The sequence below is a fragment of the Delphinapterus leucas genome, chromosome 9 (genome assembly GCF_059928025.1).
Source record: "Delphinapterus leucas isolate spDelLeu-1000000601 "Yukka" chromosome 9, BTC_Dleu_Yukka2, whole genome shotgun sequence".
NCBI classification, from domain to species: Eukaryota; Metazoa; Chordata; class Mammalia; order Artiodactyla; family Monodontidae; genus Delphinapterus; species Delphinapterus leucas.
This window is the reverse complement of record NC_143137.1, coordinates 65,616,720-65,760,898: the sequence shown is the minus strand read 5'-3', so window position 1 is coordinate 65,760,898 and position 144,179 is coordinate 65,616,720. Positions and strand designations below refer to the sequence as shown.

Here is a 144,179-nt window from a genome sequence, read left to right as displayed (position 1 = left end):
ATGTTCACTGCAGCTCTATTTACAATAGCCAGGATACGGAAGCAACTTAAGTGTCCATTGACAGATGAATGGATAAAGAAGATGTGGCACATATATACAATGGAATGTTACCCAGCCATAAAAAGAAACGTAATTGAGTTATTTGTAGTGAGGTGAACGGACGTACAGACTGTCATACAGAGTGAAGTAAGTCAGAAAGAGAAAAACAAATACTGTATGCTAACACATATATATGGAATCTAAAAAAAAAAAAAAGTGGTTCTGAAGAACCTAGGGTCAGGACAGGAATAAAGTCACAGACCTCCTAGAGAAGGGACTTGAGGACAGGGGGAGAGGGAAGGATGAGCCTGGAAGATGTGAGAGAGTGGCACTGACATATATACACTACCAAATGTAAAATAGTGAGAAGCAGCCACATAGCACAGGGAGATCAGCCCAGTGTTTTGTAGCCACCTAGAGGGGTGGGATAGGGAGGGTGGGAGGGAGACCCAAGAGGGAGGGTATATGAGTATATATGTATACATATAGCTGATTCACTTTGTTATACAGCAGAAACTAACACAACAATATAAAGCAATTATACTCCAAAAAAGATGTTTAATAATAAATAAATAAAATTGCATCAAAAAGAGTAAAATTCCTAGGAATAAATTTAACCAAGCAGGTGAAAGACCTGTACTCTGAAAACTATAAAACACGGATGAAGGAAATTGAAGGTGTTACAAAGAAATGGAAAGATATCCTGTGCTCTTGGATTGGAAGAATTAATTTTGTTAAAATGGCTATACTACACAAAGCCATCTAATCTAATTTAATGCAATCCCTATCAAAATACCCAGGACATTTTTCACAGGACTAGAACAAATAATCCTAAAATTCACATGGAACGACAAAAGTTGCCAAATTGCCAAATCAATCTTGAAAACAAAGAATAAAACTGGAGATATCACCCTCCCAGACTTCAGACTATATTATACAAAGCTACAGTAATTAAAACAGCACAGTACTGGCACAAAAACTGACCCATAGGTCAAGAGAACAGACAGCCCAGAAATAAACCCACACACTTACGGAGAATTAATCTATGACAAAGGAGGTAAGAATAGACAATGAAGAAAAGACAGTCTCTTCAACAAGTGATGCTAGGAAAACTGGACAGTAACATGCAAAAAAATGAGATTAGCACATTTTCTCACACCATACATAAAAATAAACTCAAAATGGATTAAAGGCCTAAATGTAAGACCAGAAGCCACAAAATTCCTAGCAGAGAACAGGCAGAACACTCTCTGACATATATCATAGCATTATTTTTTTGGATCTGTCTCCTCAGGCAAAAGAAATAAAAGCAAAAATAAACAAATGGGACCTAATTAATTTTAAAAAACTTTTGCACTGCAAAGGTAACCATCAACAAAAAGACAACCTAGCAAATAGGAGAAAATCTTTACAAATGACATTATCTACAAGGGGTTAACATCCAAAATATATAAATAGCTCATACAATAAAAAAATGGGCAGAAAACCTTAATATACATTTTTCCCTAAGACATACAGATGGCTAACAAGCCCATGGAAAGATGCTCAGCATTATTAATTATTAAGAGAAATGCACATCAAAACCACAATGAGATACCACCTCACACCTGTCAGAATGACTATCATCAGAAAATCCACAAATAACAAGTGTTGGCAAGGATGTGGAGAAAAGGGAACCCTTGCACACTGTTGGTGGGAATATAAATTGGTGCAGCCCCTATGGAAAACAGTATGGAGGTTCCTCAAAAAACTGAAAATAGAAATATCATGTGATTCAGTAATTCCATTCCTGGGTGTATGTTCAGAAATAATGAAAACACTAATTTAAAAAGATATATGCACCCCAATATTTATTGCAGCATTGTTCATAATAGCCAAGATAGGGAGGCAACCAAAGTGTCCCTCAACTGACAAATGGTTAAAGAATTTGTGATATACGCACGTGTGCACACACACACACACACACACGGGATTATTACTCAGTCATAAAAAATGAAATTCTTCCATTTGCAGCAACATGCATGGACCTACAGAATATTATGCATAGTGAAATTAGACAGCAAAAGACAAATACTTACATTCTTAAGTATGTGGAATCTAAAAAATCTAACAAATGTATATAGCAACCCGAAACAGACTCATAGATATAGAAAACAAACTAGGAGTTACCAGAGGGGAGAGGGGATGGGGGAGGGGCAAGATAGGAGTATGGAATTAAGAGATACCAACTACTATGTATAAAATAGATTAGCAACAAGGATATATTGTACAGCACAGGAAATTATAGCCGTTATTTTGTAATAACTTTTAGTAGAGTACACTCTGCAAATACCGAATCGTTACGTTGTACACCTGAAACTAATATCGTAAATCAACTATATTTCATTGAAAAATAAAACTTAGTTTAAAAAAAACAATGTAGACATCATTCCCAAATATACCACAGACTAATTATTCAACTATGGAAAAAATCACTCTGCTTTAGTCTTACCATTAAGTGTGGAGTGACCTACCTATATTCCTAATAAAAGGTACCATTACGCCGGTACGTGCCCCGGTCCGGGAGGATCCCACATGCCGCGGAATGGCTAGGCCCGTGAGCCATGGCCGCTGAGCCTGCGCATCCGGAGCCTGTACTCCGCAACGGGAGAGGCCACAACAGTGAGAGGCCCGCGTACGGCAAAAAAAAAAAAAAAAAAAAGGTACCACGACATTCCAAAGAGAAAAAGTATTTTTAAAGAGTTGTATTTTATTACTAATTTAATTTGGGGGCACTGGATCTGCACCTTAAAAGCTATTTATAGAGTCTTAAAAAAATAAAAAAGAACTAGAGGCAAGTAATCAAACCTTGATTTTAATTAGCATTCTAAGCTTATTTTTGAAGCCCAAAAATAAATTCAGAAAAAAAGAATCATAAAAACAATACTTAGGGCTTCCCTGGGGGCGCAGTGGTTGAGAGTCCGCCTGCCGATGCAGGGGACACGGGTTCGTGCCCCAGTCCGGGAAGATCCCACATGCCGTGGAGCAGCTGGGCCCGTGAGCCATGGCCGCTGAGCCTGCGCGTCCAGAGCCTGTGTTCCGCAACGGGAGAGGCCACAACAGTGAGAGGCCCGCGTACCGCAAAAAAACCAAAAACAAAACAAAACAAAAAACTTAAAATTACTTCCAATTTGTAATTAAATATTTTATAGAGTTTTAAATTTTATCATGATTTACTTTCTCTCAGTGAATAAAGTCCCTTTAGATTTATAAGTCAGATAAAGTGCTTCTTATATTAACATTTTGGATAGAATTTAAATAATGCCCATATAGCTTATAATAAGTTGTATTAAAGTCTTCTCATTGTTTCCAAAACGCCTATTGATATTCAACGTGAGTTCAACAGAAATATTGGTATTTGAACAAACAAATACAAAGAGGAGCTCCGTGTATGTAAAAAATTTTAATGGAGAGACAACGTTCATTGCAGTGTTATATAATTGCAAAATCCTAAAAACAAACCAAATGTCCATAGATAGGGCAATGGATAAGTATATACTAGTAACATTCGTGCAGTAGAATTCCCTAGGATAGTGAAAATGAGTGAACTACAGCTTTTCATCTCACATAGAAGAATCTTTATAATGTTTTAAAAAAGAAAGTGGCAAAAGTACACATATTACTACTCTATATAAATTTCAGAAAACTGCAAATCTGGAAAATATTGACATGAAATTATCAAGAAAATTAGAGGATGATTAACTTCTGGAAGATGATGGTGAAGTGGAGAGATAAAAGACAGACACATTGGAGACTTCAAAGTTCCCTTAAACAGGTTTCTGAGTTAATACTATTCTACAAGCTTACGTGTACATCGTTTGCTATTTTACACATATGTTATGTTTAATTTTAAAAAAATGCAACTTCTAATGAGATCCAATATGTCTGCAGAACAAAGGAGTTTCAAAGGATTATTTTAAAAACTAAATAGAAACCTAGTATAATTAAATAAAAATTTGGAAAGATAATTTAGAAATTTATCTTGAATAACAAACCAAATATACTTCAGCTAGAGTAAAAAGTTGAAAAACATTTTAGAAGGGGAATTTACAGAAATTTATAGAATGTTTATAGTATCTAGAAATAATGATTTTGCCAGTAGGAGAAGAAACTGCATAAAAATGTCATTGACAGATTATGTTAATATTTTAAGTATCTCTACCGTTATGCAAAATCAAGATACAACAATATTTCAACAAATAAGATAAAGCTTAAAGGCAAATTAAGAGTTCCTTAATTTAAAGTAATTCTTAGACACTCTATTAAATGAGTGGAGAATGTTACAGGAACATATATAATTATTTAGGAGAGACCTACAAGATTGCCTCTTTTTTGAATGTACTACTTCTGGGTTTTAACTTTCCCAAGGGTACTTGCCTTCCAGCAGAATTAAAACTAAAGAATAACACTGGGAGCAAACAGACTTATAATTTCTTCATCATCTCATTTATACAGCTTCAGATTTCATCTACCCATTAAGAAGAAAAGTCAGTAAATACCACTGGTTCTTGCCACTAATCCAAAGAGAAAGCAGACCTATCATTTTGCTTAATATTATGTTTACTTCTATTGCATTTATCTTGGCAAGAGAAAATATCCTTGTGAAGGGGGATAACCACAAAGATCACTTAAAGTCCATGATACATAAGAAAAACTCTTTCCAGAGTTATGTCAGTAAATTGAATTAACCAAAAAAAAAAAAGAAAGAGAAAAAGAAACCATAGTGGTGTTTGTCCTCATTAACTCATCGATTATCCTAGTGTAAAACCATTACTCTGTCCTTGAGAGGTGAAGTTCAGTTATGGTGATTATGCATCATGAACCTCCAATTTACACCTCAGAATTCTGAACATTCCAGGAAAAAATTTAGCCTCAGGTAAAAAGGAAAAATTATGAAATGCTTATTGAATAAATTTTTAAATTAAAATGCAAATTAATCATAAATAAACACATTCTGTTTCTCTAAGATTATCAATCACACAGATACATTTTTGTATGTTATAAATACCCCTATTGGTAAAATACATACTAATTCATGTGTTTCATCAATGTATGTACAGAACACATTAGAATACTAAATATTTATTTTATAGACTAATTTTACCTTAGTACCATTTCTTTGAATATAGTTCACCAAGCTATTAAACTATTCCTGATAACTTCTATATTTACCCTACTTGAGTAATTGGAAGAGATGAATTAATATGCAATTGATCTAAATCATCCAGGGAAGTATTATTACTATCAATTTTGATGTTCAGTGAGGCTAATTTGGTGATCTCATATTTACCTATAAATGAAGGCAACTCTAAGGGGAAAAAACTTCCCCTACATTTTTATATTGTTTCTCTCTTGTGGCCAAACATTGGTTATTGTTATTCTGCATGCTTTGTAAGTGAACATACTGCTATATATGAGTTTATTATGGCTGGGGTGGGTGGAACTTAGAGGAAGCAGGCTGAAGGATCTGGGGGGGATAATGAAGTTCAAGATGACAAAGGATATAGCTGACAAAGGGTCACATGATATAGAAGACATAGATGATACAGATGACAAAGGATCAGGAGGTGAGTTGTGGAATATTCCTGTGGGGATAAAGCTTGAGTTTTGACATTATAGATCTTTTATTTTCATAATAATTTATTGAGATTTATATGTGACAGATTATATTAATTATATTTACTAGTAAATTAAAGTCAACTTATTATTATTATTTTGTGTGTGTGTGGTACGCAGGCCTCTCACTGTTGTGGCCTCTCCCGTTGTGGAGCACAGACTCCGGACGCCCAGGCTCAGCGGCCATGGCTCATGGGACCACCCGCTTCCCAGACCGGGGCACAAACTCGTGTCCCCTGCATCGGCAGGCGGACTCTCAACCACTGCGCCACCAGGGAAGCCCAAATTTATTATTTTCATACATTGACCAAAGATAGTCTGGGAAAGAAGTTAGCATAAGGAATGGAGCATGGGAGATGTTAGAAATTCAACACACACTAACAAGCATATGTGAAGAGGCAAGCAAAAGCTGGTGACAGAAAATCCATGTATAGATTAGATCTTAAAACACCTACAGGAAGGGAAGCTCCTCAGCATGAAGAAAATCTTTCCTTAGGAGGCAAAGCACATGACCACCGGGCTTCATTAAGAGGAAAAAAACACTGTAGAAAAGTGGAGATGTACCTGAAAGGGTTTTAGAATACTGAAAATATAGCAGTTTACAGTAGTTTACAACAAAGAGTTTATCAGAAAGAGAGTACAGTGGGAGGAGACTGGCATACCAAGACCAAGATTCTGGCACAGGGATATAGAAGTGAGGATTTGCTGCAAATATTGAAGTAGGGGGCTAAGCTTCAAGAAAACATCCTACTGAATCATAAATTGAGAACCAGTTTAAATAGTCAGAAACAATAATGAGTATGTAGAGATTTGGGAGTAAGATACAGAAAATTTATTTACTATTCATCTTGTTCTGTGAATGATCAAGACTTTATCCTGTGATAAACCATAATGGAAAACTATCTACAAAAGTATGTATACATATATGTATAACTGAATCACTTTGTTGTACAGCAGTAATTAGCATTGTAAATCAACTATACTTCAACTGGAAAAAAAAAAAAAAAAAAAAAAAGACAAGACTTCAACAGACCAGGGGCAGAGGCAGAAGAAAACCAGCAGACACCAGTATGTGATCCATGCTTTGTTAGAAGAATGAGTATGTGTAGGAGGGGCACCTAACCATGGGAGAGAATATTTCACTGAGGAGATAATGTTGGTGTTGCTGGTAAACAGGCATCAGATAAGGAAAGGAGTTAGGTAAGGCAGGTAGAGGGCATAGCTACAGCAGTAAAATGTAGTGTGGAATAAGCAGCTTTTTTTTTTTAATTTAGGAGTTTGAATTCTAACCCTCCTTCCACCTTACCCAACATCATCCACGACAACAAACAATTGATTTTGTGATCTTAGAAGTATCATGTTGTTAATCTTTGTCTAGGTTTTCTTATTGGTTAAATGGGCATAACATCTGCCACATGTACGTATCTAATAGATTTCCTTAAGGCTCAAGATCGAAAACATGTAAAACACCATAAACATGCTAGCTATTTTTATAAGGCTCCTGTTATCTAGATATAGATATACACAGAATTCCAAAATAGTTCAATATGTCTTTCATTTCATCCTCCCCCTCAAAGAGAGTGGGTGAAGGGGGAACCTAAGGCAACCTCTTTCTGGGAATGTCCAAAATGAGGGCATAAATGTCTTGGAACTACCCAAATGGCAGTTATTTCCAAGTCTAAAGATTATGAATACATCTGTAGTCATATATTTTATGATTCATATTCCAAGTTCATTTTTTTCAGGGTTTAGGTTAATTATTGCTTGGACCAGAGCAACATGGCAAAGCCGACCAATCCAGATGAAAAAATCAAAACAAACTGTTGTTTACATAACGAACATCATGTCTGCCTTGAAATTTATATAGGGCTTAACTACTTGCTAAGCACTTTCTCCTACATTAATTCACTTAGCCCTTCATCCACCCTTTGAGGTAGGGAAGACAGGTGTCATTATTCCCACTTCAAAGGTTAATGTAACAGAATCTGCTTAAGTGACTTACACAAGGTCAAATTGTGGTGCATGATGCAACTGTTTTTTCTAATTAAAAATTCAGGGGTTGTTTTTCCTATGATGACCAACATTCTATCTAAAGGCTACCTAAAGAAACTAACACACCATTGTAAAGCAATTATACTCCAATAAAGATATTAAATAAAAAATTAAGTTACTATATAGAACTGTCAAAAAAAATAAAAATAAAGACTACCTAAATTATGAAAGAAGCAATGTACGGATTTAAAACACCATATTTCTGCATTCCTTTATTGGATAAGTAATTCATTTCAAAATAGTTAAAGTGGATAAAAAAAATTTTTTTTTTCAAATACCACTTGGTATTTGTAAACAAACAGTGATCACTGTGTCATTCTGAAAGCTAACTTTTAAAAGAGAGGAATATTTTGTCTTGTGCTTAACCAACTCATTTTAGTTCAAGTACAGGTGTAGAGAAAGAGACAGATTTGGACCTTGGCCAATAATTTGTTCTGTGTTGTAAAAGCCCAAGAGAAGAAACGACCAAACTTTGTATTTAATTCAGTCATAAATCCAAAGTGGTAAGAATTTCAATCCTACCTGACTCATTTATAACCTTATTTTCTAAAATACTTAAGTGCCTTGGGAAGCAGAAATACTGTAACAGCTTGGAAAACTTTCATCTGCATCTTTGTGTCTCATTGATGTTATCTGTGCCCTGATCCGATAAGGTCACTCTGGCTTCTGCAATACCCCTGCAGGGATAAAAAGGACAACCTAGTACCTCTTGAGATGTGAAGATTTTGGTTGTACGTGAGTAGATGACTCTCATTTTAGATTGTTCTTTAAAGAACCCACAGGCAAATAACTCCCACAGTAAAACAAAGATATTTTAAGCCAAGTTCATGTAGGATGAACTGTACAGACTTGTTGAGCTCCTAGCTGAGTTTGCACGTGTCCTTCATTAAGTATAAAGATCAGCCTGAAGGGAAGTCAGTTCTGCTTGTGCAATTAAGGATGTTTCTACCTTTCTGTTTGACAAAAGGTTTGTTTGTTGTTTAACTCTGCCTGTTCAGGCAAGTCAAGGACAGTTATAATCTTCTCAAACTCAAAAACCTAGCAGAAAAACAGAAGGAAATTGCAATATCCAAATGTAGAACTTGATTTGTCATTTTGTATTTTCATCTAACTCTGGGATGTTCTCTTATTTATCAAAGATCGTAAAGTTGACTATAAATACGTGTATTTCTAGAAAGCATTAATGTATTCAAAAGATACTGGTGCAATCCCCAGTCATTTATGTTGTGTTTTTCTTCAAGTTTTCAAAATATTTTGAATTAATACTGTCCATTAAGGGAACTCTAGAAATCCAAGTAGAAAAAAAATCACCTGAGTCCTACCACTCCTAACCAGTCATGCTGACATTTTACAACTTTTTCCTTCTATACTGTTTCAAAACAGATCATTTCTCATTGATCATAATGTACTTATCTTTTTCATAATGCATTTTTTAATCTCTTAGGCACTCTGTATTTTCCATATATATGAATTCATTTCCTTATTCATTTACTGCAATCAAAAATATGGATTAGGCACGTAATACAGGCTGGTACTCTGCTGAATGCTGGAGATTTAACAATGAAAAATACAGTTTCTATGCACATAGAGAACAAGCTTGTGGGCAGTAGAGACTTGTGCATCGGAATTTTACCATACAGTTTGATAAGAGCCAGAGTCAAAAAAACTCCAAGACATTATGGGAGCACATAGGCAGAGTCCGAGGCTTCCTGGTAAGGGGACAGCAAGTGTGAAGGACCAGAGATAAGAGAGCACATGATTTTAGAAAACTGAAAATAAATTCAGCAGTACTAGATCATAAAGGTTAATTGGGGAGACTTCGGCAACAGAAATGACTGGAAAAATAACTGTGCCAGATCACTTTTATCTCCTTTCAGCCAGTATTTATCGAGCATGTACCCTGTGTACCTGGAATATATTAATGAATAAAGTACCAGCATGGTTCTTGCCCTCACAGATCCCTGAAGGTCAGAAATTTGTTGAGTATTATCACGGGAGAGCAAACAACATTGCTGGAACACACAGCCAATCCCAAACCTAATTTCAGGGGTGAGCAAGCATCTCACGGAAAAGCTGGCAAATAACCGAAGCCTTAAACGGTGACCCAGACGTAGCCAGATAAGTGGGAAGTAAGGAATGAAAAGCCAGAAGAAGAAAGAAATATCCAGAACCTTCTAAACCATGTCAAAGAGTTCAGGTTTCATCATAAGAGTTTCAGGATTTTAAGGAGACACATTACACCCTCCGATTTTCATTTGGACAAAAACTGTGATGCAGAGGTTGGATTAGAAGATCAGGAACATAAAGGAATGAATGATGAGGTAGTTGCATTGGTCCTGATAAAGAATGTCAGTAGCCTGCACTAGGGCGATGCAGTGGGTTGGTCAGATTGCAGAACTATCCAGAAGACAGAATCAACAGAACTTGTAACTAACAACGAACGGACAGAGACAAACAAGAGAAGTTAAGGGTAAAACTTACCCTCTTAAAGATAATGCCTTGGGCCAATGGCCGGACCATCCCAAAAGAGAAAACAAAAGTGATAAACTGGTTTGGAGGGGAAGAAGGGTAGTTTAGTTTGGTGCTTGCTATTTTTTGAGATGTTTGAAACATTTAAGTGAAGTTGTCCAGTGTTATGCTATAATTATTAAAAATCGGCATAATATGGGCGACGCCAATACTGATTTCTATTGCATCTCCAGGAAAAAAAAAAAAAAGTTGTCTTCCCTTCTCCTTTAACAGAGAAGCAGATTATGGCTAAGCAAGATAACAATCTTTGGGGACTTCCCTGGTGGCACAGTGGATAAGACTCCACACTCCCAATGTAGAGGGCCCAGGTTCAATCCCTGGTCAGGGAACTAGATCCCACATGCATGCCGCAGCTAAGAGTTCACATGCCACAACTAAAGAGCCCACCTGCTGCCAACTAAGATCCACTGCAACATACATACATAAATATTACAATCTTTGCATAGTACTGATCCCTAAGAGCAGGGGCTCCAAGCTCTTTGTCCAGAGGTGTGGCCAGAGCCCTAAATAGGGGGGGCTTGAAACAAGTGTGTGGATGCAAAGCATGCTTCTCTCTCATCTGTACCTGGATTGGCAAGCAATCAAGTATGTTTTTAGCAGCACTAGTCACCTTTCCTCACAGTCCCTACTCCAGCTCACTAGAACCTCAGGAAAACAAGGAGCTGTGGATTACCTTTCCCTTGTTCTTCCTGATTCCCCAAGTCTGTACATGTCTGTGCAGTCCATGGGCCTCCAAGAATTGTACTGACCTTTTAGTTTTGTTACTGCTCATTCGGCAGCAGTGACTTATCTGTATACATGGGACTGAAGCTCAAGAGAGATCTTGTAATGTAGCTTTGACATGTGATTCATGATCTTTATTTCTAAAAATGTGAATGGTAAGAATATTCTAAATCTTGTCACTTTGCTAACTGCAAAATATCTATTGAATCCAAAACACGATTATGTGAAAATCTGACTTTGTAAAATTTTGAAAATGTTCTGTTTATGATTTAACTATTTTCCCTTAAATTATGACTAATGGGGCTTCCCTGGTGGCGCTGTGGTTGAGAGTCCGCCTGCCGATGCAGGGTACGCGGGTTCGTGCCCCGGTCCGGGAAGATCCCACATGCCGCGGAGCAGCTGGGCCCGTCAGCCATGGCCACTGAGCCTGCGCATCCAGAGCCTGTGCTCCACAACTGGAGAGGCCACAGCAGTGAGAGGTCCGCGTACCGCAAAAAAAAAAAAAAATTATGACTAATGTTAAGTGATTGCTTAAATATTCACCTAAAGTTTTAACAATAAATAACACACACTGCTTTATTTACATGATTTGGACAGCATTGTGGCTAGTTCAAAAATTAAATATGACAATTCAATAGGAAGAATGTCAATAATCGTTTCCATTTTATTTTTTAAAAAAATGTAGCAGCACTTCATGAATCAGATCTAATCAACTGAAAAAGTAATGAAATGTTTCCTTTACAATCATATAATTCAGACTACACATTCTCTGAAATGTAGTGAAGGCTTAAAGTTAGTCCATTATTTCAAAGTGTTTTATTAATCACACTAAATTATGAAGCTTTTAATTTCAAAATAATCATATATGAAATTGCACATCTCCTGATGTGAAAAAAATTCATTTTCAGAATAATTTTTCGTCTGACTTTCTATTCAAAAGGTCAGCTGTGTCTCAGAGAAGAAAAATATATTACAGATATGCTAACAATACTGTATCTTTTCTTTTTCCTTTTTATTTAAGCAATAGATTAACATATTACTGTACAAGAATCACATAATTCAGAGTTATATAGAACAAAACATGAAAGTCGCTTTACATTACTATAAACCCCTGGCTCTCTCTGCTGGAAGAAACCCCTATCAACAGTTTAGGGTATCCTATTCATTCTCACTTCTCCTCTTTCCCCCACCCCGTTTTTTTTAACTAGCATTAGAGATTTATTTAATATAGCCACTAATCTCCAAAGGAAACTATTTACACATATTGACTAAAAATTTTTACACCATCATTTCATTTCAATTCCTTAAAAAAATTAACATCTAGAATATGAAAATACAGACTGAAAAAGCAACAAACACTTGTGTACCCATCCCTTTGCATAGCAATGAATACCAAAATATTTCAAAGCTTGTGGATACATTTCCCAGTTGCTGATTCTTCCAACCTCCCCATCCCAGAAGCAGTTGCTCTTATGAAATGATGATTTCTCACTTATAGAACAATTATGTATCACTAAAAATGTACATTGGTTTGCATATCTTAACTTATATGAATGGCACTGAAACACCTGTATTCTTTTGCAGCTTTTTCGTTCAAAATTATGCTTGTGAGGTTTGCCTATGTTAACTCATGTAGCTGTGGTTCATTAATTTTCACTACTAAATGGTATTCCATTGTGTGTTGAGGGAGGGGGTAGTTTTGTGTACATACATACATCTAGGTTGGTTTCAATATTCAAAAAGACACATACACCCAAATGTTCATTGCAGCACTATTTACAATAGCCAGGACATGGAAGCAACCTAAGTGTTCATCAACAGAGGAATGGCCAAAGAAGATGTGGCATGTATATACAATGGACTACTACTCAGCCATAAAAAGGAATGAAACTAGAGTTATGTGTAGAGATGTGGATGGACCTGGAGTCTGTTATACAAAGTAACTCAGAAAGAAAAAAAACAAGTATCATATACTAATGCATATATGTGGAATCTAGAAAAACGGTACAAATGAACCTATTTGTAGGGCAGGAATAGAGACACAGACATAGAAAACAGACGTGTGGACACAGGGTGGGGGAGGGGGAATTGGACGAATTGGGAGATTAGGATTGACATATACACACTACCATGTGTAAAATAGATAGCTAGTGGGAGCCTGCTGTATAGCACAGGGAGCTCAGCTCGGTACTCTGTGATGACCTAGGTGGGTGGGATAAAGGGGATGGGAGAGAGGTCCAAGAGGCAGAGGATATATGTATACATATAGCTGATTCATTTAGTTGTACAGCAGAAACTAACACAACATTGTAAAGCAATTATACTCCAATTCAAAACAAAATAGTGCTATAAAAGCTTATACATACAGTCAGCCCTCTACATCTGTGGATTCAACCAACCACAGATTTGGAAATGCCACAGATGAGGAAAGATGTCTGTGCTATGCCATTTTATGTAAGGGACTTGAGCACCCACAAATTTAGTATCCGAGGACGAGTCCTGGAACCAATCTCCCACATTCTGAAGGATGACTGTATCTCCTTTATTGTGTGAATGTTTTCCTAGAGCCCACAAGGGGAATAGCCTGCGCCAGTTAGTCTGTGTGTCTTCAACTTTGCTAAATATGGTCCAATTTTACTCCAAAGGTTAAACATTTACCTTTTCACCTGAAATGTTTGAGAGTTCCCTTTGCTCCACGTGCTCAAAAATTGTTACTGTCAGAATTTAAAAGTTTTCATCAATTTGGTATGTAAGAAATAATGGCTTTAATATACATTTTTCTGATTATCTTTGTAAAACAATATCTTTCGAAGTTAAAATTTAATGCAAAAACCTGCAGAGGTCCAATATCTACTAATCTCTTTTGCATAAAAGGAGAAGAGATGAACACATTCAATACAATTCTACATTGGTTAACAAAATAAAGTAATATAACTTATCTATAATATTACTTATCTATATACTTACCTTATACCTCTTTTCTGTGGCTTAAATTCTGTTTTTAAATTACTTTTTTTAAATTGCTTTTAAAAAAATTCTCATTAAAATTTTTTTTTTAAACACACCTAATAAGTAGGGGGTTTTGTCCATTTGTTTATTTTCTTGAATCATTTGGATTATTCTTACAAGTGATATTCTGTTTCTACCTGGACATGGCTTTGGTGGAGAAAAGGAGGTTGATGACCTCCTATTTTTACTTAAAGCTCTCTTTTTCTCTCTTTCCACAGGTGGATTATTCATTTTGAAAACTATCCACATTTTCCCGTGTGTGTACATACACAGTGCCATCGAAGTGCTTTGGGTGTATGAAACAACTCTATTGACAGGCCTAACGATGGGATGCCTCTCAACGGCAGCAAATGGTCGCCTTATCTTTCCACTCTGAGTTCACTTTTCCTTATTAAGCTATTCTATAGGAATATTCTCTACATTTTTGTATTTATATAAATATATATATAACTTAATATACTATATACATATAGTATATTTATACTAAAGGTTGTAAAGGTAAATGTATGTATGTATACTCTATTATTCCTATTTTGTATATTCTGCCTATTTCCCAGTATTCCTGTACTCTATATGTACTTCAGCCTATGCAGTTGAGCAGTCCTTCTTATGAATCTTTTACCAGCAAGATGAGGTTACTATGTACCCCTGTTACAAAGTTCCTACCCACATTCAATAGGAAAATAAGCATTCCCAGAGCGTATTAACAACAAAAACAAAAACACTAAAAGTTCTTCAGAAATTTACAATGTTAAAAAGTGACGCAAACAACCTTTCCTATGTGAAAATTGGAATAATGCGCAAACCAGCATGGGCTTTGCTCAGGAATCACATAAAAAATGATGTAGTCATCAACCCTCAGCACTCAGAGAGGATGCTTTGAACAACAAACTGAACGAGACTGGTTGCTGCCACTTAACCACTGAACTAACCATTCAGCTAAGGGCTAGAGCCCTGACAATGTCTCTGCCTAACTTCTTCTTACTGAAATCCAATGGTTTTATTTATACTATGCTTCAAAGTAATGTGTGTGAACGAACACACACACACACACACCATTTTTTCCCACCAATTTTTTTCAGGACTGTTTGTTCAGATAATTTGAAACAAACAAACAAAACCTCTACAAACTGGTTCTTTGGATAAACATTTTGATGAGCCAAGCTAGTTCTACCACTGCTGCTACTTTGGTCCCCAAACTGAATTCATATATCAATATATACAACTTACAATATTTTACATTTTTACTTTGTGATAAATGCACACTGATTTAAAATTATGTGCACTGACATTTTCAAGTTCCTTTGCACCATGTTCTGATCATGTAATTCCTGACATACACAGGAACTATCTTTATATTTGCAGTCCTAGATCATTCATGTTGGCAAATAGCCTACTGGTCATATTACATAAACTGTCTTCAAATTTAGGTTTTAAAGATGGAGATAAACATGGCTCCATAGTCCTACATATGCAATAAATAATACCCATCTGTTTAAGAAAATGAGCCTCAAAATTGAATTACATCTGCATGTCAGAAAACTCTAGCTAGTGTTCATTTTACGAAAAAATGAAGACAATTAACATTTCATATTGTCAACAGTGTAAAATGGTTAAGAAAACACTCATTTGTTGTCACTTATTTTAAAACTGTATTGCTACAGAGATTAGCATGCCATGCAAATTTCATGAACCTCCGCATTTTGTGCTCTTTTTTTTTTTTAAACTACTGGAGGGTTTTTTTCAAAATTAAATCCAAAACAGCTAGGAAAACATGTTTGGCCACCTAGTATAATTTGGTTCATTTTCTTAATGCAATGATATATATCACTATCAAAATAAACCACGTATAATGAGAAAGGGAGGGGGCAGTCTTATATATCTAGTCACATATCTATATTAGGTGCTTATCACTTCTTAATGATAATATTACTCTGGACAAAGAAACTGTGTTGGAGTTAGTATAATGCCGACATAGATAAACCCATTTTTATTTTGTTTCTCTTTGCAGATGCAACATGGCATATAGCAAAGCAAGTTTTTGCTCAAGGAACCTTACACATATACCTCCTGAGATCTTCTTCTGCAACGGTTTTTTTGCTTCAACAGTACCACCCTCTATTCTCTCTTTTTAATTCAGTCCAGGATCATTGCCACTGAAACCTTTCCTCTACTTCTAATTTAAGACAGGCTTTTTCTATACATCTGATTTAGCAATAATAAAAGGGAGAATTATTTTTAATTATTTTTTTATTGTTAAAAACTTTTAGAGTTAAAATTCCCTTATTTTATACACAAGGAAAGATGTAGAAAATTTCATCAGAATGACCCGACCAGTGCTCACATTTCTTCTCTGCATCCAATCCTTGTCTCATAATGCCTTGCTGTTTGTCTTTAAATATAGCATGTCTTCCCAACGCCAGATTCATTCTAAAGTTTAATAAAAGCCCACTAAACCAATATACCTAAAAATCTGTTTTCCTTCTTTTACCTAAGATCATACACAATTGTAAAAAAATTATCAACTAATTTTTTGATCAGCAAACCTGGAGTACTGATCCCTGCTTCATTTCCTCATTGTATAAAACAGATGACTCACAAAATTCATCATCACAATTATAACTATTTCACAAACAGTATGAGAAAAAGCCATACATTACATTCCTGAGCCTCTCTATGAAATTAAGTCCCTCTATGTAAATTTGATATTGTGATGTTGGCTTGTAATACATGAACTAGGATACACTATCCATAAGTATGCTTCTATGTGGGAAATCTCGTACATGGGATGAACATAATTTATTGAAGATTTCCTGGAAGGCTCTATAAATTATATCCATCACATCAACCCCTGCTAAATTCATTTGTTACCAGTGAGCAGCTGAGTCACATCATGTTTTGGTGTGAGTTGTTCAAGTCTTTGATGCTGGGCTGCAGCTGAGTCTTGTGAGGCAAACCCACTGTCCTCATGTCTGGATGAATTTCTGTCAAAGAAACTACAAAGCACTTTTAACTACTCAGTCTATGTTCTACTGCTGTTTTTCCTTCCTTTCCTAACAAAGAAAGCAAAAAAAGATAAGACATCAGATAGGAATGGGGATCCAGTAAGAATATGTATCAAAATTATTTGCAACTGTAGAGTTCAATGTAACTATCAAGGATTATAAACTTGATGATCGTAACCATGTGAAAGAAAAATGACTTTTGTCTTCATTCTTCACTTACAACATCCCTACCTACAAAAGCACAAATGAGTTCATTTAAATCTTTTTTCAAAGGATCATGTTTCCTGAGAAAATAAATGGTATTTCTAGGCTACATTCCTGAACAGATATCCTACGGTGTCTACCTAGGCAGAGTCTGAAATTCACCCAAATCAAATAAAGCAACCACATGAGTACAACTCAAAAAAGACAAGAAAACGAGGCACAGCTGTACCAAACTTTATAGCCAAAGGACCTGGTCAAAGACTCAAACATGAAAAAAATTGATAGAAATGGGGCTTGTCTGCCTTTGCCCTCTGGGGCCTCTAAGCTTCCCATGTGAGGGCTAATCTCCCCTAGACCTAACACAGTGGTGGTTGCATTAAAAAGAGCATTGGAAAGACACTAATCTTTAAGTCAAAGATAATCAATCACCATCTTGCTGGCCCTATTTCAGTCCAAAGCTAGACCTAGGAGCCTAGAGGTCTTTCAACGATCTAATCTTCAACTGAAAGTAACAGAAGTTTAGAACAGCTTTTGACCTACAAGCAAGTTTTGCGAGATACATTTATAGTGTTGTCAGAAGCATCTAGGAGTCTATGAGATGATGCATTTGAATGAGTCTCACTTCAGCTAACCTTCCTAGGTTTTAGCAGTTATCTCCTTGCTAGTAATCAGTGCCTCAGCTTAGTAAAAGTGAAATTATCTGGAAAGTAAGCTTGAGAAACAGATACTCCCTGACAATATTTATAGGCAAAAATTCCAGCTAGTACAGAAATCTCATATTCATCTGTTTAATTATCAATACACACAAGAAAAGAAGGGGTCTGTTCTAGATTTCTTAGCTGTGACAAAATTCCTAGCCTTCACCATTGGTTCGTAGCTGTGATATTTCTTAAATAAAGCCTTCTGTCTCACTCTATTTTCTCTCTCTTCCAGTGTTCTCTAGCTTCATGTATGCAGTATTTGTGTCTCCCTCTCTCAAAATTATCATCTCCATGATGATGGACCCATAACTGAGGTCTCTGTAGTCCCTGAAGTGTTACATCGTCTACAACAGAGTATGTAACCATCTATGGGGAAAGGGACCATTTACTTTTGTTTCCATTTCCCCCAGTATGAGGCTTGGAATTTCACCTCTATTACCACTTTAGACACAAATAGTTTGGACTTAATGTAAGCTATTCATTTCTATATGATTTATCTTTCAAGAGCCTTTTCAGGGCTCCTGAAAAGATGTATTTCCTGTGACAGTGTGAAAATGAGTTGTAAAGTTACCGAGGGCATAATGGAAAGAGTACTGGATGAAGAAAAGGCAAAACATTGGGTGAGGAAACATTGTGGGGAGGAGGCAGTTGTGGGCAAAAGACGTGGACAATCGCCACACTCACTGTTGACCTTTCAAATTCATACACACACCCTTAGCAGAAGATTCATCAAGATATGAATCTTCTCTTTGGAATAGACCATTGTGTTACCGAAGACTAGTGGGATTCAACATACATGGATGTAGATGGTGGGAGAAGTAATTCTGAAGTTTGAGATATCTGAAGGGAGGCAGACCCAGATGAGTGATTCTGGGCAGAGAGGGAACAAAGAGAAATTGGAGAAGAGAGTTTATCTCCTTGGCAATTTTGCCCGCTGTCGGCGGTACTTTTCCTTGGATCAGACGACGACAGCAGAAAGGACACAGAAGACAATTCTACCACTAATCAGTACCAACAACAAAGCCACTAAAGCAGCCCATTGTGTACGGGGGTGATTCCCAAAGTCAGGCACTAGCCTTTACCTACTGTACTAGCTGTTACTGTTTGATTTCTATTGAAGTTTAGGTCTACTCTTCTCTCTGCACTTCCCTCTGAAAAATGCTTTTCTAATTATGTTTCTGGTGAGTGTGCCAGTCTTGGGATGCTGGGATTCTAAAGAAAGGCATGACCACTGACCTACGCTGGGCCACGCTTGGTAGTGGACCTCATCACACACAAAAAGAAAACGATTCAGAAATTGGCAAAGGGCCCAAGCAATTGGAACACTCTCTAGTATTTTCCAATCTGGCTGTAGAACAAAAGTGGCTTTATCCTTTCTAATAGCAAAACTATAACACTGTGAACCCTAGGGATGCAAATGATGGTAACCTTCACCTCATGGAGCCACATACACAAAGAATAAAGGAGGGACAAGAAGGGGAGAGAGGGACTCTGGCAGGGTTTGGGCATATACTTCTTAACCCTAGTGCTTTCCTAAGATCCAACTCAACACTCCCTTCCTACACTTGGTTATATGAGTCAGTAATTCCATCTTTTTACTCACTTTGAATCTAAATTCTTCATTTAAAAACGTGCATGGAACATCTCATTTACTCCTCACAACATCAAGTCCCAATTTTATCAATGAAGAAATGGCAACTTAAGAAGGGTAAATATACAGTTAAATAACTTTCCTCAAGGTCGTGCAGCTAGTAAGCTGCTGCCCAGGTCCAACCTTCAGGCCCCGAACTCTTAACTGCTAGGTTTGTCAACCGGATCCTTAACTATCCTAGGCTTTGTTCTTTAAGGTTAATTTTATTGGCCTTTTTTTTTTTTTTTGAAATCTCAAGAGGCTCAAATTACAAAGAAAATCACTTTGACTACTGCTAAATGCCATAAGCAAAAGCATTTTCCCACTGGTCCAAGTGCCTGAAGACTGCTGGAGGCTATCTGGTTTAAATCTCAGTCTATTCTATGTTAAATTGGGCTTGTTAAATTGTTTACTGAATCTACCTTGTATATCTTGTCTGTTCAATATGAGGCTTTAATTATTTATGCATGACCATAAAATCATCATAAATGATAAATGATTCCAACATTAAACTTTAAATCAGAGACAGTGCACATTTAAGTCAGGGCACATGTACTTTTACACCTCTGTCCTCACCATAAAAAGATAGGAGCAGGGGCTTCCCTGGTGGCGCAGTGGTTGAGAATTTGCCTGCCAATGCACGGAACACGGGTTCGAGCCCTGGTCTGGGAAGATCCCACATGCCGCGGAGCAACTGGGCCCATGAGCCACAACTACTGAGCCTGTGCTCTAGAGCCCGTGCTCCGCAACGAGAGGCTTCGACAGTGAGAGGCCCGTGCACTGCGATGAAGAGTGGCCCCCGCTCGCCGAAACTAGAGAAAGCCCTTGCACAGAAACAAAGACCCAACACAGCCAAAAATAAATAAATAAATAAATAATTTTTTTTAAAAAGAGACTGTTTAGCAAATATTAAAAAAAAAAAAAGATAGGAGGGCATTAGAATTAATACCCTAGAAAAAAAATGACAGCTTTCGTAATTCTCAGGAAAAGAAAAAAAAGGAATACTGCATCATTCCAAGCACAGTATAAAAATTCTTTACATGCTATTGCTACTGACATGTAAAAGCTAAGAGATGAAGTATCTGCCAAATGTGTAATCTATGAAAGAAAAATACTGTTGCATCGTATTTGTTCAGCCTGATACTACTCATGCAAAAAGGGTTAATCGTTCACTAGAGCATTAGCAATCAACCATTTTAGAACACTAAAATTACATTTGCATCACACCTAGGCAAACAGAATGTAGTAGTTACCTTACGTGCAAGTCTTTGATGGAGTCAGAAATTATATGAATTGCCTGAGCCCTGTGCTCATTTAATTCATAGTGTGTGACCACATAATCATATTCTCTTGCCAAGAAATAGAAAAGTATCTTTGTATTCGTAATCACTAAACAAATTAAATCTGACCTAAATTTTATCACAGATTTTAGGATATTTCTATCCAAACAATAAATACTGATACTAAGCAATGTCTGGATATAAGACAAATCAACTTGACCCAAATAAAATTAGCAGAAAGTACTGTCCCCAGTTGTAACAAAATAACAGTCTTCTTGCATCTACATGTCTCCTGTCTATAAAGCCCAGGATGGTGTAATGAAACCCTCTTGTGCTTTCTCAGCCAGGAACAAGTTAAAGCTGACCTCAGATACCATAACATGGTTTCCAGAGAGGGGAATTCAATGCCCTCAGCTCTTCTGGAAAGCTGATAACGTTTCAACGCAGACAGCAGGGAATCTGGCCCAGAGTGCTTTCTCTTTGGGTTTCATACAAACATGCTGCCAGGTTGGATACTGCTACCCATAGTAGGAAAGTAGGGCAGTATTCTTTCATGAAAGGCTACAATTAGACGAAAATCCTTCTGCACGCAAATTCTACTGGCTCCTTTATTTATCTACACATTTTTAATAAGGGATTGGTAATGTGTGCATGAGGCTGCCCTTTTTATCAACTGCTATTACCTGGCAAAATTAGCCTAAGTTTTCTTCCTGCTTTACTTTTAATTATTCATCCAAATTAATGAAGACTTTTAATTATTAAGTCAAATCTGGGAACATATGAGGTAAGACAAACCTCATTTCTATGTCATCCCTTGCTGAGAAATCTAGGATGTAACTCACAGTAGGAAATCCCCAGAAGCCACCAAATGGTTGTAGAAAGATGGTGTCCATCTGGGCAAGCAAGTTCTTCATAACACAAAGCCACAGCACTGCCATCCAAAGCATACAGATCTCCTCTCGGTCAACAAAGAATAGTACCTGAGTTTTAGAAACGTGTTAACTTTTGATGAAGCTACTGATTCACGTTTCTGACAAAATCCCAATTATGAAAATACACATTCAAGAGATATTACGAGACAAGCTATTCAGTTGTTTCTGAAAATCAGTGGTTCCCAGATTCTGTATTTTCTGTGAAAATACACATACACCATCACTGGGAGTCATATTAAAAATGTGTATTTCAGGGCTTCCCTGGCGGCGCAGTGGTTGAGAGTCCGCCTGCAGATGCAGGGGATACGGGTTCGTGCCCCGGTCCGGGAAGATCCCACATGCCGCGGAGCGGCTGGGCCCGTGAGCCATGGCCGCTGAGCCTGCACATCCGGAGCCTGTGCTCCGCAACGGGAGAGGCCACAACAGGGAGAGGCCCGCGTACTGCAAAAAAAAAAAAAAAAGTGTATTTCAGAGGTTCCAGCGATGCTGATTCAGTAGTACTGAAGTCCCTGTTTAACAGACATCACAAAGGATGGTGAGGATCACATTCTGAGAAGCATTGTTAGGATCCTTAGGCTTCATTCATTTACCAAATCGTATCAGAGAATCTACATCTGCACTAATTACTGTAATTTACCACAGAAGTGGCTCCACAGAATTGTAATTCATTATTCTTTCTTGACTTGAAGGTTATCATGTGAAGTGATTCTGTCAAGAACCACTTTACCTTCTGTGAAGTTCAGATTGACGTTATTCATTTCATGTTCATTGTTCTTTTTATAATGAGCAATATATTCCTCACAGCACTGTCAGAAAAATCAATTTTTTCTCCAAACAATCTGCTGAGGTTTATACTTTATCACAACAATATTTACTTGCCTACCTGAAAATACAAGAAGAAACTTTGTTCTGAACCACAGTAACGTTCATTGACTCTACCCTGACTTTAATACTGTTTGTTCGTCTTTAATCATAAATGTATCAAATCGTTTTTGGATGCAATTACATGAGTAATAACTAAAACGGCAAAGGCAGATGTAATTTTGTAATGTCTATTCATCAGGGCTGGAGGTTTCAAGCAAGTTTGTTGACGCATTTACATAAATATTCAAAACCACAAATTGAAGTGGTACAAGCCCAAGACAGCTTACCAAGGTACACCAATATGTTTAATATATTTATACACTTAGTTCCAATAGCTCTGATAATGGCCTTTATTTTGTTGCCCTGCTTGACCCTAGTAATATGATTACTAGCCCTAGTAATGAGTAGATACATTATGTCTAACAATGCTTCTCATCTCCTTCCCTGTAGGTGGGATTTTCTATTCCTATTTGTACTTCATTCAAACCAAGGGCCATGACAAACTAGTACCACTCATCTAGATTCTGTCCACCTTGTAACATGTCTTCCTATGCCAAAACCTTTTACACACCACTGCCAGATTACTCTTTCTGGGGACTAATTCCAATAATACTCAGATTATTTAGCCTGCCATCAAAGGCCTTCTACAATCTTGATACAACTTGTCTTTCAAAGTCCATTTCTCACTATGCCTCCCATAAACATTCCAATCCAGCCAAACTCATTTTCTACTTTCTTCCCCCCTCGCTTTCCCAGTCCCAGGTAGAATGCCATTTCGTTGGTCTTTAAACACTTCAATTACACTTATGCTTGAAGCCATCAAAAACCCTTACAAGAAAAGTAATTTCTTTTCCCTCTATAACTCTCATAGTGCCTTTTTTATTTTTCCTTCCCATGTGTATGTTTCATTAGCATTATTAGGGAATAGGTCTTACTCCCCCGCAAGACAGGAAGCACGATGCATTATTACTGTAAGACAATCTAATATATTCTGTATCGCACGGTGGGCACTCAACCATTTGTAGAATGAATTGAACAAATTGCCTCATTTTCAAGAAACCATTCACCATTTGTATTTGTCTCAGCAACGTTGTATACACCCAAGATGCAAAGTAACCTGAGGGACACCGCGCCAACACAGGAATCGGTCAAGCAGGGCATGTATGTGACCTGCTGGTGCAGCGTTCCTTGTGTTCCTTGGGGAAAGTTCATGGATTCAGGGTCAGCAGCAGTTGCACCTGTCTCCCTTGCCCAGAGCCCTCTCACAGGGCCAGACAGCTGACTCTGAAAGACAGTTATCTCCCAGTTGTGTTCTGCTGAGTGCCTTTTGAGCATTGTATGCTATGGTAGAATTCTGTCTCCAGCCCTAACCTGCCAGCTCAGCCTATGTGGGAATAAATAGTAGGCTTCATACCAAGCCCTGAACTCGCAGATGCAAGACATAGGACACTAGCAACAGGACTCATCATGTCAGGCATCTGCTGAGGAAAGCACTAGCCCCTGCCCCGGCATGATGGAGGAACTGTGGTCCAAGTCTAGTGGCTGACCAGGGCTATCAGCAAGAAGCTGTAACTGGTTTCTGTGGTGCTTGCAGGAGGCAACTCTTGGCAGAAAGAAGCTTGCAGGAGGATCAGTTTTTACACGAATTCACTCTTACCTTTCATATAGTCATAGTTCTAAAACAACCTGAACTTAATTTGTTATATAAAATCTGTATATTAGAGGACAGACCCAAGTTTGCACCATGCAAGCTACACCCAGAACCTGATATATTTGTGTGAAACACCAGCTGGTGGGCATGAATCCCTTTCACTGAAGTAAAACTCATCAACAAGCTGAATCGGCAGAAATCCCAGCTTGGGTTGGTGCCTCGGGTGTCCTGATGACTCCACTTCCAAAGACACACAGTGGACCTTTCTCGAGATCTTCCTCAGGATACAAATGAAGGGGCTATCTCCTACATAGTTTCATGATACAGGGAAGTATTAACATTCATCTCCTAAGAGCTATCAAGACTTGTAAGCCCAAAGGATTCTGTTTTATCGTTGCTTTGAAGTCTAGAGAAGTATGATTCAGGCTGTCATCAATTTTCATGGGCTAAAGATCAAAAGAACCACTATCTGAGTCAACCACATATCTAATGACCAGCCCCACAGAGACATAGAGCATGTGGATTATTAACCAAAGTGCTCTAGGAGAAGGGCCATGGTGCTCACAAACTGTGGCCAAATTCATATCCTTATGAAATCCCCTCCTCAAAAAGCAAGAACGTAAGAAAGATAAAGATTTGCTCTGATAATAGCCAGGGAGTACACTCAGAGCAGCTACCCTCTCCTCACCATCCAGAGGTAAGATTAAAAAGGGAAAGGACAACTTTGACTAATTTATGCAGGTTTATGGCTCAGGTGGGGGAAAACTATCAGAAATCTAAGTCCAGAAGTCCAGAGAGGGGCAGAAACATCATCCCCATTCCCCAAGACCAGGACTACTGGTCATGATGCAGCAGAGGACCCAGCGAGGAATAAGGAGAGCAACGAATGCTTAAGCACAGGTCCTCCAGCAACTGCAGCAGGGAGAAAGGAGAGGAAAAGGAGGTTAAGGACAGAGGCCTGAGCTCGGACACACCCCAGCTCCCTGGATGATGGTCTGAAAGGTACAGTCACAAGACACAGGACATCCTAGAGCATACAAAGCCCGGCACACCTGGCAGGGCCAGCACCCCCCAACCCCAGTGACCGCTGGCCCCTCAGCAAACCTTGGTCTTAGTCCTCCGAAGACTTAGAAATGGAATGTGGTTTTTCAAAACACATTTGCTGCTTCTGTTAAGTATTTACAACTGAAAAAAAATTAGTCATTATTTAGGATACATAGTTTCAAATAAATATTCAAGAGAACTGTGATCATAATATTCTCAATGCTGGCAATGAAGATAATTGTTCGAAGAAGGAAGTAACCTCAATTTTTATCAATGAAAAATATATGTTAAAAGGAACAATTTTTTAAACAAAATCACTGACTCCTTCCCTCGTTATTCGTAATTAGGAGGTATCGAATATTGCTATGTATAGTCCTCAGAACTTAACTCTGTGCACTGCAAGCACTGTATTTCTAGTACTATATGAATATATACAATTTTTTCTGATATGTAGTTTCTGTAAAATTGTACAGCTTGACTATTGCAGGACACAAATTCCTAATTAAGATGATCCATGTTCCTAAGTTGATCATAATATGTTTTCTGCTTTTGAGCAAAAGATGTAAGTTCTCATTTTCTTGGTTTACCAAGCTTTCTTGGTAAAATTTCTCTTTAAAAATTTAAGTACCCACTACTTTTAAACCTATATTGAATTCCATGTTGTCTCTGTAAATTGGTAGTATTCTATTTAAAGGGGGGGAGGGGGAGAGTTAGATATTCCAGACATTAGGGCTTTAAAAAAAAAATCTACTCTCTAAAAACTCTCTGCCACCAATTCAAAGTAGCCTGGCATTTCATTTACACTTTAAAAAAAAAAAAAACATGAAAAATTTTCTGAAGTACTTTTGAGCGAGTGTAAGACAGAAGCTCATCTACTACTCCCTATTGTGTCACAACTGCTTGGCTAAAACTTTCTCTGGTCTTTAAATTAACAAATGCGGTATTTGCAATGATACAAACTCAAATTCTCCTTGCAGTTTTCTCAAGAACTGGAACATGCCCTATGAATAATTTATTTGCTTTCACCAAGATAATACTTTATGAAAATAAGCTTCTAACCACTGAATAATCAGACTTTAATATTTCCTTTTTAAAATTTAAACCTATCCATAGGTATCTCAATTTCTAAACTACTTGAATATTATGCTCTCCTATGCCACATTACCATTCCCTGTAGCGCAACATTTTAATAAGGTTTCACAATGACACCAACTCATCTGATGAAGCACAAGATAGGAAAGACAATGAAAGTGAAATGGGACAGTCAGAAGGACAGACGCTTATCTAAATTTTGTGGTATGAACACGACATTCATGGCTGCCCATCAAATTTGAACAGCTTTTCAACGTTTCAATCGTTCCCCATGTTGTGAGTCCCACCTTCGTAAAGTAGAAATAACAGAACTTCTGGTGTTCCCGTGCAAGCATGCTGGGCAACACATAGCAGGCTGCAGCCCCAGAAGTATTTTATGCCTAGCTCCTGATCTCCTTCCTCCAGGCTTGGAAGGATCCCATCCTGGTTCCTTTTGCAAAAAGAAAGACTCTGACTAGCATACAAGGTTTATTTTTGGTTCTCCCATGTGTTTTCTTTTTTTATTTCCCTTTACCATTTTTGAGGCTAAAAGAGGTCTTAGCACATAAAATTATCTGAACTCATTGCAGCAGAGAGCTGCGTGAGAAATATCACCCACTCCTAATGCATGATTTCCCAGCTACTGCAAATTTTCATACAGTATGTCAGTCTTTTTCGTAGTATTTCATGCTAGAATAAGCACACAATGAATGCGTGTGATAAATCAAATGGGTTTTAGATCAATAGCTACAAATAATTAAAATCTACTCTTTGCAGAACATTTGATGGGATATTTACACAGTCTGAAAGCATTGTCCCTTCCCAGTATTCCATCCTCTTCTTCTCTACCTGGTGCCCAAATAAACAAAAGTGAAATAAAAATATGCAACAGACATGCCTCACTTGAATGTATACCCACATACTGAATACCACGTATAACATTGCCAACATTATTCTGAACAGCCATTTGAGCAGTATGGCTGATTCAAGGGGAAATTCAGTCAAAGTGAAGAGAAGTCTTTTTTACTTTTATGATCCTTAATTAGGTCGATCAACAGAAACACTGTCACATTCTGGAAGGCCATTAAATCCACTAATTAGGGCTTCCCTGGTGGTGCCGTGGTCAAGAATCAGCCTGCCAATGCAGGGGACACGGGTTCGAGCCCTGGTCTGGGAAGATCCCACATGCCGCAGGGCGACTGAGCCTGTGTGCCACAACTACTGAGCCCGCGTGTTGCAACTACAAGAGAAGCCACCGTGATGAGGAGCCTGCGCACCGCAACAAAGAGTAGCCCCCGCTCGCCACAACTAGAGAAAGCGCGTGCACAGCAATGAAGACCCAACACAGCCAAAAATTTAAAAATAAAAAGAAATTTTTTAAAAAACAAAAAAATTTTTAAATAAAAAAATAAAATCCACTAATTGATCAAAAGTAAAGTTCAAAGCTTGGACTATATTTATTGTACTTCATTTTCTACCTATTAGCACTTAGGACACTGAAGAGATTTCACTTCTAATTATATTCTTGTCTAATTAATTCTATGATGCCACAGTCTTGTTTCTATCATAAAGCAGTTACATATAATACCCACAACCACTAACACTGAGAAGGGACCAGGGTCAGGCACTACTGACCAAATTAGAACCCATCTCACTGAAATTGGGCCCACTATTCATCCTGGACCTCAGTTTTTTCTGCTGTAGAGCATGGAGGTGTTAGTTTATGAAACATTCTGGAAAAAAAGAACCCTGCTAAGTGGTATCACGAGATCATGGATTTAAAGTATCCCAGAATCAATCAGTTGGAAAGATCGTTTAGAAGGCCAAAGGCATTATAGAAATACTGCACTGAAGCATATTACTAATCCTTGTCCTCTGTTTTTATTAAGTTTAAAGTTACAGTTCCTTTCACTCATATTATCTTTACCACCCCCTGCCCAGAAAAAGAAAAAAAACCCACATAACCTCCCAATTTTCTAATGTATGAAAAATATATATATACACACAAAGGAAACATACATGTAGGTAGCTCTATGTCAAAGGATACTATAAATTTTAATTCAGAAATAGCTTTTGAGTGTAGCCTGTCTTTATTACTCTCTCCACCACAGTACACACCTTGTCATCCATTTAGTCAACAGGAAGTTTTAAACACAAATTAGGTTCGAGGTACACACAGACACAGTGATTAACGGGCATTGTCCTTATCCTCCAGTAACTTAGAGGAGACAGTTAAGAAAACTGTGAGATCAGAATAGCAATAAAATAAGCAAAATGTGATAGGACAGTAAGGATGACATATGTCTGGTAGGCGTACCTAACTCACATTGAGGGAGAGGTAGGAATCTTTGAGGAGGTGACTCTCCTTTGAGGAGGTGACTCTTAATCTCCATGACTCGTCTTGGAGATTAAGAATTAACCAAATGAAAACCCCAGGTCAGGAGTGTGGAGGAAGGCAGCGACCACAGAGGCAAGGGGATGGGCAGTCCAGGAGGAAGGAACACCACATATACAAAGTTCAGAGAGGATGAAAAGCCTGCTTTGTTCCGAAACAATTTTTTAATGAAGGAATCAAGTTTTGTCTTTTGGTTTTTTGTTTCTTAAGGTAGGAATAAGACTTGGGAGTTCAAACATTAAGAGCATACCAAACAAAGGAGCTCAAACTGTATCTTGTAGGTGGTGAAAAGCCATTGAAAAAAATTTAAAACAGAGAGTGTCATGATTGAGTTTTGATTTTTCATGGTTCGGGCAACAGCATGGCCAAAATACCCTATGTCCTGCACCACTAATTTCAAGATAGTGTCACTGACATCACTACACATGTGGATCTATTTCTGACTTAGGACTGGAGAAGAGGAGGAAAAAATAAAAAGAATTAATATTTTGTTGAGTGTTTACTGTGTTCCAGGTAGTGTGCAGAGTGCATTTCTCCTAATGAACATCTTTACACATCGCAGGGCTATCTACATTGTGTACTCCTTGGAGGCTGACCTCGTGAAAAATCCAACCTTACTACATCCCAGTAGTCTGAACAGAAAGGTTTGCACAGAATTTTCTTAATATTTTTTCCTAACAGTATTGCTTAGACTCCTGTATTCTACTTCCTGTAGTGAAGGTGTGATATTTTAAAATTTGGAGGCAGTTGGGGATGCTTACACAAATTCTGTCCATATCCTTAAAGCTAATGTGTTTTTTTAAGTGCTCTGAACTCCATCATGAGTCTCTTGGAAAAAGGCAATTAATGAGGGAGGGAGGTAATAAGGTTAAACAGAGGGTACTTGCAGAGAGCGGTAATTTTAGCACAATTGCCCTATTTATCATCCCAGATTACTTAAATGACAAAAATAAAATAACAAAGCACTCGTCATGGGAAATAAAATGTGTTATGTCTCTTCACTATCATTATGTGGTAAACTTTTTCAGTGTAGGTTTCTGTCCAAATCCCACATCTAAATACCATTAACAATTCACTCCATCAAGACTATGATCTCACCCTGGGAATGAGGCAAGAAGAGGCAGAAACAAGGAAAAGGAGACTGCCAGGAAGCCAGGCCAAGGACAAAAATATGTAAAAAGAAGGAAGGGATGGAGAGAAGAAATAAACCTTGAGGAACAAATGCCAAAAGGAAGATGCTTAAAAGTTTTCTGTTTCTGAAACCAGCAGGCTGAATAAATAATCAGAATACGGGGCAGCTAGTTAGTACTCTACAGGATTAGAAGAAAAATTCAACTTAAAAATGAAATATTTCTGGACACTTACTATTAATACAGAGTATCAAAATTTCCAGGGAATACTGCCAAGTTAGATGCTTTCTATAATTTTTTTTTTTAACTTCTGAGGACTTTTGTAATAAATATATCACTTTGGGTTTACCATTTTAAAGCACAACATACAATTTAAATGATTTCCTTTTGCTCTGAAGTACATTTTTCTTCTGATACAAATGGTGCTAACTTTGTCCTTTACTTTGTCCATTTAGTATTTTTTGATTCAGATAAAGTTTCCAGAAACATTTAAGCTATCAGCCCACAGGTGCAATTTGCTCAGGTATGTCAATGAAGTCAAAATAAAAATTTTTAAGGAGCCAAAATTGAGGCTAGTTTAATGAATACATATGCTAGTGTTATTTCAGCAGAATTTTCTCTTTACAGTTTAGAAGTGTTATTAATATATACTTAACACTTAGCTATATACTTAGCTGTGTTCTATTTATCAGCAAGTTTTTTAATAAAAACTTGCACTTCTGTGATTCTACTAGATAAATTTTAAAACTAATTCTGAATCACTCTAGAACCCAACAAGCTGTGACTTAAAAGTTAAATTGCTCTCCTCACAGGTTTTGTGGGCTGCATATATTTTTAAACGTCAATTTTAATATATTACTCTAATCCAATAGGTAAACTAGTCAAAGGATATAAAATAGCAAATACAAAAGAAAACCAATACAGGGGAAACACATTTTAACCTGAAATGACCTGTACTCTGAAAACTACAACAGACCAAAGAAGAAAATTTAAGATGATATAAAAAAATGGAAATATATTTGGATTGGAAGAATATTGTTAAAATGTCCACACTCCCCAAAGCAATATACAGATTTAAGGCAATCCCTATCAAAATATCCCTGACATTTTTCACAGAAAGGGAAAAAATAAACCACAAAACACCCAGAATTGCCAAAGCAACCCTGAAAATAAAGAACAAAGCTGGAGGTATCACACTCCCTGAGTTCAGACTATGCTACAAAGCTACATTAATCAAATCAGCATGGTACTGGTACAAAAACTGACACATAAGTCAAGGGAACAGAATAGAGAGCCCACAAATAAACCCATACATCTATGGTCAATTAATCTACGACAAGGAAGGCAAGAATAAACAATGGAGAAAAGACACTCTCTCTAATAAATGGTGATGGAAAAACTGGACAGCTACACACAAAAGCATAAGATTGGAACATTTTCTCACACTATATGTAAAAACAAACTCAAAATGGATTGAAGACCTAAATGTAAGACTGGAAACCATAAACCTCCTAGAAGAAAACATAGGCAGCATGTTCTTTGACATAAATTGTAGCATCATTTCTTTGGATCTGTCTCGTAAGGCAAAAGAAACAAAAGCAAAAAAACAAAACAAAAAAACAAATGGGACCTCTTTTTTTTTTTTTTCTTTTTGCAGTACATGAGCCTCTCACTGTTGTGGCCTCTCCCGCTGTGGAGCACAGGCTCCGGAAGCGCAGGCTCAGCGGCCATGGCTCACGGGCCCAGGCTCTCCGCAGCATGTGGGATCTTCCCAGACTGGGGCACAAACCCGTATCCCCTGCATCGGCAGGCGGACTCTCAACCACTGCACCACCAGGGAAGCTCAAATGGGACCTAATTAAACGTAAAAGCTTTTGCATGACAAAGGAAACCATTGATAAAATGAAAAGACAACCTAGGCAATGGTAGAAAATATTTTCAAATTATACGACCAACAAGGGATTAATATCCAAACTATATGAACAGCTCATAAAACTCAGTATGAAGAAAAAAATCCTGAACAACCCAACCAGAAAATCCGAAGATTGGAATGGACATTTTTCCAAAGAAGACATACAGATGGCCAACAGGCACATGAAAGATGCTGAACATCACTAATCAGAGAAATCCAAATCAAAAACCACTAAAGAGGTATCACCTCACATCTGTCAGAACTGTAATAGAGAAGAACAAATCTGACTCCATATTGGATCTATTCCTTTAGCTCTAACCCTGTGCTCTGTTGCCTTTGCTTAGTCATACTGGCTCTGCACCTTTGTAAAAGAATGTTCCCTACAGCCTGAAATATACATTATAGCCCATTCTCAAGGCTCTGACCTTTAAAGTTTTAAGACTTTTAGATATAAAAATTTGCAGAACAGAAAACGACAATTGCCTTGTTGGAGATTTATAGGAACACTGTGACCAGACCTACATGGACAGCTGCAGGAACAAAGGATTCCTGCAGCAAAAAGTTTTCAACAAGGAACCATATCCCCTCCTCTTTTAGTGTAAAAGAAGCCTGAATTCTAACTGGGGTAAGACTATTCTTTAGGATGCATTTCCACCATCTTCTCAGTCTGCTGGCTTTCTGAATAAAGCCACTATTCTTTGCCCCAACAATTCATCTCTTGATTTACTGGCCTGTTGTGCAGTGAGCAGCATGAGCTTGAGCTCAGTAACAAGATGGCTATCATCAAGAAGTCTAAAAATAACAAAAGTTAGCCAGGTTGTAGAAATAAGGGAACCCTAGTACACTGTTGGTGGCAATGTAAATCAGTGCAACCACTATAGAAAACAGTACGTAGGTTCCTCAAAAAACTAAAAATAGAACTACCATATGATCCAGCAATCCCACTCCTGGGCTTATATCCAGAGAAAATGAAAACACTAATTGGAAAAGATACATGCACCCCAATTTTCATAGCAGCATTATTTACAATTGCCAAGATATGGAAGCAACCTAAATGTCCATCAACAGATGAATGGATAAATTATGTGGTATATAACATATACACAATGGAATATTACTCAGCCATAAAAAAGAATGAAATTCTGCTATTTGCAACAATATGACTGGACCTAAGGGATATTATGCTTAGTGAAATAAGTCAGAGAAAGAAAAATACTGTATATTTTCCTTATATGTGGAATCTAAAAAATAAAACAAATTAATATATCAAGACAGAAACAGACTCACAGATATAGAGAACTAGTGGTTACCAGTGAAGAGGGGGAAGCGGGGAGGTTCAAAATAGAGGTAGGAGATTAAGAGACACCAACTACTATGTATAAAATAAGCAACAAGGATATATTATACAGCACAGGAAAATACAGCCATTATTTTAGAATGACTTTAAGTGGAGTATAATATATAAAATTACTGAATCACTATGCTGTATACCTGAAACTAATATTGTAAATCAACTATAATTTTAAAAACAGGAAGTATAATGTAGCTATCAAGTCTCTACCTATAGATTGTCTACATTGGAAATCTGGGTTTTACTTAACCTAATGCTTAATTTTCACATCAATAAGATGTTGTTTATAATTTTACCCAAAAAAATCAAGTAAAGGGGGCTTCCCTGGTGGCGCAGTGGCTGGGAGTCCGCCTGCTGATGCAGGGGACATGGGTTCATGCCCCGGGCCGGGAAGATCCCATATGCCGCGGAGCGGCTGGGCCCGTGAGCCATGGCCGCTGAGCCTGCGCATCCAGAGCCTGTGCTCCGCAACGGGAGAGGCCACGACAGTGAGAGGCCCGCGTACCGCAAGAAAAGGAAAAAAAAAAAAAAAAAAAAAATCAAGTAAAGGAAAACATTTTAACCCAAATAATTATAGAGTACCAGATGTCATCTCCTATGCATTATTTGATATACATAAGTATGTGTCTATGTTGTATAAGTGACAGTATTAGCATTGGTAAGGATATAATTTATTCAAGATAGATGTGAGTATAAATTGTCACAAGTTTACTAAAGGCAACAGACTATACTACTAAAACCTCAAATGTGCACACACCTTGAATTAATTCTACTTCTAAGAAAGTTTTTAAATTAATAATGAAATTATACATCATTTAAAAATTACAATGTATTCAGTATTGTCTTACGTAAAAGTTACTTTTTTTGAATAATGCCATGTTACCTTGACTAATGACAAAATATGGATACTGATTAATTTCATTTTTAGTAATGATATCAGTGTTTTACCTATCAATTCTTGTCATAAAAAACTGGATCTAAGTAGTCTAAGTACAGAAAAAGAGATTATTAGTGAAAAGTGTATTTTTTTTATTATTTCAAAAATATCTTGAGAATAAGCAAAACTGAAGGTTTTTCCTCAGATGTCATAGTTTGGTTATACTACCTATGACAAGCAGTTTTCCTATAATATGAAGAATCTTGAAACCAAGATGTTGAGCAAGTTCAAGGGTCTAGATCTGTGCCTCTAATTAAGTGAATATCATCTAGTAGTTTTTCTGTTGCTGAAGTGCATGACGTGGTTGGAGATCCTAACATCTCACTTCTTCCCAGAAATCCAAAAGTGCTTAAAAATATAAAATTTCAGGAGTATCACACAATAGCATAAACTAAAAGACCATCAATCTTGTACAGATTAATGAAGATTAAGAAAAATCATAGACACAAGGGCCCAAGGTCATTAAAACATTCATCTTCCAGATGACAAACTGCTAGAGCATGTTAAACACTGATGACACAGAAATAGTACACAATATTTATTTGAAGTTTTGAGCATTTATTTTTGAAAAATTTACAAAATCCTCAAATGTTTGTTGATAATATTGAGTAATAAACAAAACAATGAGTGAATTTTGACTAGTCAATGAAACAATGAATGCCTCTCTGTAGTTTGAGCTGGAAACTTAGATACAACTATCTATCCCACTGCTTTTTCTTACACAAAGGTGAAAAACTTGCCCAAGGAAACTGAACTGACAGACAGTATTCTTCTACCAACTGATGAAAATGGAATTTGAGTTTCAACTCCTTTTCCCCAACAATACTCTGTTCTTCATTTTGATACACAGAAGAATATGCATGTTTTCTAACAATTGACTATTATAGAATATTCCTTCTGATTCTCACACCCATTTACAAAAAAAGAATTTTGTACAGAGAATGTGAGATTTAGATTTTACTGACTTCATAAGAGCTGTTGACAGTGTTGATCACAAACACTTTTTTTTTTTTTTTTTTAAGTTATCAGCCTATCTACACACTTTAATTTTACCAATTGGGATCATACCATGCACGCTACTTCCAGCCATCAACAGTACTGCACCATCATCACCAGACTTCTTAGGGTAGTGCGTAAACCCTAGTGCACAGTCACTTTCTGAAATATTTTTCCAGGATACCCTCCTTCTCCTACTTCATCTCCTTCCCCATTGGCTGCTCAATTTGTTTCCTTTACTGACCTTTATCCCTCTGCTGTGACTTCTGACATCTACAACCTGAAATGGGGCCAACCTTCACAGGTTGAGGGCACAGTCCTTCACAGTACTACCTTCACTTCAGACACCAGCCCCAAGTTTGGGATCCCCAGGCCACATACACTTCTGACCAGCTGGCTACAAATTTGGAGGTTTCCACTACCTCCTTAGGATTGGAAATTCACTGTAACAACTCAGAGAATTCAGGAAAGTGCTATACTTACTATTACAGTTTTATATAGCAAAAGGGTACAAATCAGAATCACCCAAGAGACAACAGAAGGAGGACAGGGAGTGTCTTGAAAACAAATTTTCTGTTGTCCTCTTCTTGTGGAGTCAGGATGTGTCAGTCACCTTCCTGGCATATCAATGTGTGACAGTATAGAATATTGCCAACCAGTGAAGCTCACCTCAACTTCAGTGTCCAGAATTCTTTTTTTTTTTTGGAGCTTTATTACATAGGTATGATTAATTGAATTATTGGCTGCAAGGGTAGATTTCCAAGGTTGGGTTGGGCTCATATCATAAAGCTCAAAGTTCTAACCTTCTAATCACATGGGTAGTCTTTCTGGTGTGGCCAAGCCCCATTCTGAGTCATCTAGTTAGCACGACCCACCGAGGAGCACACTAAGTGTCACTTAATTAGCATAAGCTATCAGGGCCCACCATGAAAAACAAAGACATTATTACCACTCGGGAAATTCCAAGCATTTATAGTTTCTACCTCTAGGAAGCTAGGATCAAAGCCAACCAAATTCTTTATTACACAGGATCCTCTGATTGTCCTTCAAATGTTGATGCTTCCCAGGTTTCTTTCTCATTACCATCAAGAAACTAAGAGAGCTCATCTTTTAAAATGAATTTTGTTGTCCTCTTTAGACAGATGGCTCCCACCTCTCTGTATTGAGATGGACCCTCTTCTGTTCTCTAGATCAATTCTCAAAGTGTGGTGCCTAGACCAGCAGTATTAACATCACCTCAGAGTTTGTCAGGAATGTAAGTTCTCAGGCCCCACCCCATATATACAGAATCAGAAACTTAATGGTGCCAAGTAATCTGCATTTTAACAAATCCTACAGGTAATTCTGATAAGCATAAACGTTTGAGAAACATTACTCTAGATCTGTACCCCAGCTGCTTTTTGGATGTCCAGACATCTCAAACACAACCAGTAAAAAATCATAATTACCTTTTCTCTCATAGCATATTTCCACTCCTATTTCCCGTTTCAGGAAATAGCACCATTAATTGATTTACTGAACAAATAGTTGTTTTATTTATTCAGTGCTTATTACATATTACTAAGGACAGTCTCTATTCTCATGGAGCTTACCGTCTGGTAGAGATAAAAGACAGGATTGTAGTGGGTAGTATAAGAGTTCTGGCCTTGTGAGAGATGGGAAACTAATAGTGGGGGACTGGGAGAATTTCCTAGAGGAAGAGAGATTTAAACTAATACAAGATGGCAAAGAACTGGGACTTCCCTGGTGGTCCAGTGCTTAAGACTCTGCTCTTCCACTGCAGGGGGTGCGGGTTCCATCCCTGGTCAGGGAGCTAAGATCCCACATGCCATGCGGTGTGGCCAAAAGAAAAAAAAAGAGTTTGAGCACCTTAATCCCATTATTTGTATTAATTAATTAACCTTCCATATGTGCTACTGTACTGATATTTTAGGCTCATTAGAAAGCAAACAAAAAGGCCCCAGAGTTAACATAAATGTTAAAAACAAGATGGCAAAGAATTACCTAGAGAATTAAAGAAAAGGAGGGAGAGCATCAGACGGAGGAAACCACATGTGTAAATGCTTAAGGGCAGATGGACTGTGTCATATTTCAGGAGCTGAAGGAAGGTTATTGCCGCTAAAGCATACTGAGTGGGGGAAAGGGAGAGATGAGATTGATATTTCATCTGGAGAGAGACAGTGCTTAACCCTGCAAGGCTTTAAAGGATTTTGACCTTCAAGAGCAAAAGTGAAGAGTTATGAATAGAGACCAGTACAATCAGATGTTTTGAAAAGGTCACTCTGGAAAAAGTGAACCAGTTGAAGAGGGGAAAAATATGGGAATGAGCAGCCCAGACAGGAAACTACTTCTCTAGTCACCCATAGATACGTGTAGGTAGCTCGGAATAGGAGGGGACGCGGACTGGAGAGATAGGTCAGTTTTGAAAACACTTGGTTCTCCTAATTAAACAACTGTTGCCCTTGACCCTTCTTCTATTCTTTTCATATGAAATCAATCTTACAGTTATGCCATTTTGACAACCTAATTTTCTTTTATGTCTCCAATTTTCTGATTCCTGTAACTATATCCTAGTCTAGGTTAGATCTTGCAGTAACCATCTATCTGAGCAACTTTTAAGGCCATACAGCAAGACATGTCAGTAATATGTTTCGATCCTATCACTCCCTGCTTAGAATATTTTTATTTTTAACCAACTGGAAGTAGAATAAAGTCCCAGCTGTGTAACATGGCTTAAAGGCCTTCATAAAACTCAATGATGCTCGTTAAGCCACATCTTTTAAAACTTCTTACCTCCAACTCTGTGTTCTAGCCATACTGAACTGTCCTCAACTTCTCCACCCAAATTAGGTTTCGTTCCCACTTGCTATTTGCTCTGCCTGGACACTGCCCCACAAAACCCCACAGATACTCCACACCACACCTCTCAACCTTCAGCTCTTGATATAGATGTGACTTGCAGACCCTGGAATCCTTCCCTGGCCTCTGGATAGGGTAGAGTCGCTCATCCTTTGTTCTCTATAACACTCAGTAGCTCTACTGTATGACTTATCACACTAAGGGATGATACCTATATACTAGTCCCTTTCTCCTGCTAGCTTCTTGAACTCAGAAAATATATTTTGTTCCTCGCTATTTGTGGTATGCCTTGATACATGGTAAACTCACAACAAGTGTGGGTAAATGATTAACAGTATCATAAGTCCTAAATTTAATCACAGCTGTACTTTTAAACAACTGCTTAATTTTAGTTAACGCTAGCCTTGAGAACTTTGATGTCTCCATCTTCAAAATCTAGATAACACCCTGACTCAAAATCGTATAAGCATTAATTGATTATAATGGACACAGTTTTTAAACTGTAAATGTATCAGTTTATATGATATGCCTATATTTAACTGCTTGGTACCTTAATTTCCTCTTCTATAAAATAAGGAAGGTTTGACCAGAACTTGCCTTGAATAGCGGCTCAATAGACACTGACTGAATGAATGAATGCCAGACAAATACTCCATAATTTCATCGTCCTTTGTCAAAAACTTTGCAACTAGTTATTTCTTGAGTCCTTAGGATACTCTACCATTGAAGCCTTTTTCCCTCAAAATCCCTGATTGTTATTAGTACTATTAATTTTCACTGTAATTTATTCAACCTCAAAAAAGAAAATTAATATCCCTACATTTCTTCTGATCCAAGAGTAAGCCTCTGGTTGGGAAAACAAAATACTATGCAAAAATACAGTCACTATTTTTTATTTGTTTTCTCCATTTAAAAAGTCAACTGCCTACACATCTATACCTCACTTTTGTCATACTTTCCAATATTCATTTAGAAATAGCTTACACTAAGTAAAATAATATAATCTCTCCGTACAAACAACTAGTGTAACAAAGGAATCAGCAGACAAAAATTGTATTTTACAAGACTTTTGCAAAACATGGGATCTAAAACAAGAATTTAAGAAACAGTTTAGCTGACCCCACTGTGCTCCCTGTATAAAATCAGTTTAAATATTTAGCATGTAATCATAAAGCATCAAGTCAGAACAAGAACCCCTGATACTTTCATCAATGCTTTGCTCCTCTCATTGTGATCTCTGGTCAACCAAGAGTCACTTCCTAGAGCAGCAGTGGAAGGAAGCTGACATCATACAAGCCTCATGTGTTTCTTTAATCTCTGCTCATCTGTGCAAATAAACCTACTTCTTAGAAAGGTTTTCAACAATTACAATCTAGTTGCCAGTTTTCCTCTTCCTTTCAGAGAAATGCCTTCAAGCAGTTGGTGAAGGCCACAGTATTCATCATTATGCTAATTTACATGTCATATGGTATATTTGAAGCTTTTAACCCAGTTTTATACCTATTTCACATAAAACACATTTGATGTTTATTCTATGTATATACCATAGCTTTGAATTCTCATTAACTTCAAGAGGCTTTGGAAAATAGTAGAGTGAGAGAGGATGGTCTTCAGAGAGAGAAGATTCCAAACATCAATAATTTCTTAAAATAAGATTATTTATCAGGGATATTTTCTCTTTAATTATGCATATTTTAAATCTTAGGTTTATTAACATTCTCAAAATCCTTCAGGAGAATCTGAAAATGTCTTTTTACTTTGAGTTTAGATTACTAGTCTAACCCATATGCACAAGAAGACCCCATTAGGTGTTCCCCCCGTTCTCTCCTGGGCTGGCTCAGATTCATTATCTAGTGAAGCCCCAAGTATGGGAAAAAGGATCCTAAACAATATACAACAGACAAAAGCAAATTGTAGATGGTTCTTACTTACTTTCAGGCTATGTAGTGAATGAAATCCTCAACCTAATAAACATTTATCATCTACCTTCTGAGAATCCATGTTTTCGTGGCAAATCTGGATTTACTTTAAAGTTATTATGACCAGGCCTGTTGATATTAACACCATTTAGGATTTACCATTCTAAGAGTGTGCCTGCTTTTAGGTATTTAGAGTCTGAAAAAAATCTGGTGCAAACAAGTGTACGAAGAATATTCTAAGAGAGATATGCACGCATTAAGCTAAATCAAGAATAGCTATTTCCATTGTTATACAGATCTATGTGGTAACCCCAAAATTAGCAGGGAACAGATGACATCATGGAAAGTAAACAAATGGTTCAAGTTCAGAGGGAAGCGGACGAGAGTGGGAATATTTGGCTAATTTTTTTTTCTGGCTTCAAATTGATATTTAAGCCCTTGATCCAGTGAACAATCGATGTAACTAATCCTTGGGACTATGAGGAAACTGACACCTGATTTACCAAACTGCAGGAATTAAAAGAAGTTGAACACTTCAGAGCGCTCCATGATCAAGTTCTATAGGTAAATATCAGGTGTTAGTCAACTCCACAGGGAGGATGATGTTTTTCTTGTACTTTCAGTCCAACTATCGACTGGCAGAAGACCAGCCTTAGAAGTAATGGCAAAGGTGTGGCTAAGAGGAGCTTGGGGCAATCTGGGGACTCTCCAGAGCACTTGACCTCCCACTGCATTCCTCTACACTTACAGAACTGAGTCTTGCTTGGCCCTTCAAACCCACAGGAGAAAGCCTTCGTAACCTGAGCAGAGGGCTGGCAGGACTTTCCCTGGAGAAGTCTTTGTATACTACTTCTGCTACCGTGCTAACTCGCCTGCTTGCTCCCATCTGCTTGGCTAAATGTCATGCCCTAACTGTTCCTTCATACTAGGTTTGACTGCCAAACTCTGCCTCAGCCCCATGTTCTTGGAATTTGTTACCGCCTGTGCTGGCTTTCCGGCTTGCCGCTCCCAAGCCAACTGAGTGCCTGTACAGTCTGACTACACCTTTGTTTGTGCGGCATACCGGGGCTGAACATCTGGAAAATTACGATAATGAGCATGATAGTAATTAATACTTGTAACTGCTTTCAATTTTCTTAATTTTTTTTTTTTTAAGAATTAAGGAGTATATTTGTTTATATGATAAGAAAAACAGCAGAATCGGGTACCGTTCTGGTGTTGGAGCACTTACATAAGAAACAGTCCCTGTAGGATCTTAAATTCCTACAATGAAAAGAATTTGGAGCACCTTTAAGTATGTACCTTCAGAATGTATTGGATTTTATTTGCATTTGAGATATGTAAGTGCTCCAAGGGAGAGTTGGAATGTCAACGTACTTATCAACCCAGTTTGAATTATTTATTTTCTTAAGAAATTAGATGTAAGTGGAGGCTCTTCAGAATACTGTCATCTATAAGGCACCAATTTGTGACCTGGGACTCCAGACCTTTGTTCCTTACCTATTTTGCCCATTCTCTCCCATGACTACTGGTGTTCATTTGTCAGGAGTTCCATACTTTATTGCACATTGGTTTGAATCACCTGGGCCCTACTCCCTAGAGACTTAATCCTGGGCGTCCAGAATTTTTCAAGCTCCCTGGTGATCCTATTAAGCAGCCAAGGTTATAAATCTCTACTGCAGTGTTTCTCAGAGTGTGGTCTCTGGGCCAGCATCATTGGCAATACCACATGTGTAAATTCTCAGACTACCCTTCACACATACCAACTCAGAGTCCACAGAGGTGAAGTCAAGCAGTTTGTGTGTGTGTGTGTGTGTGTGTTTATAAACAGCTTTGAGATATAAGTCACATGCCATACAATTCACTCATTTAAAATATACAATTCGGGACTTCCCTGGTGGTCCAGTGGTTAAGAATTTGCCTTCCAATGCAGGGGGTGTGGGTTCGATCCCTGGTTGAGGAGTTAAGATCCCACATTCCTTGCAGCCAAAAAAACCAAAACAAAACAGAAGCAGTATTATAACAAATTCAATAAAGACTTTAAAAATGGTCATCAAAAAAAAAACTTAAAAAAAAATAAAGTATATAATTCAATGGCTTTTATGATACTGTACAAAGCTGTACTATTATCACAACTTTAGAACATTTCTATTATCTGAAGAAATAAAAAACCCTGCAAGGCCCTAAATCACAACCCCTCAAATCCCTTCATCCTCCTACCCCTAGGCAGCCACAAATGTATTTTCTGACTCCACAGATTAATATTTTCTGCACATTTATTATAAATAAAATCAGACAATATGTGGTCTCCCGTGACTTCATTAAACATAATGTTTTCAAGGTTCATTCCTGTTGCTGCATGCATCAGAGCTTCATTTCTTTTTATTGCTAAATAATATTCCATTGTATGGATATACCACATTTAATTTATCCATTCATCAGTTGATGGACAATTGGATTGTTTCCACTTTTTGGCTATTATGAGTAATGCTGCTATAAACTTTCATGTACAAATTTTTGTATGGATACACTTTCCTCTTTCTTTAGTATATATATATATCTAGGAGTAGAATTGTTGGATCGTATGGTAACTGTTTAATCTTTTGAGGAACTGCCAGACTCTTTCCCTAAGAAGCTACACCATTTTACTTTTCCACCAGAAGTGTAGGAGGGCTCTCATTTCTCCACATCCTTGCTGATACCTCTTACCTGACTTTCATTCTAGACATCCTAGTGGGTATAAAGTGGTATCTCATTGTGTTTTTGATTAGCATTACCCTGATGGATAATGATGTTGAACATTTTTTCACGTGCTTATTGGTTATTTGTATTTCTTCTCTGGAGAAATGTCTCTTCAAGTTCTTTGTCCATTTTTTAATTGGGTTGTCTTTTTAGTGAGCTATATTTATTCTAGCTACAAGCCTCTTATTAGATACACTTTTATTAGATATGATTAGACTTGCAAAATTTTTCCATTCTATGGGCTGTCTTTTCATTTTCTTTATAGTGTTCTTTGAAGCATACATGTTTTTAATTTTGATATTCAGTTTCTTTTTTCTTTTATTATTTATGCTTTTGGTATCCTGTCTAAGGAACTACTGCTTAACAGAAGATCAAAAAGATTTATGCCTATGGTTTATTCCAAGTGTTTTTATAATTTCAGCTCATATAGTATATTTTGATTTTTTATATATAATGTGAGATACATATATAATTCTTTTGCATGTGAATATCCAGATGTCTCACCAACAGCTGTTGAATAATTTGTGCTTCAATAAGCCTCACAAGGAATTCTAACACCTGCTTAAGTGTGAGGATCATGGCATTATGTATGCGAAATCTTCTCTTTAATTACTGTGAGACCCTTCTAAGCATGGCATATAGGATGCTCTATTACAGAAAATTTTCAATTCTCTCATGAGAATCATACACATCAGTTAAGTGTAATACTGTAACTATACATCCATAGGTAGGATAAGAATGAAAATAATATTCGATATACTAGTTCAGAATCTTTTTTCAGAGCTAGACAAAAAGATTATACTTTGCCGTATTCTGAATATCTTGTGTTTTCCGTATTTGAGGATTAATGTGCATAGCAATTCCCTGCCCAGCTGACCCCGTTAAGAAATAGGTGTAGCACTCTGTATTAGCCAAACTATCTTGTGAGACCACTGCAAGATTGTTCACACACAAAGTTGGATACGTGCAAAAATCCAGTTAGTTGTCCTCCACCCTACTTCTTTTTCAAGGGAAATGGTAAGGGTCTATTTTGTAAGGAAAGTTATTGTTTTTGGTATGATGAGGATGATACATTTTCCCAAGCCAGCTGTAGTATAGTTTCAATTCTGCCAGATTCAAAGTGAATTGTTTCAACTCAAACATGGCCAATGCCAAAGCCGTCTGTCAGGCAAGTGAGATTTTCTTGAAAACACTGTTTCACACTTGCAACCATCTTTAGCAGGTTGGGGAGCTTCATTTGGTTTATACATCTTTGGAGAAGGTACCTTATCCCACGTCTTTCAATATCGGTAGCATCAAAGTGAAGTTAGATATGTGTATCGACTATAATAATGGTAATTATGGAAGGCTGTATATTTCTGGCATTGAACTAATCTTGACACAGTAGGTATTATTGCACCATTTTACAAGCAAAGCACTGTAATTTGTCCATAGTCACCCACCTAGAGGGTGATAAAGATTTGAACAAAGGTTCTTCAGGCTCCAAAGGTCTAGCTATTTCCACTAAACTGCCTAACTTCACATATATATATATGTGCAATAAAACTGTACAAATGTTAAAGCCAAAAAATGTCTAGTTTAGACATACAGGGTCTTCTTACAAGTTCATTAATTATTTGACATATGCTTTACAAACCTGGCTTCCATTCTAGAGACACAGTAGGCAAATAAAGGGGTACACTTTTATTCCTTAAGCTAAAATTATCATGATAGAAAAGGAATTTATAATGATAGAATAAAAGAAATGCCTGGCTTCCATGTGGACAGAAGGTCAACCTATATCCCATTTGTTTGCCCAGGCCAGTCAGTTTACTTCTTCTGTCCAGCATAATTATTAATAGCATCTCCTTTACTCTCAAAGTTTTCCCATTTTATACAACAAATTATGTGGTCACTTCATATCATGGCTGGTATAAGCTACTCACCCAGGCACAGCCTCTCTCTAGATAACTACTTAGAACTATAACGCAGTGTATCGTAAGTGCGTGCCTGCCTAAGTGTTTTCCTCCTACCAGCTTGCTACAGAATGAAAAACATACAATGACTTTTTTTTTTTTTTTTTTTTTGCGGTACGCGTGCCTCTCACTGTTATGGCCTCTCCCGTTGCGGACCACAGGCTCTGGACGCGCAGGCTCAGCGGCCATGGCTCACTGGCCCACCCACTTCGCGGCATGTGGGATCTTCCCAGACCGGAGCACGAACCCGTGTCCCCTGCATTGGCAGGCGGACTCTCAACCACTGCGCCACCAGGGAAGCTAAACATACAATTTCTTAAAGAAATAATTCTAATGGTATCTTCAGACAGCCTGTATTGGGTAATAACATGGAAGAGAATCTGTTGCCAGGCCCTATTCCATCAATGTGAATTATTTATCTGAATACCAAACTACTATGAAAACTGAGAAATAGGATTAGTGGCTGAAATGGCATGAAGCATGGGGATTTACTTGAGGAGAGAAAGAGGCTTTTCCATGAGGCTCCCTGGTAGTTCTCTATTAGCTAAAAGGAAGCCTTAGGTTCTGGAAGAAAGCATGATGACTGGAGGGGCAAGAAAAAGACATGAGTCTAGCTTAGTGAATGTCAAAGACTGTAGTATTTTTTAAATGTAACTCTGGAACCCAGTACCACCTCTGCAATATAGAAGTTCAGTGGAAAACTTATCAACTGACAGTGCCTTTCTTCAAAAATATTAAATAAACTGAAATAGAAATATCTTTTTAGAAGAGTGTTGACTTTATTTGGATTTACTTATCAAGCTGTTTTCCCATCTCTGAATCCAACTTTAACAACCAACAGCTGACTTGGAGAGAGGTTCCTGTATTTAGAAAGCTAGTTTCGTAATATATTCCTAGAAAAATATTACATATTGTTCTCCACCTTGGTTAGGGGCTGTCAGAGCTGAGCCTCCCACTCCCGGTTGACAATCTGTAGGAATCCTCCCGCAGAACAAGTCAGAAGCCTTTATTCTTCCCAATGTGGAATTTAATGAGTGTGCTATACCATTATATAATTTAAACATTTATATTTATTTAATTTAAGTAATGGTACAGCACAAGTTCACGTTGGCTCCAGCTTCTGCGAAGGATGGCAAGTATGGAAATAATATTTCAGTGCTGTGGACTCTCTCAAAAAAGCACCTTACTTTCTTCCAGAAGCGAAACTGAATTTTGTCTGGAGTCAGCTGTCTTTCAGACTTTCTTTCCTGAACAAACAACAAATGCAAAGCTGTATTTTAGAAGCACTGAGTCAAGATCAAAGGTATTATGAATTTTGTCACATCTCAAACACTGGGCTCAGAGACCTGTTTACTAACGTCACATACATCAGTGTTGCTGACGAGAAGCCATTCTGCAGGAATGAGGATGACGATCCTTTGTGCAGGGGGTGCTTTTCATTTTCCAGACTGTACTCACCTCTGGAGCCTCAGCCAAATACCCAGACAGTTTAAGAATTCCACTGGCCTTTGCTCACAAGTTAGCTCTCTGTTCTGCTATGAAAAGAGATTAGAATTTTCCATTTTCCTATCAGTATATCAGACTTGCATGTAAAACATTTTTTAATTCCATCAACAACCTCCATTCCTTCAACGAATGCCCCATCTTTTGAGCAGGTATTATGCGACAGACTCTCGTACCACTGTTAGAAATTCTAAGATCACCAAGATTAGTTCAGCTCTGAAAAACATACTGAGCATATACTATGCCAGATGTTGGGGAGGTAGAGCCTATACCAAGGGAAGATGACGAGTCCCGCCGTGGGGGGTTATAGTCTAGCTGGGGACGTAGGTTAGGAAAGCAGAGGTTCAAACAGTGCTGTGATATAAGCAGACACAAAGTAGTGGGGGTTTGCATAGAAGAGAGTAGAGGAGCTCAAAGTCATCTCCTGATCAGTGTGTATCTTTGAAGGAATCAATAAGAGGAGAGGTCTGCCAAGCAAGTCAAGGAGGCAAGCCATTTCCAGGCAGGAGGAATGCACACATAAATTCAAGGAATAGCTTGTGTCTCTTCCATGTAGCCGCAGCCCCAACTTCAAGCAGACAGGGAGGGGAGGGATGGGAAGAGGTGCCCCTGGAGAAGAGGGCAGAAGCCATAAAGGGCTTCTCCTTACATGAAGTCCCAGGGAGACCATGAAAGAATGTTGAACAGGTCACCACAATTGTCCCATTTGAATGTGAGATGCTTGTAGTCGCGTGGAATATAGATTGGAGGTGAGAGTGAACCTCACTCTGATCTATTTCGTGTGGAAAATAGATTGGAGTGAGGTGAGGTGAGGCTAGACTGTCACAGCGATCCCTAAGGAGGCAGGGCTGCTCTCAGCCCCACACACAGCACAAGGTCTCACTTCAGAGCATAGCCTCGTACTGCTTCTTCTCTGCCACTTCTCATAAGGCCAGCTGAAAGTCAGTACATTTACAGAAAATTGTCTAATAGAAAATCCAGAGAAGCACATAGCTAGATGTCCTAAGTCCTATCCTTGAATTAAGGTACATTAGAAAGCCATTCGCTGAACACTGCAGAAAAATCTGAGATTGATTATAACAACAACAAAATGTCCATTTGCTATTGAATTTCTCTTGGAGACCTGGTTAAAATGCTGCATGTGTCTTCTAAGATCCTATGTTATGAGTAATATTATTTTAGGATTTAAAAATGAGGAAAAATTTTTCAAAAGGTTGAGTTTCTCTTTTTATTTGAACAGTTATTTATGAAACCTAATTTTTCTCTGGTTGTTGTACAGCTCAGACCAACTTTTCCCCTCTAATAATTACAAGTATAATACTAATTTCACCTTCAAAAGACAGGTGCAGCTTTTTTGTGTAGAGTTTAACTACTTTTTAAATATATGTGACTCTTTTTGTAAATTAATTCATGCCCATTTTAAAAACAGCTAGTGTATAAATATGAAATTATATCATCATCACGTTGATAATTCCTACAGAATTTTCTTCTAAGGTCCTAAACATGACACCCTAAGTAATACAGAACAACCCAAAAGGGTAATGAGCTCCAAGAGCAACCGACTACTACTTTAAATGCTTTTCCTTAATGTACTTCCCAAGATGAAAGGTTATGTCTGAAGCCCCAATGGTTAGCATCAGGCCGCGATAACATTTCTAATTTACCTCAAAGAGAACTTTTTTGGAAATCTGTTTCCATGACCGTGTTTTGTAATAACTACTCAAATAGAGGAATTAAATTCATTTTTATCCACCTCCAGAGTACCTTAAAGGTTACAGCTACTCTATAGATGTGCTTTCCTGAAGAGAATCTGCTGCACACCAATATATGAGAATAAAATGCGCTTATCCCATCTAGTATCTCCATCAGAGAGCTATTACCGCGCACTTTAAGTTATTTTTAATCCAACCACGTGAAGTTTTTGTAGACACGATTCTGAATGATCCCAAGTTCAAGGACAATTCTAGAAAGTACTGTTTCAACATCAACGTTTTGATAAATTTTATGTCAGCATCAACAGCTTAAGAGTAGGTTTACTGTGTGTTTGTCTTTTACTGTAATAGCTCACAAGACCACAAGTAATGTTGTGTAACCAGTCAGTGTCAGAGGCCCCTCACCTCTCACACTGCATAGACCATCTCCCACGCAGGCGGACATCTACCCTGAATGTAGGGGGCGAATATTAGTTGGGTACCCTCATACTGCCTTTTCTTAGTAAGGAGGCAAAAGTCTTGCTCATCCTTTTTATAATTTTATCATCAGCTAAAGGATACTTCTGGTACACTGGAGATGGTTTCGTTCTTCTCCAACTATTTTAACTTAAAATGTATCAGCCCCTACCTCCTGACTGTTATTTCTTTCTTGGAATGAATCTGGTGCCCCAGGGCTTGGAGTTAGGTATGCCTGAGAGGGTGCTAACACATTTATAGCCTCACACTTGCTGATCCAATTCCCCCTTCAAAGGTCCTGGTTTTCCTTCTTCCCTTGTCTTTCCTCAACAAGTTAACATAAAGAAGTTTTAGGAAGCTATGGAAGATTTGAAAGAAAGAGGGTAAAAGTTCAAAGAGAAAAAAGGAAGTAGAGAAGACTTCTTTTACCCAATATTAGGTTTCCTGAAAAAGTCAACTCTCCAGCCTCCTTCTCCCAGTTGTGAGAACTCACTCCTGCCTTTATGTCACACCTCCCCCCACACACACACTTTCCCAGCCAGTTCCCACGCAGATCATGGCGAGCTGCTATCTGGGGCTCCATCTACATGCATTAGGAGCATCTCTGTTTCTGAGCCCCTGCACCCACTTTCCTCTAGTCCAGTGAAGGTTTTCTGGCTCATCTTTGCTCACCCGGAGTGGACTAGAGTAGGCTCTGCTCCCTGACCTTGTGTTGAGTAGCCCAATCACCACAACTACATCCTTCTGCTCTACTAGCCAGTTTCTTCAGCCAAGACTCAATTTTATTTAACAATATATATTAAAAAGTGCACTACAACACATTTACAAATTTAACCCCACTGTCATCAATGTAAAATTAAAATATCCACTGCACTGTATGTAGCCTTCTCTAACTCCTCGGTCCCTCCTGTGCTCGGATAATGACGTGGCTAAGTCATGACCCGGTCCTGTCCTGAATACCTCCTTCTTCCTCTTTTGTTAGCCAGTTCTGTTTGTTGCTGAGCCCCTTCTACATTACATTTTGATCTACATTTCATACAACTCCAATGACCATTTACTTTTTGTCGCAGAAAAAAAAAATTAGCTGATTTGTAATTGCTCAGTATTCTGCTTAATTGTTCACAGATTGAAAAGTGCTTCTATAGATCTACCATTTCAGCTCTTATATTACCGAACACACCATTTATTATTTTTAAAATAGTGGCATTATGGTTTTCCAAATACACAAAATAGGTCTCCTTCAACTCCCTCTGGGAGAGGTCCAAAGAGTTTTATAAATGCTTCGTTAGGGGAAAGAAGGAAGGAATCATACTTTTCTGATGCTACCTGGTTGAGTTTCATCTAATACACAGAAATCATTTTATCAATAGAAAAAATATTTCCAACAGGAGCATTAGTGGTAGAAATTAAAGATTTCTTACTCTTGCTCCCCTGACATCTTGCCTTGTTCACCTTATGTAGATGTTGCTTAAGCATTTAAAATGTAATTAACTGTACCATTCAAAAATGGACCAAAATTTCATGTATAGCAAAGGAGGAAATGCTGATCGTAATGAGAACAAAGAAAACATAATGTAACTACCACTATCAGCAGGAATTGTTGATAAAGGCATGAAAACCATTTAAAGCCCATCAAGAGATGAGCCTTTCAGTGGGAAGGGTTGAGAAGCAGGCAATAAGGAATTGCTACTATGGTACAGAAATACTTTTCTGCAACTTACAAAATGGTCAGGAAACAAAAACACAAGGGTCTCTGTGAAACAGTGTTTAAAAAAAACACATGAAATTCATAAGGATTAAATTCACTGAAGGATTAAGAAATAGACTAAGTGAAACATGGAACAGCACTTTTATTCTAATTCAGTATTCTTTAATAAGAGTATTAGATTATATTAAACTGAATATTATAACCCAAGGTCTAAGTTAAATTAAGCCATAGAAAAAGTGATAAATGATCGTGAAGTGCAACCACTTATGAAGTATTAAAAGGACGTAACTGGTATTTGCATCTAGCTGGTATCTGAATCTAGCTTTTAAAAATTTTTTAATTGTAAGGGACATATATAATGTTCCTGGGACCATGAGAGCCAGTTACAAAACGAACCCTTAGAGTCAGATCCACGATTTCTTCCAATTGTCAGTTTCAGTGTCCAGAAAACCCTTACTGGTTCAACATGAGGTCTTTCTTGCACATGATTCCCAGCTAATGGTTAACTAAAAGAATTTCAGATTTTTGAACAATCTGTTCTGCTTGAGAAGTAAAGCCATGTCAGATCATAATCAAATTGCAAGAAAATTTAGCAGAGCCATGAAGCCCTGCAGGCAATACTCAAGGCCATTGGATTCCAGCTCTTCCCCAGATACAGGTCCAAAAGGATGACTTCTTCCCACAGGAACATGAAGATCGACCAACCTGAAGTCTGCCTCACAAAGTTCAAGCAGGTGAAGGACCCTGATAGGTTCACATATGTCCTATTATTTAATGCACACAACACCCCCCTAAGGAGAGTTTTACAATTTGTCCCACATTTATTGCCAAGAAAACTGAGCCTTGGATAAGTTTAACTCACACAGAATGAAAAAGAAAAAAAAAAAAAAGCAAGAAGTCTCCAACTGAAAATCCTGTGTACTTTCCAATATGCTACCTAGAATTTCAGTGCCCTACAGTCCCTAATTTAGAGATAATCTCAGATTGCAGAACTCTGGGGAGGCTGTGTATAAAATTACTCGTTAGGAAGAATCTGAAACAATTCATCATGTACAAGTATTAGGAAAAGTTACATGTTAAGTCATTTTATGTGTCACAGGGCCAGACATGCTTTCAATATGTCAACTGCAATATTTCATCTGTATTTTCTTCTTCTTAGTTTTCCTCACATACTTATTAAACTGGTTGATCACAGGTATACATAGCAACAAACCTGTTATTTTAAGTTTAGTATCTATAAACAATAAAAAATGTCATTCTTTGGCAGTTGGGGGATTTCTTGTTATCTTTCGTGTTTTGAAAGATGGCCGACGTGTTTTGCCTCACCTAGCTTTCCCTAAACTAAGGACAACACGGTTCTTAGCACAAGCCTCAATCTTGTACAAGCAGAGACCTAAAATAAAAACGAGAGTAGAAGAAAATGTGTAACAAGTGGCTTTCCCTTCATATGTTCTACAAAGTCTCCTAAGACATCATTGATGAGGCAAAAGAATTTTCCTGACAGGGAAAAAGAATTTTCCACTAGTCACAGAAAATAACCAAGCTATTAGTGAGAGAGTGAAGAAATTGTTTCAAAATTTCAAGTCAGATGTCTGGGATATATTCATCTGAAAAAAGAAAAAATCAAGGGGAGTTGAAATATAGATGCATATGTGGAAAGAAAATCATTCATGCCATGCAGCATTCTGGACACAGGGTATATAAAAAGAGAAATGAGGCAGCTCATGTCCTGGGGAAATTCTTTATGGAAAAAAAATTGAACTATTATAATTATAGCACAAATTGATATGTGAACTATTAACAATATTGGGGAAAGTGGAATAGTTAAAAAAAAGAAAAATGCCTATGGATATGGGAAAAATCTTCACAACTGAAACACGTTACACAGGGTATGAAAGAATGTGCCACACCAAGAAGAGAGATAAAAGAGCAAACAGCAAATGCAAAGGTACCAAGTTGAAAGGCCAGGATATCATCAGGCAATGACAGTTTAAGTGAGCATGAGGAAGGGAATAGGAGATGAAGGTGAGGAAAAGTTGAGACAGTTCACCCCTGTGAAGTCATTATCCAAATCCCAGGAATCGTCTTCAACAGGTCTTGACAGCCCTGAAGACACACAAAAATAGATCCTCATCTTATCATCAGACAACCTAACCCAAAAAATCTCAGGTGGGATCCCGGAACCTGCATTCAATCTGCCCACAGGGTGAATTTGATGCTGGGTAAATGCAGGACATGCTTTCAGAAATACCATCTTAAAGCTTCAAGGTGAAAAGCTTTGTAAGTCCCATGGGTGGTATGGATTGGCTCAGGGAATCCCGAGAAGAGGAAAAGTTCCCAACACTAGCGGAAAACAGATTCTCCTTTCATTACTAATCTACAAGGAACAAGCTCAAGGGTTTTGGAGATTTTATCTTACTGTAAGTTGGAGTGGCAAAGATTCATCGACTAGGTTTAGAAACTAAGAACTTAAGTTTCAGTGTACATAAGAACTGCCCAGAAGACATGTATACAAGTGCAGGTGGCTGATGACTCACTCCCAGGGTTCCTGATTCAATAGGGCTGGGTAAGGCCAAAGACTGCATTTTTAATAAAAAGTTACATATTAGTGATCCTGATATCAGTGATCCTCTGAAGGATGTGACTGATTTTCTGAAGACACAGGGAAACATGGCTCCAATGGGATCCTCATAAGCATTTTTGTAGCACTGATGTTTTACAAACTGATTGGACATCTAGTCTGATTTATAGCAGGTCCAGCCTATTCTAGGCCTTAAATAGCTATTAACATTTAGAATGTACAGATTAATGTACAGGTAACAGATTAATTTATTATCTGATTATCCTTTACCCTCATACAACGATCACTTCATATACAAATGCTTTGCTTCTTCAGCATTACAATTTTCTGTTAAAAGAGTCATTTTTCTTTTTGTGTTTTTGTTTTGGCCACACCGTGCAGCATGTGGGATCTTAGCTCCCCGACCAAGGATCAAACCCTTGCCCCCTGCACTGGGAGCTTGGAGTATTAACCACTGGACCTCCAGGGAAGTCCCAAGAATCATTTTTTCTTGATCACTGTCCTAAAAGACTTTCAGGCAATTAGTGGGGGAAACCTCTTTTCTTTTATCCAAGTTGCTGCTTAGTGAGGCATGATCTCTAGCCCCTTTGAGATTTGTTTCATTTAGGTGAATGGGTATCCTATTAGGCAACATAAGCCAGTATTTAAGCTAATTCCCCAGTAGAAACTATAAGAAATTCCAAGTACACTTCGATAACTCAATCGTACACAAATTTACAATATAATTAACTTACTGTCTGCTCTACCATAGAGAGATTTAAGGTTTGATTTCCCACTAGTAAGAACTTGAGTTTACCATTGCTCTAGATCAGAAGCCAGTTTCAGAGTATACTTTACTGGAAAATGTGTAATTTATTAGCTCAAGAAATTGTGTAATTTATTAGGTCAACAAATTATGGAATAAGAGACCAGAGTGGGAACCTAAGCTGTGTACCCACTGCAAATGTGGGTGTATGTGACTAGGCACGACGGCCACCAGGCAAGGAGAAGAGTTCTTGCCAGAAGGTCCCACTTACCTCATGGATGAGTTTAGCTCTAACTGGGACCCCAGTAAGTACCACAAAGGCAGTCATCATGTCTGTCTTGTTCACTACTCTATCCCTAGCATCGAACATTGAGCCTGACACATATTAAGTATTTAACAAGGTATTTGTTGGGTCAAATCCTGCTCCAACAACTGAGAAACAATGAACAGCATTTGGTCTCCCCATACAGTGTACCTGATGAAGGAGCTCCTTTTCTGTGATGGAGTCCAAATACAGAGTTATCAAAAGACATGGCTCAGAGAACAGAATGAGGCAAGATATTCATGATCATGGGTATTTATTTCCTGCTCTGAAGCCTGAGGAAACAAATGTTACTTATACTAGATTTCACTAGAAACCATGTATAACAATTATGATTCTAAATTTTTTTTAATTTATCATCTTAACCATTTTTTAAAAATTTTATTTATTAATTTTTGGCTGTGTTGGGTCTTTGTTTCTGTACGAGGGCTTTCTCTAGCTGTGGCGAGCGGGGGCCACTCTGCATCGGGGTGTGCGGGCCTCTCACTGTCGCGGCCTCTCTTGTTGCGGAGCACAAGCTCCAGACACGCAGGCTCAGTAGTTGTGGCTCACGGGACTAGTTGCTCCGTGGCGTGTGGGATCTTCCCAGACCAGGGCTCAAACCCATGTCCCCTGCATTGGCAGGCAGACTCTCAACCACTGTGCCACCAGGGAAGCCCTCTAAATGTTTTTTTAAACTTTGCTTCTAAATGTGATTTTTCACTAACACCATATTTTTTTTCCTCCACTCAGCTTCAAAATAGTACATTTTAGACTTACTTAGAAATGGTTCTTAAGCTACAACAAGAAAGTGGTAGTAGTAACTTTTGCAGTTAACCTTTCTTGGGAGCTCCAAGTATCTTTCCATGCCACAGAAGTATATTCATTAGTCTACACCAAACAGTTGTAACCATTTGTAAGGCCTCATGAAGCAAAATGACCTAGGTCATTATTTCCACCAGTCCTCCAAAAACTTAACATTGATGAACATTTATCAGGTTAAAAAAAAAATCAGGTAGTAAAGAATAATCAGGAAAAATTATGTGCTTACAAAAGTTAATTTAGTATAACTGTAAAACAGAATATCAGAGGGAATTCCCTGGCAGTCCAGTGGTTAAGGCTCCATGCTTCCACTGCAGGGGTCACAGGTTAGATCCCTGGTCAGGGAACTAAGATCCCATGTGTTGTGAGGTGTGGCTCAAAAGTAAATTAAGTAAACAAACAAATAAACTTTTTAAAATCAGACATTTTTATGAGGTGTTTGTCAGTGTCTAGGAAATGAAAGTTATCATTCCTACTTAATTGGCCCAGTATTCTAAACTTATTCTCTTCCTTAAAACTGAGAGAATTTAAAACCTTTCTTGGTTTGATTCAGAACATGGAACTATAATGAGTTCTGTAAAGGCCTTTTGATAGTTGCAAAGGGGGCAGTTGCCCAAGACCTAGTATCTTAAAAATCAGAAACTCCAGAGCAGACATTCTCTCTTCTCTACCTAGTGACTTTCTCATGATCACCCCTGCTCCTCAGAATATATCAGGGAAAGCAATTAATTCAGAATTGCCCCATAGCAGATCAGAGAGTAAAATGGTGACAGGCATAGAAGTTTCTTTTCTCTGTTGCTTTTGCCTCTTCTCCTCTCTTCCTCACATAGAGGAAAGAAAAATGAATAGGTTTAGGTAATAAAATTTTCAGTTTGGATCTGCTTTAGGTATAGAAAGGGCTGTACAACCCTAATTGAGATCACCATCATGAGAAGATAAAGGTATTTATAAAGGAATTCATTTGCCAGGACACTGTTTTATCCTGCACGGCTTTAATAATTTAGGCCAACATGTGATCTCATTTAAAAATACTGACATAAGTTTTTTGATTAAAAAAGAAGGGGCTTAATGTGTCATTGTATCATCACAAGTTGATGCTTTGAGTATTTCAAACTAAAACATGAGAAATTACACAATTCAAACTTTAATCTTTTGAAAGAGAAAATACAGTAAGATGAATAAAGATTTTGCTCTTTCAGTCAGATCTATGACTCATCTAAAAAGACATAGAATGAAAATGACACATGACTCCCATTTGTCTGGTATAATTCAATTAACTTATTATATTCCTAAGGATTTTTACATATTGTTTCATTCTGGGTTCAAAAAACCTAGTGAGCCAGAACAGAATATTATGATGCCCACACGACACGGAGTAAGTGAAGATAAGCAAATTACAGCTTGTTAGAAGCAAGTCTCAGATTACTACCATTTCGTCATTTATAGAAATGTATTAACAACTTGCTATATTTACAACATTGGGTTAGACCCATTGTAAGAATCAAAGAAATAAGCAATCTTGGCCTTCAATAAAACCTCAATAACGTCCAATTCACTTTGTTTCCTCTCAACAATGCCCCGCTCCTCCATAAGTGAAGTACTGATAGCTACAAATGTGAAGGCCCCAAACAACTATCAAAACTTGTTCTTAAGTCATTCAATTTTTAATAAAGTAGTAATACTTCAAATTCCATTTCTATATAACTTTTTAAAGTCAGAAGAATCTAAACACCAAGCAAAATAAAAATAGAAATCTTGAACACGTTTTACATGCAAAACGTACTGGAGCAAATATTCTTTGAGATGATTACTGAGATTGGACCTTAAAAGATGTGAACCATATAATCAAGTATCCTATCAACAAGATTAGCAGCCAGTAATTTACCACAGAAAATTCACATTCGATTCAAAGACTAAAGTTAGTAAATCACTAAGTAGTATCATGTGGAAAACTGAAATTGTCCTTTGGTTCAATTTAATGTACTAGGAAATGGCACTGTATGACATCTCATTCTTGTAAACAATTTCATTTAGAAACCCTTGTAATTTTCTTCACAAATTCTACATTGGAACTACAGTCTGTTAAAAAGCCATTTGAGTAACCATGTAATATTCAAGCTTTTGAGAAATTACAGCATGTTTCTTAAGAAGTCTGCTGGGTTTCCTAATTTAATCATGATCAAAAGATTCCCAGAGGGTAAGCTTATTTTTAAGAGTAAGTCTCCAAAGTAAATTAACTATTTCCTCTGTAATGTTCATTAAGTAAATTGTATCTCACTGCCAATTACCATGTTCTTCAAACAAGGAAAAAGTCCATCGTCATTCATAGAGAGCACAGAATTCTCTTCCATATTCCAAGAGATTTAAGAATATACTGGAGGGCTTCCCTGGTGGTGCAGTGGTTGAGAGTCCGCCTGCCAATGCAGGGGACATGGGTTCGTGCCTCGGTCCGGGAAGATCCCACATGCCACGGAGCGGCTGGGCCTGTGAGCCATGGCTGCTGAGCCTGCGCGTCCGGAGCTTGTGCTCCGCAACGGGAGAGGCCACAACAGCGACAGGCCCGCATATAGCAAAAAAAAAAAAAAGAATATACTGGAGTGGAAACAAAATATCATCACAAGGGAGAAGAACAGGAGCCAAGTTGTGTTTTGAAATAACCCAAGTTTAAAAAACACAACATCTGCAACTTAATACATGGCATTCAAACTGGGGAGGAGGATTCATGACTGTACACTCGTTTATGTACAAAAAGTACACAACCGTCCAGGAAAGTGAGGCAATATTCTTGTCATTAGGGAAGCCTAAAGAGAATTCCTTTCTGTACGTCTGGTTGGCCACTAGGCTCCCAAGAACAGAGACTTTGTCAGCTTTGTTCTTTTATTTATAGTAAATATCCTGATAGTTAGGTACTTGCAGAAGAGCTGTAAGTTCCAGAGAAGTCATGACTTAGTTCTCTTCATCTGAAACTTCTAATTCAAATGTATATATCTGAAGATTATTTCCCCCTTGATAATGAGGGCAGTAATGCACTATTCACAAATTCATAGAGGTCACTTAAATGTTGGTGAATTCTTTAATTCTATTAATGATAAAGTAGCAGTTACCTAGTTCCTGTGGCCATGTAGGTAACTCCTTATTACTCATGTTGGGAAAGAAAAAAAAGTTAATTCCAAAACATCAACACCTGACATCCAGGATGGCATGTAAGCTGCCCCTCACTTGCCTACTCCACCTGATATGTAGTGGTTGCTCAGAGACCCATGCTGAGAAGAATCAGGGGCTGCATCTAGGGAGAGCCATAATGAGTGCCCTAGATGCATAGCGACTTTGTCTATCCAGGTGAAAAGCAGCAGGTACATGAAGAACCAGTCTTAAATGATGTAGATTTATTGCTTACATCAGTCAAACTCAGTGGAAAAAAAACCCCACAAAATTTTTGTCATATTTTTGGTGTACTTTTGAAGTTAGTAGCACTAAAAGAAGTACTTTTCCATAAGCTGTCAACCTGCAATTTGAATATAGTAAAGAATGAGAGAGAATGCTAGGGTTACTAATACCAAAAATATAAAGGTGAAAAAATAGAATAAACCAAATATTTAACATTTAAGCATAAAAAACTGATGATGGAGTACTATAAAAAGATCACTTGTTCCCCCAAATATTTAATAATGTTTAGATTGCTAACAAAAAATAAAGTATCTGCTCTGGAATTTACTTTTATTAACTGACAGTTATTGAACATGCTTTATTTAAAAGTTTTTAGACGCTTCAAATATATGAAATGATGTAAATCCTTACATTTTAACAAATTTAAGTCATCATGCTATGCACAAATATGTCTGAGTTCATTGTCAATTTTATTTGCCTTTAAGTTCTTCCATATAAAATAGTCCTATGGCATTATAATTGCAACATAAATAACATATATTAAAATTAGCTATATAAACACCATTTAAGGTAATAATTAGAAATTTGCACATACAATTTTGGATTATTTTTTATTAAAAAGTACAATGAAAAATAAATATACCTGAATAAAATGTAAACACAAAAAACTCTTCATTTCATTTAAAGTTGAAACATGACAGAAAGTTACCTTCTCTTTGTAGCTTTGAAGCTGTGCATCGCTAAAACAGCCTTATTGTAAACAAATATATTTTGTGGGCAAGATAAAGGGTCACGAGCATTCATTTCTTTTACTGACAAGTTCCAGTACAGGCAAATTCTGGCTGTAGGTGTCATTAGGTACTATAGTGTGTAGAAAGATATAGGAATAGAAGACATAAATGAGAAAACCCAGAAACAGAATAAAATAAAAAGGTTTGGAGTGTCTATGTACCTTGGTTATGAGGTAGTATTGTCAATAGCAGTGTTTATTACATGCATGTTATGTTTGAGGCATAGTGCTAAGTATTTCTATGCATTATTTCACTTATTTCTCAGGCAATAAGTATTAAGTTCATTTTTTAGAAACAGCTTTGAAATATAATTCACATATGATATAATCCACTCCAAGTGCAATCTAATGGTTTTCAGTATAGTGACAGTTATGAACAACCATCACCACAGTGATTTTAGACCATTTTTATCACCTCAGAAGAGAGGGCACACTAATACTGTTACCATGACTTTGTCAAAGAATTCACTGTATATATTTTGCCTAAAATTCTATTGGTGGCCTTTAGAATTCACTAGCAGGAATTACTCCAAAAAATTTAATTTAAAAAATTATCTTGCTGGCAGGGGAGAAAAGAGTAAAACAGACCAACCAATTGTGCAAAATGCAAATATTGAGGTACCTTCAAATTGCTCCAGAATAGAAATGCTGTGTTCTCGTTAGAGGCATGACCTCCACAGTCAGGACCAAAACAAAGAATGAAAATATAGTTAGAAGGGAAATGAGAATGTGTCACTACAGAAATGCTGAGGCAATTCATTTATTCAACGGCATCAAAGACAAACTGAACAAACATTTGTTGGGCATATTTTGTGTACTGTGTCATCCTTGTTACTAAGAAAACAATATTAAATGCATTGTACTAGAAAGTACACTATAATTGAGCCATTGCAATGGAATAAGTACAGCTCATCAAAAATAATCATAGAAGTTCCCCTTAAAGAAAATTGTCACTTGACAACTATAATTGGACAAAGATTCAAAATCAGAAATAACAGTTGTAATTTGTGATAGATTCAAAATCAGAAATGAAAGAGGAGGCATTACCACCGACACTGCAGAAATCCATAGGATCATAAGCAACAACTATGAACTATTATATGCCAAAGTATCAGGTAGCCTAGAAGAAGTGGATTAATTTTTAGAAACATACAGCCTACCGAGATGGAGTGAGAAATAGCAAATCTGAGTAGACTAGCAACTGATTCAGGAGAATGATAAGATTATCAAAAAAACCTCCCAACCAAGAAAAGATGGCTTCACAAGCAAATTCTACCAAACAGTTAAAGAATTATTGCTAATCTTTCTCAAACTCTTCAAAAAAAAAAAAAAAATTAAAGAGGATGGAATACTCCCAAACTCATCCTATGAGGCCAGCATAGCCCTGATACAAGAATCATATAAGGACACTACAAGAAAAGCAAACTATAGACCAATGTCCCCCCTAATGAACAGATGCAAAATTTCTTCAAGTATTTTCAAAACATTTAATTGGCAAATTGCTTAATTAGCAAACATTATAAGGATTATACACCATGACCAAGTGGGATTTATCCCTGGGATTCAAAGGTAGTTTATATATGCAAATCAATAAATGTGATGAAACATGATATTAATGATAAAAAATCTCAATAGATACAGAAAAAGCATTTAACAAAATATAACATCCGTTCATGATCAAAACTCTCAACATATTGGCTAACATCATACTCAATGGTAAGAAATCAGAAGTTTTTCTTCTAAGAACAGAAAAAGACAAGGGTGCCCACCCTCACCACTCTTTCAACCATAGTACTGGAAGTACTAGGTAGATCAATTAAGCACGACAAGAAAATACAGGCATCCAAATGAAAAAGAAGTAAAAATGTAGTTATTTGCAGATAATATGATCTTATATATAGAAAATCCAAAAGATTCAACCAAAAAACTTTTCTAACTAATTAAAGAATTCAGTGGAGTTGCAGGTTATAAAAATCAACATAAAGAAATCAGGTGCATTTCTATACACTAACAATGAAATATCTGAAAGAAATAAAGAACATTATCCCATTTACAATAGCATCAAAAAGAGTAAAATTTTTAGAACAAATCTAAAAAAGGAAGTCAAAGACCTGTACAATAATAACTAAAAGACCTTCATGAAAGACAGGGAAGAAGATACACAAATGGAAAGATATCCCATGTTCATGGATCAGAAGAATATTGTTGAACTGTCCATACTACCCAAAGCCATCTTAAGACTCAATGCAATTTCTATCAAAATTCCGATGGTATTTTTGATAGAAAAAGAGCAAACAATTCTAAAATGTGTATGGAACCACAAAGGACCCTGAATAGACAAAGCAATCTTGAGAAGAACAGCAAAGCCAGATGCATCACACTTCCTGATTTCTAGCTACACTACAAAGCTATTAGAATTCAAACCGTATAGTACTTACATAAAAACAGACATAGATCCAAAGGAGAATAGAGAGCCAGAAACAAACCCACACATATATGGTCAATTAGAATTTGACAAGGGATCCACGAACACTCAATGGGGAAAGAATAATTGCTTCAACAACATGGCATTGTAAAAATTGGATAACTACATGCAAAAAAATGAAATTGGACCCCCATCTCACATCACTCACAAAAATTAAGTATATTAAAGAGTTACAATAGACCTAACACCATAAAACTCCTAGAAAACATAAAAGAAACTCTTTGACATTGGACTGGGCAATGATTTTTTTTGGATACAACACCCAAAGCACAAGCAACAAAAGCAGAAAACAAGTGGGACAACAATAAACTAAAAAGCTTCTGCACAGCAAAGGGAACCATCAACAAAATAAAAAGGTAACCTACCAGGTGGTAGAAAATATTTGCAGGTCATTTATCTGATAAGGGGTTAATATTCAAAATATATAGATAAATTACACAACTCGACAACAAAAATGTCTGTTAGAAATGGGCAAAGGATCTGAACATTTTTCCAAATAAGACATCCAAATGGCAACAGGTACATAAAAAGATGCCCAACATCACTAATCAAGAAAATTCAAATCAAAACCACAATGCCACACCACCTCATACCTGTTAGAATGGCTGGCATCAAGAAGACAAGAACTAGCAAGTGTGGAGATAAGGGAACCCTAGTACACTGTTGGTGGGAAAGTAGATTGTTTCCGTCACTGTGGGAAACAATATGGAGGGTCCTCAAAATTAAAAATATAACTACCTTATGATCCAGCGATTCCACTTCTCAGTGTACGTCCTAAGGAAATGAAATCATTACCTCAAAGAGATACGTACTCCTATGCTTATTGCAGCATCACTCACGATAGCCAAGAAACGGAAACAACCTAAGTGTCCATCAAGAGCGGATAAAGAAGTTGTGTATATGGATAAAGAAGTTATTGTGTATGGATGCCATGGAATATTATTCAGCCATGAGAAAGAAGGAAATCCTGCCATTTGTGACAACATGGATAGACCTTGTGAACATTATGCTAAGTGACACAAGTCAGAGATATAAAGGTGAGAACTTTATGATACCACTTGTATGTGAACTCTTAAAAAAAAAATCAACCTTGTAAAACCAGTAGAATGATAATTACCAGAGGCTGGGAGGTAGGAGAGTTGGGGAGATATTGTTTAAGGGTACAAAACTGCAACCAGTAGATAAGTCCTAAAGATCTAACGCACAGCACAGTGATGATAGACAATGGTGCATTATAAATTTCAAAGCTGCTAAAAGACTATATCTTAACTGTTCCCACCACAAAAAAGAAATGTTAATTATGTGACAGGATAGAAGTGTTAGCTAACACTACAGAGGTAATCATTTCAATATATAAATGTCAAATCAACACATTGTATATCTTAAACCTACACTATGTTATATAACTATATTTCAATTAAAATTTTGATTTCATAACTATTACCTACATTACCATATCAGACATGAGTATAAAGAAATGACGTGGCACATGAACATCAGTGTTCCAAGACATTTTAAAATCTACTCATCATCCCATTTTTTTACATTACTCTAAATTTTAACTTTATTCCAGCACACATTCCAGCATGATCTAAGATCCTAGCCCACTCATATATATTAATAACCACACTTCTTAGATTCCAAACTTATGATTCAAGACATTAGCCATACAATGACTAAATATGGTTAAACATCTAATGCCCAAGCACCTCTTGCACTAAAGAAGATCTTCTATTTAGTAACATTTATCACATACAAACCTGTGCTTCTAGAAACAGGTAAAGTCAATTTTTTCTAATGATTTTCCTTCATGCTGTTTATTTTTTGGCAGATTCATCATCTGAATTAATGGCTCCTAAAGTTAAGGTAAGGACTAATATTCTTTTCAAAGGCTACAGATGCTGCCCCTTATTTTACTCTGGAACTTAATGTCAATAACATTAACACCTCATCACCCTTTAAGAAAGGTCAGAGTGGGACTCAGGAAAAAAAAAAAACATTCTAAATCTTTGAGATGAAACCAAATATTAGCATATTCTTAGAAATTTTACACAAAAAATAATTAAAACCCAAAGCCAGGAAAAATTGTAAACCAGAGACACTTTTTTTTTTTTTTAAACCAAGAAGAGGAAACAAGAAGTGATCTTTGCTCAATGGTGCCAGCTGGATAGAATGTCCTCCTACAGGTCCCCTTTCCTTCTTCCCTTTATCTATCCTGAAGTCTCTTTTGCTTATGCTTCCTACAGGTCCCCATGTCCACCACTAGCTTGAGTCTAATTCATCACTTGCATATATTACTCATGAGTTAATGCATGGAACTGCTTTTGTGTTGCTTTTTTTTACATTTCAAATCTTGCTCAGCATATTTATTTTGCTTTTGCAGGCTCAAGTGTTTGTTTTTTTTTTGGTATAACTTGTGTATAGCTGCTTTACAATGTTGTGTTAGTTTCTACTGTACAGCAAAGTGAATCAGCTATACATATACATATCTCCCCTCTATTTTGGATTTCCTTCCCATTTAGGTCATCACAGAGCATTGAGTATAGTTCCCTGAACTATACAGTAGGTTCTCATTAGTTATCTATTTTATAAACAGTATCAATAGTGTGTATATGTCAATCCCCATCTCCCAATTCATCCCATCCCCCCTCCCCCTTGGTATCCATTGGTATTGTTTGTTCTCTACATCTGTATGTCTATTTCTGCTTAGCAAATAAGATCTATACCATTTTTCTAAATTCCACATATATGTGTTAATATATAATAATTTGTTTTTCTCTGACTTACTTCACTCTGTATAACAGACTCTAGGTCCATCCACATCTCTACAAATGACCCAATTTTGTTCCTTTTTATGGCTGAGTAATATTCCATTGTATATATGTACCACATCTTCTTTATCCATTCATTTGTCCATGGACATTTACGTTGCTTCCATGTCTTGGCTATTGTGAATAGTGCTGCAATGAACATTGGGGTGCATGTGTCTTTTTGAATTCTGGTTTTCTCTGGGTATATGCCCACAAGTGGGATTGCTGCATCATATGAGAAGAGTGTTATTTCTAGGGTCCTAAAAATATCCCAGGATTCCAAAGAAACCAAAATTTCCCTTCACCGACTAACCAGTCATAATATCCCTTGGGGGTGGCAGTTCATATCATTTTTCATCCTTGCACAAAACAAGGGATATGAGAAAATGTTAGCCAAGAGAGAAGAAACATTGTACACTAGACGTACGTAGAGAGAAAGTAGTCAGTGAGTTATATGAAGTTTGCAATTACAGAGAGATTACAGGAAATATTCCTTATCATCCAGACTGTCAGTGATGGCACTGAGAGAAGACGAAAGTGCATGCCCTGAATTCCCAGCAGTGGTGGGCAATGAAGGCTCCAGGATAGGATGGAGCAGCAGAGGAGAAGGCTGCCTCTAGAGAGGAGGTTGAAAAAACTAAAACCCTCCCCCTTCTGTGAATTACTAGATGAAGGGAACCCTCAAAGACTGCACACGCTTTCTGTTGAAGGAAAACCACTGAAGAAATGTTCAAACATGAATTTATAATATTCTCTCCACAGTTCTCCACTTATTAATACCATTTTAATTAAGAACTCCTTACTACATGGAATTTTCCATTAAATATGGGAAATTTAGCTACTAATATTACATAGAATCCTAATTCACCCTCAAATAACTTTGTCCTAGAGCATGATTTCAGCAACAATCTATTTTAATGTGTCAAAGATACACAACCATCGGTTACTACAGTAACTAAATCTGACACTAATTTCCTAAGCAGAATGGTGGATTTAGAAGTGACTTTAAAACTTTTTATTTTCTCCTTTAGAAAAGACTCTTTGTCTACTAACATAAAAGACATTTGCCTGCTGAATAAAGCAGCTGAAGACTCACCATAAATGTATTACAATTCACATAGATTGTAATATTTATAGATACGACAGGTCTCCTGTTTCCTCAATTATCTTTGAAATTTACTAACTTACCACATAAAAAGTTTTATTTCCTATACCTACATATAACTTTTAAAATAATATATCAGGTTCCAATAAAATTTGATATATGATATTAAAACTTATTGCTACAGAATGTTATTCAATGCTATTTCAATTTTTACATGTTTGCTTTCATATCTTAAGAAAAATAATACCTAGAATTTTAAGCAAAGCACCTCCCCCCTTCCACTCACCCCCAATAAAACTGTGGAGTGAAGATTTAGGAAAGGTAGCCCCATGCTAAACTGAAGAAGTCTTTCAACTTGTATAGATTTAGAACTGTGTTCTCCAAAATCCAAAGATTCCGCAGGGGTGCCTCAGGGTTTCTTTCTACTAATATTTGATTTTTGTTTAGAATAAATATTTTAACCTGCAAATTAAAGTAATTTATATTTAATATATACCAGAAAATTTTAACACACTGGTGAACGCTCACTTGTACTATCAGACTACTTAGTTTGGAGTGAAACTTGTAATCATTTGCCATTTCTAGACATGTATGTGAAAGTCTTGTAAATACATCCTTTAATGCAATAGTTTTTGATCAGCAACAGTTTTTTAACTGAAGTCTGAGCTTGCGCCCCGACATAAAACCAAACACGCCAAAGCTTTTACAATGTTTCCTTACAGGGCAAGCAAGGCTCAGGTAGAACTGTTCATATGTTAAACTCATGGAGCAATAGCATGAAACATAAGCATATGTCTCACTCTTCTGAGATATTTTTACTATGAATCGTTTCAGTACTTAAATTCAGGTATTTCTTGAATGACTATAACTTTTTAATATTTTCTTCAGTGAAATGAAATATTCCTTGAATCTAATTACTGTTTTCTTTTACTGTAGTCAAACAAATTACTATACAGAAAAGTACCAATTCTAGAAAAAGGTAGTATTTCAAAAATGTTAGTACTAGGATATAATTTTATTAAGGCTCACTCTATAAAATGTGGACTTTCTGAGGTAGTTATGGGCAATGAGTTCCAGAAATTAGTTAACCAGGCTAAAAGTCACTGGTGATCTGAGGGCAAGATGCCAGGGCAAGTATATCAAATAAAATAAGATCGATGCTGTTTTCTGATAAAGCAGCACACCACATGTTAGGTAACTATCTCTCACTGTGACATAATTATTAGCAAGATAATGAAGTTAATACAGCTAACAAGTATTTTTGTAAGTCATATAAACTGAATGTTACAACTTTGACGTGAAACATTTTTTTAAACCTCTGAACTCAACATGCAAAACAAAACATTTTTCGTTCAAACTTTTGAACATGTATTAGATGTATTGCTCATTCAGGCCTAATTTTTCCCCACTACTAAGCCCAGGACAAAGCCTCTGTGTTCTTTACCCAAGGTCTTGTCTACGTTGAGGTTTTCCATTCTGGCAGGTGGGAGCAGACCCTGTTTTTGTTCCTGTGTGAACACCAGACACTGTTACCCCTAATTCTTTTGTCCTTTTTTCCTCCCTGGCATCCAGGAGTTTTCCTACCCAGGTTTGCTGCTCACACATTCATACTTTTTGACAAATTAAAGATTTTAAGCTTCTATTTTGTAGCAATATACAGATCCCAAAGATCATCCCTGAAGACTATACTGCCTTTTCTTACATCAATTTTTCATCTAAGTGTTCCTTATGCAATCTTAGTAGCCACCTTTAACTCTTATAAAGCATAGTTATTTTATACTATGTGAATAAGCAAAATTGTTTTCTTTCAAATAATGTTGACGGTAGTTTGAGAATGTAAGAGTGGTCCAGTATGTCAGATCACACATAAATTCAAGAAATATTTCTGGGTAACCACAGATTCTAAACATGCCATTTTCCATCTTCTGAAGAGAGTTGAATTGATTGCTCATGAATCTCACCACATTATCTCGCCTGGTATGAAAATAAAATTTAATTTGATCAGTTGGCTTGAAAACTGTGTTAAAAATGATTAATAATAGTTTATAGATTCTCTCAGCCCGCCCAATTTGTGCAGCGAAAGTTTTTGTAAATTGGTAAGAGTCAAGATGACTCCTTTTCAGGTTTAAGATTCAGTACCTGTGGCCCTTAGTACTATATTCTGAAGGTTCACACATTCGTAAAATAGACTGTGATAGTGATGTTAGCTCATTATTGTCGTGTTGGTTGATAATCTGGGTCTTTCTTAAACAAAGAGATACAATTTTGAAACATTTTTTTCCCTCTACTTCCTAAATTTGGGGATGGCACATGATCTTATACTTCCTTTAAACCAAGGTGTTTTATAACATTCACAGTAACAATCTGTTGACATTGATAAATGCATGAAACGTTCTTCAAAGAATTTCAACATGTGTATTTACTGTGAAACAAATTCTGGAGGCAGCCAATCCATTTGTGTGCCAAATGTACTTCAATTTGTCATGTCTGTTTAGTACTTAGTAGCATTTTCACACAGTAAAAAGTAATTATTTTTTATTTTGGTCCTCACAAAAACTACGTAAGTGCTGGCGTCATCATTAGAGAAGACAAAAAGGGGGCTCAGATCTGCCTGAGCCACAAGATTAAATAGCAGGTGATGAGCCTAGAACCCTGTAATCCTTGTTCAATTCCAAGTCCATTTCTAATGCAGTACACTGCTCACAGAGCTACTATCCAGGCTTAAAAAGAGTTCTATCTAAATTCAGGTATATCATGCTGGGATCCTTTGTCTCCCCTTAAGAGATTCAGGCTATTAATACCATAAAAAAATCACTGGTTCATTAAGGTATGTAGTAGCCAACCTAAAAAGCATACACATTGAATAACAGGCAAGATCCATGTAATTTTCAGATCTAGTACCTCTCATTAAAACACTCATTTCTACAATGTCTCTATGTTGATGTGTTTTAAAAAAAACATTTTAATGAAAAGATTTCAAATAGGGTATTATCAAAAATTGTCTTCCATGCATAATTATGGCAAACTGACAATTTTTTATATAGTCTAAACTTTGAAATGCAACCCATTTCAGTGATTTTCTCCTAAGGTTCATCTTGTATGACTTTCTAAAACATTGGAATCCTTTTAACATTAATGTGTATGTAAATACATTTTACATAATGAAATCGTTGTTCAGGTTCGTAATCATTATGTAACTCACAACAGCATTTTTAAAGCATTTTGTCTCTGAAATAATATCCATATAAAGAACAGTATTTCCTATATTGTACCAAATAATGAATGAGTTATTTAAAAATAAGGAAAAAAAGGATTTCTAAGGAGGCAATTCAATCTCTGATGGTTTTCTGTCTCGTGTTACACACATTTTTCTCCTGAGGATGATGATATTAGCATAATTCCTGTTTCTAAATATGTAGGTGTCTTCACATCCTTACTGGTCCCATCTAAATGAGTGATACATGCTCTTTATTTGACATAAGAAATCCTATGTCCTTTTGCTTATTTGACAATCATTATCTAAATTGGCATTGCAAATCCATGATGATCTGCGTTTATCCTATTATTTTAACCTGATATCCTCATCTTTCACTTTGGGGTACTTTATATTTCAAACAGCAGAGCTTTATTTCTTGAACATGCTTCCCATCTCTATGCCTTTAAGCGGGACTTTTCCACCATCAGGGCTGTTCCTCCTCCATCACTGCATGCTGAAATCCTGTTCCTCTTTCAAGGGCCATCATCTTTAACTCCCTCCTAACCCACCTCTCACAGACATGCTAACTAGAGAAGAAAAGTGGGGATGGGAAAGAATGGAACTAATACTTGTTGAGTAAGAAGTACTTGGAGCCAGGATGCTGAGCTCAGTGATTCATATATATTAATTCAGAAAATTTTAAAAAACTAAGATAAAAACATTAAAATAGAAGGTAGAAATAAAAGTTTATCAGCCTCCTGGATTGTTCCTTACAAGTAGAATTCTGCGTAACTTTCAAGAGTCAATTTAGTCATCCCTACTCCCTGCAAAAAGTCTGCCAAACTTCCAGGCAATCTTTCACTTTCCCTTTTGGAACCACATACCTTTACATTCCATTATTAGAGTTCTTTTTGTTTTTTTTTTTCCCCCCCAGTACGTGGGCCTCTCACTGTTGTGGCCTCTCCCATTGCAGAGCACGGGCTCCGGACACGCAGGCTCAGCAGCCATGGCTCACGGGTCCAGCCGCTCCGCGGCACGTGGGATCTTCCCGGACCAGGACACGAACCCGTGTCCCCTGCATTGGCAGGCGGACTCTCAACCACTGCGCCACCAGGGAAGCCCCACTATTAGAATTTTAAGCATAATAGCTCCTACATAGTAAGTGCTCTGAGTACGGTAGCTTTAAGTGCTAAACTGGCTTTAGCGTAACAAAGAGGTTAGAGAATAAGGTATAGATGTTACCCTTATTCTCATTCTGTACCTGAACTAACTTAAAACCAGAGAGATAAACAATTATCTAAGGTCACTGAGCTAGCTAACCTGGTTGTCTGGATCCTAATCCTGTGTGCTGAGTAAGTGCGTTTGAAATAGAGCCCCAGATGTGCCAGAGTTCGGAGGATCACTGTGGCTGTCCAGGAAGCAGGCGGCTCAGGAGTTCAGTGACATGATAACGACTTCCACTCGCCTCCACATCCCTGAGGGGCCTGGCAGACAGTGCCCAGTTGATGCTGGTCCTGGATACAAATGAACCAACCATTCTTCCTGTATCCAAGTCTTACCTTTCACTTCGTCAAAAAGAGATTGAATTAACCAGTATACTTTCTTCATCTTTTATTGATTTAATCCAAGTACCAAACGGTAAATCTAGGGAAAACTGTCTGAAAAGAAAGTTTACCTTATTTAATATTTATCTATTCTTTTAAAAAATGTTAATAAGACTAAAGATTAATGAGGTTGTGTTTTACCAAGAACTTTAATATTTCTAGATAAAAGCTTCAACTACAAGTTTTCCTAATATCAAAACAACATTGTTCTCATCTTCTAACATTTACAGGAAACCTACTGAGTGAAGCCAACTGGAATTTATCAGATACCAGCTCTAATCATAGTCCTGATTTTGCCAGATTCTGTCACATATACCACAGGCAGTTATGAGGACAGCTGATGACCTGTTTCAAATTCATTCAAAGATACTGCGAAGTTGGGGCCTAGTCCTACGGATAGTCTCCAAACAGGGCATCCATTTACTCCCAAAAGAAGACATGTAAAATACAGAGTCACAAAGACTGAGTGTTCAAATAATAAGTACTAAATCCATTGAGTGTGGTTGTAAACCTACCTTCTATATCTTGACCATAATAATACCCACGTGCTGTTTTTGGCTTTGTTTGCCCTCAAGCGTATGTTAGTGATTTTTATCAGGTCCTTTAGTAAATCGAACCCAGGAATAACCTGTTTGTTGCACCCCAGGAAAAAAGGGTTTCATTTTTGCTACCCAGTGTGCAGTGAGGATCAGGTTAGCCAATGAGGAAAGTCTAGGGGTTGGAGATGTGGACACCTCACACATCAGTGTGCCTCAGCTTTGGAAAGAGCTGAGCAGCTGGGATGGAAACCACGGAGACACCAGGATTACACATATGTTTCATCATAGTTAGGTAAAAGCTCGTCTATGGACTCTGTTAGTATATCAAGTTTTACTACTGCAAATAATTTGTCCTCATGTATCTCATTGTTTATAATTCTTAGAAATTTAGAGAAACTTAAATGGATATATTTTCAGTATCATGATTTTAGTTTTCATTACAGAAATGACTATATATCCATGTAAGTCTTGAATTTACATAGAGGCTCCCCAGGTATAGGGCATGAGTTAAAAGTTAAGAGGACTTTTCATTTAAGAGAAAAGCAGAATTGTCAAGAAAGATGGATTACAGTCAGAGGTGACTGTTGACCACAAATACTTGTAATACTTCCATCTCATCTACCACAACTGGCTTTATTCTCCATGTTAATTTGACTAGTAAATTACTTATTTAAAGATTAATGTAATTCTATTTTAGCCATAAAAATTTCAAAGCTTGCTTCCCGAATTGATTACATCAGAACAGAGCTCCATTGGACAGCAAGCACTTTGTGCAAAGACTATGTTATTTTTTATTTCTTCACTTATCATAGCACCTAACATATAATAACACTTAAATGTCTGCTGGAAAAACAAGTCATGGAAATGTAAGGATAACAGATAGAAGGGTTATTGCTGTATGCCTCGAAAGGTGTCCTACATGAAGGAAAGCGGTTGATGGAACACTGAGTGGTCTGAAAATGACCTGGGAGCCCATTCTGGGTGGCCAGTGTAAGACACCTTTTGGATGCTGGAAAAAGAAAGAGGTGCTTCTCTCCATACCCCAATTGGAAGACTGCACTTAAACTCAGCTTCCAAAGGAACCCACGTTTCCCTTCTACCAGCATGAGAAGCCACAATATCCCACTGGTCCAAAGTCTCCTGGTCATGAGCAGTTGGCATTCCCAGGTAACTTATTAAACAGCTGATACCCCAAATCCAGACTACCTGGTGTGTATTATCCCACAGGTGAGATGGTTCTCAGAACTGTACCACAAGAAAGGAGAGTAACTGAAGTGGGGGTGAGGTCTGTGCATCAGAATCCACATCCACACAGGTGTGCCCCATCCTCTGTGTGGCTCTCAACCACATGATGTGGGGATCACAGAAACTCATGCTTTCCTTTCTCTATATGAAATTTTCCTTTTCCCAGTAAAGCCTATTTCTTAACTTATACCACTACTATAAGATGGAATTAGTTCAACTCCTGCAACATAACAGATAGAGCCTTACTTAAATGGATGGATTTTACAAGACAGATACTATCATGTCATTATGTCATTTCAGTTCACTTCAAACAACGCTTTACTGAACATTTCATACATACAAAGTTCTGGGCTAGACAGTGTTGTGAATACAACCTTTAATACTTTATTTGGTAAGTTACAATCGAGTTGTGGAAAATTTTGAAAATCAGTATTAAATCAGGTAAAAGAAAGGTATTATCAGAAGTAAAACAGAGCAATGAGTAACTGATTCTAACTAAATAGTTGAAGAATCTCTTGGAAGGTTTTGCCAAGGAAATGGATTTGAAGAAAGCATGAATATTGAGAAGGACTTCAACCAAGTACGAGTATCCCAGGAATTATATACAACCTGAGCACAGAAGATCACTGTTTCCTGAATAGTCAGAAGTTCTAAAAGTTTCTGGAATAACGTCAGAGGGCTGGACTGGGAGTGTGGATTGGGGTGATACTTGTTTATATGGATATGTGAGCTATTTGTGTTTCATTTAAACAGCAATCTTTTTGTATTTAAGGAAATACAGACAAAAACTAACCTTTCTCTCCTTGCATAATGCATAGGCCCTCCCCCCAAACAGAATGCCAGGTGTACGTTAATGTGACAATAATAATCAATACCATGTGAATTATAAATTATCCCACCAAATCCTAATAAAACATCTTCCTCTGGCAGGCAGAATGCTGACCTGCAGAGCCATTTAACTTCAACTCTTAAAGTAACTATAGCCTGTGGAAGTTTAAATCAGTACAAAACTTCTGGAGAGCAACTTAGTATCTATCAAAGATCGTAAGAACTCTCCTAACTCTGACCTACTAGTTCCAAATCCAGAAACTTACCCCAAACAACTAATTAGAAAAATGCACAAAGAAACAAGGGTATTTTTACAGAGCTATTTATAACACATTAGAAATATCCTAAACATCACATATTATAAAATGGCTGAAAAATAACAGGATACATCCATACTACTGAGTTATCATACCTCCACTGTTTAGAAATCACACTTTTGAGGGATATTTAACAATATGGGTACATAACATGGATACAATACTGAGTTTAAAGTCCAATTATAAATAGAAGTAAACAGGAAATAAAGTAAAGAAGTAAAGACAAGATACATATGAAAAAAGGGATAAAAGGGATATAATAGTAAAAGCTTAGAATATCTCTGGGTTATTTGATTGCATACAATTTTAACTTTCTGCCTGTGCTGTGTGAAGAATTGCCTGCTTACATTTCTTTTTATAGGAGATGTGGTTTAAGTCTATCAAGAGAAGAGTATAATAATAGTGTTGGATCTTCAGGGTATTAATGAGCTTTCTAGAGAAGAAGAGACCGCCAATGTGTTTTCTACACAGGAATTGGGATTCTACTTGATATATTTTAGAAGTAGTAATGAGACCATATAAAGATAGTTGAAAGCCCCAGACATATTGTCTTCTTCCTCTCATAAAAGCTGGGTGACTATTATACAAATATCTTAATTTCACAGAAAAAAATATATTTACTATTCTAATCTAGCTGCTTACTGTTCCAGACAATGTAATCATGGTGGAAAACTGAATGGTGAGCATACACACAAAAAGATGGGGGGAAAAGGACTTTCTAAACGAAATGGAAAGCAAAGATGGATTTTTCTTCTTCACTGGCTTTGTCAAACAGCTTAGCATTTAGCCTCAAATTATATACTTTATTGCTTTACCTAACAAATGTCACTTCACACAAGAACACAAACCTTGCCTTTCCAATCTCTTGGCAAAATTTGACGACGTATATATGCCTCGTAGACTCACAGATTTTCTCTTTGAAGATTTGCCAACCAATTCTATTGGTTTGCGGTTTGACTTTTACCACGTTCACAACATTGGGAATAGACTGATTTTGGTGCAATTTACCAGATCAGTACTTCTGTTTTCATGTTTGAGTGGGTCGAGGCAAGACCTGTCACACTTAGGGCCAGGAGAACAATTTTGCCTGAGCCTCACATTCAGTAAAGGATTTGAATTTAGACTTCTGGTGTTATCCCCAAATGACTTTATTCCTATTACTTTATGACTATACAGATATTACAAATTTTGTTCTTATGAAAAAGGCTTAGCTGTAAATGGAAATGCGGTGGGAACATTTTCACATTGCTCATATATCTACTGTACCAGAGTAATTCCCTTTTGAATCACGATTGTACACCCATTTTATGAAACAGCCAGGGTAACCTTGGCCTCTCATCTCAAACAGGTGAAGTCACAGCTTATCCAGAACAGTGTGTAAAGAGTCAGGCCTCGACCTTTCCACTTAAGAGTTCTGGCAGAGACAGTAAGATGAAAGGAAACAAATACCTGCACAAATAAGATTTTCACTTATTCTTCTCAAATATATTAAGAGTCAGTTTTTCTAACCTAAACTGAAGAATCCAAGAGTTGAGGACAGAAAAGGAAGCCACAGCCAGAGTAAGAGCTTGTATACCCATGTCTCTCTGAAGCCACCCTGCACATCACCCCCGCCTCCAGGATTACACCCAGAGGGAAAGGAGACAGATAAAGCAACGTGGTCCTTAAAAATCTGGATACTCAGAGAAGAATATAGTGCCTGATATCTTTCTAGAAACCTGGCAAGTGACACCTTGAAAAATGTTTCATATGTCCTAATGGAATAAAAGTAATAGCGTTGAGACTGCTGGAAAGGTTGTCTATGCTCACCGATGGCCCAAAGGCAGCCCAGAATCTTCTGTGGCCTTGAAGAGAGGAGTCATCTGAAACTTCCAAGGCTTTCCATGGAGAAGACAAGGTCAATGGATTCCAAGATATCCAGGTCACAACTCAGAAAAAGTACTTTTGAAATTATCCACAATTTTTATAACCCTGTTTTGGTATTAGCAAACAGTCTCAAAATGTTAAAGAGGCCCTGATACCAAGGTAGCACGACCCCATTTTATTCTTTCATGGAAAATGTATTTGCTCAGTGGTTAATTGCTATTATCTCATGGAATGTATTGATACCAATGCAGTATCACCTAGTAACTAGAATGGAATCTTAATAAAAAAGAACTTAACAGAATTTGGATTAAAGAACAGAGTGTTATGTATTTTTTCAGTACCAGATCTGGTAAGCAACAGGCTATAGTCTCCATTCCAGAACTGGTATGGCTGGAATGTACTAAAATCCATTCTCAACTGGATAAATATGAAAGAGTTAGATAACAGAAGATCATCATCTTTATAGAATGAATTCTATATAGAAGAAAACGTGACCATTTATATATTATGTTTCTTATATTTGGGAGCAACCCAAATATGTCATTGAGATATTTACTGTCACAACATCCCGAAAGGTTAGAATTTCGCCTTGAATTTTATAGGTAATCAGTTTCAAACCCAAGTTTACAACCCGGATTCTAGAAACAGATTCCCTACAAAGTTCCCTCTTAGGACCTTATCAAATTACTGAAAGTTACTTAGCACTAAAACCATTAGTCATTTTTCACTCAATAGATTCTATTGAATAAACAGAATTACAACCTAGTGCAAGTTTTCTGCTTGTTCCAACATCGGCTTCAAAAAAAATACTTGTGGGGATATTTTAAGTAACCTTTCTGTCTATGTACCTTTCCACAAGTTCTCCACTTAAATGACTATTTCATGAAATACTGCTATGTTGGTTTATGTCCTCCAAGCTTTCCTGCTTGCACTCTTAAGTATCAAAATATAAGAAGATGAATGGACTGCAAGCCTGCTTAGCAGCATTAATCCATGGTTCTGAAACTTCTGAAATTTTCATTATTTGAATTGACTTTTCCTCATTGATTACTGTTTGAAAAAGCAGAGCCTCATTCCCTACTGGTTTCCACACCTAAAAGCATGTAACCACCCCGATCGTTCATCCTCCGTGCTGCAACAAGAAGATGCAGAATCAGCTGATTTTTCCAGGCTCCCCTCCACTCCCACTCTAAGAATTTTAATATCCCTGTTTCCACAGCTGCCGGCTTGATTTCTTCAGCCTTGAGCCACTGCCCATACAGATGCTAGAGTTTACTGAGCCATTACAGTGGAAATATTATGTGAACCTATTCTTGAACTATTTCCACTGACCGTATTGCAAGTAAAAATGTAGGATTTATGTGGATCAGCATCCTAAAATATTTATAGATTGAATAGGCAACAGAGATATTTAACCAAATGAGATATTACTTATGTACCCCAAAATAAACAATGTTTACAGAATTTTTTTTCTCCAAAACTACTCTTACTGTTATCTTGGCCATTTTTATCAGTATATTAGATAATTCCTTGCAAAAAGGTAATAGAAAATATCTATATTGTGACTCTATTATTATATTATAGCTATTATGATAGAGTGTAGCATCCATTAGGAAAGAGGATTACAGTCAAATCAACATGGATTTTGTACAAAGAAAAGAACTTCTCAATCACAGTAAGCCCATCTCAAGATGGCTTTCACGAACTTTGTTTCACCTCAGACCTCCACCGTGTTTAGAATAGGTATTTGCACATCCATAGCTCTTAACATTTATCCTTCAGATAATACTTGATATTTATTTCCACTGGACTAAAGTAATATAGAGAGAGCTAGCTCATCCACGATGTCACTATCAAATGTCAAGGAAATGAGGAGGCCGAGAAGATGGTACTCACTAGAATTCCTTGAACCAGAGTTGAAGCTAACAAGCAAGCATGACCTGCTAGATCACTTCATCACTTTTTAGATGAGATTGCCCAGTGCCTCAGCCACCTCTCTGAAGATTTTGATAAAGCATTTTAAAATAAACAAAAACATGTTTTAATTAATTACTCTTCTTTCATTTACAAGCCTTCACTCATTTTTACCAGAGTAAGTTTCTGCAATGGAGCTGGACTAAGGTAGTAGCTATGGCCATTATAATTTCCGTAGGATCTGTGCCAATGAAGGTCGAGAAGGCCTATTGACCCTCATGGTATAACTAAGTTAATCAATTTGTAAAAAAATTTTATGAAATGATTTGAGACAGTAAATCCTAGAAGATCTTTCTAGATTGAGAAGTTGATTTTATTTCTAAGAGAAACCATAATGCCACAATGCTATTACGACTGTTGAATTTTCACTGGGCATTTTTATATACTTTAATGCAATAAAAACAGCCTTTGCAAGGTTAGAAGGGTAAATTCCCTCAACGCTATCCATGCAGTAGAAAATAATTCTATAAAATGTTTATATAAAATATTTTTCATTCCCTATCAAAGTGTTGATATTGCAAATTTATAAAAAATAAAATTTTAACAAACTAAACCATAGAATGTCATGAATAAAAAGCCATTTTTTTTTTTCTATGTATGTGTGTGTCAGCACACAGTAAACAGCTTTGTTAACTAGGAGTGTATTGTCAGATACACACACTCCTCTCACACTGGCTACAGAAATATCCCTTTACCTTAAGGGCATCCTACATCATTATTATATATACAGTTAAAAAAAAAGTAGTTAAAAATTTTTCATTAAGTTTTGAAAGTTTTATTCACATGTGGTACAATTTTCCTACTACAGAGTAAGTTTATTTCCTACTGATAATATTATCAATCGGGAACATGATAAAAAAGAAGAGAATTAGTACATGTCCTTTTCTAAGTCCCATCTGGGGATTAAATGAAATTGAACCTATTTTAATGCATATGAGCAATACTGAAATATATTTTGAAGAGAGTATTTTATTAAAAGGACTCTAGTTGTCTCATTCATAAATTGAAGAACGACTTTTCATAATATATTACTCCCTGACATTAATGGTTTTATGTAAGGCCTTAGCCTTCGGAATCTTCCGGTTATCATGTTTCAACACATTGTACTGGTTGACATTTAAAGTCTCTACAAGCTCATGAGGCATTTTAGGCCTGACTGTCATTCCTCTGCTGCCTTACAATAGATTTTCCTCCGGAATGAAACCCAGTGACCCAACTGACACCACCAGGAGGGTATGAACTCGTTAAGTCCAAGTAGATCTAATTAACCAAACCAGTAATCCCTTAAAATATTTTGCTTCCCAGAAATCTTTTGTTCCTAATGACTTAGCTTTACTGGGAGATCATCCAGAATCACTTTCAATAAAGCTGTTCCAAAGAAATCTGTCTAAATTAAAGCTGTCTAAACCAGAGTTCTATCCCTGCCCTCTTGGAAGAGCTTTTTACAAATTTAAGTTTTTTCCTTGTGATGAATAAAGAAACGTTAAGGATGATCTTATTATTCAGTATCACCTTTCTAAGTTCCCCCTTCTTCATTCTTCTCTATTATTATATAACCACTTCCACGTTTTTCTGCACTTTTTGCACTTGCCTCTTTCCCCATCTCCATCCCAAATGAATCCCTGATTGTGCCCCAATTACTGCATTTAGTTCTGCCTTTTCCTCTTTTTCCCCTCCCCTTTGCACTTTTTTATTTCATATATACCTAAAACGTTGTAAAATCTTACTCCCTTTCAGATTCTCAGGTGTATTCTTGTCTGCAATTATGAGACTGCAATTGTTCACCTTCGGTTTTGCTGACCTATCAGCTTAACCATCTCAAAATCCTTACCATAAGCAGTCAGGAAGTGATAGCTAATAACTAGTATATACTCAGTTCTTAACGTGTCAAGCTCTCCTCTAACATGTGCTTGACATTTACTTTTTATAATAGATGAATAGCAAGATAGATGATTGATATAAAGGTACCTCAGACATGAATGGATAAATCTAAAGATATAAAGATATATAGAATTTTCTGTACTTTTTCTATTAAATGTTCCTGCATCAACTATTTCACACCTATGTTTGTTTCTTACCATTACTCCATAAACTTAAACTTACCTGTCATGCAAATTATCTTCGTCTCACAGCTCTTAGATTATGGTTATAATAAGCTTTTAATTATTTTAAACACAAAACTTCTTGGTGAAATATCAGTCTTTGTTCACTGAAAGGGAGCAAGAAATGCTCTTTGCCAAGTATTTAAAAAAAAAAACAAAAAAGAAAGACTCCAGCCTACCACGTGTGTACACAAACCTACCACCCAAACCTCACATGCTGAGCCAAGAAGACAGACTCTGGGACCCTGTGCCTAGATCTCCTTTCCTGCTGTGCCCCAAGCACTGTGGTTAAAGAGGCGGGAACTGTAACTATTGGAGGAGGGGACACACAATTTTTTCTAGTGAAAATGGAAACAGAGTCTCTAATATAAGCCACTCTCTGCTATAATCAAACAGACATTTTAACTCAGTGGCTATATACTACGTAAAAGTATATCACTAGTACCCTCCTCCTCATTTAACTCAAACAGTATGAGGTAGCTGACAGAGTTGCTACTCCCAATGCCCAGATCACTTTGCTGGCCACTGTCCTATACAAGGAAATCATATCTTCCAAGAGGAAATGTAAAAATAAGCTGCTAACCTAATAATTTAAAGGAGTGTTTTTGATTACTCTAGTTTCCCCAATTCCTCCTATATTTAAGGGTAAAAGTTACTTTTCCCCAAATCTTTCCTCAACACAGTAGTAAAAGATATGAAAATTGATATTTATAGAATATCAAGGGTAAGAGTAGGTGTATTAAAAATGAATTTTTAAAACCAAACTTGCATTCAACAAGTAACATTCTAACATAATCAAAGTCCACAACAGATAAACTGAATTTTTCTTACTTTAGAACAAGGGTTCTTAACTGTAGTTGACTTTGCTCCCCAGGGGACATTTGGAAATACCTGGGGACATTTTGGGTTGTCCCAACAGCTCTGGGCCTCTAGTAGGCGAAGGACAAGAGGGCAGGGATGCTGCTAATCTTTCAACGATGCACAGCTGTCTCCTACCACAAAGAATCATCTGGTCTAACATTTCAATAGTGCCCAATTTGAGAAAGCTTGCTATAGGAGGAGGTTTGCAGCTCATGTTTAATTATATTTTAATATTAGAACATGTGAAGAACAGTAAGTGAATCCAGTGAGTAGTTCGATACAAGAAAATGGTAATATTTCCCCTTTTGTCTTTAACAACCATTTGAAAAAGAGGGGAAAGATGTAGCCAGGAGGGTAAAGGGGAAGATGCTATTTATACACATCATGTTTATCTAATTAAATCCCTATGACAGACCAATGAGAAGGCGGGAACATCACTAAGTGGTGGTTAAGAGCTTGAGATCTGTAGGCAGCATTCTGGATTCATCTTCCAGCTCTTGCTTTTTAGATATATACTATTTGGCAACTTAATCTCTCTGCGCCTCTCTCCCGCGTCCGTAATACAGGGATAAGAACAATGTATTTCATGATGTTGTTGTGAGGATAAAATTAGTTAATGTAAGTAAAGGGAGCAGGGAATATCTAAAAGCATTTACAGGTGTTTGCTTTTATTGGTTTGATTATTCTTACAACTACCATGATGGCCACCATCATTGTTTCATAGGTGAGAAAATCAGGCCTCAGGGAAGTCTAGCGAACTAGCTTATAGGTGGCACAGTGTGACCTGGACTGCACCCCCCTCCTGACTCCAGGCGGGGGTGATAGGGCTGGATGGTGTCACGTATCAGAGACTTACACCAAAGCCAAGGCATTATTACCCTGATGTCTCCTAGAGGTTCTGTCACGTCAAATTACTAGCCTGCTTGTGAAGTTGCGTTCGGTCCCTCGGTAATTCAAACTTTAGAACTTGATTATTTTGTCTTCAAAACTCATGTTTGTTTTGGACGCACTTGAGGATATTTACCAAATAATTCAACATCTTAAAGCTTAAATAATAATGCCAGTGATAAAGTGTTGGCTATAGCCCATTGCAGTTCATGCAGTATCCTTCAAGTTGTCTGAAGACAGGAATATTCACTCACCTTTTTGCTAGCTGCTTCTCTCTCCTGCTCTTCAAGGTCTCCAGGCCCTCCCCGCTCTCCCAGCTCCCACCCTTACCCTTCTCTCCACAGCTTCAACCGTTTGGGAAGAAAAACTAAAAAGCACCAAATCACTGGTCTCAAATTATTAGGGATGTATCACAAACAGAGCAATTAAGCCCACTCACATACGTCTAACGTATCTTTATCACTATGTGAACGCTTTTTCTGTATTTGGCACTTGCACTGTCTCCTGCCTCAGAAACAACCATGATATTACAATTTGTTAACAAACACTCAGCTTTTATTTTATGATTCAGAGTCATCACTTCCTTTAGATATTGACTTCTACATCCAGATATTCCTGAGCAGTTACACCCCAATTCCCACCATTTTGGTTACAGCAGCTGAATTGAGTTTAACTTTATAATTTTGGCATTTCTTTCTTATGACATTACTGCCACTTCTAAACCCCCCATCACTCAGCGACTGAAAAACCAACCAAGCAGATGAACCACAACAAAGCAAAATTTTCAGATCCTCATGCAAAACCATGTAATTATTTTCCTGTCCTTAAGCCATAATGAAGATAATTTCCTTAGCCTAGATTACTTTGAATTTTCACACTTCTATTAACGTTTGCAACTTTTCCCTTTCTCTGGTTCCGTTTTAAAAATCACAGGATAACTCTCGGCTACTACAAAAAACTTTTAAGTTTTTAAAAATTAAATCCTTTGCATTATTTTCTATTCTTTCCCAATTCATCACTTGATAGTATGCATTCTATTCTTTCACGACTCTCCCAGGTTTATATGAAAATCAGATTCTTGCTCCACAGCTGCCCTAACATCACTGTGATTAGCAGCAAATATAACGCAAAGCAGTAAGAATTTTCATCTAACTAGGAGTAGGGGAGCAAAATGAAGAAAGGAGTTTACTCTCAAGCCAAAGTATGAGCGTTTCGGGCCGTATTTTTTTCACATTATATATCATATAAGCACTTGTATTCGTTTCCATTATTGCTGTGATCAACTATTGCAAACTCAATGAGCAAAAACAGCATAAATTTCTTAACTCACAGTTCTGAAGGTCAGAAGTTCAAAACGGGTCTTGCTGAGCTAAAATCAGGGGGTTGTCCGGGCTGTGTTCCTGTCTGAAGGCTCTGAGAGAAAATCCATTTTCTTGCTTTTTCCAGCTTCTAGACGCTGCCTCTATTCTTTGGCTCAGGAGCCCTCCCGCCATTTTGAAAGCCTGTAACCACACAGTAACTCTTTCTCGCGCCGGCCTCACTCTGAACCTCCCGCCTCCCTCCTTGGCCTATAAGGGCGCTTGTGATTACATGAGGCCCACCTGAATCATCCCGAATATGGCAAGGTCAGCTGATTAGCAACATTAATTCCATCTGCAGCGTTAATTCCCCTTTGCCTTGTAACAACATATTCGCAGTTTCTGGAAATTAGAATGCGGACGTCTATGGAGGAGGGATTATTCTGCCTACTATAGTGCTTGTTTGTTTTGGGGTGTGTTTTTTTTCTTTGCTCAGTTGTAAAGCAGAATAATTTGAAAATTAGATAATAGAACGGTAAATTTTTTTCCTTCTCTCAATATCTCTTAAAATCCCAGCTAACTCACTGGCTCCGTCTCTCTCTCTCTCTCTCAGAACAAAAATTACAAAAAACTTTACAGAGTAATTAGTAGGCTTTTCATAAATTGGTAAACCGAAACAAACAAACAAACATGAATGTCAAATAAATGCTGAATGGAACCAAACTGGTTTTAGCATTTAACTGTTTTTTGTTCTCGTAAGCATTTTTAAAACTTTTAATATAAGTAATACATAGTAGAATAATTAGAATTACAAATAAGTAAAAGAAAAATTATAAAGTTAAAATCATTTCTGAACCCACTACAAGGGAAAGCAGTTATCTTTTTTGATATACATTTATTCAGATCATATTATCATGGAAATATTTCTTTGTCAGTAATTATATATTTAAAATTATGATGACTAAATAATATTTCACTATAATTTACAGTACATGTTCTGTGAGGCTTGGGGCCACTTTCAAAAGATGTGATAAACATCTTTTATCACCTAAAAGATACTCATGTGTATATCTCTGTGTACTTTATCCTTACAACTAATAGGACTAAAATTACTAGGTCAAAGATTATGCTCATTTTTTAGTAGTCATTGTTTATGTATACTAGATGTTAGTGTTTAATAGGTGTATTCATGAACTTCTTAGTGAAGTTTAATTTTGCTCTATAATATAAAGTATCGAAATTTTTCTAATTTTTTGATTTCAAGAAACCTTGTCATGCAAGTGGCAGCATTATAAACATGGTTATAAGTACTCAGTAAAGAACATAGTGTAAAGTGAGTAGTCAGTAAATAGATGAATGACCATGTTTGCTTAGGATTATGTCAGGCTGCAAAATTTAATCAGTGTAGATGGCATGAGTAATCTTACATGCATACAGTGCGCAGCACCAACATATCCACAGATCTCCTTAGTGTTTTTTGTCAAATGACAGATTATATTGTTTTGGAACAGTGACTCACAGCCTTGGCTGCACATTGTAGTCACCTGGCAAGTTTTACGAACTACTGCAGACTAGGCATTGATTTTAGAAGCTACCCAGGTGATTCTGCTATGCAGTCAAGGTTTTATTTTCTACTACTCAGGCTTTGACCCATACTAGACCATTAAATCAGAATCTCCAGGGGTAGGACATGGGCAACAGCACTTTCTAGAGTGCCCCATGTGAATACCACGTGCAGACCAAACTGAGAACCACTAAAAGGGTCCTCAGGATCAAGTCTCCAACCCATTTGTTTTACAGGTGAGGATAATTGAGACCTGAGCGGCTCAATAGTCTTCCCCCAAGGTTAAGTGGCTAATTAGATTCCGTGTTAGAAGTCAGGCCACATTTAGCATAGAGATTCAGAGCACAGAAGAAACTATTTTAAAAGACATTTTTCAAACCACTAAAAATAGATGAAAATATGGCATCATTTAGAATCTTCTAGGAGAACTAGCCAATTATACATCTTACCCATTTATTGCTTCTACACTCTCTGGTCCCATTATCTACTGACTCACCTAGGCTCACCTTGCACTTTAAGTGATTCTGAAAGGCCTCTGAACTAAATTTGGGGAGAGTCTTGGGGTTATGAGTGTTATGCTCCTGAGGGTCCCATGTCCCAGTAATTGGTCCACTAATGTGTTAATGGCTGGAGTTTAACAGAATGAAAACAATAGGAAAAGAGAAGACATATGGTTAGAGGACTGACTGTTCTGCGCCGGGTTTCCTGTGTGGAAAATCAAACGACTTGATACTAATTGTTTGTGTGCAAAAGTCGTTGGCAGTGAAGCCAACAAAAACACTGGATAGTGTGTCGGCTCAAAGCAAAGCACATCAAATTATGTATTCAGAAGGCCTTATAATCAGAACCTTGGTCATGTGAATCACTTGCTTTTTACTTAGGCTTCAGGAGGCCCTTCCTGTGAACAGAATGTCTGGCCTATTAAACACAGAGCTGCCAAGTCAGAGCCACAGGTGGCCATGATTTGGCAAGTGATAAAACACCAGCCATGCTGAAGACAATAAAAAACGGATAGGATTTTTTTTCATCTGGTTTTCAATACATACATACAGAACAAAAGACTTTCTTGGGACAAAGCTGAGTTTTATGATTGAACATAACACCCAATATGATTCCCTAATACATTACCAAGCCCCTACTTAAGGTTTGGAAATTTTTTATTGAAAGTCACTGATTTATAAGTCTGTATAAAAGACAGTATTAGAGCTGAATAATAAGTAGCTATATTCATTTAATTTTTCCCCTGTTTCTTCTTATGTTTTTAAGGATTCATCATAGATATTTACATTCTCCATAACCTTAGAAAAAAGGCACATATAACTTGTGTACTGAGAATTTTACAAATCCACAGTCAAACTTCACCTTCTACCTCACTCCCAGCCACAATACACAGCCAGCCGATGCTCACAAGATGTCATCCACCTAACTCTACAGACCTTAGTGCTCTTTCTCTCTTAACAGTTAGGTTCATTGTATTTCTTATCACTCTGATCCTTCTCAATCTCCTGAGATACCCATGTTGACCCAAACCTTATTGCACCTACCACTCTTCAATTTCACCCTACATCGTGTTCTGTATACGATCCTGTCTCAACGTTATCTATTTCCTCTCCTGTAAATCCTCCAAATTAATGTATATGTAATGGACAGCATGTGAGCAAACCCTAGCACCAGCATCTGGGTATCTATTTACTCCTCCTGTTCTCTGGGGTTATAAACTCCAGCCCCAGGACTGAAAAACAGGACCGGTGCCAGGGAAACTGTGACCTATTTCAGGCTCTGCCACCTCATAGATTTACCAGAGTGAACAATTTTGGGGCCCTATTTTCCTCATCCATAAAATAAAAATACAAATTTTAAAGCGTTTTGTTCAGAGTGGTTGTTAAGATCATGGAAGCCAATGAAAAATGACCATCTTAAAAGGCATGTGATTGAAAATCTGTGTCAGAAAGAATTTCCATATTCCCAATTTCCTTATAGCTTGAAAAAACCTTAAAATGTAACTAGGCTAACTTACAATTAAGTGCAAATTTTCATTCTTACTCTCTGATAGATGGTTACCAGTTTCTGCTTGAATATATTTAGTGATGGGAACTGTTTCTGTCTGAAAGCTACTCATTCCAGCCTTAACAATGTGTATTTATCTGTGATAGTTTAAAAAAAAAAAAAGCACCATCTCTGATATAGCTTATAAATTGACAAGATTTTACCACAGGATATTAGGAAAGAGAAACAAAGCAATTTATTTCCTTGTTTCCTTTTTGTAATTATCACCAAAAGACAGAAATTTTACAATTAGGTTCAAACCTCCTATTTAAAACAGAATTGGTAAAATACCACAAGCATAAAGACGATCATTTTCTGTTCTCAAACTTAGAGATATTAGAGGGTCCAACTTGCAGTGATTTTTAAGTGCAGTAAATCTAGGTTTAGCTTGCAAATAACTAACAAAAAGGAAACAGTGACAAGAATATTAAGAAGTAGTAAAAGACTAAAGGCCAAAAGGAATTTTTGAGTAATTAGGGATAAAAAAGACAATTTGTATTATGGCCCAAAGCATATGGAAAGGTGCTCAACACATTATGAGGGAAATGCAAATTAAAACTACAATAATATATCAATACACACAGCAGATTGTTGAACAGGAGAAAAACTAACAATACAAAGTGATAGTGAAAATGTGGAGTGACTAGAACTCATGAATCGCTGGTGGAAGTGACAGTTGGTACGACCACTTCGAAAAATTATTTGGCTATAGAGTAAAACTAAAAATACCTATGACCCAACAAGTCTGAACCTGGCAATAATGAGTACAGTTCACGTCTTAGATCCACTAAAAGACATGAACAAAAATGTAAATAGAACCTTTATTCATAATTGTCCAAAACTGAGTTTCACTCAAATGTCCCTCAACAGTAGAAGGGATAAACCAATTGTGTAGTATTCATGCTCTCAGTAATGAAAAAGAACCAACCATTGTTACAAGCAACAACGTAAATGAATCTCCCAGACATGATGTTCAGCAAAAGAAGACAGACTCAAGAAAGGAAATACTGTATGATTCCATTTACATGAAGTTCAAAAATAGGAAAAATTAACTCATGGTGGTAAGTTATAATTATCCTTACCTTTGTATGCTGACATGGGGTGTGAGGGAGCCTCCTGAGGTGCTGGAGATATTTTGTATCTTGATCTATATGGTGATTGCCCAGGCATCTACATTTATAAAACAATTGATCTGATTTATATATTTAAGAATTATGCACAGAAAAACTACTATCAGTAGAGACGTACAGCTTTACTATATTATATTCTAAACTATAATTCACATTTTTCTATCTCAGCCTCTTTAGAATACACCAAAATAATATTTCATGTAATAGAGTCAAGTTGGAAAGAGTTGTCAAGAGCTTAATTTGAATTAATTATTGTGTTTAAGAAAAACTGCTTTATAATTGTATATCTTGATAGTAAAAAAAGTATATTTAGCACTTCTAAATGTCCTTCTGTTTACTTAATATAAGCACTTATTAAAATGAGTTGCAGAGTTTCTCATTGATGAAAGCATTCGTGAAAAAATAAGTGTATTTTAAATAGAAGTTACTTTATTTACTATGAAGGCAAATCAGGATGACCTGGGTCAACAAGTGCATTTAACTGAGAAGGACTACCATTTAATTTGTGGAATTCTACAGTAAATTTGAACTAAAATGATTTTTACCACATAACTCTCTTTAAAAAAGTGGAATTTGCTAAAGAAAGCAGTTATTTAGGAAAGTGTTCTACTAGTGTATACCTGAGTATCATAAACTCGAGGATGCAAAGTTTCTAGTCACTAATTCCCTGAGGCAAACACTTTGCGAGGAGAGAAGTGGTTCACCCGCCCATGAGTTCCCCTCTCTGAAAACTGTCCAGCTGCCTATGCACCCGGGTGCACTCAATACTTTCCTTATTCAAAACTATTCATGTGATTTTCATTGGAAAAAAAAAAAAAACTATTCTAATAGCATCTACACCCCTTAGAGAGGAGTATGAAAACGAAAGTAACCTTACTCTTAATAAGATAAAAACTAAAGAAACATAGAGAAAATCTACTACTTAAAACACCTAGTACTTTACAAATAAGCCACAAAAAAAAAGGAGAGAGAATGTGTGTGTGTGTGTGTGCGTGCGCACACGTGTGTGCAGACTGGAGAACTAGGAAAACATCTAATCCCTTCTCTGACAATTTTTTTTAATTGAATGGAAAGAGAAATTAATCAGACAAAGGAAGGAGGAGAAAGGGTCTATTACAGAATTGAAAATCGGATGCTTGCACCTTCTATGATGTCACATAACATTATCTGAGTAGGGCCTATGAGAAAAAAAGGAGCACTTCTGAGAAGGGCACAGAAACCTTGCTCCATGGGGAAGCGTGTAACTTAAATCCTGCCTTTTAGCCCCACCAGAGAGCAAGCTTTAGGAATCTCCCCTGATAGAAAGGGCTGCTCATTTTCAGCACCACCACTTGCCTCTACCATCTTCTTAAACCCCTGCTCCCCACGTCCCCACCCTACTCTTGTGTTGGTTTTGTTTTTTATACTGAAAATGCAGAAGGTATGCTGTAAGATGCAAGGAAAATGTTCTAGTTTCTGGGGAGTAGTCCAACTCTTGTGGTTTTATTAAATAAACATTCAACAAACTTCTACTACATGCAAAGCACTATGATAGATCAAGGAGAAGAAAGATGACTAAAGGAAAATAAAACACATTCTATGAAAGGTTGACTTCAAATTGCTTAAAATCCTGGAGAGGGAGGGGTGCGGTGGGGATGTTTGAAACCAACAGAAAAACATGAATATAATTAAGGAAGTAAAAGAGGGAAAGGATATCCTAAATGCATCATATCTGGAACAATTCAACTTTACTTTTCCATAGGAAATAAGGGCATTTTAAGCCAGCAAAGGTCATTTAAAAATCTGGTCCCAGTGTCATGGTGAAGGTAGAGTCCAAGATGGTCTCTAAGGACGGGAGTGTAGAACAGGGCTGAACTCAAAATGTTCTGTGGAAAAGTAAGTATAGAGTAAAACAAATAATTCTGTTTTTAGGAGGCTAAGTACATTCAACTATTGCAGGCACTAATTACTACCTTGGAAGCTTCAGAAATTCCTAAGTAGATGAGTCTAGGGGAGTAATCTGGTTGAAGAAAGGTAAGCAGACTTGTCTTCAAGCTTAATTTTCATAGCAAGCGAATCATTTACTTTCACTTGTTTGTTTATTTGGCAAGGTTTAGGAGAGGCTAATGGACACCAGTCTGGCTCCCCATCCCTCTTCCCCCTTCCCCTCCCCCATATCACTTGGTGCCTCCACTGACCATGAATGAAAATAATAATAAAGAACATGAAGAAAAACCAAGCAGTTGTTTAATCATTTTAAAGGCAATAATTTAGAATAACTAGATATTGTTTATCATTTCAAAATCAAATGATAATTTGCATCGCTATTGACAGGTTGGTGATTCTTGAATTTTTGTTGGTTACAGAGGCTTGTGAGAATTTCAGAAAAAATGACAGGGTCTCTTTCTTCCAAACTACCTACATTTGCCTCCCCACATATACTCAAATTGTATCAATGTAATGGAGTTTATGGGTCCCTGGTAAACTCATATACTGTTTTTATTTTAGCCTTCCCCTCAACCTCCCAGCTACTCACCCCTCACCACTAATGTTCGGAAACGATAGATTGTATTTGTATTTTCTTACTGCTCTCTTTATATTTTTACACAAACATCCTTCACTGTAAAAGGAAATACAGAGGTGGTTTGCAGACACTAATCCTAAATGAAAATTCTGGAATTTCTGTATGATTTTTTAATTTGGTGTTGGTTATTATCACTGGTCTTGGTTTTTTTTAGAGCAATAAAGAGATAGAAAAAATGGTCAAGGATTATTTGGATGAAAATTTTGACTATGGTGGCAGAAATAGGCTGCTTTCATATGCTACAGATTTTGATATATCTAATAATTTAAATAGAAGTAAATTATTGAAGTAAAATAGGCTCATCCCCCAAATACAGTTCTATTAATAAAACATGGAGATCTGAAACCATAGTAACAAAATGCTCAACAGTAATAATTTATTTGCCTTAATAACTTCTATCAGACTAACAAATGCAAATAAGACAAAAATATGAAAATTAAAAGCTTTTTCTTCAAAATAATTTATTTATAACCAAAAGAAACAGAAATTAATACCCAGAAAAAATTAATTTATTTCAAGATATTAAATTATTTATAACAATTATTCTAATTCCTTCTGAAAAGTATCTCTTGAGCATAATCTCATGGACTAAATTTTAAAAAGAAAGAAACCAGAGGAGCTTCAAGATGGCTGAAGAGTAAGACACGGAGATCACCTTCCTCCCCACAAATACATCAGAAATACATCTACATGTGGAACAGCTCCTACAGAACACCTACTGAACGCTGACAGAAGACCTCAGACCTCACAAAGTTCAAGAAACTCCCCACGTACCTGGGTAGGGCAAAAGAAAAAACAGAGACAAAAGAATAGGGATGGGATCTGCACCAGTGGGAGGGAGCTGTGAAGGAGGCAAGGTTTCCACACACTAGGAAGACCCTTCGCGGGCAGAGACTGCAGGTGGCGGAGGGGGGAAGCTTCGGGCTGCGGAGGACAGCACAGCAACAGGGGTGCGGAGGGCAAAGCAGAGAGATTCCCGCACAGAGGATCAGTGCCAACCGGCACTCACCAGCCCGAGAGGCTTGTCTGCTCACCCGCCAGGGCGGGCGGGGGCTGGGACCTGAGGCTCAGGCTTCGGAGGTCGGATCCCAGGGAGAGGACTGGGGCTGTCTGCGTGAACAAAGGCTGAAGGGGGCTAGTGAGCCACAGCTAGCCGGGAGGGAGTCCGGGGAAAAGTCTGGACCTGCCTAAGAGGCCAGAGACCATTGTTTTGAGGGTGTGCAAGGAGAGAAAATTAAGAGTGCCGCTTAAAGGAGCTCTAGAGATGGGCGCGAGCCACGGCTATAAGCGCGGACCACAGAGACAGGCATGAGACACTAAGGCTTCCGCTGCCGCCACCAAGAAGCCGGTGTGCAAGCACAGGTCACTGTCCACACCTACCCTCCCAGGAGCCTGTGCAGCCCGCTACTGCCAGGGTCCCGTGATCCAGGTACAACTTCCCCGGGAGAACGCATGGCGCGCCTCAGGCTGGTGCAACGTCATGCCGGCCTCTGCTGCCGCAGGCTCGCCCCGCACTCCGTGCCCCTCCCTCCCCGCCCCCCCGGCCTGAGTGAGCCAGCGTCCCCGAAGCAGCTGCTCCTTTAAACCCGTCCTGTCTGAGTGAAGAACAGACGCCCTCCAGTGACCTACACACAGAGGCGGGGCCAAATCCAAAGCTGAACCCCGGGATCTGTGAGAACAAAGAAGAGAAAGGGAAATCTCTCCCAGCAGCCTCAGAAGCAGCGGATTAAAGCTTCACAATCAACTTGATGTACCCTGCATCTGTGGGATACATGAATAGACAACGAATGATCCCAAATTGAGGCAGTGGACTTTGAGAGCTAGATTTATTATTTTTTCCCCTTTTCCTCTTTTTGTGAGTGTGTATGTGTATGCCTCTGTGTGAGATTTTGTCTGTATAGCTTTGCTTCCCCATTTGTCCTAGGGTTCTATCCGTCCGTTGTTTTATTTTTTTTCTTAATAATTATTTTTTATTTTAATAACTTTATTTTATTTCACTTTATTTTATTTTATCTTCTCTTTCTTTCTTTTTTTTCCGCCCTTTTATTCTGAGCCGTGTGGAGGACAGGCTCTTGGTGCCCCAGGCAGGCCTCAGGACTGTGCCACTGAGGTGGGAGAGCCAAGTTCAAGACACTGGTCTACAAAAGACGTCCCAGCTACACGTAATATCAAACGGCGAAAATCTCCCAGAGATCTCCATCTCAACACCAACACCCAGCTTCACTCAATGACCAGCAAGCTACAGTGCCGGACACCCTATGCTAAACAACTAGCAAGACAGGAACACAACCTCATCCATTAGCACAGAGGCTGCCTAAAATCATAAGGCCACAGACACCCCAAAACACACACCACCAGACATGGACCTGCCCACCAGAAAGACAAGATCCAGCCTCAACCACCAGAACACAGGCACTAGTCCGCTCCACCAGGAAGCCTGCACAACCCACTGAACCAACCTTAGTCACTGGGGACAGACACCAAAAACAATGGGAACTACGAACCTGCAGCCTGCGAAAAGGAGACCCCAAACACAGTAAGTTAAGCAAAATGAGAAGACAGAAAAACACACAGCAGATGAAGGGGCAAGGCAAAAACCCAAAAGACCTAACAAATGAAGAGGAAATAGTTAGTCTGCCAGAAAAAGAATTCAGAATAATGATAGTAAAGATGATCCAAAATCTTGGAAAGAGAATGGAGAAAGTATAAGAAACGTTTAACAAGGACCTAGAAGAACTAAAGAGCAAACAAAGTGATGAACAAAATAAATGAAATTAAAAATTCTCTAGAAGGGAACAATAGCAGAATAACTGAGGCAAAAGAACGTCTACATGACCAGGAAGGAAAAATAGTGGAAATAACTAATGCAGAGCAGAATAAAGAAGAAAGAATGAAAAGAACTGAGAACAGTCTCAGAGACCTCTGAGACAACATTAAATGCACCAACATTCAAATTATAGGGGTCCCAGAAGAAGAAGAGAAAAAGAAACGGTCTGAGAAAATATTTGAAGAGATTATACTTGAAAACTTCCCTAATATGGAAAAGGAAAAAGTTAATCAAGTCCAGGAAGCACAGAGAGTCTCATACAGGATAAATCCAAGGAGAAACACGCCAAGTCACATATTAATCAAACTATGAAAAATTAAAGACAAAATATTAAAAGCAGCAAGGGAAAAACAACAAATAACACATAAGGGAATCCCCATAAGGTTAACAGCTGATCTTTCAGCAGAAACTCTGCAAGCCAGAAGGGAGTGGCAGGACATATTTAAAGTGATGAAGGAGAAAAACCTACAACAAAGATTACTCTACCCAGCAAGGATCTTATTCAGATTAGATGGAGAAATTAAGACCGCTACTGACAAGCAAAAGCTAACAGAATTCAGCACCACCAAACCAGCTTTACAACAAAAGCTAAAGGAGCTTCTCTAGGCAGGAAACACAAGAGAAGGAAAAGACCTACCATAATAAACACAAAACAATTAAGAAATGGTAATAGGAACATACATATCGATAATTACCTTAAATGTAAATGGATTAAATGCTCCAACCAAAAGACATAGATTGGCTGAATGGATACAAAAACAAGACCTGCATATATGCTGTCTAAAAGAGACCCACTTCAGACCTAGGGACACATACAGACTGAAAGGGAGGGGATGGAAAAAGAGATTCCATGCAAATGGAAATCAAAAGAAAGCTGGAGTAGCAATTCTCATATCAGACAAAATAGACTAAAAGAAAGACTATTAGAAGAGACAAAGAAGGACACTACATAATGATCAAGGGATCAATCCAAGAAGAAGATATAACAATTGTAAATATTTATGCACCCAACAAAGGAGCACGTCAATACATAAGGCAAATACTAACAGCCATAAAAGGGGAAATCAACAGTAGCACAATCACAGTAGGGGACTTTAACACCCCACTTTCACCAATGGACAGATCATCCAAAATGAAAATAAATAAGGAAACACAAGCTTTAAATGATATATTAAACAAGATGGACTTAATTGATATTCATAGGACATTCCATCCAAAAACAACAGAATACACATTCTTCTCAAGTGCTCATGGAACATTCTGCAGGATAGATCATATCTCGGGTCACAAATCAAGCCTTGGTAAATTTAAGAAAATTGAAATTGTATCAAGTATCTTTTAGGAACACAATGCTATGAGACTAGATATGAATTACAGGAAACAATCTGTAAGAAATACAAACACATGGAGGCTAAACAACACACTACTTAATAACCAAGAGATCACTGAAGAAATCAAAGAGGAAATCAGAAAACACCTAGAAGCAAAAGACAATGAAAACACGACGACCCAAAACCAATGGGATGCAGCAAAAGCAGTTCTAAGAGGGAAGTTTATATCAATACAATCCTACCTTAAGAAACAAGAAACATCTCAAATAAACAACCTAACCTTACACCTAAAGCAATTACAGAAAGAGGAACAAAAATACCCCAAAGTTAGCAGAAGGAAAGAAATCATAAAGATCACATCAGAAATAAATGAAAAGGAAACGAAGGAAACGATAGCAAAGATCAATAAAACTAAAAGCTGGTTCTGTGAGAAGATTAACTAAATTGATAAACCATTAGCCAGACTTCTCAAGATATAAAGGGAGAAGACTCAAATCAATAGAATTAGAAACGAAAAAGAAAAAGTAACAACTGACACGGTAGAAATACAAAGGATCATGAGAGATTACTACACACAACTATATGCCAATAAAATGGACAACCTGGAAGAAATGGACAAATTCTTAGAAATACACAACCTTCTGAGACTGAACCAGGAAGAAATAGAAAATATGAACTGACCAATCACAATCACTGAAACTGTGATTAAAAATCTTCCAACAGGGCTTCCCTGGTGGCGCAGCGGTTGAGAGTCCACCTGCCGACGCAGGGGACACGGGTTTGTGCCTCGGTCCGGGAAGATCCCACATGCCACAGATCGGCTGGGCCCGTGAGCCATGGTCACTGAGCCTGCGCATCAAGACCCTGTGCTCCGCAACAGGAGAGGCCACAACAGTGAGAGGCCCGCATACTGCAAAAAAAAAAAAAAAATCTTCCAATAAACGAAAGCCCAGGACCAGATGGCTTCACAGGCAAAATCTATCAAACATTTAGAGAAGAGCTAAAACCTATCCTTCTCAAACTCTTCCAAAATATAGCAGAGGGAGGAACACTCCCAAACTCCTTCCATGAGGCCACCATCAGTCTGATACCAAAACCAGACAAAGGTGTCACAAAGAAAGAAAACTACAGGCCAATATCACTGATGAACAGAGATGCACAAATCCTCAACAAAATACTAGCAAACAGAATCCAACAGCACATTAAAAGGATCATAAACTATGATCAAGTGGGGTTTATCCCAGGAATGCAAGGCTTCTTCATTATAGGCAAATCAATCAACGTGATACACCATATTAACAAACTGAAGGAGAAAAACCATATGATCATCTCAATAGATGCAGAGTAAGCTTTCAACAAAATTCAACACCCATTTATGATAAAAGCCCTGCAGAAAGTAGGCATAGAGGGAACTTTCCTCAACATACTAAAGGCTATATATGTGACAAACCCCCAGCCAACATCATCCTCAATGGTGGAAAACTGAAACCATTTCCACTAAGATCAGGAACAAGACAAGGTTGCCCACTCTCACCACTATTATTCAACATAGTTTTGGAAGTTTTAGCCACAGCACTCAGAGAAGAAAAAGAAATAAGAGGAATTGAAATCAGAAAAGAAGAAGTAAAGCTGTCACTGTTTGCAGATGACACGATACTATACATAGAGAATCCTAAAGATGCTACGAGAAAACTACTAGAGCTAATCAATGAATTTGGTAAAGTAGCAGGATACAAAATTAATGCACAGAAATCTCTAGCATTCCTATACACTAATGATGAAAAATCTGAGAGTGAAATTAAGAAAACACTCCCATTTACCACTGCAACAAAAAGCATAAAATATCTAGGAATAAACCTACCTAAAGAGACAAAGACCTGTATGCAGAAAATTATAAGACACTGATGAAAGAAACTAAAGATGATACAAATAGATAGAGAGATATACCATGTTCTTGGATTGGAAGAATCAACATTGTGAAAATGACTCTACTACCCAAAGCAATCTACAGATTCAGTGCAATCCCTATCAAACTACCACTGGCATTTTTCACAGAACTAGAACAAAAAGTTTCACAATTTGTATGGAAACATAAAACACCCTGAATAGCCAAAGCAATCTTGAGAAAGAAAAACGGAGCTGGAGGTACCAGGCTCCCTGACTTCAGACTATACTACAAAGCTACAGTAATCAACACAGTATGGTACTGGCACAGAAACAGAAATATAGATCAATGGAACAGGATAGAAAGCCCAGAGATAAACCCATGCACACATGGTCACCTTATCTTTGATAAAGCAGGCAAGAATATATAGTGGAGAAAAGACAGCCTCTTCAATAAGTGGTGCTGAGAAAACTAGACAGGTAACATGTAGAAGTATGAAATTAGAACACTCCCTAACACCATACACAAAAATAAACTCAAAATGCATTAAAGACCTAAATGTAAGGCTAGACACCATCAAACTCTTAGAGGAAAACATAGGCAGAACACTCTATGACATAAATCACAACAAGATCCTTTTTGACCCACCTCCTAGAGAAATGGAAATAAAAACAAAAATAAACAAATGGGACCTAATGAAACTTCAAAGCTTTTGCACAGCAAAGGGAACCATAAACAAGATGAAAAGACAACCCTCAAAATATTTGCAAATGAAGCAACTGACAAAGGGTTAATCTGCAAAATTTACAAGCAGCTCATGCAGCTCAATATCAAAAAAACAAACAATCCAGTCCAAAAACGGGCAGAAGACCTAAATAGACATTTCTCCAAAGAAGATATACAGATTGCCAACAGACACATGAAAGAATGCTCAACATCATTAATCATTAGAGAAATGCAAATCAAAACTACAATGAGATATAATCTCACACCGGTCAGAATGGTCATCATCAAAAAATCTAGGAACAATAAATGCTGGAGAGCGTGTGGAGAAAAGGGAACACTCTTGCACTGCTGGTGGGAATGTGAATTGGTACAGCTTCTATGGAGAACAGTATGGAGGTTCATTTAAAAACTACAAATAGAACTACCATATGACCCAGCAATCCCACTACTGGGCAAATACCCTGAGAAAACCATAATTCAAAAAGAGTCATGTACCACAATGTTCATTGCAGCACTATTTACAATAGGCAGGACATCGGAGCAACCTAAGTGTCCATCGACGGAGAAATGGATAAAGAAGATGCGGCACATATATACAATGGAATATTACTCCGCCATAGAAAGGAATGAAACTGAGTTATTTGTAGTGAGGTGGATGGACCTAGAGACTGTCATACAGAGTGAAGTAAGTCAGAAAGAGAAAAACAAATACCATATGCTAACACATATATATGGAATCTAAAAAACAAAAATTGGTCATGAAGAACCTAGGGGCAAGACAGGAATAAAGTTGCAGACTACTAGAGAATGGACTTGAGGATACGGGGAGGGGGAATGGTAAGCTGGGACAAAGTGAGAGAGTGGCATGGACATATATACACTACCAAACGTAAAATAGATAGCTAGTGAGAAGCAGCTACATAGCACAGGGAGATCAGCTCGGTGCTTTGTGACCACCTACAGGGGTGGGATAGGGAGGGTGGGAGGGACGGAGACGCAAGAGGGAAGAGATATAGGAATATGTGTATATGTATAACTGATTCACTTTGTTATAAAGCAGATACTAACACACCATGGTAAAGCAATTATACTCCAATAAAGATGTTAAAAAAAAAAACAGGTTATTAGTCTGTATTTAATAAAATGCTGCTCCATACTTCTTTTGAGATTTTGTAGTTAATAGTAAGAAAGGAATGGATAGCAGACATTAGAACTTAAGTTACTCCATTAAGCTAGTTAAGCAGATGGGTAAATAACACATGTTACAAAAATGGTCAACTTTGCTATTACAATAAAGCAAAAATAATAATGAAGGAATTATAGATTTTTTTTAGTTGAATGGACCTTAGAATTATTTAATAAATCCTTGTTTTAAAAAGAAGAGGAACAAGGGGGTTGTTGTTGGGGGAGGGATAGATTGGGAGTTTGGGATTAACATGTACACACTGCTATATTTAAAATAGATAACCAACAAGGACCTACTGTATAGCACAGGGAACACTGCTCAATATTCTGTAATAACCTAAATGGGAAAAGATCTTGAAAAAGAATAGCTACATGTTTATGTATAACTGAATCACTTTGCTGTACACCTGAAACTTACACAACATTGTGAATCAACTATACTCCAATATAAAATAAAAATTAAAAAAAAAAGAGGGAGCAGGAGGTGTTCACATCAAGGATATATTTACAAAACAAACAAACTGTACTTGGAGTCGGATAACTGATTCAGTATCAGTTACTGGACAAGCCATTTAACCTGCCTAAGCTTAAGGTTATCAGTCAAAGGAGATTTAACAACCTCATAGGATGGTCAGACTCATAGAACAGTTAACTTAAATAAATGCTCCACAGGAAGATGATTTATGATTTGCATTGCTTTCCTCAAATATCAGTGATAATTTTGAAGCCCTGGGTCATGAAGTTATTGAAGAAGCAGAACCAGGATAAAAAACACAGGCTTCTTCCCTCTCATTTCTGTAGACTGGTGAGGGCATGGCACTGCTAGGATCCCCCAGGTTTCTTACAGGGCCAGGTAAGCCTAGACTTCTCACAGATCATGGGCTGGTTGGAACTGGCTGTAGTAGTTGGCTTTTTTCCCCAACAGAAGTACAAATAAGAACCCCTCCTACTTGTGCAGTTCCAGGACAAAGTTCGAGAGCAAAGCTTCATTACCGTGGACCCCTCCTGTAGCCCCACTAATGGTTTCTCCTGGTGGTCAGGGCTTGATAGTTTGGGGTAGAACAGTCACAGAGTGCTGGGAAGGCAATTGGCGCCCTTAAGCTACTGGCCAGAAGCAGAGCTGCCTTCCCATGACAGGCAGGGAGGGCCTCCAGGCAGCCACAGAAATGTCCTTCTGGCCAGCTCTGTGGCGACTGTGCAATGATGTTGTTGTCTGAATTATGGACACAAGGTTCAAGTCTATTCCAATTTTCCTTGGAAATTTTGATATGTACCACTTTGACTGTTTATACAGTAAAATGCTGCTGTATGTTGAGGGAAAATAAGTCAGCCGAAGATTTTCTGCCCTCGTTGAAAAGCAGCATAACATCAGTGAGAAGCCTCATTGCCTTTGGAGCCCTTAAGTCACCTGTGGTGGAGGCCAGACCTCTGAAGTTATAAACCCTGTAACTGGCCGCACTTACTAGAGATGCAAACAGGTCCACCTTCTTCTTGAGGGATACAGTAAACTTTCTCATCAAAGAAGAGAAAAGCAGGTCCCCTAGAATTTCATTTCATGGAGTAAAAATGGCTCATCTTGAAGAACAAATATAGTCACTCAAGAAGACACCAAGGGCTTCCCTGGTGGCGCAGTGGTTGGGAGTCCGCCTGCCGATGCAGGGGACACGGGTTCGTGCCCCGGTTCGGGAGGATCCCACATGCCGCAGAGCGGCTGGGCCCGTGAGCCATGGCCGCTGAGCCTGCGCGTCCGGAGCCTGTGCTCCGCAACGGGAGAGGCCACAAGAGTGAGAGGCCCGCGTACCGAAAAAAAAAAAAAAAAATCAAAATCTCTTCAGACCTAAGTGACTGAGGCCAAAATTATCTTAAAGGCATCTTAGAATAATGTCAGAGGAAAATAGCTAATGGTTTTGAAGAAAATGTTCAGGAAAGGCTAAAGCTGCTTGCCCAAGAAGATGCTAAATGGTAGGACAGAGTAGCAGAGCTGAAGGAACAGAAAGAAATGCTTGAAAACTTTAACACACAAGGAAGCAGGTTGTGGATGATAAAAAAGAGCCGATTAAAATCTGACTGAGGGCTTCCCTGGTGGCGCAGTGGTTGAGAGTCCTCCTGCCGATGCAGGGGACGCGGGTTCGTGCCCTGGTCCGGGAAGATCCCGCATGCCGCGGAGCGGCTGGGCCCGTGAGCCATGGCCGCTGAGCCTGAGCGTCCGGAGCCTGTGCTCCACAACTGGAGAGGCCACAACAGCAAAAGGCCCGCGTACCGAAAAAAAAAAAAAAAAAAAAATCTGACTGAATCTGTGCTGAAAATGATAAACTTACCTGCTTTCTTTATAGAAGATTATACAATGATGCAACAGGAAATTAGAAAAAAAAAAGAGTGAATCAGAAAACGGAAACCAAGATTATGGATCAGTTGACAATTTGAGGAAACTCACTGATGATGTTAACTTAAAAGTTAACTTCAAAAAAATTGAAAAAGAAAAACAAGGAAAAGTTATGTGATGAAAATCAAATACACAGATTACTTACAGTTCAAATCAATCAAAAGTCCCCAACTACAGCAGTGTGAAAATTCACAATTTTAAAGAAAGGTTAAAGGTTTCAGTTAAAACCCCAGATACTTCCTGAACTACATCCAGAATATGAAATGCAACTTCACAGAAAATCAATGGAGGAGGGAATTTACCTCTTCAAAGTAAAGGAGAAATTTCCCAAAGTGGATGAAAACATCAGCCTTATACACCAAAACCTTGACTTGGTACAGGAAGATGGCCCAATACCGGGAGGAAAAAAAACTGGAAAGCATCGTTTCCTTCAGTCGAAGGTGGATCAGCTCCCATGAGAAAATGGCTCAAGGAAGTTGCTTGACAGTTCTGTTGACCAAGAAAAAGCTCAAAGATCTAAGGAAAAACATCTTTACAACAGGAAAAAATTGCCTGAATTAGAATTGTAAATCCAGCTTTTTCCAGGGGACCCCATAGCACCTATTCCACATGTGGCCCCGAGCAGCAGTCAAACAGGGTCAGGAAATCCCTGCATCCTCGGGGCTGCAGGGGAGCTGGAGGGGTGAGCTGTGAGGGCACCTGGACGGACAGCAATCTGCAGGTTTGAATCAGGTGTACAGTGGGCAACTCCTCCCCACCAACATCCACAGGCACAGCTGGATAGCAAATGTGTTTTCTCTCTTTAAATTCATTCTGATTGATGCCCTTTTAGTTTAGTTACTTAATTGATACAGTTGCTCTCACTGAAGTTTTATATAATTATTTAAGATAGTGTTTCCAGAATATAAATGGTTTTAATATAATTCTTAACCATAAAACATTCCCAGTTCACTGGACCCTCTAGAATTAGATCTCATATGTATTGCATTTTAGTTTAATTGGTTCACTATTATTTAAAACATAATTGAAGTCTGGCAGGACCCGGTAGAAACAAGTGAAACATGAGAAAACACGCTGTAAGGTGTGACAAGAAATCTCTCTACAAGTAACATCACATTTATTTCAATAAATGTTGCTTGGTTTTAAAAACAAAACAACACAAAGCAAAACAAAACAACACAAAGCAAAACAAAACAAATCAACTATCACACCCTTGTTAACTCATTCATATTTTTATTAATTTAGCCCTAAATTCATAGATCAATTTTGGGGAGATGACATTTGGTAAGCATCTGTTTCTTTCTTAAAATTTTGTTGTGTTGTTTCTAACACTCATTATACTTTAAACATTTCTAAATTATATACAGTCAAAATAAAGTTTTATTTTGTGGCTTCTAGTTTTAGTTTTTTACTTGGAAACAATCTCCTCTAAGATTTTTTTTTTATTTCCTCTTTGGTATTTCTATGGTTTCAAATTTGTTCAATTAAAAGTAAACCCCACTCTGTTTTACATAAGAATTCAAAATCCAGCACTTTTTTCCCTACACCATCTGCCAGTTTTCAAATATGATTCATGAGATAATTTATGTTTTCTAATTATTTGAAATGTTACTTTTATCAGTTATTAAATTCCCATGTGTATTCAGCTCTATTTCCACTATTTTATAACAGTGATCATACGGATTTTAAAAACTAACAGGGATAGTCTCTTACATTTTTTTCTTTCCTAATTTTTCTTGGGCACTTAATCTTTCACTTGAAACTAGCAGCGTTTGGTCAAGTTCTCCTCCACACCCCCAAAACACAAAATTTATAGCTTAATTTAACACAACTAACCTTTTCCTAATGTCTTCATTCTAAGAAAAAGCATACTTTTATACTTATGCTCTCATCCATATATTAGAGTTCACCCATGTACTGCATATTTATTTTTAGGTTTATAGGCATTTTAACTCGTTCTAATTATGAGTACATGATGTTTTGAGATATTAATCTTTGTTTTCTTCAACCTGTATCTTTCCCATTCTTTAATTATGTACTGAGTAAAATGCCTTAGGAAAAGGAATATGATGGGAAGATAAACCAAAAATATGCAGAATATTCTTGCCTTTTATTTGGAAAATCACAAGCCCTAGAAGAGAGTGAGAATTTGGAGAATGAAGAAAATATCTTGGCAAAGAAGTTAAGGAAAGTAGGATACCTCCCCCAACCCCTGCCACCTACTACCACACACAAACACAAAGCACAAACCTTACCCAGACTGCGGGAAGCTGAGAAGAGAAAAATGAGGTAGGGTCGGGTCTTCTACTATCCATGCTTCTTCCAGCTTTATTTGAGACCCTAGAAACCTTTTGCAGCAAAAGACATAGGAACCTAATGAATCCTAATGAACAAGAAGATAAGCAGAAGAGCAGAGTCCCCACCCTGACATTCTTGCCACTGTGTAGCATATGTAGCCCCTCTCCCAAGAGCCCACATAATCCTGTCTTCCAGAAAAAAACCTTAAACTCCCCCAACACACTCACACAACAAAAGCCATTTTCTTATAACTATGGCGTGCTTCCTCATTTTAGCCTTATCTTCCTGTCATTTTGTGGAGTGATTTGGAATTCCTCCCTTGATTTTGTCATGTCAGCTGAGAAATAATAAGTTCATATCATTTGCTGCTATTTTTAGAGAATTCTGTGTACTGCTCCACATCTAGAGAAACACGCTTTTCTTGGACTCTTCCCTTGATTTAGTCCATATTTCACTAAATTGGGGATGTATGTTTCATAGTTTGAGACAGAGTTTTGGTTGCTTCCACGTTTGATTTTTTTTCATTTTTTGCTATTACACACTTTTAATGTCAAATACAACTCACATTCACAAAACTAAATAAACCATAGCATATTGTTACATATAAGTACAAAGTGACCCCCCTCTCTTGCAGTGCTGTGGTCAACAGATATATCAGCAGTACCCCCCAAAAGCCATCCATCCCCCCATGCCTTGCAGAACCAAGACACTTAGCCATGTGAGATATTTTTTTGCTTTTGTTGTTATTCTTTTTAAAATTAATTCATTTATTTTTATTTTTAAAATTTTATTGAAGTACATTTGATTTACAATTAATTAATTTCTACTGTAGAGCAAAGTGACTCAGTTATACATATATTCTTTTTCATATTCTTTTCCATGCTGGTCTATCACAGGATGTTGACTATAGTTCCCTGCCCTATACAGTAGGACCTTGTTGTTTATCCAGAGATTTTGCTTTATGGATATGAATCATGAGCGAGACCAACATTCTATTCTTTTTTCTTTTCTTCATTTAAAGCATTAACATACAATTTAAATACAGTAAAATTTACCCTTTAAGTGTACAGTTCTGTGAGTGCTGACAAAAGTATACAGTCATATAGTCACCACCGCAATCAAGATATAGAACAGTTTCATCACCGCCCCCCAAAGTAACCTCTTTCCCTTTTATGGCAGTCTTTCCCCACTCCACAGCTCTTTTCCCTGTTCCAACAGTATGGCCATTTCAAGCATGTTATATCAGTGGAATCAAACAGTATTACAGCCTTTTGAATCTGACTTCTATCACATAGTATAATGCATTTTGATTTATCTATTTTACTGCATGTGTCAGTTCTGCATGCTTTTCATTGCTGAGTGTGAGTGTGCCACAGTTTATCTCTTCACCGGTGGAATGACATTTGGATTGTTTCCAGTTTGGGTGATTACAAGTAAAGCTATCAATACTGCACACATTTGCCTACAGGGTTTTGTGTGAAGGTAGGTTTTCATTTCACTTGAGTAATGACAAATTGGATTGCTGGATCATATGGTAAGTAAATGCTTTCCTTTATGACAAACTGCCAGATTGTTCTCCAAAGTAGCTGTGCCATTTTGCATTGTACCATCAATGTATGAAAGTCCCAATTTTTTGCATCTTTGCCAGTACTTGGAGCTGTTACTTTATTTAAAAGCCATTCCAAATAGATATGTAGTGATTTATCCACGTGGTTTAATTTGCCAAATGAGTAATGATGTTAAGTATCTTTTCATATGCTTCTCTGCCACCTTTGTGTCTTCTTTGGTGAAGTGTTTGTTCTCATCTTTTACGTGATTTCCTATTTTTGTTGTATGTTTTCTTATAAGTGTTAAGAGCTGTTTATTATTTACATACAGGTGCTTTATCAGATGTGTGATTTTGCAAATATTTTCTGCAATTCCTATGTCTTTAGTTTTCAATTTCTTAACAGTGTCTTTCACGAAGAAGAAATTTTTAATTTTGTAAGTCCAATCATATATATATATATATATATATATATATATATATATATATATATAGTATTTTGGCACTGTATATGAGAAATCTTTGAGTAACTGAAATTCACATCTCACATAGAAATACCAAAGAGGATAATTTTTTAAAATTCTTACATAGAGGATATTGTTTCCAAGTAAAAAAGTAGAACTAGAAGCCATATAAGGAAACTTTATTTTGACCATATATAATTTAGAAATGTTTAAAGTATGATGAGTGTTATAAACAACATAACAATTTTTTTAAAAGAAACAGATGCTTACTAAATGTCAACTCAAAATTGATCTAAATATTTAGAGCTAAATGAATAAAAAGATGAAAAAGTTAACAAGCGGTGTGATAGTTGATTTGATTTTTTATTTTCTTTTTCATTTTGTTTTTAAAGCCAATCAACATTTATTAAAGTAAATGTGAGGTTATTTGTAGAGATTTCTTGTCACAGCTTAATAGTGGATAAAAATGTCTTTTCATGTTTCCATTGTCTCTAACAGGTCATACCAAACTTCAATTATGTCTTAAATAACAGTGAACCAATTAAATTAAAATGCAATAGAATGAACAGGGAATGTTTTATGGTTAAGAATTATATTACAACCATTTATATTCTGGAAAAACTATCTTAAAATAAGTTGTTATTTCTATATGGTTTTGTCTAGAAATTTTACAGACTAGGTTTACACTTAGGTCTATCACCCATTTTGAGTTAATATTGTATATGTTGAAAAGTGTAGCGTTTAGAAGAATGACAATCACATACTAATCACCAAGTATTTGTAAGAACTAAAGTATTATATTAACATAGTAAATAATATATTACATACTTAGTATCTATTATATACTAAGGTAAAAATATGTAAAGTATGTTATATATTGAGTGTATAATAACTCAAGTATTATATCAGTGCATTTGTATATACACATGGTCACATGTACACAGGTAATCACCATATAGGTATACAACCATATTCTTTCTCCTACTTCTCCAATTTCCAAAAAGAATATGGCACTTTTCAATTTGCGAGTAGCTGTCTTAATTGGCATTCTTTACTCTACAACCAGAATTTTAGAGAACATAACACTTTTCCTTCTCTATGTGCAGTGATGAAAATAACAGCAGCAACAACCACAACAAAAGCATTGCGTTTTCCTTTTCAAAGATCAAAATTACATTCACACTTTATGTTTTAAATGAAATAGTTTCTTCCAGGATAGAGAATGCATATTTATGTTTAAAAACACAGGCCTTCCATCATAATCCTGGTAAGTCAAGGCTTTGTGCTTCTTTTCTTCACTCATTTAAAATAGAGTGAACATATTCTAAGTGCTTCCACAGGACATATTATTTATAAAAAATCTTTGTAAATAGGATTAGTATAACGAATATACATTATATATAATGCTTATTACATATATAATTTCATACTATACAATAGCAGGCAAAACATTAGAGAATATTACAGAGCACAGCTAATTAGTTGCCTGCAATGATTTGAAGAGATATTTAATTTTCACTTTCCATTTCGTTATTTCAATCAAACATCTACAACTTCAGAGCTGCTAATTTATAAAATAGTCTTTTAATCAGAATTCTACTGGGTGCAAGTGACAAAAACTCAACTGAAACTAGCTTAGTTAAGATGTGGACTATATTGGCTCACTAATCAAACTACAGGCCTTGGGGCAACCAGAACCAGGACCTTGAGAACCACGGGGGCTGGGGCTGGGGGGTGTTTCCCTGTCTCTCTCCTTCCCTCCCTTTCTCATTTCTTCTCTTGCTCTGCTTGTTCATTTTCTCATAGCTTCTTAACAAGGCTAGAATCACTGCCCCCAGCAGATTCCAGGCTCTGTCTCTTCTCTTGTGTAGATTCACAACGCAACATAAAAAGAGCCGATTCCCATAATTCTAACTTAAAAAAATTCACCAGGAGACCTTTGATTATTTTGCTTGGTCACATGCCCCCTCCCATGGCATAGGAGGAGGATACTAAGGGAACTCCATATAGAATCACAGACCTGCTCTGGGGAATAGGTTATAGGAGAACTAAATATGTACACAAATAAACAAAAAGAGCTTTTCATTTTCCAAAAGAAGATGAGTGTGGTAGGCAAGAAAAAAACAACTGTTGTCCACTTTCATTCCTCCAATTATTTCAGTGGAAGTTCCTATCAAGTATTGACTGAAGTAATCAAATTAGCCAAAATAAAAGCTCAGAGGAAAAGGTAGAATTTAGTCTAGAAAATGTTAGTAATATGTAACTAAATAAATATTTGAGAATTCAAAAATTGCCTAATCTCTTATTACTAAATTAAACATACTTATTATAAGTAAACTCATCTATAAGAACTACCAGAAATAAAATTCACCGTACCTCAGCTTACAGATAACATTTATGTTCTTAAAGATTTCTGAGACTCCAACCCAATATATGCAGTCAACCTCATATTACCATCTCATATACATATATTAACAAAGAAGCAAGCATTTGACTTTTGACTCATATTTTAATGGGACTTCACATTCTTGTTGCCTCTATAAACATATCTCTGAATCAAAGATCATATATCTTAACCTAGATCATTTCCACTGTTTCTTTTTTTTTTTTTTTTTTTTTTGCAGTACACAGGCCTCTCACTGTTGTGGCCTCTCCCGTTGAGGAGCACAGGCTCCAGACGCGCAGGCTCAGCGGCCATGGCTCACGGGCCCAGCCGCTCCGCGGCATGTGGGATCTTCCCGGACCAGGGCACGAACCCGTGTCCCCTGCATCGGCAGGCGGACTCTCAACCACTGCGCCACCAGGGAAGCCCCCTCCACTGTTTCTTATAAATTAATTTCTTTTTCATTATTTTTGTGTGTGATTGCCTAAATCAGCATTATATTTTAATACATCAGGAAATCTAAAAAGTGTAAAGTATTCCATGTTGTATAATCTTGGCTTTAATCTCCCTGCTAATCCAGGTTTCTTAAATTAGGGACATTAATAAATTATCTAGGATAATTAATTGACTCATAGATTAAAAGACTATGAAGATTAGCTTGTTCTGGAAAGGGGACACACTGGGAAAGAATGGTAAAAGTAGGATCAAGACCAGAACAAAGGCCATGGGACATATAACTTCCAGAGAGAGCAAAAAAATCAAAGTATTTAGTTTGGACTTCACACTAGCAGCTTGGGCACCTTGCAAGATACCAGGAAGGCTGCTGCTGAATGCCACGTCCAAGTCGGGGCTGTTTCCCGCCAAGGTTGCAGAAGAGCATGTGTTTACCTAGATCTGCTTCCAGACTGTCTGCTGATAAACACACTAGTCTGAAGCACAGCATCGGGCGGCATTGCCTCCTCATCAATTTCCTGCAAATGTGTGAACCTGGAGCAAACTATCACTGATAGAAAAGATAGACCTTGGGATTTAGAGAGAGAAATACTGAAAAGAACCATGCTCAATATCTAACTTCTCCTTATATCTCCCATGCAAAAAAGTCAAATGGTGGGAGAGGGGGACAAGAAGAGGAGGATAGGAAAGTGACATTATACAAGTAAATTATAAGTTATATATACAGCAAACTTCATCAAGATTTTGATCTTTGTAATGAAAGTCTTAGCTCATACTACTGCCAAAATTACCAAATTTTAAAAATAAGGCTCTGACGTTTTTCCCAAAAATGTTTGTTAATAGAAACAAAAGAAACAGAAAAACAAACAAGGAATAAATTAATCATAACAATAGACCACTATTTGTTGCATACTTACTCAGTGCCAGGGTACAGGATTATCTCATTCAAAGCTCACAACAATGCAATGGGATTCACAAATCCCACTACAGGTATTTAATAATACCTGGATTTTCAAGCTCAAGAAATGAAATCTTAGAGAGGTCAGATAACTCACCCTGAATTTGGACCTGGTAGCCTTACCCTAAGTTCTGTGTTAATAAGCACACATTCTGCCCCTTTTAAATTAGTGCTGCTCCCAAAGTATGAGGAATGAGATTTCTTTTTTCTTTTTTTTTTTTTTTTTTTGCGGTACGCGGGCCTCTCACTGTTGTGGCCTCTCCCATTGCGGAGCACAGGCTCCGGACGCACAGGCTCAGCGGCCATGGCTCACGGGCCCAGCCGCTCCACGGCATGTGGGATCTTCCCATACCGGGGCACGAACCCGCGTCCCCTGCATTGGCAGGCAGACTCTCAACCACTGCGCCACCAGGGAAGCCCCGGAATGAGATTTCTTGCCCTGTAAAAGCAAAGCATGCTCCTGGAGAGTACACGACTTACCGTGATTCACCAAAAATGACCTTAGGAGTTGATAGCTCAAGGGAGGAAGATTCTCTTTAATTTTCTTATGCCTCATGAAGCTAAACATCAGCAGAGGAAATAGGGTCATCGCTTCCTTTTCATATTAATTCATCAGCAACCTGAACATCTGAGAGATGTCTTCTGCCACAACAGCACAGAACATACGGCAAGAATTATTTTCCAGTTCCTAATTTCACTTAGCTAAAAAAAAAAAAAAAAAAACACCCATCTTCAGGCCTTTTCAAAGCCTATTCCATAGTATCGGGGATGTAGAGAATCTTCATTTACAAAGCCAGAAGAGCTGCAGAAATATTTCCAGTATCCACCTAAGTATAAACTCAAAATAACTCACAAAAGTTTTTAATCTCTAAGTAGAATGGAATTTTAAACATTCTTTTTCTATTTACATTTTCTTTGGAGAAAATATAAAGTCAACACCAATTATACATGAGCTAAAGTACAAAAATATAAGAATCAAAAGAGCACAAATATTATAAGAATAAAATGTGAAATGATAAACCAATTTATTCCATTTACTGGGTTTATTTACATTACATTTTAAATATGTTTTACTTGATGGCTACGATCCCCAGCATATATCTTTTGACAAATAAATGCTAAATTTACATGATTTCCATGTTGCTAGACTTAGAAAATTTCTCTTCTGCTCTCCTGCTCTTCAGAGGTTACTTATAATCTCGGGTAGTTGAGTCTACAGTTCTTGCATAAATGTGTTTTTTCCCATTTATGTCTGTATTGAAAACTTTAAAAAATTGCTGGTATGAGTCAAAAAACTTTTGAAAATGGCAAATTATTCATGACCGCCTTTTTTTCCTATGGCTCACCTATCTCTCTTGAGATTTCGTTCTCTTTAATAGACCAGCAGGTACTAGTATGTTAACCCTCAGAGGTGATGACTGTGATATAAGAAGTTTCTGGAGATTTAAAGGACAGGCCCTGTTGCTGGGAATTTCAAACTCTGTAAACTTTGGGACGGATGGCTCCTTGTAATGCCAACAACTCAAATTGTGTTCTGGGTTCTAAAAAGAAAAGCAACTTCGAAAAGCAGGATTATTAGAGTAAAAATTATTTTCTGTGCTATTTTTAAAAAATCAACTCATTACTCATAATCCTATGCATAAATTCAACAATATTAACTAGGCACCTGTTAAGAACGTGTCTTTCTACTAGAGATGCAGATAAAAAACTAAAGTACAGTCTTCCTCTCAGGGGAGTCCTAGAAGAAACCACACAGCAATCATGACAATGGTACTATGATTTCTATATTAGGAGTATGGAACAGTAGAGGCACAAACAAGTAGAGGCCAAAATCTGCCAAGTGGGGGCAGAATGAAAAACATCATGAAAGCCTTAAGCAAAGGGAAAATATTAAAAATAAGTTTTAAAGAATACAGAGATATGGCATGGTGACAGGGACTTTTGGTGTTCAGAAAGCATCAGGTGTGACGGCTCAGTAAGGCAATGATACAAGGCACATGAATGGAACCGTAAGTGATTCAGAAGAGCAGGGGATGCAGCTAAAGTTGAAGACAGAGACCAAATAATGAAAGGCCTTAGAATCCATGCTAAGAGTTTGATATTATCTTCTGAGTAATGACGTGATGGTTAACTTTATGAGTCACTGCGTCTCTGGAGAACTCCAACTAATACAAATGGGAAACCACCAAAAAATTATAACCAGGGAGTAATGTGATCGATTTTACATTTGGAAGAATAATTCTGGTGAGGGTGAGTGGAGTTCCATTCTTTTGTTAATTTTTAAAAGATGTGAGTGTGTGTGTATGTGTGTGTGTGTGTGTGCATCTAGTTATCTACTACATGTTAAGCATTAAGATGGCATTAAAGTTATAGACAAAAAATAAACACAACTCTTGTCCCCATGGAGATAGTCAGTTAAAGTAGTTACAAGATACTTTTATTAAAGGGAGATCAAATAAGAGATTACTGGAAAACTCCATCAAGAAATAATGAAAGCAGAAGTGACAGGCTAGTTATGAGATGGATTAGGGAGATATTATTGACAAGACCTAGCAAAACAATTGAATTTGGGGTAGGCGTGGTTTAAGAGAGAAAAATAAGTTGAAGATGATGCCCAGGTTTCTGTCTTGGGAACAGCAGAAAGATAGCATTTAGAGTAGAAAATAAAGCAATTCATTTAGGAGTTAAACTATTGTATACGAATCTAGGCCCTTCACATAGATTATTTATTTAATTTATAGGACAATCCTATGGGGTAGGCTTTCCATTATTATCCTTTTGTGGATAGGGAAACCGAGTGTGTGGAAATTCATGAAGTCTAAAAACGGACACATTTTGCAATTGGCAGAACTGGGTTCAAACTCAGATAGGGCTGAAGCCAACCCATGCCCTTTCACATGAAGCATGGTGACCATAGCAAGCTCTCACTTAGTTCTCAGCTGACTGAGTAAACAGAAAGATGCAGAGTTAGAAGTTCCTTCAAAAAATGTAATTAGTAGTTTTCCTGTTTGATTCTCTGGCATGTGAGTTTAACATGACTGACTAACAATCTTCTCAACGTCATAAGCCAACACATACTTCTGATTAACTGATTTATTGAACTAAAGAGGTTTGCTTTCTAATAAACTGTTTGTAAATTGTTCACCCAACACTTCCTTTGTACTATTTCAGCCACTGCAAATGACATCCCTTAGATATAATTACTGATCACGTGCATGTACTTGCTTCTGATTTACACATGATAATCCTATACCAGTGTGCAATAATTTGGGTATATTTAACATAAATGTGCTCCCACTATACTTTTGAACAGTATCTTTAGGCATAATAAAGATAGGCTGTGCCACCGTCTCTCACGAGTGCAAAAAAAAGTTCTTCAATGCCAAATGATATAGAACATTTATGTAGCACTTACGTATCAGGCACCATTGTAAGCACTTCATAGATATTAGCTCATTTATTCTTCACAATGCCCTTATGAAACAGATACTATTGTCCCCATCTTATGGATGGGGAAACGGAGACATTAGGTAACTTCATGGTCACAGGGTTAGAAAGCAGCAACAGCCAGAAGTAGGACCCACAGTGCAGAGTCAGCTCCTAACTGCTGCACTACACTGCCTCTCACATAAAGGGTCTTCCTCTTTCAACCCTCAGCCTTCCACTTTCAGAACCAGTTGCATTCCTTCTCAGGGAATATTGAAAAGCAATGGTGATAGAATTCTTCCAAACTACAGAATAAGGGTTGGCTGTAGGCTAGAATTCTGGGTCACTACAGACTGCAGGACAGATTTGGAGGAGTCCTACGTCACATGGGTCTCATTTATTTTCCCCTCCATATAAATCCAGGAACTGAAAATTTCAGTGGACTTCATGGCCCATCTTCCACTCAGATGATCCAGTAAAGCCATGACTAAATTCCCTACTGCTACATATGGGGCAGTACAAGAGCAGACAAAAGCAAACATGACTGTGGCAGAGAAGAGAAAGACGATAGGGCCGGAAATACACATCTCAGGAATCAGAGTCTCCGCCAGTAATTTAACTGCCAAATTATTATTAGTGACCCTGTGCTTTTTATTGCAAGATTGAGGCAGCATGGGTTAGAGGAAAGAGCAAAAGTTTTGAATTTAGACAAGCCAGGAGTTCAGGCATGGCCCTGCCATCTGCTTGGTGAGTGAACCCACAGAACACATGTATCCTCCCAGAGTCTCTGTTTTCTCATTCGCAAAAAGGAGATAGAAAAAGTTGTACAATGTTACCTGAGATAATAAATGGAAGAACCAAGAAAACCGTAAAAGCACTACTTAAAGATGAGATATTATCATTATGGCTCAGCAACCAGAGTTTATTACCCCCAGTTGCTATGCACATTATCCAGTTACCTATGCCATTCTAAGTGTGAACTACCGGGTCAGAGCACCTTCCCCTATGGGGTAGGCCACATTTCATTACTATTTATTTATATGCAGAGAAAATACCTTGTAGATATATATATATGTATATATATATTCTTTTAAATTTTTAATTGTATTTTATTTATTTTTTTATATAGCAGGTTCTTATTAGTTATTTTACACATATTAGTGTATAAATGTCAATACCAATCTCCCTATATATTCTTCTTTTTTTACCATATGCGGGCCTCTCACTGTTGTGGCCTCTCCCGTTGCGGAGCACAGGCTCCGGACGCGCAGACTCAGCGGCCATGGCTCACGGGTCCAGCCGTTCCGCGGCATGTGGGATCCTCCCGGACCAGGGCACGAACCCGTGTCCCCTGCATCAACAGGCGGACTCTCAACCACTGCGCCACCAGGGAAGCCCTCCCTATATATTCTTATGTTTGTTTGTATTCTGCTTTCCGAAATACATTTTTCAATAATTTGGTGACTTTATAATTCTCCTTAGTATCTTAACCCTATTGACACTACCTAATTATATCTTTTTCTGGGAGATGTAAGAAATGTGGGGAGGGGCTTCCCTGGTGGTGCAGTGGTTGAGAGTCCGCCTGCCGATGCAGGGGCCACGAGTTCGTGCCCCGGTCTGGGAAGATCCCACATGCCGCGGAGCGGCTGGGCCCGTGAGCCATGGCCGCTGAGCCTGCCCGTCCGGAGCCTGTGCTCCACAACGGGAGAGGCCACAACAGTGAGAGGCCCGAGTACCGCAAAAAAAAAAAAAGAAAGAAATGTGGGGATACTGGAAAAGAGGAGATATAGTAAAGGAGGAAATATATTTCGTGGGAAGTTCTCACAATAGCTTTATAACAAAAATGTTTAAATCATTTTTTCCTTAGAGATTTATTATTGGGGATCATATGTGTATGTGTTCTGGAAAAACCTACAGATTTAAAACTTCTTTCCTGAATTACTTTATGAAAATTATATCAATTACTAAATATTACATAAGCAAATAACAATGAGGAAAGAATTCATGCACAATTGTTTGTCAGAAGAGATCATTCAAATTAAAAAAAAATAGATTTATTCAGGTTTTATACTAGAAATCAAGTCTACAATTCAGCAAGAAATTGCTTCTTGTTTTGTTTAAGGAAGAAGGAAATTGTTGCAATTGTAACTTTCAAGATCCTATTTCTTTCAAAGAAAATAGTTTTTAGTGACAAAGGCCCAGCATACCGAAAAAGGTTTACCTATTGTTTCAGAGAAAAGTAATTTCCAGGTAAAATCTAAATACAGGTAACAAACTTTGTGAAAAATGGCCACAAGCTGACCTATTTTTAGGACTTGTGGAAGTCCAGGTATGAGCTCTGAATAGGGAATAGAAAGGTCTGGAAGGAAACATAGCAAAGTTCAAGGTAACAGCTGACTTGAGAAGAGGGCAGAAAAGGGAAAAAGTGCAGAGATGGTGGTTGAACTTTATCTACAATGGAAAAATTTCATTTATATTAATGCAAGGACATTTTAAGTATGATGAAGGTTTTCACCTTCATTAATTTTATAACTTCAATTTTAGCTTTGTTTTGCCCCTAGTATTTTTGGAAACTGCTCAGATATAAAAGCTCATGTAAAGAAAGATAATGATCATGAATAACCATATTTTTAATATCAGCACCAAAATAAATGTATCATTTTTACTACTCTTTCATTCAACTGTGAAAAATAGGCCTTGCATTTCTGCTGTATTTAAAAGTGTGACCTATTTCTCACTTACTTTCTAAGTGGTGAGATACACATGAAAATATTTCAAATACAGAAAGACTTCTGAAGTGAAACATAAGTAAAACAAATAAATATGATATAAAATGCTTTCACATAACTGGTCATGTCCCTTGATTGAGAGATGCTCATTTTTCTTTAAAGTTTTGAATAGATTGCCTGGTATCACAAAATGGCATACCACTGCATTTAATACTGTGACAATATCCCAAAGACAAATTCAGAGACATAGCATTTTCCTTCACCACAAATGTAACTACAAAAAAGAACAGCCAACAGCAACACTCTATGGCGAACACATTGTGCTCCTGGTGTAGTCATGTGGATATCAAGATGAGATCAACAATGTAGGTTTCAATGATAATCAAATACTAACGTGACATCTACAGGTGACTCCTTGGGTCCTGGAGTCTACCCAGTGATTGCACTGACCCTGTAGTGAAAATGTTCTCCATTAATATTAATTTCAATCTTCTGCTTTGCAGATTTTATTGATGAGTGTGAACTTAGACCCAACACTGGTGGTTTTCTAAATGTGGAGATGAGACACTGGGAATACCTTTATAATAGTAATTGAAAATTCATGTGCACCAAAAAAAAAAAAAAATCCAACTGAATAGCAAATTCTTTTGGAGTTATTCTTTACATATTAGTAGAATTCTTTGAACTAGGTATATTGAAAATTTTTTCTAGCTATTGCCTTTTACATTTACTTATTTGTTTATTAAAATTATCAACCTAGAGATATTTACCAACTCCTTTCAATACCATCAAAAATGATCTATATGTTATATTTTGGTTAAAATCTGATCCCTAGATCTAGGAGAAAGCTATTATGAAGTACAAGGGTAAAAACTTAGGATACAAGGATTTGTCTTCTAGAAGGTCAAAATTAACTCTACTCAAAATTTTGTTAACCTTCAAAGATTAACAAATTGTGAAGTAATTATGATTATTCTCTAAGGCAGTAAAGGGTAGCAGAATATGCCACCCCAAAGTATGCCGTTTGGGCATATTGATTATTTTGAGTTGAAGGCACTTGGAAAACAGGAAATGCAGGAAGAGGATTTCTCTGAACTCCACTTATTTGCCCGAAGACAGATCCTCCAAAAGGAATTCAATTGTCGTAAATCCTCTCCCTGGGGCTTTCATCAACCAGGGAAGATTGACTCTCATCATAGGAGAGGAGACTAGGAGTTAATACTAAACCCTAACAAACTTTGTCACAAACTGTCATACCTCCCATCTATTCTGCTAAGTGCCCATTCATCTTTCCTAAAAACCATTTATTCTTCTCTAAGAGACCTAAATTTCATCTCCCCTTTCCTTATTAAGGTGATGTTTAAGCATGAATTCTAAGCTACCTCTCTGACTTACTCATTTTTCCTGGATATCTCTCATGTATACTTGAGTTGTACATATTAATAAACTTTTGTTTTTCTCTTGTCAAGTCTGTCTCTCATTACAGGATCTCAGCTAAGTACTCACAAGGGTAGAAGGAAAATTATTTCTCCTCCTCTATGGCAAAACACCAGAAAGGTTATAAATATTAAACAAGTTATAACATCACTTACATCAAGTGAGGTATGGACTATATCTGACACAGCCTCTGAAAATTTCATTACCAGTTCTGTGTGGAAATAAGAATGGGAAAGTCAGTTGATAGGAAATCCACATATATCTTCATGGAAATTTCTTTATTTTCAATCAGATATCTGCAACCTGTTCCAAGTGGCAACTTCTAAAATTAAACTATAATTATGCTTTGTTTATTGCAGGCCAATAAGGGGTAAGTGTATATGATGGCTTCTCTTTTCTGGAATCATTCAATAGTACACCAGGATCATTTTTTAATTTATGTTAACAGTAAAATATGCTCATAGTAAAAATCTCAAAACTGTTCAGAGGGTAAAAAGCAAAAGTTAAAATCCCTTTTACCCAAAACAATCCTGCAGTTTCACTCCACAGAGGTAAACACTGTTTATAATTTCCTGTGCATCTTTCCAAAACTCTTGTAAATTGCATTAATTTTTGTCTCCACAAAGGGTATAATTACCTAGTCTTGGACTAAAATGAAATCAGTAATGAATATGATGCAATTAATGTATCAATTGGCAACTTTCTTGTGTAGAATCTTTTGATTTTTTTGTGCATACATATAAGCTATCTATGCAAACAATCATATAGGAAATAATGTAACTATCACAAATGATCCAAACTTACTAAAAAGTTTCCAGAAAATTGTTTATCCTCTAAAAAATCCCTCTTATATTGGCAAAATTAAAAAATCACTGTAAATATTAAGTTTTTGAATATTTTGTATAAATATCTTTAATCTAAACTCTATTGGGAGACAAGCAATAACAACTGTTTGGGGATTGGATGAAATCCTGGCTGCTTTTAATGCAATTTGTGGAAATCCCGGGTGTGATGGATAAATGTTTGCCCACTCAAACCATCTGCATCACCATTTAGAAAAAACTTAACAACAAATGGCAGTATTAGTTCCAAAACGCAGTCTCCAAATAGGCCAAAGATTTCTGGAGAGTAGTACAACTGGCCCAGACATTAGCAAATCTCTTACTGACATGAACAAAAATGTTCACAAGAAAGCAATTTTTATCCTAATGTAGAAAGAGAGGGGAAGGTACAGTAAGAAAGAATTATGAGAGCAGAGTGCATGGGATTTCTATTCACTTAATTATATACAATTTATCGTTATTTGCCATGTACATTAATTTCAAACAGTTCTTCATACTGAAATTAAGGATTTCTCAAACTTACTAGTAACTATTTCCCACAAATGCACAAATAATAAAATAGTGGTTAATAGGTATTTATTGACTTTCTATAGACTAAAATTAAATTACCTGAGAATAAAGACAAAATGATATATGATTAACAGTGCTAAAATAGTTTAATAAACCTGGTCCCCTGCTAAGAAAGAAAAAAGTTACCAATTTTAACAGGATAAGGAATCTTGAGAGAATGCATAGCTCTGGTGATCTTTCCCTATCTGGGTCTGTAAGTTTTCTACAGCAAATACATTTATGAGAGCTTTTCCTCAGTTAACTTTACAGAGAACATATTTGTATATGAACATATGGACATATATTTATCCATCCCTCCTCCTTATTCTTTCATCACAACAAATCACTAAGAATCACCTGTAGCTGTTTGCTGGGGTACATATCTACCTGAACCTTCAGAATACATCCTGTCCCTAGCAAAACTCACCTAGATAGAGAAAAAAGTCGTAAAAACAAAACTCAGATGTGGAAAAATCAAGTTGTTTAAATCTTGTTTACCTCTGACTTCAAAGGACTCATACACGAAATAAACTTTGTGGAATACAAAAGGAAGAGAAGGATCTGCTCAAGAGAAGAGAAGGATAGGATCAAAGTACAAAGCTGTGAGAATGCCTGAAAAACACTTCACTGCACTCAGAACCCTTGGCTGTGAGCTTTGAACAAAACCAAATTCACCCAGACTTGTCAACTAAGTGAAGCAAGTGATGTTAATGATGGCATTTTAATTGTTTTAATGGAATGCTTTAAGTTATTTAAGCATAAATAAATTTTTCTTTTCATCCAAGCCAAAGTAAACTGATATATATTTTTGAATATTGCAAATTTCTATTTGCCATTCATTTTGAATGTGCAGATTAATTAATAATTCAAGTATGCTTGGGGTAAAAAAAAATCAACATTTTGTGCTTGTTTGGACTTCTAAAAATAAATCAACACATATAAATAAGTATAGGCTACTTTAATTATAATTTACCTGTTCACAGATGTCATGTAATCATTGTTCCAGTAATGCGACTGTCATTAAAATATTTTTTTGAATTCTCTTTATAATGAAATTTTGGGCCCCTGAGGAAAATTATTCCCAAACTTCCAATTTTTTTAATGGAAATACATACTTTGTTCTGGCTACAAACTAATATCTTCGTCACGCAAAAGTTTGAAAAAGAGGGGCTTTCCTGGTGGCGCAGTGGTTGGGAGTCCGCCTGCTGATGCGGGGCACGCGGGTTCGTGCCCTGGTCCGGGAGGATCCCATGTGCCGCGAAGCGGCTGGGCCCGTGGGCCGTGACCACTGGGCCTGCGCGTCCGGGGTCTGAGCTTCGCAATGGGAGAGGCCACAGTGGTGAGGGGCCCGCGTACCGCAAAAAAAAAAAAAAGATCAGATCAGAAATAAATGAAAAAGAAATGAAGGAAATGATAGCAAAGATCAATAAAACTAAAAGCTGCTTATTTGAGAAGATAAACAAAATTGATAAACCATTACCCAGGCTCATCAAGAAAAAAAGGAAGAAGACTTAAATCAATAGAATTAGACGTGAAAAAGGAGAAGTAATAACTGACACTGCAGAAATACAAAGGATTATGAGAGATTACTACAAGCAGCTCTATGCCAATAAAATGGACAACCTGGAAGAAATGGACAAATTCTTAGAAATGCACAACCCTCCAAGACTGAATCAGGAAGAAATAGAAAATATGAACAGACCAATCACAAGCACTGAAATTGAAACTGTGATTAAAAATCTCCCAACAAACAAAATCCCAGGACCAGATGGTTTCACAGGCAAATTCTATCAAACATTTAGAGAAGAGCTAACACCTATTCTTTTCAAACTCTTCCAAAATATAGCAGAGGGAGGAACACTCCCAAACTCATTCTACGAGGCCACCATCACCCTGATACCAAAACCAGACAAGGATATCACAAAGAAAGGAAACTATGGGCCAATATCACTGATGAACATAGATGCAAAAATCCTCAACAAAATACTAGCAAACAGAATGCAGCAGCACATTAAAAGGATCATACACCATGATCAAGTGGGGTTTATTCCAAGAATGCAAGGATTCTTCAATATATGCAAATCAATCAACGTAATACACCATATTAACAAATTGAAGGAGAAAAACCACATGATCATCTCAATAGATGCAGAGAAAGCTTTCGACAAAATTCAACACCCATTTATGATAAAAACTCTCCAGAAAGTAGAGTATAGAAAGTAGGCATAGAGGGAACTTTCCTCAATATAATAAAGGCCATATATGACAAACCCACAGCCAACATTGTCCTCAATGGTGAAAAACTGAAAGCATTTCCACTAAGATCAGAAACAAGACAAGGTTGCCCACTCTCACCACTCTTATTCAACATAGTTTTGGAAGTTTTAGCCACAGCAATCAGAGAAGAAAAGGAAATAAAAGGAATCCAAATTGGAAAAGAAGAAGTAAAGCTGTCACTGTTTACAGATGACATGATACTATATATAGAGAATCCTAAAGATGCTACCAGAAAACTACTAGAGCTAATCAATGAATTTGGTAAAGTAGTAGGATACAAAAGTAATGCACAGAAATCTCTTGCACTCCTATACACTAATGATGAAAAATCTGAAAGTGAAATCAAGAAAACACTCCCATTTACTAATGCAACAAAAAGAATAAAATATCTAGGAATAAACCTACCTAAGGAGACAAAAGACCTGTATGCAGAAAATTATAAGACACTGATGAAAGAAATTAAAGATGATACAAATAGATGGAGAGATATACCATGTTCTTGGATTGGAAGAATCAACATTGTGAAAATGACTCTACTACCCAAAGCAATTTACAGATTCAATGCAATCCCTATCAAACTACCACTGGCATTTTTCACAGAACTAGAACAAAAAGTTTCACAATTTGTATGGAAACACAAAAGACCCCGAACAGCCAAAGCAATCTTGAGAACGAAAAACGGAGCTGGAGGTATCAGGCTCCCTGACTTCAGACTATACTACAAAGCCACAGTAATCAAGACAGTATGGTACTGGAAAAAAAACAGAAAGATAGATCAATGGAACAGGATAGAAAGCCCAGAGATAAACCCACGCACATATTGTCACCTTACGTTTGATAAAGGAGGCAGGAATGTACAGTGGAGAAAGGACAGCCTCTTCAATAAGTGGAGCTGGGAAAACTGGACAGGTACGTGTAAAAGTATGAGGTTAGAACACTCCCTAACACCATACACAGAAATAAGCTCAAAATGGATTAAAGACCTAAATGTAAAGCCAGAAATTCTCAAAGTCTTAGAGGAAAACATAGGCAGAACACTCTATGACACAAATCACAACAAGATCGTTTCTGACCCACCTCCTAGAGAAATGAAAATAAAAGCAAAAATAAACAAACGGGACCTAATGGAACTTCAAAGCTTTTGCACAGCAAAGGAAACCATAAACAAGAGCAAAAGACAACCCTCAGAATGGGAGAAAATATTTGCAAATGAATCAATGGACAAAGGATTAATCTCCAAAATTTATAAGCAGCTCAATAACAAAAAAACAAACAACCCAGTCCAAAAATGGGCAGAAGACCTAAATAGACATTTCTCCAAAGAAGATATACAGATTGCCCACAAACACATGAGAGAATGCTCAACATCATTAATCATTAGAGAAATGCAAATCAAAACTACAATGAGATATCATCTCACACTGGTCAGAATGGCCATCATCAAAACATCTACAAACAACAAATGCTGGAGAGGGTGTGGAGAAAAGGGAACACTCTTGCACTGCTGGTGGGAATGTGAATTGGTACAGCCACTATGGAGAACAGTATGGAGGTTCCTTAAAAAACTACAAATAGAACTACCATACGACCCAGCAATCCCACTACTGGACATACACCCTGAGAAAACCATAAATCAAAAAGAGTCATGTACCACAATGTTCATTGCAGCTCTATTTACAATAGCCCGGAGATGGAAACAACTTAAGTGTCCATTGACAGATGAATGGATAAAGAAGATGTGGCACATATATACAATGGAACGTTACTCAGCCATAAAAAGAAACGAAATTGAGTTATTTGTAGTGAGGTGGATGGACCTAGAGTCTGCCATACAGAGTGAAGTAAGTCAGAAAGAGAAATACAAATACCATATGCTAACACATATATATGGAATCTAAGAAAAAAAAAAGTGTCATGAAGAACCTAGGGGTAAGACAGGAATAAAGACACAGACCTACTAGAGAATGGACTTGAGGATAGGGGGAGGGGGGAAGGGTAAGCTGTGACAAAGTGAGAGAGTGGCATGGACATATATACACTACCAAATGTAAGGCAGATAGCTAGTGGGAAGCAGCCGCATAGCACAGGGAGATCAGCTCGATGCTTTGTGACCACCTGGATGGGTGGGATAGGGAGGGTGGGAGGGAGGGAGATGCAAGAGGGAGGAGATATGGGAACATATGTATATGTATAACTGATTCACTTTGTTATAAAGCAGAAACTAACACACCATTGTAAAGCAATTATACTCCAATAAAGATGTAAAAAAAAAAGAAGAGGGAAAAAGAAATAAAATAAAATTAGATGAAATAAATAATTAGCTAGGAAAATATAAAATTAACAAAATTGACTAAAGAAGTAGAAAAACTAAGTGGACTTGTACCATTTCAGAAATGAAATCAGTAGGCATCATATTATTACTCATCATAATAAGCACCATGCGCACAATTTTACTCGTTTCATTAAACCTATAAGAAAAAAGTTAATCCTTACCTTATATATACAATTGTTCCAAATTATAGAAAAAGAGAAAAAGCTACCCAAAACTTTTATAAGGTTTTCCTAACACTGGACTCAAAATCAGACAAGGACTGAGTAAGAAAAGAATATTATGAACATTGATTCAAAAATCTTGTATAAAATGTTTGCAAACAATATAGCAACACGAAACAAATTAACATATTATGACTATTTATAGTTTGTTCAAGGAATGGAAAGCTGGTTTAGCATGAGAAAATTATTTACTGTCATTGCTACATTAAAAATTTAAAGAATAAATTATTTTTATCATAGGAGTTGACGCAGGAAAAAATAATTTAAACTGCTTTGATGTCCATTCATACAAAACATAAAAGCTCTTAACAAACCAGGGATAACAGAGAATATCATATTCTATCACAAACCTGCAGCAAACATTATAGGTAACAGTGAGATAGTAAAACTATCTTGTTTACTATCACGAGCAACATTAATTTGTCACCACTCAGACATTTTTTTAAATAGTAAGAATAGCTAAGAGTGGAGGGAAACTGGCATTGTCATACACATTCTCTGTGATACAGACAGGTGAGAGGGGAAATATGCAATGTCTCTTAAAATAAGAAAGTATGCTCACTTTATGACTTGGCAACTCTCTGTATATTCCCATACTAATACTTGCGCATAAGAACAAAGAGGCCTGTACAGGGATGTAAATTGCAACATTGTTTATAATTGTTAAGAGTTGGAAATAACCTAAATGTCCATAAATAAAGGAACTGTTAATAAACCGAGATAGATCTACTATATTACTAAGGCAGAAAAATCTCTAAGACATATGGTTGGGGAAAAAAGGAAAAGTAAATAGCAGAAAATGATGTAACTATGTTATAATTTAAATTTTAAAAGAAGAGCAACCAATATCATGTATTTTACAGGCATGTGAAAATGTACGTATATGCCTATAAATAGTTCTGGAAGAATCCTCACCAAACTGATAATAGCTGTCATTCCTGAAAAGTGATTATGGGTGTGGTCCTGGAAGACTTTACCTTCCACTGCAATGACTGAATGAGTTGATATTAATATACTAAATGTATAATTATACATAAATATATTTTTAATTATTGGAGGCCAATAAATAATATTTTCCCAAATTAATAAGATATGAAATTTGCTACTTGAATATCTAAGAGAATGTTTTCACTATGACAGTAATCCCCAAATTCCTTAGAAAGATGCTAAATTTGTGACGAGACCAGAGTTAGACTTATGACAAAAAGCTAAATACTAGACATACTAAATACTAGATAAGAACACAGTTAGCCTTAAAACAAAACAAAACAAACTACAGAGAACACTTGGGAAGTCGATTATGTCCCAGGTTTTCTCATCTACAAGATTTTTTAGTCATAATGAATTCCAGACTATGAACTGCAGAGCCTTCTTTACTGAGCAATCCTCTTCCCGTGTGCAGCTACTATCGGGTCCCCAAATTTTCCTGGGGAAAAACTGTAAGAATTCTCATTTACTATAGAAATTTTAGACCCAAATTTGACCCAAACTCCCAATGACCACACATCTTCACCTTAGCCCAGAGTTAGCAGCAGGGTTCTTGGGCTGTTGGATAGCATGGGTACTGAACAGGAAGTGAAGGGTTCCCCCCGCCCCGACCCAGGAGCATCAGGTGCCCAACCTGGGGGACATGGGCTGCGCTAGGGAAGAGAAAGTAGAGTAGGCTGGGGTGTTCAAGAGTAAATACTTGGCAAGCTGGGTTGGACTGAAGGAGGAGATGCAAGGCGCCTTGGCCTAGGGCTAAACTCTTGCCAGAGGCTGTAATTAATTTTAATCATTTCAGAAGCCATTTTGCTAATTTTTTGGTTTGTGCTTCAGTACTTCTTATAAGTAGTGCTGACTCATTAAGATTAATCCCACCCCTGGAATTTTCTGATTTTTTTTTTTCTCCTAAATGAACAAGTTAACATCATGCAAAAGGCTTTAATACCTAAAAATAATCCCCCTGTTGAAAGAAAGTAGCGCAAGTTTGCCAAAGTCCACACTAACTGGCATAATTGCATATTATCCCCTAGTATTTTGAGCATGATCACCGCCTCCACCTCACCTTGCCTCCGTGACAGTCAGAGGGAAATTATAGCAAAATCAGTCCCCATAGTTATAGTGGATATAAAAGCAGGATGGAAACTTCATGACTAATTACACACAAAAATTAGATAATTAGCTAGATGAGATTAAGAGAGAATGTGTATGTATATGTCTACCCAAGCTTATTGAAGTACTAGACAAAAAATTTGAGTTAGTTGCTATCAATAACTGAGAGAATGAAAGAATATCTATTTAAGATGAATGCTAGGCAAGTGAAAGCTAAATTGATTCATGATGGATTGCTGTCCTTGTCTCAGTGTCTTTGTGTTCCTTGGATAACCATTTGGAATCCATGCAGACAACTGGACTTGAAAAATTTACATAATAGTCAGTGAATTCTACTGACTCTGAGGGTACAATCTGATGTATTCAAATATAAAGTCAGTCATGTGGAATTGCTTCACCAAAAATAATCTATTAAAATTATTTTAAATGGTGTGGCCACTGACGAGTTGTATTGACCACCTTTAACTTATATATATTAAATTTAATTTAATATTTTTTCCAATAGTTAATTTTGCACTATCCAAATGTCATTACCTTCTTTCTTCAAAATTTGGCATCTTAAGTTTCATCAATTCCTAGTATCGATGATGTTCCCAACTGAAAGAAAAAAAATTAAAATTCCCTCAATAGAGACACATTTCCTTTAAAAAGATTCATTGTCCCTTCTGTGAGCACAAAATAGGACCCTTTTAAATCTCTGAATCAAAAAGGCTTAACTCTTTTTATCTCAATTTAAAAGTTTGACCAATAAACCCAGGAGAAAATCAAAGATAAGAACTAAGTAAACATAGCTTCCCAAAGCAGTTAAAATTACATTTATTTTCACTTTTATTCATTCTTGCTATAAAACTTCCTTATTGCCATTTGAGCTGAGAAAACTTTCTGAATAACTGGGCTCAGTATTGGAATTGCCAAGTTATTCTATGCACTAAAACAAAGAAATGACTTAGAAAGAAAGGGTTTCCATTCCTTCTGGGCTCTAAGTTCTTCTGTGGCATTAGACTTTCCATGACTTTACAAAATAAACCTGTATTCAGAACTGTCTTTTTAATTAATGAATTTCTTACATGGTATAAAATGGCACATAAAACCTAAACACTTTTATCTCTGTAGACCTTTTATTAACACTTCCTATGTCAGGACTAACTTTCGTACCTATAGAGAGAATTAGAAGCCTTAGGTAATCTCAAAAGAAGGGAATAACTTCCCTGTTAAGTATGCATTTGCATGTATTAAAATTATACAGGCACCCATATGCCAAAGACAGAAACTGGATATCTACCTCACACTATTCAGAAATACTAACTCAAAGTGGACCTTAGGCTTAAGTGTAACAGTTAAAACTACAGACAATATCAAAAGCACAATTGACAAAAGAAAAATTAGGTAAATTAGACTTAACCAAATTTGAAAACTTTATTGCTGTATAAAATATTATGAAAAAAGAAAACACACAGAAAGAGAGAAAATATTCATAAATTGTGTATCTGATAAGAATCTAGCACCTGGAAAACAAAAAGAACTCTTATAACTCAGTAGTTTAAAAAAAGACAAACACCCGCGATTAAAACTGGGCAAATAATTTTAATGGGCTTTTGTCCCCAGAACATATATAAATGGCTAAGAACATGATAAAATGTTCTGCCTCATTTGTCACTAGAGAAATGCAAATCAAGACCACTGTGATATATCACAGCAAAATGCAAATCAAAGCCACAGTGACTTCATAACCACTAAAACAGCTATAATAAAAAAGACAGACAATAAATTTTTCATGAGGATGTAGAGAAGGTGAAACACTTATACGTTGCTAGTGACATTATAAAATGGTACAGCCACTTTAGAAAATAGTATAGCAATTTCTCGAAATGTTAAGTTACTATATGACCCAACAGTTCAACTACTAGATCACATAACCAAGAAAACTGAAAACATGTATTCGCACAAAGACTCGTACATGAATGTTCATTGTGGGCATTATTCAGAATAGCCAAAAAGTTGAAACAACCCAAATTTCCAAAAACTGGTAAATGAATAAACAAAATGTGATCTATTCAACGAAATATTATTTGTCAGCAAAAAGGAATGAAGTATTAATACATGCTACAGAATGAATCAACCTCAAAAACAAGCTAAATAAAAGAAGCCAGTCAAAAATGACCATATATTTGTGATTCCATTTCTATGAAATGTCCAGAATTGGTAAATCTATAGAGGCAGAAAGTAGATAAGTGGTTATCTAGAGCTGGGCAGCAGTAGAGGAGACGGGAAGGGAAGGGGGCTGGCGGAAAGTGACTGCTAAAGCTTACATCCTGATACTGTGTTCTAGATCATACAATGTTGCATACATGGAATTCAATTCAATGATATATCTGATATACCTAAAATTTTGCCACTCCATCATACACAAATTATTCTGCTATTCAACTATCAACAGAACTAAATTCCTTTGCTATGGGAAAAAAATGAAAGCCACATTTATTCCTAAATTATGTGCTGAAAATATTGTTGGAGATAAAATAAAAGAAGGCTAAAAATGTTATATGACAGGGGTTATTATGGTATAAGGTAGTGCAGTGGTCTTTTGGAATCGACATCCTGCAGAGACTTGGGGCTGAGTTAGTGGGGAATACTTTTGGAATGTATGAATGTAGTTATTCATCAGTAGGTACAGATGATTTGCTTGTGCCAGTTGAAACATTGATGTGGCTGAGCCCAAACTGGATCCAGATATGTATGGACTGATAGATCATGGCTTTGGCCCCAGAGAGAAGTAAGGAGCTCTGTGGAAGAAATCCAAAGGGAAGAGCATTAGGATACCAGATAAACCTGATAAACCAAGTATAGCTCAGGAAGGCAGAGCAAAGTTCTCTGTGGTCTCTGTTACTGTGATTTGCCTTCCGGTCCCAACTCCCAAGAATCTATGTCTGACATCCATGACACAGAGTAGATTGCAGGTAAAAGCTGAAGAAAACAGATCTTTTTACCAAGAAGGGAATCATGCACATTCTGATCTTATGTCTTTACTTTCCTCATCCGTGTATGTCTACACTCAAAGGATAAAACAGTGTGTACAGCTCACCATCATTTGTGTAAAAAGTATATTTATTTAAATTGTATTTGACTGTATATATATATATATATATATATATTCTATATATATAACTCTGAAAGGATTACCAAGAACTGACAACATACATTAACTAATATGCGGAAACTTTGGGGTCTGGGAATAGGTGAAGAGGGAGATTTTTTTGTACTTTTCTTTTGTATATCTTTTGTACTTCTAAATTTTGAACTATATGGATATATTATCAGTTCAAAAATAAATTTAAATTAAAAGGTGCCATGTATATGTAAACACATATATATATATACATATATGTATGCATATATTATATAGAAATACAGATATATATATCTCCTGGAACAATTCAATTTACCTGAAAATACAAGATAATCAATTGAAAAATTATTAGAATCCATATGAGAACTTACTAATGTGCCTACTTAAAAAATTAGTTCACAAAAATCAACAGCTTTTCTATATTACATATATATGTATAATGCAAAAGAAGAATTGTGACTATTTGAAAAGACAACACATCTATAAAATAATAGAAATAAATAAAATGTTCTGAAACAGGATCTAGGTAAAGAAAACTTGAAAATTCTAATAAAAAAATTAACAGGTCCTACTCCACAGACGCTTTCCCTCAGACTCTTATCCCCTCTTTCAAGGAGACTCGTGCTCGCGAGAGCCCCTCAAAGAACTCTCTGTCTCCCCAACTCCTCCCCCAGAGGCCACATGAGCTCCTTACATCTCCGACCCTCGCAGCACACACCCCACTCAGCCGTGTCGCCTAGCTCCCTCTGCCTCCCCCCCATCTGACTCCCCCCACAGTCACTGACACCCTCCAACCCCCGTCCTGTCCTGGGGGACTCCCCAGTGCGAGCGAGGTGGGAAGGTGATGAAAGAGCTGCGGCAGCAGCGGAAGGGAGAAAGTGAAGCGTCCCCTTGCGCAATCTTGCACACTCACTCGTGGGCTCAGCTGCGACCACCAAGCTGGAGAAGGAGGGGGGGCCGAGCCAAGTCAAACCGAACGAGCACAGAAGTTTTAGACTTATAGAACAATTGACCAGAAAGTACCAAGGCCTCAGAGGAGACTTTCAAGATGGCAGAGGAGTAAGACATGGAGATCACCTTCCTCCCCACAAATACATCAGAAATACATCTACACGTGGAACAACTCCTAAAGAACACCTACTGAATGCTGGCAGAAGACCTCAGACTTCCCAAAAGCCGTGTGGCTGACAGGGTCTTCACACTCCAGCCGGGTGTCAGGCCTGTGTCTCTGAGGTGGGAGAGCCAAGTTCAGGACATTGGTCCCCCAGAGACCTCCCAGCTCCATGTAATATCAAACAGCAAAAGCTCTCCCAGAGATCTCCATCTCAATGCTAAGACCCAGCTCCACTCAACGACCGGCAAGCTACGGTGCTGGACACCCTATGCCAAACAACTAGCAAGACAGGAACACAACCCCACCCATTAGGACAGAGGTTGCATAAAATCATAATAAGGTCACAGACACCCCAAAACACACCACCAGATGCGGTCCTGCCCACTAGAAAGACAAGATCCAGCCTCATCCACCAGAACACAGGCACCAGTCCCCTCCACCAGGAAGCCTACACAACCCACTGAACCAAGATTAGCCACTGGGGGCAGACACCAAAAACAACGGGAACTACAAACATGCAGCCTGTGAAAAGGAGACCCCGAACACAGTAAGTTAAGCATAATGAGAAGACAGAGAAACACACAGCAGATGAAGGAGCAAGGTAAAAACCCACCGGACCAAACAAATGAAGAGGAAATAGGCAGTCTACGTGAAAAATAATTCAGAATAATGATAGTAAAGATGATCCAAAATTGTGGAAATAGAATGGAGAAAATACAAGAAATGTTTAACAAGGACCTAGAAGAATGAAGAGCATACAGACAAGGATGAACAACACAACAAACAAAAATAAAAATTCTCTAGAAGGAAACAACAGCAGAATAACTGAGGCAGAAGAATGGATAAGGGACCTGGCAGATAAAATAGTGGGAATAACAACCACAGAACAGAATATAGAAAAAGAATGAAAAGAATTGAGGACACTCTCAGAGACATTTGGGACAACATTAAACACACCAACATTCGAATTATAGGGATCCCAGAAAAAGAAGAGAAAAAGAAAGGGCCTGAGAAAATATTTGAAGAGATTATAGCTGAAAACTTCCCTAATATGGGAAAGGAAATAGTCAATCAAGTCCAGGAAGTGCAGAGAGTCCCATACAGGATAAATCCAAGTAGAAACACCCTAAAACACATATTAATCAAACTATCAAAAATTAAACACAGGGCTTCCCTGGTGGCGCAGTGGTAGAGAGTCCGCCTGCCGATGCAGGGGACATGGATTCGTGCCCCAGTCCAGGAAGATCCCACATGCCACGAAGCGGCTAGGCCTGTGAGCCATGGCCGCTGAGCCTGTGCGTCCGGAGCCTGTGCTCCGCAACGGGAGAGGCCACAACAGTGAGAGGCCCGAGTACAGCAAAAAAAAAAAAAAAAAATTAAAGACAAAATATTAAAAGCAGCAGCAGAAAAGCAATGAATAACATAAAAGGGAATCCCCATAAGGTTAACAGATAATCTTTCAGCAGAAAGTCTGCAAGCCAGAAGGGAGTGGCAGGACATATTTAAAGTGGTGAAAGGGAAAAACCTACAACCAAGGTTACTCTACCCAGCAAGAATCTCATTCAGATTTGACGGAGAAATTAAAAGCTTTACAGACAAGCAAAAGCTAAGAGAATTCAGCACCACCAAACCAGCTTTACAACAAATGCTAAAGGAACTTCTCTAGGCAGGAAACACAAGAAAAGGAAAAGACCTACAATAACAAACGCAAAACATAAGAAAATGGTAATAGGAACATACATAGCGATAACTACCTTAAATGGAAATGGATTAAATGCTCCAACCAAAAGACATAGACTGGCTGAATGGATACAAAAGCAAGACTCGTATATATGCTGTCTACGAGAGACCCACTTCAGACCTGGGGACACATGCAGACTGAAAGTGAGGGGATGGAAAAAGAGATTCCATGCAAATGGAAATCAAAAGAAAGCTGGAGTAGCAATTCTCATATCAGAAAAAATAGACTTAAAAATTAAGACTTTTACAAGAGACAAAGAAGGACACTGCATAGTGATCAAGGTACCGATCCAAGAAGAAGATATAACAATTGTAAATATTTAGGCACCCAACACAGGAGCACCTCAATACATAAAGCAAATACTAACAGCCATAAAAGGGGAAATCGACATTAACACAATCATAGTAGGGGAATTTAACACCCCACTTTCACCAATGGACAGATCATCCAAAATGAAAATAAATAAGGAAACACAAGCTTTAAATGATACATTAAACAAGATGGACTTAATTTATATTTATAAGACATTCCATCCAAAACCAACAGAATACACTTTCTTCTCAAGTGCTCATGGAACAGTCTCAAGGATAGATCATATCTTGGGTCACAAATCAAGCTTTGGTAAATTTAAGAAATTTGAAATCCTATCAAGTATCTTTTCTGACCACAATGCTATGAGACTAGATATCAATTACAGGAAAAAATCTGTAAATAATACAAACACATGGAGGCTAAACAATACACTACTAAATAACCAAGAGATCACTGAAGAAATCAAAGAGGAAATCAAAAAATACCTAGAAACAAATGACAATGAAAACACGACAACCCAAAACCTATGGGATGCAGCAAAAGCAGTTCTAAGAGGGAAGTATATAGTAATACAGTCCTACCCCAAGAAACAAGAACATCTTAAATAAATAACCTAAGGTTTCACCTAAAGAAGTTAGAGAAAGAAGAACAAAAAAAACGTGAAGTTAGCAGAAGGAAAGAAATCATAAAGATCACATTAGAAATAAATGAAAGAGAAATAAAACAATAGCAATGATCAATAAAACTACAAGCTGGTTCCTTGGGAAGATAAACAAAATAGATAAACCATTAGCCAGACTCATCAAGAAAAAAAGGGAGAATACTTAAATCAACAGAATTAGAAATGAAAAGGGAGAAGTAACAACTGACACAGCAGAAATACAAAGGATGGTGAGAGATAAATACAAGCAACTGTATGCCGATAAAATGGGCAACCTGGAAGAACTGGACAAATTCTTAGAAATGCACAACCTTCCAAGACTGAACCAGGAAGAAATAGAAAATATAAACAGACCTACCACAAGCACTGAAATTGAGACTTTGATTAAAAATCTTCCAACAAACAAAAACCCAGGGCCAGATGGCTTCACAGGCGAATTTTATCAAACATTTAGAGAAGAGCTAACACCTATCCTTCACAAACTCTTCCAAAATATAGCAGAGGGAGGAACACTCCCAAACTCTTTCTACAAGGTCATCATCACCCTGATATCAAAAACAGACCAATATACTACAAAAAAGAAAATTATATACCAATATCACTGATGAATATAGATTCAAATATCCTCAACAAAATACTAGCAAACAGACTCCAACAGCACATTAAAAGGATCATACACCATGATCAAGTGGGGTTTATCCCGGGAATGCAAGGATTCTTCAATAGATGCAAATCAATCAATGGGATACACCATATTAACAAACTGAAGGAGAAAAACCACATGATAATCTCAATAGATACACAAAAAGCTTTCGACAAAATTCAACACCCATTTATGATAAAAACTCTCCAGAAAGTAGGCATAGAGGGAACTTACGTCAACATAATAAAAGCCGTATATGACAAACCCACAGCCAACATCATTCTCAAAGGTGAAAACCTGAAACCATTTCCATTAAGACCAGGAACAAGACAATGTTGCCAACTCTCACCACTATTATTCAACATAGTTTTGGAAGTTTTAGCCACAGCAATCAGAGAAGAAAAAGAAATAAGAGGAATCGAAATCAGAAAAGAAGAAGTAAAGCTGTCGCTGTTTGCTGATGACATGATACTATACATAGAGAATCCTAAAGATGCTACCAGAAAACTACTAGAGCTAATCAATGAATTTGGTAAAGTAGCAGGATACAAAATTAATGCACAGAAATCTCTTGCATTCCTATACACTAATGATGACAAATCTGAAAGAGAAATTAGGGAAACACTCCCATTTACCATTGCAACAAAAAGAATAAAACATCTAGGAATAAACCTACCTAAGGAGACAAAAGACCTGTATGCAGGAAACTATAAGACACTGATGAGAAATTAAAGATGATACAAATAGATGGAGAGATATATCATGTTCTTGGATTGGAAGAATCAATATTGTGAAAATGACTCTACTACCCAAAGCAATCTACGGATTCAATGCAATCCCTATCAAATTACCAATGGCATTTTTCACAGAACTGGAACAAAAAAGTTCACAATTTGTATGGAAACACAAAAGACCCTGAATAGCCAAAGCAATCCTGAGAACGAACAACGGAGCTGGAGAAATCAGACTCCCTGACTTCAGACTATACTACAAAGCTACAGTAATCAAGACAGTATGGTACTGACACAAAAACAGAAATATAGATCAATGGAACAGGATAGAAAGTCCAGAGATAAACCCACACACATATGGTCACCTTATTTTTCATAAAGGAGGCAAGAATATACGATGGAGAAAAGACAGCCTCTTCAATAAGTGGTGCTGAGAAAACTAGAGAGCTACACATAAAAGAATGAAATTAGAACACTCCCTAACACCATACACACACAAAAAAAACTCAAAGTGGATTAAAGACCTAAATATAAGACCAGAAACTATCAAACCCTTATAGGAAAACATAGGCAGAACACTCTATGACATAAATCACAGCAAGATCCTTTTTGACCCACCTCCTAGAGAAATGGAAATAAATATAAAAATAAACAAATGGGACCTAATGAAACTTAAAAGCTTTTGCACAGCAAAGGAAACCATAAACAAGATGAAAAGACACCCCTCAGAATGGGAGAAAATATTTGCAAACGAAGCAACTAACAACGGATTAATCTCCAAAATATACAAGCATCTCATGCAGCTCAATATCAAAAAAACACACAACTCAATCCAAAAATGCGCAGAAGATCTAAATAGACATTTCTCCAAAGAAGATATACAGATTGCTAACAAACACATGAAAGGATGCTCAATGTCACTAATCATTAGATAAATGCAAATCAAAACTACAATGAGGTATCACCTCATACAGGTCAGAACGGCTATCATCAAAAAATCTAGAAACAATAAATGCTGGAGAGGGTGTGGAGAAAAGGGAACCCTCCTTCACTGTTAGTGGGAATGTAAATTGATACAGCCACTATGGAGAACAGCATGGAGGTTTCTTAAAAAACTAAAAATAGAAGTACCATATGACCCAGGAATCCCACTACTGGGCATATACCTGGAGATAACCATAATTTAAAAAGAGTCATGTATCACAATGTTCATTGCAGCATTATTTACAATAGGCAGGATATCAGAGCAACCTAAGTGTCCATCGACAGATGAACGGATAAAGAAGATGTGGCACATATATACAATGGAATTTACTCAGCCATAAAAAGAAACAAAATTGAGTTATTTGTAGTAAGGTGGATGGACCTAGAGACTGTCATAAGAGTGAATAAGTGAGAAAGAGAAAAACAAATAGCATATGCTAACACATATATATGGAATCTAAAAATTTTAAAAATGGTTCTGATGAACCTAGGGACAAGACAGGAATAAAGACGTAGATGTAGAGAATGGACTTGAGGACACGGATAGGAGTAAGGGTAAGCTGGGATGAAGTGAGAGTGGCATGGACATATATACACTACCAAATGTAAAACAGATAGCTAGTGGGAAGCAGCCACATAGCACAGGGAGATCAGCTCGGTGCTTTGTGACCACCTAGAGGAGTGGGATAGGGAGGGTGGGAGGGAGACGCAAGTGGGAGGAGATACGGGGATGTATGTATATGTATAGCTGATTCACTTTGTCATAAAGCAGAAACTAGCACACCACTGTAAAGCAGTTTTACTCCAACAAAGATGTTAAAAAAATCAATAAATAGAAGTATACCTTGTTCTTGAATATAAAGACAATATTGTAAAGATGGCAGACATCCATGAATTAAGTTATAAATCAGTGTGATTACCAACAAAAGTACAAATGAAATTTTATTTTTTGGAATGTGATAAGAATTCTGTGGGGAAAATGGAAAATAAAGATGTGGAAATATAAGCATGCTAGGATAGCTAGAATAGACTTGGGGGGAAAAAAAGAGTAGTGATGGAGAACTAGTCCTTTAATGTCACACATTAAAATATGACAGTGCTTCAGGAACATACTGATCATCAGGGTAGAATGCCAAATGGAGCCAAATGTATGTGAAAACTGAGTATATGTTAAAAGTGGCTTTACAAATCAGCTGAAAAGGTGGGATAAATCAATAGTGAAAATGAGAAAATTGGTGGGGGAAAATCTACACCTTATATATAAAACTAATTCCAAATATGAAATATTTCAAAATAAAATATGAAACCCCATCTATCCTATGAAAACAATGGGCACTTAGGAAAAAACTTGGAATGGGAAAGGCCTTTCTAAACAAGACATAAAATCCAGAAGTCTGTAAAAGAAATGATTAATAGACTTGCTTTCATAAAAATTACAAATTCCCACATGGCAAGAAATTTAACAAAGTCAGAAGATGACTAAAACACTGGGCGAGTTTATGTACAACACATGTAAATATGTTTTAATTGCCTTAATATACAACAGTCCAACAACTCACCAGAAAAACAGGCAGGGAGCAACACTGACTCAAAGCAGAAAAAAGAAAGACAAATAGACTATATATATCTGGTACAGTTTTTCACTCTTTAATATGACAAGCATGAAAAATACTGATAATACATAGTGTTGGCCAAATTGTAGAAAATTAGGACCTATCATCAGTGCTGGTATGAGTTTAAAATGGTGCAGACTCTTTGGAGAGTAACTTGGCAATATCTATATTGTCTATCAAAATTCTAAATGCAAAATCTCATTCAACACTTTTGCATAGAAACACATATATATAAGCAAAAATGGAAGTAGAAGGGATTCATTTCTGTATCTTTTAAAGCAAAAATAAGAGAAAATGTGGATGTCCATTTATATAAAACTAAGTAAACAAAGATTATACCACTGTTAAACAGAGTGAAATATGTCCAAAACTGTTAAGGAAAAACATAAGTTAAAATGTCATTACATATATACATTTTTTGCTTAGCAGGTATTTGATCCTCTCCAAAACATCCATAAGACTTTTGTTCCATTACAAAAGGTCCTTGAAATTTGGTGCTATCCAAAACATCCATGAGCATGATGCATGTCAAGTAGTTTTTCTGTGTGTGCCAAATGTCTCATGGACATTTTAGACTGGGCTAAATGTCCTGCAAGGCATTTTTACAGATACATGTACAGTGTGTATAATATATTTCTTCTTATGTAAAAATATTTTAATGTATTTTTACAACTATGCCATTTATATATTTTACATATATAGAACATTCTGGGAAAATGCACAAGAAACCATTAGCAATGGTTGCTTCTGTGACTGGGATGGGGTTGGAAAGCGGTGGTTTAGGATGTGTGGGAGACTTTTTTCTCATTGTACATATTTGCACAATTTGAATGTATTTACCAAGTAGATGTGTCTTTTTAATTAAAATAACTATTTAAATTTAGATAATTTATTATTTGAAAATGTAATAATATATATAATACTTGACAAAATGTCTTAATTCCTTTCCTATTGCAGGAATTGTAACCCAAAGACAGTTACTGGCAACCCATAACTTGCCATCTGCTCTAATTTCTGACCATTGATCTGCTTTTATCTAAGGTGATTTAAAGGCACTGGTGACCAGGAAACAGATCTGATCTTTTACTGCCAGTTTCTATCACCTCAAAGGTCAGACTGAAAGGATGATGCAACTAACTAAGCTTTCCATGCAGCAGCTAACTGGAGGGCACTGACCATCGTATCCCACTAGGTTTCTGATCGTTTAAAAAGTTATTACCCAAGAAGAGCCCATTCTGCAAAATAAGTAATGTGGAATAATTTAAGACTTGCACTTACTATTGTTAGTAACATTTAGCTGGGAAATAAAAGGACACACAAAAATATAATGCTCCTCTGTACTCATCCTGCAATCACGTGGGCCTAAAGAGTTAAACTGCCTTCGGAACTAGGCATAAAAACCATGATAAAACTCTGAGATCTAAATTCAGGTGATGGGATAGTTCTGATCCCAAATCCGAGTTCAAAGACCATGTCCACGTCCAGGCAGACAAAGATGCTCAGTGTTTTTCCCAGGGCCATTTTGTAAGAGTGAAAACATTAGAAGCATCCTTTCTAGAGACACTAAGTATTTGATCTTGCGTCCTTAGAAATTTCTAGAGTCACCAAGCAGTTTTTGAAACTGCTGAGGAGAAGCCTTCTGATATTTGACCCCTGCTCAGTATAACACCAAGAAAGTCTCAGAGGAAGGTATCCTGATTAAAACAATATGTTTATCATAAATAAGCAATATGTTTATTTTATCATAAAAAACATAACAATATTTACCTTTGAGAAAATAAACTGGAATACCAGGGCTGAGGTAGCAGGCGAATTTATTTTCATGGTATACCCTATTACCTTCTTTAACTGCTTTGAAATATATATATATATATATATATATGAATTTTTACAACTAATAGTAAGAGTGGGCTTTTCAAACATGAGGACAATTAAGTATTGTGGATGTTATGCCAGAAAGCATCAAGCTGATCTTTGTGCTTCTATTTCTTTTACATGCCTCTTCATTTCTTGATGGCTCCATTCCTACATCATTTAGTTGTGAGCCGTGGTGATTTCCAGGATTAACTTAGAAATGCTTGTATTCCATCTTGCTTTATACATACATAAAATTACATAGAAGGGATATTATTATATCCCTCCACACACACTAGGTTCCCAGTACATGTTTTGTATGTTAGATAAACTAATGACTGAGTAATCCCAATATTGATTCCTGAGGAAACCTATAGTTAACATTTATCCATAAAAGGACTACTATCAAAAAGAACTTACCACCACTACCATTACCATTATTAAGAAAGAAATAAAAAGCCTCACTTACTACATGCTTACAATTTTTAAGTGAGCAGATGTTACTATTTTTCAAATCAAATACCCTTTGAGAATCTGCTGAAAGCTATAAACCCACTCTGTGGGGTAGGGTGAGGTGGGGAGGATCATATAAGTGTATTTACACACAATTCTGTGTGTATCAGGGCATTCATAAGGTATATCAAGTCTTCCCATGGACCACTTCAGTCTCAGTAAAATCCAGATTAACACCATCTATTGAAACCAAGTCTCTGTATATCACAAAATGTCAACCTCAAGTTAAAAATATCTAGATTCTTGTTAAAGATCTTGTTAATGGATTTCTAAACATCTAAATATAATAAATCTCAATCACAAATAAGTCTACATAGAAGAAGATTGATTTAAAAAAAAAAAGAATCAATTAGCTCTTCCCCACTAAATGTAAAAGAGAGACTTTTTCTGTGTGGGAGGTAAGCAAATAGTTTGGGGAAATAAATATTCAGTAAAAGAAGTGGTGACTGAGATCATCCTGTTTTAACAAGTATTATGCTGTCTTATAAAACAAACATTTCTGAAGAGCCACCTAGAAACTAATCTTTTCTCTTGGGATTATTTTGTATTACTTGTCATGCAGTAAGATTGCTAATCCTACCCTTCTGTGTTCACAAATGGGCTATAACTGCATTTTGCTCTGAAAATGCAAGGTTTAGTGAGTTGAAACTCCTGTACATCCATCACCAGACTTATATTCTAGGTTAATGCAATGCCAGTCAAAAGGCAAAAATGTAAAACATTGCCAGTTCTCTGTGAAATATGCACTGATTTAAGTTTATTATTATATTAACAGATGAGAAGATTGCCTGGGAACTGAAATCCATATCTTGAAACAATTGCTGTCAAATAAGTAATATGAGGTAAAAAAGTTATTTAAAGTTCAAATTAAAGTTTTCGAGCCCTGAGAAGAGCATAAATTGGTATTTTCAACACTGCCTTGCCACAGTCATCAGTCTTTTGATAAAGGGAAAAATACCTAGAGACTTAAAAGTAAGCATTCTTCTTTGACCCAGTAAGTGTTTCTTTTTTGGATTCTATTTTCATCTAAAAAATAAATTCTGTCTGGAGGCTGGGTTTTTAAGTTTGGGCCTAATAAGAGACTCCCCATCATTGACCAACCCCAAGTCTGGGCCAGGTATGACCTCACATCAATGCCACCATCATCCCAGGCTCCTGAACGCTCATGATGTTTCTTCTTCTATCTCATGTTGCTTCACCAAATCTCTCCAAAAACTAAATCTAAAGGAATCAGATGCAACGGAAGAGAGGATTCACAGAATTAGCAAATGATGCCTTAATAGTCTGTTTAGTTTCCAATAGCCCAAAGTGGGGTTTTTCCAATAACTAGTGTAACGGTTTTGAGGAAATTCTGTACCCCAGATGCAGCACTAAGTTCAGACAGATTGAAGGGAAATTCATTATCATTAAGGGCATAGTTGTAAAGCAAATTCCAAATTTATTTCAACAAATTTCTTTGAATATCTGCATGAATGTGTACTCAAGACATCTGCATTCTTCCTGTAGCCTTTCCTCATTTTTCTCCTCTGGTTTTGGATTCTGCTTCCCAAGCAACAATGATTAAACATTAAGCAATATCACAGAGGGGATTTAAACAATAATGATCATTATTCTGAGACACTTTAAGTCAAAACATGTCCTAGACAACACACTATAAATTTTGGAAGTCTGATACACAAACTTTGTTAACTCACATTATAGGAATTAGTCCTCTTCTCCAATTACACTGTGTTTACTGGTATATAAATCAGGATTCCAACAGGAAACAGATGGTGCACTCAAATTAGGAAAATTTGAGGAGAGTTTATTTACAAAGGGACTATTTACAGAGGTGTGGGTGTAGGAGAATCACAAGGGGTAGTTCAAGAATGCTGAGCTGCTTACAAGGAGTTAACATGCCTAGGTTCATTACGACAAAGGGAAGGAGCGAGCATTAGAACTGGAAGGAGAGAGTCATGCAGAGACCTTCATCTTGAAAGGATGGATGACCTTCCAAGGTGAGGAAAGCTGGCCCAACTGTATCTGCCAGGGAGGTCACTCTCTTTCCATCCCCTGTTCTACAAACCAACAGGAAGCATGGAGGGAATGGGAGCTTTAACGGCCTCAGTTAACAGTACCACTCTAGCCGCCTCTCCACAAGCTATCAAGGAGAACGAATACCTCTGGATCTCCTGCAGTGGTTCCCCAGTGGCCAAACCTAGCCAAAAGCCAGAAGGCACATTTGATAAAGGATAAACGAGTCAGCTCCCTGGGGCAAAGATCAGGATGCAAAAATGGCAGCCCCATAAGAAGATACACAACACACATGATTAAATCCTGTATCCACACATGCTCCTTCACACACGCATATACTCACACATATAACTTCAAAACCTCTCAGAACGGGCTTCCCTGGTGGCGCAGTGGTTGGGAGTCCGCCTGCGGGTTTGTGCGCGGTCCGGGAGGATCCCACATGCCGCGGAGCGGCTGGGCCCGTGAGCCATGGCCGCTGCGCCTGCGCGTCTGGGGCCTGTGCTCAGCAACGGGAGAGGCCGCGGCGGTGAGAGGCCCGCGTACCGCACAAAAAAAAAAAAAAAAAAAAAAAAACCTCTCAGAATGGAATTTTCGCTGGAAATTTGCACATTATTAATATCTTTCATGTTAAAAATTTCCACCATCAGTACTTCAGAAAGTTAATACTGCTGATAATCTATAAATGTTGGGTAGCATCAATAGTGAACTGGAAGGCCAAAACGGAACTGAACTTTTTTTTTTTCTTTTTTTGGAGACTCAAATAGTTTAAAAAATTTATCCAAAGCCACACAGAAAATACAAGGTGAATCACTGAAGCCAGGCCTGTTCGATTCTGAAGCCCATTCAGCTGATCCCTCACCACATGGCTTATTGTTAACTGACTGAACTTGAGCACTTTAATGAAGATAATTCAACACTTCTCTAGCAGAAGGTAGGGAAAGCAAGAGTCAACTAAACATATAAAAGAAGAATCTTCATTGCATGGTGCCCAAAGTCTATCTGGTAGAACATGAAAGGGATAATCCTGGAGGTAAAGGGAGTAGGGTAGTTAAGAAGGGGCTGGATGTCCAGGAAGAAAGGGAAATAGAAAGAGAAATTAAATACATTCTTTGAGTTCTTCCCACTCTCATATCTTGCTGAGCCAGCCCTGCCACTTTTCAGTGCCTACAGACTTTGCACCTGAGGTTTACACCCTTCCACAAAGGAAGCATTTTATCATGTCTATGCTGATGCAACACCTCACCCCTAATAATAATTTCACCAGCATTTCATCTTCACTTGCTTCTACCTGCTGTAAGCAGCAGTGTGCAACGATCAATTGATCGTAGGCTCACTACAATCACCCTGAGGGCCAATGACTCTCTCAGTAGCACCTGCCTTTGTACCTGTGTGCTGTCACAGTAAAATTAAAATCACACGCCTACTCAGGTAGGAAGATGTTGTTCCCAATGAGTGAACATCTTGATAGGACTGAGTCAGTGACTCCAGGCAGACATTATGATTTCATAGGAAATCATAAAGGGAATGTGCTATCAGACGCTGCGGATTAGTTTGCCTAGAAAATAAACAACATGGATCCCAAATATGAGTGAGTCCTCTTTCACTTTAAGAAGTCTGCAAGCATGAGTTTAGACCACAAACAAGAAAATCCATGCACCTGTGCTTTTTCCCACAGGCAAAAATGGCCAACCGGAAGTGACTAGTACGAAAGAATATGGAATTATGCTCTTTTCATCTTCTTTAAAAAAGATGGACTCAATGCCCTGATGTCGGCATTCAATGTTTTCTTTTTTAGAATAGAGCTAGAAACCTCTAAAAACAGAACGCAAAGAAATAACTTCCAGGGCTGGGCAGCCACTCCCTGAGTCAATGGGGAATCACCAGCAGTACTTTTATTTTTGATTCAAATTCCACAGTTGTCACAAGGCCATTCTCCTAGCTTCTTCAATTTCCACACTGGATTCTACAGAACTTATTTGTGAATGTTCTGTTTACCCAGCCAGCCTTCCTGCCTGAGCTGTGAAATCATTTCAGACAGCTAAATGGATAAAGAGCTTAAAATAGGGTGGCTTTTATTCTTTATCAGCTTAAAATTGCCAGCCAGAAGCCAGTTAGGGCTTTGGATAAATGCAGAAATGCTCTTGAGCTATTTATGTTTTCTTTGCCATCCACGGAATAATTTAATTCAGAACTAATTTTAAGTATTTTTTGATCAACTATCTGATTAACTAGACCTCTGTGAATTACTCAAATGTTTTAAAAATTAAGAATTGGTAAATTGTTTGGAAAGCAACAGACAGTTTGAAAATACTCTCTCCATAAAATTTATATGCAACCAAAAAATTATGCGATATTTATATTATGATCCATATGTAGACATGTGAGTGTCCGTGTGTCTTGATGGAAGAAGCCGTAGTCCATGAGTAAAGAATACAGAATTTGAGCCATGTTTCTGCCACAAATTACCTGGAAGATTCTGATAATGTCACTTAAAACCCTATGCCTTGGGACTTCCCCGGTGGCGCAGTGGTTAAAGATCCACCTGCCAATGCAGGGGACAAGGGTTCGAGCCCTGGTCCAGGCAGATCCCACATGCTGCAGAGCAACTAAGCCTGTGCACCACAACTACTGAGTCCACGCACCTAGAGCCTGTGCTCCGCAATAAGAAAAGCCTGTGCACCGCAATGAAGAGTAGTCCCCGCTCGCCACAACTAGAAAAAGCATGCATGCAGAAACGGAGACCCAGCACAGCCAAAAATAAAATTAATTAATTAATTTTAAAAATAATTAAAACAAAGAAACAAACAAAAAAACCCTATGCCTCAGAGTCCTTCTCTGTAAAATGAAAAGTTTGGACTAATATGTAGTTTTCAAATCAAGATCAGAAGGCATTCAGCACTTTGGAGGGGTGACTCAGTGGCCACCACTGCAGGCAGCAACTGGGCCCCACATTTTCCATTTTTGTGTAAGATTTTTGTGTAAGATTCCATTTTTGTGTAAGATTTTAGTTGAAGATTTTAGTTGAAGATCGCTTTCAAAATATAGAAGAGCTTTGACTACAGCATCTCTGATCAAATTCTATGACTTTGGATTTTTACTTCCATTGACATATAGGTGTGTCCCTTTTTCCCCTGATGTATTAAATAAGTATAAATAAATTGGTGTGCTTCACGATATATATAGGATTATGATAATCTTATTCCTTTGAAAATAGGCAAATTCCTTGGTTTGGATAGATTTCTGCAATTTTCCTTGTATTAATGCTTTACTACTTACATTTGAACAGTTTGAAAAGACCTAAATGGATTTTCAAAGTTGGGAAGGAGCTAACTGGCAACTGAAAGAATGACATCTCTGTTTGAAATGGCCAAATCATGTAATTGGTCCTTCAAAACACACAAACACACCACATACACACACACACAGACACACACACACATCTCCTTAGAAATATGTCTGCATTTATTTACTTATTTTTTTTAACTTTAAAAAAAATTTATTATTTCTTTGCTTATTTTTTTGGCTGTGCCGTGTCTTAGTTGTGGCACATGGGATCTTTGTTGCGGCACAAGGGATCTTTAGTTGTGGCATGCAGACTCTTAGTTGCCGCACGCATGCAGGATCTAGCTCACCAACCAGGGATCGAACCCTGGCCCCCTGCATTGGGAACTTGGAGTCCTATCCACTGGACCACGAGGGAAGTCCCAAAACATGTCTGCATTTAGACAACAAAATTCCATCAATGATCAAGAAAAACAAAGCAGGGTGGTGGAAGTAAAGAAGTATGATTTTTCTGGTTCATCCTCCAAGTTTGGAACAAAAATGGGAGCGGTCCAGACCTCACTCATTTAAAGCTGCCTTGGAGGCCAGTGCACACATATATGTGTGGGAGTGTGTGGGGGTGGAGCAGGGAGAGGGAAGAGATGGCTAAATCCCTGGGGAAGACCCCAAAGGAGGCAAACTTCTGCTATCAGTCCAAGAACTGCTGCAATTAGAAGGGCCCAAAGCCAAAAGAACCCAGAAGGCCAATCCTCACATTGGAAACAGAGCAATGAGAAACTGTAGACAAAAGCCTGAGGGGCAGAGTGGGCTTGGAATCAAAGCACGAGAGAGGTGAAGGCTGTTAGAGAATGAATTTCCTAAACAAAGCTCATCTCATGTGACATAATTTCCAGGGTTTGCCATATTTTTAATGGACCAGAACCTATCCTTAAAGTTCACCGCACATCATGTGAGATATTTAATCTTGTGTTTGTGTGAGATATAATGGGACTGGGGAAACTTTTGCCTATAATGTAAGAATTTATGTTAAACTCCAAACACAATTTTTTTTTTCCTCACAGCACTGATTTCAATTACTTTGACATGTTAGTGCTTTGGATATAATAATGACTATATATTTTAATAATTTCATGACATTTCTTTGGATAATAGGAGACATCTTCATGTCACACAAAACTAGAGAAAATTAAATTTTTATAGTACCTTGTAGGCTCCTAGTCCAATTATAATTCCATCTCCCATCATATACACTCCTTTTTTTTTTTTTTTGCAGTACATGGGCCTCTCACTGTTATGGCCTCTCCCGTTGCGGAGCACAGGCTCCGGACGCGCAGGCTCAGCGGCCATGGCTCACGGGCCCAGCCGCTCCGCGGCATGTGGGATCTTCCCGGACCGGGGCATGAACCCGTGTTCCCTGCAAAGGCAGGCGGACTCTCAACCACTGCGCCACCAGGGAAGCCCCCATATACACTATTTTTAAGAAGGTAAATATATTTTATATTGTTTGAACTTTTAAAATCTATTTAAATATTCCACAAAAATTCTACCAATACACTGTTAATGAAATAATTACTGTTTTTTTCAAAACAAAGTCAGAACTAAAAAGGTCTACTACTGCTTCCATAAAAATATACTTCTTTTTTTCTAATAGATCTTTAATGGAGTATAATTGCTTCACAATGCTGTATTAGTTTCTGTTGTACAACAAAGTGAATCAGACATATTCATACATATGTCCCCAAATCCCCTCCCTCTTGAGCCTCCCTCCTACCCTCCCTATCCCACCCCTCTAGGTCATCGCAAAGCACCAAGCTGATCTCCCTGTGCCATGCTGCTGCTTCCCACTAGCTATCTATTTTACATTAGTTATTTGTAGTGAGATGGATGGTCCTAGAGTCTGTCATAAAAATATACTTTGAAATAAGAAAAATTTGATTTGAGCCAAAATTTGTAAGTGAATGGCCCTTAAATTAAAATAAATATGAGATTCTGTTCCCTCTCAAAAAGCATTTGAGAGGAATTTTTGGCCTCAGAATTGGGTTTCATAAACCTTTCTTTCTGGCCTTTAATAGTCTCATATGTAAAATGGAGGTCAGATGTACCATATTTCTCAACTGTCACATATACAAAGGACCAGTTAACGATTTTCACAAATTAAAATAAGCAATAGTAAGTTTTGACAGTGTACACAATTTGCCTAAAGAGAAGTGTCATTATTCTCATTTTATCAACAA

The 144,179-nt window shown here is 37.2% G+C and overlaps 1 long non-coding RNA gene across 1 annotated transcript; it reads right to left on the bottom strand.

Annotated features, from left to right (window-relative positions):
• Positions 1-63,715: 63,715 nt before the first annotated feature.
• LOC149748423 (uncharacterized) lies at positions 63,716-127,263 on the bottom strand. Its single transcript, XR_016394362.1, has 3 exons — positions 123,892-127,263; positions 86,401-86,488; positions 63,716-81,912 (listed from the first exon to the last, which is right to left on the bottom strand). It is a non-coding gene; the product is annotated as an uncharacterized LOC149748423 (long non-coding RNA).
• Positions 127,264-144,179: the final 16,916 nt, after the last annotated feature.